Source organism: Vigna radiata, chromosome 1 (genome assembly GCF_000741045.1).
Source record: "Vigna radiata var. radiata cultivar VC1973A chromosome 1, Vradiata_ver6, whole genome shotgun sequence".
NCBI classification, from domain to species: domain Eukaryota; kingdom Viridiplantae; phylum Streptophyta; class Magnoliopsida; order Fabales; family Fabaceae; genus Vigna; species Vigna radiata.
In genome coordinates this window covers 2,245,602-2,376,897 of record NC_028351.1, presented here as the reverse complement: position 1 = coordinate 2,376,897, position 131,296 = coordinate 2,245,602, and the positions used below count along the sequence as shown (strand labels likewise).

General features: G+C 31.4%; 6 protein-coding genes across 8 annotated transcripts; 5 read left to right on the top strand and 1 right to left on the bottom strand.

The window, feature by feature from the left end:
* Window positions 1–12,747: 12,747 nt before the first annotated feature.
* Window positions 12,748–15,192, bottom strand: LOC106773853 (inactive LRR receptor-like serine/threonine-protein kinase BIR2). Its single transcript, XM_014660614.2, has one exon. It carries the CDS (start codon window positions 14,954–14,956, stop codon window positions 13,136–13,138), a length of 1,821 nt encoding a protein of 606 aa, XP_014516100.1. The 5' UTR covers window positions 14,957–15,192; the 3' UTR covers window positions 12,748–13,135.
* A 13,368-nt stretch (window positions 15,193–28,560) lies between these two features.
* On the top strand, window positions 28,561–73,329 carry LOC106769619 (midasin-like). The gene is given in 77 exon segments (XM_022781760.1): window positions 28,561–28,943; window positions 29,310–29,626; window positions 30,101–30,167; window positions 30,252–30,487; window positions 30,575–30,766; window positions 30,988–31,169; window positions 32,184–32,293; window positions 32,405–32,524; window positions 33,264–33,339; window positions 33,816–33,938; window positions 36,595–36,694; window positions 36,776–36,860; window positions 36,948–37,082; window positions 37,160–37,216; window positions 37,325–37,501; window positions 37,602–37,727; window positions 37,805–39,616; window positions 40,273–40,337; window positions 40,412–40,607; window positions 40,715–40,819; window positions 41,014–41,307; window positions 41,389–41,582; window positions 42,985–43,075; window positions 43,350–43,500; window positions 44,587–44,660; window positions 45,171–45,327; window positions 45,527–45,625; window positions 45,728–45,828; window positions 45,926–46,015; window positions 46,094–46,159; window positions 46,240–46,404; window positions 46,699–46,906; window positions 47,040–47,920; window positions 48,357–49,868; window positions 50,127–50,292; window positions 50,590–50,661; window positions 51,498–51,583; window positions 51,658–51,909; window positions 52,508–52,643; window positions 52,754–52,839; window positions 52,935–53,023; window positions 53,712–53,853; window positions 53,940–54,029; window positions 54,312–54,435; window positions 54,679–54,833; window positions 54,978–55,091; window positions 55,745–55,894; window positions 58,732–58,869; window positions 58,953–59,126; window positions 59,242–59,340; window positions 59,474–59,698; window positions 59,792–59,914; window positions 60,588–60,669; window positions 60,767–60,897; window positions 60,990–61,154; window positions 61,383–61,458; window positions 61,548–61,660; window positions 65,057–65,118; window positions 65,223–65,336; window positions 65,561–65,629; window positions 65,716–65,872; window positions 66,872–67,029; window positions 67,108–67,211; window positions 67,326–67,552; window positions 67,628–67,870; window positions 68,430–68,648; window positions 68,738–68,896; window positions 68,982–69,206; window positions 69,288–69,593; window positions 69,672–69,815; window positions 69,960–70,166; window positions 70,254–71,954; window positions 72,040–72,372; window positions 72,375–72,593; window positions 72,702–72,800; window positions 72,893–73,018; window positions 73,101–73,329. Coding segments are annotated over 77 exon segments (16,362 nt in total). The 5' UTR covers window positions 28,561–28,838; the 3' UTR covers window positions 73,134–73,329.
* Window positions 73,330–76,821: 3,492 nt separating this feature from the next.
* Window positions 76,822–85,423, top strand: LOC106774378 (glucose-6-phosphate isomerase, cytosolic). 3 transcript variants are annotated; one of them, XM_022781754.1, is made up of 24 exons: window positions 76,823–77,078; window positions 78,192–78,286; window positions 78,362–78,438; window positions 78,624–78,705; window positions 78,844–78,891; window positions 79,124–79,279; window positions 79,368–79,464; window positions 79,624–79,666; window positions 79,846–79,913; window positions 80,061–80,145; window positions 80,352–80,400; window positions 80,548–80,620; window positions 80,748–80,808; window positions 81,241–81,307; window positions 81,918–81,974; window positions 82,059–82,112; window positions 82,205–82,333; window positions 82,991–83,054; window positions 83,133–83,206; window positions 83,967–84,020; window positions 84,109–84,177; window positions 84,451–84,540; window positions 84,686–84,793; window positions 85,113–85,423. In XM_022781754.1, exons 2-24 carry the CDS (start codon window positions 78,236–78,238, stop codon window positions 85,161–85,163), a joined length of 1,707 nt encoding a protein of 568 aa, XP_022637475.1. In that variant the 5' UTR covers window positions 76,823–77,078; window positions 78,192–78,235; the 3' UTR covers window positions 85,164–85,423. The 3 variants fall into 3 exon arrangements, with proteins under 3 accessions (XP_022637477.1, XP_022637475.1, XP_014516845.1); XM_014661359.2 differs by having other exon boundaries at window positions 78,210–78,286; window positions 85,113–85,405; XM_022781756.1 differs by lacking the exon at window positions 84,451–84,540 and having other exon boundaries at window positions 76,822–77,078; window positions 78,210–78,286.
* Window positions 85,424–88,736: 3,313 nt separating this feature from the next.
* On the top strand, window positions 88,737–94,977 carry LOC106766319. Its single transcript, XM_014651055.2, has 4 exons — window positions 88,737–88,893; window positions 89,559–89,735; window positions 93,085–94,388; window positions 94,567–94,977. Exons 1-3 carry the CDS (start codon window positions 88,792–88,794, stop codon window positions 94,342–94,344), a joined length of 1,539 nt encoding a protein of 512 aa, XP_014506541.1. The 5' UTR covers window positions 88,737–88,791; the 3' UTR covers window positions 94,345–94,388; window positions 94,567–94,977.
* A 6,368-nt stretch (window positions 94,978–101,345) lies between these two features.
* On the top strand, window positions 101,346–102,270 carry LOC106768209. Its single transcript, XM_014653211.2, has one exon. The coding sequence runs from the start codon at window positions 101,602–101,604 to the stop codon at window positions 102,151–102,153; it is 552 nt and encodes a 183-aa protein (XP_014508697.1). The 5' UTR covers window positions 101,346–101,601; the 3' UTR covers window positions 102,154–102,270.
* A 10,177-nt stretch (window positions 102,271–112,447) lies between these two features.
* LOC106765939 (type I inositol polyphosphate 5-phosphatase 4) lies at window positions 112,448–116,342 on the top strand. The gene is made up of 7 exons (XM_014650729.2): window positions 112,448–113,132; window positions 113,241–113,331; window positions 113,513–113,623; window positions 113,823–114,377; window positions 115,374–115,637; window positions 115,867–116,050; window positions 116,190–116,342. The coding sequence occupies exons 1-7, from the start codon at window positions 113,018–113,020 to the stop codon at window positions 116,286–116,288; spliced, it is 1,419 nt and encodes a 472-aa protein (XP_014506215.1). The 5' UTR covers window positions 112,448–113,017; the 3' UTR covers window positions 116,289–116,342.
* Window positions 116,343–131,296: the final 14,954 nt, after the last annotated feature.

Here is a 131,296-nt window from a genome sequence, read left to right as displayed (position 1 = left end):
TTTTGGGTGCATAAAAAAGGACAATATTATTATTATGCAGATAAACAAAATCAAAATTAATGAAGCAATTAAACTGTATAATCTGCATAAAACACTTTTACGGGAATGTGTACATTGGATAGTCAATGCAGATAACTGGTAAAATAACCTATTGAGCTCGTTATGGTTTCTATAACTGAAAGATAAACTATGGAGAAAAATCAACATCATTCATGGTAATAGGAAATTAGTAGCTTGGATGTGGCATAAAATCTTTTTTCATTAAAAAATAAAGGACAGTAGGAAATTAGTAATAGAAAAAGTATATTCATAAAGCAAGACATAAAAATGTATTTAATGTCATTTTTAAATACTTTCAATTTCCTACCATTCTCTACACCATAGCTTCTTATTGCTTCTGTGAAATCTTTTTTTTCACTGAAGAATGTCCCCACTTCCCATTTATATTCTTCCATGCTTTTGGGCATTGAAAAAGTGCCAAAATTTCCATAATGGTCTCTATCATCATTTGATGAATCACTTAAAACAAGGCTGTCTAAGCTTTCAGATTCCCAAGAATTGTCAGATAAACCTCTATCCTTTACATGCTGGAATGGATTAGAAGACCCACTTGGTCCACCCACTTCAACTTCCTCACTACGCTTACATAAATCATCTTCTACTTCATCCCCATGGACACTAACCTCCACAAGATTATCTTCACTAAACACATCCTCTTCAGAACCATTCCAGCTTCTAACATCGTAGTCATCATGTCCCCTATCATCCTTTCCCTCATCCTCTGTCTCTACACCATTATCATTATCACCATCTGCATCCTTCCCCAAAACAGTCCCATCAGACTCTCCCTCAGCCGCTACCTCCACACAATTATCATTCCCAGCCTCTACACCGTCCCCCAAAACAGCCCCAATATCCTCTCCCTCAGCCTCTGCCTCCACACAATTATCATTCCGAGCCTCTACACCGTCCCCCANTCCCTCAGCCTCTGCCTCCACACAATTATCATTCCGAGCCTCTACACCGTCCCCCAAAACAGCCCCAATATCCTCTCCCTCAGCCTCTGCCTCCATACAATTATCATTCCCAGCCTCTACATTGTCCCCCAAAACAGCCCCAATTTCCTCTCCCTCAGCCTCTGCATCCATTCTTTTATTATTGTCAGCCTCTACACCCTTCCCCAACATATGAACGTACTCAAGATCTAACACCATGTGCACAACATACAGGTGAGATTGACCATTCAATATGGCAAGGTTGACCAGATCACCTGCACCCCTGTCATCAGATAATAGTTCTAACCTTCCTTCTAACACATTACCACCACCCACTGAATACCACAACTCTTTAATGTTAATATAACCCATCTCCTTCAAAATAGACATAATTTCAAAGTAGCTCCATCTATCTAGGTCTATTCTTAAAGTACTTGTTTCACCCAACTCATATTTCAATGTCCCATCATTGACAAATTTGTCCCCATGGTGAAAGACCACTTCGACATCACAGTTAACCATCTCAACTAATATCAAAAATCATGTTAGACTACATCATCTTTTAACCAAATAACACTATATTTAATTGACCAAAATAACACTACATTTACAGTAAGCAATACTTAGTACTATAAACACACCATAAACACATCCTAAAGTGACTAAGAAATTACAGTTCCATAAACCACTTTAAACACACCATAAATAATTAAAACAATTTTGTACTGAACCCTAAACAAATACTGTAACCTGCACAATAGGGGATGACAACCAAACATAAATAATACTTAATGGGGGACAACCAAACAGAAATAATAATTTATGGGGGACCACAACAAAAGCAAACACATACACGAAGCAAACAAGCACACCAAAGCAACCATTAACCAAACGAAACCAATGTTACACGCACCTTTGAATGGACCTTTGAATAGAACCCACTTTGCACCTTCTAACGCACCTTCGAAACGAACCCACTTCGCACCTTCAAACGCACCTTCGAACGCACCTTCGAATGGAACTTCGAAAGCCCTAATCACTTTTCGCCACACTCTGTCCTCTATCTCAATTGAGATTTTCAAAGCCCTAATTTCACAAAACCCCTAAATCAATTATAAATTTAATTTTCAATTGACATTCACAATTGACAGGTCATTACCAACATTCACAATCTTTTGACACGTTACTGTTCTCCACTGCCACATCATCACTAATTTAACGCCGTCAATTTGCATTTAATAGAGAGGACCTTATTGACACATATTTTTCTATTAATGGATACAATTGACACTTATAAACCACATGTGGACGAAATAACAACTTTTTTAGAAGAGGAGACGAGGTTGACACACTTCTACGAAACTAGGAACAAACCAAACAATTAAGCCTTAGTTATAATTTATGATATGATACTCTAAAATCCATATATCACTATTGTTACATATATATAGCCATAATATAATAACAATGCTCAAAATAATTTAGTTGTAAGGAGGTGAAAAGTATAATATATATTTATTAACATAAAAAAATATATAAACAAAAGTCAACTCTCCTAGGCAAGATTTAAAACTAGTTTGTAATAATAGAATCTCATTCCTTTTTTTTTTTTTTTAATTTTGGGTTTATAAAGTTGAAATTGAAACGATGTAGTCCTAAACTTTTTCTATCAGCAATATCCCTATGCTTCCAAATTAAAGAAGAATATATATGTCCTAATTAATTACTATAAAATGTATATTTTTCTCAATACATTTTTGAAACGTTTTATTTATATTTTTTGAAAAAAAAGACATGCATCTAAGTTTGTGGTTATAGATACGAAAATTGAAGTAATTTGGTAAGGATGATGGAAATTATTTTGCCGAAGATTAACAATGTTTTGAGCTTAATATTCCACAAAGTTACATGAAAGGCAAAAATGTATTGTTTTTAGATGAATGTAAGAAATAATGTTACATTCTAAACCTATCATTGTTAATTTCAAACTATATAATTCATGAATTGGTTTACCTTGTTTTCTTAACTGTCTCACATAATTGAAAACACGTGGAAATGGCTCTTTCCAGCTTTGTCACATCATGTTATGTTGCCCTAGCTATGGAGGCTCTCCAATAATCATCACTGCACTTGTGTTAGGTTTCACCTTTTCTTTCCTTTTAAATTTTCTTATGTTAATAAATACAGTCTATGTTCTTCTTTTGGGATTCATCTTCTTCTATTCATTCACATCCATCTTCATAACTTTACTTTAAACTTTTTTTCCTTTGAACTTCCATCCAAGATAACCTCAGTTTCTTTCGAATATCAATTTCGATTATATATGTAAACTAATTGTTATTAATTGTTAGGGCAATTTGTTTAACAATTAACTAATTAAGAACCATTTTATTAGGTGGAACTTTTAGAACATGTATTGTAACAATTAACAATCTTATCATATCATGCTTGTTGTAAAGAAATAAGAAAATATGTCTAACGTTAGTTTTAATTATTCGATTTTGCTCCATCTAATGATGAATTTTAATCATTTGAATGGTTAATAACAAGGATGGACATGGTAGAAGTTGATCCAATAGATTTGAAATCTAAATCTTTTTAACTAGATCAATTAAATTTAATCTTTTTTCAATTCAATTTAAATTGGATTAAAACTAGATTAAATATACTTTGTTAATGACTTTAAATTCAATGAGATCGATCTAATATACTTATTTATTAAGTTCATTGTATATAATCAGGACAATAAGTTCTTTTGTCAAGACCAACTCAAACAAACTTTACCTGAGACGATTCGAATAGACCTTTGATCAGAAATGACTTAGGCCAATCTTTGGTAGGGACCGACTTTGTCAACTTTCAATCTTGATTGAGACAACTGAGGTCGACTAAGGTTAACCTTCTATCGGGATCAATGTGTGCCAACTTTCATTAAGACAGACTCAAAGTCAACTTAACCTAGACTAGCTCGAGCCAACTCTTAATTAGGACTAACAAGGGTTGATCTTCAATCGAGATCAACTCATGCTTACTTTCAACCGAGGTTGACTCAAGTGACTTGTGGCCTAGTCTTTAATCACCTTGGTTTGACTTAGACATACATTAATTTTGAATGTATCCAATTGAAATTCAATTAAATTGGACTAGATTAAAAATTCAAAAATATAAATTTATATTTAGTATAAATCCATTTAAATGAATTTAAAAAAAGTTTAATTATTATAAAATGAATCTCAAAATTATTATCTTTTACTAGAAAAAATTAACATTGGATTTTTATTTCATAACAAAAATCATTAAAAAGTGGATGATAAGTTAACAACGAGACACTAAAATTTTGTATACTTCAAACGTGGAGCCAAAGTCCAACAATAAAAACATCATAAATCAAGACCTATTTTGTTAAATTATAATCAATTAATTAACACTATGAGAGCCAAATAGTCCACACATCAAATGAGATGAAGTAAAAATACACTCAAACCTAATATTTAACATTGATAATCTAATTTCGATTTCACAATATTTATATTAACTATTATTTTGCAGTAAAATGTCTTGAGATTTGCACGTGGGAATGTGGGACACCACATTATCTATATGACCATTCATATGATTCAATGCAATTTTTTTTTTTTTTTTGAAATAATGGTTGCTGTAGCTGTGATTGTCTGGAGCTTGTCTATATAGATGACTGAAAATGTCTATATCCAAACCATTGGATAAGAGCATACTTTTCCAATATTTCTCCTCTTTTAATACATTTTTTATGAATTGTCATAACTGCTGGTTTTATCTAAAATTACCTTATGTATTAGATCTGATATTATCTTTAATCTAAACTTAATTATCACCACTCAGAAAAAAAAAATTGTCCACACCTGCATTTAAAAAAGGAAAACAAAAATTAAGGTCAAAATTCATTATATGAAGAAAAAACCAAGAATTTGGATTTATATGCAAATATATATGTGATTTTTATAAATTATTTCTATGATGAAATGGTTTATATGTGTGCGTATGTTAGAATAGTGTTGAATGAATATTTTTTTAATGCATTTTCTAAATTTGAATATCTTTTAATTAGGAGTTAAAGATTTTAGATTTTTTATTGATATTTTTTTCATATACACATATTAAAAAAAAGGTTTAAACCTCTTTTTGGTTCATGAGCGGATGTTCAGTTTAGTCTCCGCTTTTAAAAATGTAAACATTTGATTCCTAAGTTATAAAAAATGTATCAAATGAGTCATTTTTTAACTTGAAATACTGTTTTTAGTTATTTCTTAACAACCGTTACATCTTTAGATTGCTCTGATTTGTTTCTTAATAATAACAAATGACTCATTTGATACATTTTTTTTATAACTTAGGGACCAAAGATTTACATTTTTAAAAATGGGAACTGAACATCCGCTTATAACTTAGGGAGCAAGTTTAAACCTAAAAAAAACTACATTTATGACCACATGTTTAAGTGACCACGTGTTTAACAGATATGGTGAATTATCTCTCATCATATTGGTCTTATTATATTTTTCTAGATTATGTAATCATATGCATACAAAGAGTATTTCATGTTGTGATAATTGGTTAATCTCACAAATATATTAGGACAGTGTCACGGTTTAGTATAGTAAAACTAATTGATATTTTAAAACTCTTTAATTTGATAATGTAGAAAAATAAAATATTTTCTACTTTATTCTTAATAATATTTTTAACATAAAATAAAATTTACAATAAAAATGGTAGTTTAAGGAAAAGAAAAATAAATTAAAATATAACGTAGAAAAGAAAAAAAAATAGATAGTAGGAAATATATATGTCAAATTAATTCATTTTATAAGAATTAGTTCTACTCCATGTCAATTGGAGCTAAAAAAAAGTCTATACAACCAAAAAAATCTCTTATTAAAAATGCTTGCAGAGTCAATCCATAAACTTTCTTTTTTAGCACCAAAAAAATATAATAATAAATCATAAATATAAAAATAATTAGATATAATACCATAAATATTACGAGGACATAAAGAGAAAATTTTAATATATACCACACTTAAAAGTAATTCATGTAAAGAGTGTAGGATTGAATAATAACTGGTCTACTTTTACATACTGTAAGAAAAAAAAAAACATAAAGAATTGTGTTCAAAACCAATAAAGCAGCTTGAGACCTGTGCAAATGATTCAAAACATGAAATTCAACCAATAGAAAGATATGTGTAAATTCATGTCACTTGAAAATTAATATAAAATTCCAAAAATTGTAAAAACGAAGAAGTATGATTCTTGGTGACTTTCAACATCTTTAAAAAGTTTAGACTCATTAATGATTTTTTTATGACCAAAAATATTTTTAACAACTTCATCTATCACAAGTAATTGAAATACAACCAAACAACTAGTCTAAAGTTAATAATTTATATGAAGTAATTTTAAAAATAATAACATATAAACTTATTTCTAAAATATTCAAAAAATCTATATAGCCAATTTTGAGTACAAATAAATATTTATACATACTAAGGAAGAATGAAACTTCTATATGTTGAAGTACACACCCACCTTTGTTAAAATCTGACTCTGATGCCACTGTAATATGAGGAATACTAAACATATTTCGAACCATTATAGACAATATAACTGTTTTTTCTCATTAGTCTTCTAATATTTGAGTACATCAAAATCTTCATTGTCTTCGTCATCATCTATTATTGGTTCATCTAAATAAGCATCTATTTCATTCTTATCAATGATAAACTTTGATTCATTATGATACATTTTAAAATCCTACAACGCATTACATATTAATTATGAAAACAAAACTAGAAAAAATGAAAACAATGAACATTAGATATAAAATGCTTACCATATTGTAAGGAATTTTTGTCTAATGGTCTGAGATGCACACCATTGTCAAGTTCAATTTGTTATGTTGGCGAAATAGCTAAAGTTACTGGTAAGGCTATTGAAATATCCAAATAGGTCAATCAAAATGGTGTGGAATGTAGAATGGATTCAACTAAAACAGTGAAGGAGGTTTCCTTGGAGTAACTATTTGATCAGGATGTTGACAAGGTTGTGAAACAAAAAACAAGAAGCAGCTTTAGAAAAAAAAGTGTTAGAACATAAAATGGAAATGTCTCAAGGTAACAATTTTGTTGATCCTAAGAATTGTAGACAATATAACACTTTTGAAATTTCAAAAAGATTTAACTATGATGAAATGAAACATAATATGGATTAAGATACTCAAAATTTAGAGACTTATCAAACCATGGTAAAATTTGCAAGCAAAAACAACTTAGAAGGTGAACAGGGGCATGGAAATAAGCTTTGGATGATACTCTTTGTGACACATTGGAACATGACCACATTTGTGCTTAAAAGTATCAACTAAAACGCACCTAACCCACCTCACTACGAAGGAGTGACCACTCTTATTACTTTCTAGGTTAGCAATGCAACGAGTTGAATAGAAACAATAACAATAACTTTCTTCAATTCCTATTTTCACCAAGATGCAACGCAATTCCTCCAACAATATAACAAAAATCAATAAAGCAAAAACATAGAAGCCACCCAATAGTATAAGCATAAACCAAACAACGACTAAGAAAAATGCCCCGACTAGGCAAATAAAATGGTTCGTACCACTACAGTAGTTGAAAGAAATGCTAACCTCGACGACAATTCTCCTCTTCAACCACTTGGTCATTGTCACTATCAATGTCGCTTGTACCACTATGTGTTGTTGTCAAGTACTATTGTCAAGCTCCACTTGTGTTACCGTCGAGTGCTAAGATCAAGCTACATCGTGTGTTGTCATTGAATGTTGTTGTCAAGCTCTATTAATGTTAGTTGGAAAATATTCATTTGAGCATAAGATAATTTGTTCATTTAAGGATAAGGGGCTAACCCAACCCTAATCTAATACCAATCAATTTCATGAGATTTTGAGACTCAAGGGCTTTAGAAAAGCTCCCTTAAGTGTGAGTCAATAAAATGGAACCTTTTTCTAAAAAAAGGACAAAATTGGTCTTGAGTCTTAAAAATAAAATGATAGATCTACTAAGGAGTGACTCACAAATACATTTAAGGATAAGAGTCTAGAATGTTATATTAATATATATATATATATATAATTTTATTTTAATTATTACTAGGATTTATTAAACATGTTTTTTATTAACCTGAAACAAGAGAGAGAGGATCGAAATGTTTTTAAAAACAAATTAAACTACTTTATGGAGCACAGAGCGGAAATGATAGCACAGTAAGGCCCTTCCGGCCACAGGCCCAAATATGTGTTGGACCCTATGAACTATAGAGAGGACTTAAAATGACTTTTAAATTATACAATCTAAAATCGTTTTCTCTCTTAAGAAAATATTTTCAGATTATATAAATTGAAAAACAAAAATAATTTTTGAACTGGGCAATGTAAAAATCAAATTATTTTTTAATTATGTAATTTTGAAAGTTATTTTTGTTGTGATTGTACAGAAAACTATTTTTAACTTCCAAACGAAAAAGTAGAAAAGAAAAATTATGTAGGTGCAAGACAAATATTATGGAGGTCCATTAAGAAACTATAACTGGAAATTTGTGATGCATGTCGTTTCATAATATCCATTTTGGAATAAAAAGAGAGTGCGTAAAGATGTTTTACAGGTGCAAAAGAAAAATATAATGAATCAATCTTATTATATATCTCTACGGCATCCAAATTATATTTCAAAATGCTCAATTTAATTCTTAAAGTTCTATTGCATTGTTATATTAATCTCTAAAACTAAGAAAAAGTTAAACAAATTCTTGAATTTCATAAGATTTTATATAAGGGACTAGATTTTATTTTTTTTTGGTCCTAAATAAACTTTATTATACAATTTTAGAAAACTGAAATGATAATTTACTCTTTTAAACAATAACACTATTTTTATTCTTTTTAAAATCATATGACGACTGAAATATTTTAAAATATATTAATATCCTAATGTATAAGCTACAAGATTTACCTTTGGGTTCATCAAGTTAGTTCCCGAAAAAAAAATCACAAGAGATGAGTATATAGCTAAAAATTTCACTTGTAACATTTTTTCAGTGTCAAAGAATATATATAATACTAACTTAACTGTAGTTGAATTTAAATGATCCATTATAGGAGTTATTAAAAAACATATAATAATAATTAGTCAATTAAAATCTTAGTGAAGTAAATTTCATCTTGAATTCAAAAGTTTAACGCGATGAATGAGTAATCAAAGAAAAAGTTATTAGGCAAAAAAAGTAACTTATGTCATTCACATGTAGGATTTTCATGGAAGATTAGAAAGAAAAACAATTTGAACATGAACATGCCTGGTTATTGATGAGAGCTGAATCAAAGTGATATTCAAACATTTACAAATAATTCTTCAAATAATAACCAATGTTTCTTTAGATGACATTACTGCCAAAAGAGTATTTTGCATCGTTATTTATAAGTGATTGCATCAATTTTAAAATTAATGTAAATGTCACTGATATAATAAATTTAGTAGTTTTTACATTGATTCTTAAACCAATGTAAAATTAAGAAATAAGTAATAAAGTTTGACCAAGAATAAGAATATGATGGACTTTTTCAATATATATGTATGATAATTGTTCTTAAGGAATTATTCATGATGATTAAAAATCCAACATTGACCCGGGAAGGAAGTCCAGTGTTCCATGAATTATGGAGAAAGAACCACAATGTTCCATGTGGAGAGACGTTTTAAGGAGGGACATGTTGTAGAATGAGCTGCAAAAATGTTTATGGAGGAACATCCATGAAGTGAATTATGGCAATGTTTTACCAAAAAGTAGGAGAATAACAAATTGAAGAGTATCGTGTGTTGATCTTTTTACATAATACCAATATAGTACACTAATTTATCTTTGCAATACGAGTTTTTATAACAAAATATTATATCGATTATACCCAAGATCAATGTAATATGTACCTTTAAATATTAAAGATATATTTGTTGAAAGACATTACATCAAAGTGATGTAATATGTAAATAATACATTGATTGCCTCAAAAACAGATTTAATATGTTAGTTTTTAAAAAATTATACGATTTAGTGTATCTAACTTGCAAATAAATGACAAGTTATACCATATTGTGAAAAATTAAAATTCAATATCGGTCTAGTTTAATAAATAATTAAATTTTGTCTAAACATCAATGTTTAAGTATATCAAAATTGTTGTAGACTAAATTATATGTACACAAAGCTTTTTAGTGTGTTTTTACCTCGCTTGCACACTTTTCGAAAAAACTTTCCAGAAGGTCATCCAGATACTTAACAATGGAGTTCTTATGGGTTAGGCTACCGAAAAACAAATGCATTTGTTGATATGAGTAACCAAATCAATTTCTTTAAGTTATCTTTCAACTGTATAGTCCCATACCTATACAGTCTCTAGATCACTCTCTTTTTGGTGTATGTTCGATTCGTTCATATGTCCCTTCCACTGGAAGTCTGCCAGGAGCCGTTCCATGCCTCTTGCATCGACGATCACTCCCCGTCCTCGTTAGTGCCCGGGTGTCACAACTAATTATTGCAAAACACAAAATATTGTTAGTGCAAAAGTAGTTTTTTTATGACGATTTATTATGTCGATTATAATTCACGGCTAAGTGTCGCAGTGATAGAATTTTAAATATGATGACACTTTTCATGCTAGTTATCACTAAAATTGACATAAAAAGTGGGAGCGATGATGATTTCGTAAGTAGAAGAATATCTATGTTGATTATACCTAACCGCCATAGAAAACGGGAACAGTGATAATTTTCCAATAAATACAAGACTTTATATATCGGTTATACCTAAAACCATAATAGAAAGTGAGATATTGTATTGTTTAAAATTTAAAATAAAGATATTATGCCGATTTTTCACTATAACTCGCATAAAATATTTAATTGTCTTCCTAGCATTCTCTCACTATACTCACACTTTTCTCCTCTCACTTTTTCCCTCACCCTCGTTCTTATAATTTCACTACAAAAATTCATAAAATTACTAACGAAATTTTACTAATAGAAATAAATCCGATGATAAATTTGTCAGTAACTTCGTCAGTAATATATTTCATTTATCGACAAATATTTCATCGATAAAATAAGTGACAAATTTCCTGCTCACTTTTTCTCTCTCTCTTCACGAGTCAGATTCTTTCTCTCTCTCTCTCTCACCTGAGGTCTTCATCTTCTTTTCTCTCGCTTGAGGCAGTCTTGTTCTTTCTCCACTTCCCCCCATCTTAGCTCAAACCACCGCAACTACATGTTTTTTTGATGCGCCTCTATCTTCTTTAAGTTAGACTACCGTGTTCGTCGCTATCGACGTATCGTGTTTAGGATCTTTCACTCCATCTTCTTCTTCTATAACTCATGCACGGGAGGGACAATGCCTTTATTCTTCCTCTTTCATGCAACAACACATCCAAGGAATACCAACAGACATCGTCGTTACTGTCCACTCTAAGGCTGGCCAGATCCACTATTTGTAACTGCCTTTACAGTTGAAGACTCAACCTACACCGTTTGGTTCGAACCCTAATAAATTTTTTCCCTTAATTTTATCATAGTTTGTTATGAAAATTTTAATTGAATTGAAGATAGACTACCTCTTTTGTTTTGAATATGTTCATTGTTCTACTAAAAATAAAAGAAAGAAAAAGAAGAACAAAAGAAATGTAGAGATAAAATTTACCCGACAAATTTTTCCTTCAATAACTTTTATCTTTATTTCACTATTAATATTACATTTAAATCTTAATTTTCTAAATATTAGAAAAAAAAATGTTTTTCTTTCTTACACAAAATTATATATTATTTTATTTCATGTAAAGTTATTTTTTTTTCTTAAACTTATTTTGTCATTGTGGTTGATAAAAGTCATATAAAACATCATTTTTTTAACAAACAAACAAACGATAAATGGAATGTGAAAATAAGATGTTTTTCATGTGACAAAAAAGATTAATATATAATTTAATTCAAAGAATAGTTTGAAAATAAAATAAATAAATAAAGTCAATATTAAAATAATAAGAAGAAGAATCTTTGATTAAAAATAATGAGGACCTTCAATTGTTTATTTATTTGAATTGAAATTTCCATATTCCTTCCCCCATAGTACGCAACAGAAGGTTCAAAGTCATTGATATAATCATTTTGTTTAAGACATTGATTGGAATGATCCACATAAGTTGCCATCTTCCTTTACTTTTCTAAGCTATGAACATTGACTCATTAATTTTCATTTTATTAATTGGAGAATTTAGACAAAGGAAATTCCTACACACCAAGTATGTCTTTGACCAGGCACAAAATGAATAATAAAAAATAGATAATCTTAACTCCTCTTAAAAGAATTTCATCTAATCTTCTTATTTACCAGAAAATTTGTAAAAACTATTATTAACTTTTTTTTCCTCAATGGTTCAATGAACTAAATATTCCACAATGTTATCAACACTAGATGAGATCTCACTCAATCCTTTAATCTATTTAATTCATATAAATATTTTAAAGTAAACATTTTAAAAGAATAGATTATAAATGAATGAGATGATGCAACTTAATGCATAATAGAATAGATTATAAAGCGTTTAATTAAGGGTTTATTCATCATGATATATTATGGAATTCACTGCAAATAATAAATCATTTTAAGATCCATATAACAAGAAACAGAAATCAAATGCTTCAAACTTTCCAATCAATTAGATGTAAATGAACATAACATCATGAGATGTCTTTACAGAGCACAAGAAGATGTCCGATGTTTTTGGTCTTGAGGACATGAGATGTATATATTATACTTTGAGGATTCAAATCCGAGGTATATATTCCAAACATCTTGGACATCATCAGAGAGATTGCATTTGAATACAACAAACAGTGAAAGAAATAGATCTCATAAAATCTAACCTACCAGAACGTTTATTATATCATACAATACAACTATACCGGATTGATTAGAGTCACCAATGGAGGAAATGCTCAAACAAACCATAAACATTAGCACCACCTGAGAACTCTCCACTCTGATTCATATAGCAGTTCAATTATAAGAATCATCATCAACAACTACTGCCCTGCCTCGTTTTCTGGCTTACCAAAGATTAAGGGAAAATCGTCATCATGTTCAAAGAAACTCTGATCTTTAGATAAACCCTTTAAAGAATGATAAACCTGGTACATAGACCACCTATCTTTGGGGCGTGAAACCACACAATTCAAAGCAATTTTCAGAAACTGAAGAATCTCCTCATCATGCCCTCTTCCACATATGGCTTTATCAATGCAATCCTTGATCCTTCCCAAACTAGAATGCATGTTCACCCAATCCACCAAGCTACCCTTGAACTCTTCATCCCCATTGCTAACATCAAGTGGCTTTTGCCCTGTCACCAACTCCAAAAGCAAAACACCAAAACCATACACATCCCCTTTCAATGAAGCAACCAAAGTACTTGGATACTCCGGAGCTATGTAACCAATCTCCCCCAAATCTCCATTCACAAAACTACCATTTGAGTCTGAAGCCATGAGCCTGGCTAGCCCAAAGTCCATCAACCGAGCATCAAACTCCTCGTCAACAAGAATCACATTGGAGCAAATGTTCTGCTGTATAATGGGAGGGTGGCAGCCATGGTGCAGCCATGCAAGCCCCCTTGCAGCTCCTAACCCAATCCTGAACCTCATCAACCAATCCAGCACCCCACCATTCTTGTGCAACAAGGAATACAAAGTTCCATTAGACATGTGCTTGTAAACCAACAACTTCTCCTCCTCCACCACACAGTACCCCAACAGAGGAGCCAAATTTGGGTGCCTAACCTGCCCCAACCGGTTCATCTCCATCCCAAACTGCTTCTCCCCAATCCTACATGCACTCAAGCGCTTTACTGCTAGCGTGGAACCATCTGGGAGATCAGCCTTGTACGTTGTCCCTGTTCTTGTCGCAAAAAGAACATTCTGCCCACTGAAATTATTGGTAGCAGCCATCAAATCCCCCAACTTCACCTTTACAATAGGCTTCTGAAAGAGACTAACTTGCACAAGCTTATACCCTCTTAGCCTCAAAGCCCAATCACCAGCAGCACCCACGCTAGAACCAACCCCATATCCCTTCTTCTTCTTCTTCCCACCCAAATGGTACCACCACCACAGGCCAAAAGCCAGCAACAATGAAGCAGCAGCACCAAACACCCCAGCAGCAATGATAATAGCAAGGTTCTTCTTACTCATCCCACCACACTTGGATCCGAGAGGACCCCCACATAACCCACTGTTCCCCTCAAAACCCTCCCTTTCAAACCCATGGAAAAACTCAGGAATTGTCCCACTTAGTCTATTATTGGCCACAGAAAACTTCTTGAGCCTACTCAAACTCCCCAGCTCAAAGGGGATTGACCCAGAGAGCTGGTTATCCGACAACATCAACTCATTCAAATATGAACAATTCACAAGTGTGGGAGGAATAGGCCCAGAGAGCTGATTACCAGACAAATCTAGAGCAACCAAAAACGGCATCCACTTACAGATCTCGTGCGGGATCTCGGAGGAGAAAGAATTTGAAGCAAGATTCAACCTTTGAAGGCTCTTCCCACAGTACTGCAAAGCCTCGGGAATCCGACCCGAAAGTTTGAAATCTTGGAAGTCCAAACTCAAGACCCGGTTCTCCCTTTGGTTCCAGCAAGTCACACCCACGAAGTCGCAGATGAAACCAACGGTGGTGTTGTCGAAACGCCACGGGGAGAGGTGGCCCTGCGGATCCAAAACAGCTTCTTTGATGCCACGGAGGCATTTGACATCGTCCTCGACCTGCGACGAAGCGAGGAACACGTGAAACCCCAACAGAGTTAGCAGAAGGAACGAAGAGGAAAACGTGTAGCTGCGATCCATGGAGGGGAAAGGGGGTTGTGGGGTGGGGGAAAGGTTTGATTTTTATGGTGGGGTTTTGGTCTAACACTGTTGGAATGGTGCCATTGACTTGTGGGATGTGAGAAAATGCAGAGATAAAAAGTGCAGAGAGAGATAAATGGGTGGAAGAAGGTTAAAAAAGAAATTGTTGGTGTTGTTTTGGAGCTGTGTATGCATCCACAGTGAGATTTGGTGATTGAAAAGAGCTTCTTTGACTGAAGATGCTGATTGGGAGAGGTTGTTTGACTGTGGTTTTCTTCCATTATCAATGAATGCCAATGGTTTAGCTTGGTTTATAGATAAATTAATTAACATAAATGTTACTTAAATCCTCTCTAAACCATTACAATTTATTATAAACAATAGATTTAACTGCACCATCTTCTTTTTAGATTTAACTCATTCTCATTTATTTGTCTTCTTTTTCAAAAGCATATAAAATCAGTTGCCAAATCTCACTACATACATTTTTCTAAGGTAATTTTGTTTAGGTATTAAATGTGAACGTATATTAATAAGGTAACGAGGATTTAACGTTAAACTTTACTTCATGTTGTGTCTTGTGCTAGATTTGTGTTTAATGTGATTTAATATTATTTAGTTTTTCATTAAATCAATATATCTTGTTGTATAACTTCATTTTATAATGCAATGGCTCTTTTTAAGACATGTTACATATGAATTTTGTCTTGTGCTAGATTTATGTTTAACATGGATTAAGATGGTAAATGACGTATTATCTCTTCTTGAGTTTTCTCGAATCAAAATTTTGTGAGATCTTAATATTTGTTTGTTTTTTAGCTCGATATTTGTTTGCATTGTCTCGTGTTAAATTTACCTTGATGTTATATAACAATGCTTTTAGAAAATGTTATATAAATTATATATCGGTATGTAATTTATTTGTAATTACATAGTTTTATACAATTATTTAAACATAAATCATGACATTTGATAAGTTTGTAAAATTCTTACTAATTATCTTAAAAAATATATTAACCATATTTTGATGAAATGATAAAATAACAGTTTGTATACTGTTCATAATCATTAAACTCGTAATATTATTTAAGTTAGACTTATCAATAATAGAATGGACTAGTTGGCTTTAAATGTCTAACGTACATTTATTTATCATTATCTTATTTGTATTAGTACAATTATATTTTTATAACATTTTTTATTATATTTTGACATTATTTACATGTTATTTTGTTATTGGTTTACATTGATATTTATGATTAATATTATTGATTGTGGTGTAATTTTAAACTAATTATAAAATCACACATAAACAATGTTAAAATGTTATTAAAACTATTATTAAAGTATCATTATCATTTACGTAACACTATTTTATAGATTTTTTTTTCCCACTTTATGGTACAAGTGATAATCTATCTATATTTTTAATCTATATTGCATTCACTAAATTTATTTTATTAAGTTGTTAAATAACGTTTTTATTTTTTTAACTTATTTTGATATTCAGGTATATTTAAAAAAAAATTAAAAAAGAATAAATTTTAGTCTAAGATTAAATAGACCTAACCTAGGCGAACTCAAAAGTGTGTTGGCCTACAAATGAATCAATAAATTGGACGGACTCAAATTAATAGCCATAGGTCCAGACCTAGCTAACATGCATTGATACGAATGAGGGGAAGAAAAGTATGTGATTTATTATTTATATTTACATAAATCAATTATTAAAAATAGTAGATTAATTATGTTTTTTTCTCTATACCATTTTTTTTTTCACATATTTTTAAACTTTGTATTATTTAGGTCATTTTCTTTTAAGAAAGTCATGGATTTAATTTTTTATAACTATTGTAATTAATTATAGTAACTATATATATTTATAACACTATAAATATTTGAGAAATTTTGTCAATATTAAAGAAATTATAATCAAGTGGGATTAGAATAATATCATGTGATTATATATTTATAAATATTTAAATATGCAAAAAATTATTGAAATCTCCTTCTATAGCGATAGTAAACTGTTAAAAGAAATACTAAAAAAGGTCAAAAATTTTGTGTAAAAATACATTTTGTAACAATCCTAAATAACATGTATTATACTATTAATCGTGTTAATTAGCTAAACAGTAGCCGACCATGCCACTAAAATATTTACAATATATAATATTGTTTTCCAAAAATAATAAACCAAATTATTTTAACACCAAATATACATTGTATTTACTTTTTTCACAACATAACTTAAAACAAAACTATATACATGCAGTGCTGCTCCTCGTTATCATATGAAAAAATTATCTACATGATCTTCTACTTATACATATCACATATTCACATTAATATTTTAATTTCATTAACATTTGAATTACCCCTTGAAAGAAATGGTAGAAACTAGAAGCAAATTATTGAATGTTACAAGAAAAAATTTCAACAAATATATCATAAATACTAAAACAAAATATCAAGAAACAAAATAAAGAAGGAAAAAAAATCAAATAAGGAAATAAAAAAATAATGTACTATACCTTCACCAAAATATATTTAAACCCAATTTTTTCATTGTAAATGTTATAGGTATAAAGCTTAAACTTAGAAGTTAATTTACATTGAAATATATTAAATAATAGTCTTTTGGCCCATATGAAAGATATATAGCTTCTGTTCTGCATGAAGATCAGTTCCATGAAAGTTATCTTCAATTAATGTGTAAGTTGGTGAAGAAAAAAGGTGCCGAGGATATAATATTATAAACATTTTTCTATGAACTTCTCAATAAAAGATTTAAGAAAAAACAAAATTAATCTCTTTAAATATATAAGTTTATATTTATTGATACCCTTTTATGTAATTTTTTATTTCTTTTTAATTTGTTCGTAAACTAATTTTAACTTACAAAAATAATTTTATTTTTTTTTCTGTAAAAAAATTATGGAACAATTTTATGTCCACATCATATTTCATTTTTTATTAGTTGCATGGTATAATTAAGGTAATAGATATACCTCGCTTTTAAGTCTTTCACTTTGATTTCATAAGGTAATAAGTCACACTTAAATAATTGATTCATTTTACATGAACAATGTATGTACTTAACATATAGAGAAATAATTGACAAAGTATATTGTTTCAACTATTTCTGAAACTTCTTAATATAACTTATATTATATTATATTATATATATATATATATATATATATATATATATATATATATATATATATATATATAAAGTTTAAATCATTAGGAAGCATTGTTGGTTTTTAGCTATAATACAAATATAAAAATGAAATAAAAATGTATAACATTACAGAAATTTGGAAACAAAAATTGCAATAAATTGAGAAAATAAAGATAAAAAGTATAATAAACCTTTAAGATATGTTGTTTATGCGAGATGTGACAGTTTAGTTGATTTAACAATAATTGATGAGTGCTTTATTATCAAAAATCTATAGTTTATATTTTAATTTGAAAGACATGACGAGTTTATTTATGGAGTAATTCGTAAGTAAAGAAAACATCAAAGTGATTGTGATTTGTGAAGGATAACATATAAAAAGAAAATAATATTGAAATTTTTTTATTGAGGAGAGTGTTTCATTCAAGGATTTGAATTTTTGTGAAACATAGCTTTGGACAAACCTCTTTTCTTCAAGAATTATTGGTAAATTATTGTCTTAACCGTACAAGACAATTTTACATGATAAGGCTAAAAAAATGTGCTTAATTATTTGGAGGAATAACCACTTATTTAAATTAAAAAAATGAGTATTTATTAATTATTTTGTGTTGAAAGTCACATATTCACTGAAAATAAAGTTTTAGAGTATATAAATAAATGAAAATATCATTTTTACAAGTTGAAATTGTGAATTTGAATTAAATTTAAAATTTATCTCTTAACATAGTATCAAAATCAGATTATAACTTGTCTCAACGAAATTTGATAATCTAAATTTAGTAAAAAAAATTAGTTGAATTTATCAACTATCTTAATAATCAAACCATTATTTAACCATTCAATTATTAGTAAAAAAAATAATATTGAATTTATTGTCGCTTAAACATTACACTATTGTTTTGTTTAAATATAATAATTCAGAAATTGAGTTCTAGTTTAAAGTTTAAGTTCCTTATAACTTGAGAAATAGAAATAAATGTTTTTTCTAGCATATTATGTAAGTTATTATATCTCCTTCTTTAAAAACGGATTGTCTTGCAACAAAAATAACTTTCAAAGTTTAAAAGCTTCAAAGTAATTAATATGATATAATGTCCAAATATTTAACCAACATCCTCATTTATCCATCACTATACCATTTCTATTCCTTAATTGATTTCAAATACATAGAATATAAATCAATTATAGAAAAAGAAAATAAAAACTTAATAAATTTGTCTTCTCATTACTGTAATTTAATTGTAGAAAAGATTATTAATGGGTTAATAATATTAGAGATAAAAATAGAATATTTAGAAATCTAAAAATATTATATTTGGAATAAATACAAAATAAATTGTTTTAAATCTATTTAAAAATATATTTTTCGTTTACTTCAAAACCAATCTTTTGATCTAAATAAATCAAGTCTTATCAATAAATTTTGTCAAATAATAAAGTATTTTTTAATTTTTTGTTATTATTTAATTAATGTTACAAAAATATGTACTTTGCATGTTATAATGACAAAATTAAGTTTGAAAATTTATTATAAAATAATGTTTATTTTTATATCAAAATACCGTTTTCCACATCTGAGACCAGAGGAATTAAAAAATTTTCAAAGTGAATTGTTATTGGTAAGTTGATTTATTTTATATCGTATTATTTAAATATGTTTATTTTTTAAATTTTAATGATAATTGAAATTAGTTTTTTTTTTAATTTTGATCAAATTTAGTTTTTTAAATTTAGAAATGTATGGATTTAATTTTAACTAAATTTTTGTTAAATTTATTTGACATTTAAAACATATTTTATGATAGTATTTAAGATATTTATTATATTTTTTTCTTAAAAGAAATATTTAAAATATTAAATAAACTTAATAAATTTGATTAAAAAGATTAAATTTAAATAATTCAAAAATGAAAAAATAAATTAATTTAAAATTTGGAAAAGTAACTAATTCTAATTTTAACTAAAATCAAAGCATAAATTTTATCCTAAAAAAAATCTAGACAAATAAAAAGGATTAGTTTGAATTATAATTTATTAGAAATTTAGTTAAATCAACCCATAAACACTTTTCTAGGTAATTCTTTTTTAAAACACTAATTATCACCTCTAATATCAACTAATAAACAGTCAAATGTTCAGAAAATTAGTCCATGAAAGTTATTAATTAAGAGAAAAGAATTAAGCACTTAAATACCTTAATAAAAACCTTATATTATTACATCAATTTGAGTTCCACTTCATTGAATGAATGGTCCATCTACTCTCCAACTATATTCAGATTTTTCATTTCATTTTTAACCCAAAAGTTAATTATAGTTATGAAGTCCACTTCTTCAATTTCTTTTATTTGCCAAAAGTTGATTTAGACACTCTGATGAGTTGGAAAGTGAAAATCACTTTTGAAAAGATTCTTAAGGTGAGGTAGGTAAAGTCCACGGTCAATGCAAGCTAATTGCGAAAGAAAATGCATAAACTATTATATATATATATATATTTTTTATGACTTAATATACTTTTCGACGATTTTGGTTTTAGTCCATTTTAAAAAGTAAGATACAATTTAGTCCTTCAACTCTAAAAAAACTCTGATTTTAGTCCTTTTTACCAAATTTTTTAAATTTTATTTGCTGTTTCAAATGCGTTTCTCAGTTAACATTGAAACAAAAATGTGTCAAGCAGTATAAACAATCCAAATGCTATAATGAAACAGCAAATAAAATTTAAAAAATTTGGTAAAAAGGACTAAAACCAGAGTTTTCTGAGGTTGAAAGACTAAATTGTACCTTAGTTTGAAAATGGACTAAAATCAAAATCGTCCAAAAGTACAGAGACTAAAAACATATTTAACCCATTTTTTATCAATTTAATTAAATTTTAATTTTTCTTGCAATTACTTGTATGTTAGTGTTTCAATCTTAATTTATTGATTTAGATAATTTAGATAATTGATTATTGTTCTATCATCTTAACGTTTTTTTTTTTTTTTACGTTTTTTCACATATAATTCTGATAGACAGAATATTTTTCATTCTTTTTTGTTTTTACTCCTTACTTTAAACAAAGTCTAAAAGTAGGTTTCTTTAATATACATATATATAAAAGTTAAACAACAATTATGTACAATGACTTTTCTTTCTTCCCTGTAGAGGATTTTGTGCCAAAAAAGGGGTGTGTGATGTGTATTTCAGTGTGTCTTGTATCAAATTTTAAATTCTCACGTGTATCATATATAATTATTATTATGGATGTTGATCATTTCAGATATCAACAAAGGAATTGGTCTTGCACGACCTTGATGTTACAAGTGCACTCATTGCTTTCGTTGATGACAATATTGTATCAGCACCCTAGTTGTTGGTGCTGCTACTTCTTCCCGGGGTTTTATTCTAAGGTAATTTATTCTCTCACATGAACATTCACATGCAAATATTAGCAATTTTTGTATTGAATTTTATGGTTTATTACAGGAGATTTAATAAAGATGATGTGTCAGCCAGTTTAGCAAAATCCTTACCAGATTCATGCAGTTTATATGTTATATCAAAAGGAAAAGTACAGCATATTCGTCCTTCAGGTCATCATGCTCATCATCAACATGTTGAGGCCACACCAGCTAAATCTATAAGATATAGTCAATTTCTTAGAAAGTGATCCATTGGAGCAGCCATACAAAGATCTCAACATGAACCCCTGGTGCATCGTGACTTGAAACCAACAAACATTCTTTTAGACAAGAACTATGTGAGCAAGATCAGTGATGTTGGTTTAGCACGACTAGTTCCTCCTTCAGTGGCTGATCAAACCACACAATATCTTTTAACTGGTGCAGCTGGAAAATTTTGTTATATTGATCCTGAGTATCAACAAATAGGATTGTTGGGTGTGAAATCAGACGTATATTCATTAGGAGTGGTGTTGCTACAAATCATTACAGGAAAATCTCCAATGGGGTTGTCACACTTGGTTAAGAAGGCTCTTTTGTCAAATACTTTAAGGAAAAAGTCTTTTTAACAAATCTTTTTTGACAACTTTTTGACAACGCATACATGTCAGTCTATGATTAGTCCATTTCAAATACTTTTTTAAACATAAATTCAAACAGACCAATAAAACAATGACACTTGTCCTGTTATAAAAAAATTGTTAAAAAAGAGTTGTCAAAATATCATTATCCTACTTTAAGTGAGGTGCTTGATCCAAGTGTTAAAGTGTTGCGAGTTGAGAAAACGTGATAAACCAAATCTTAGTACTGTTGTCTTGCCAGAGTTATATAGAATATCGAGGTTGTGGGAGGATGAAAACATATATCCCCTCATAAATTATCATATGGCTTGAGACCATCTTGATCCTACCCAATCTCCACCAGCAATCCAAGTTTTGTTTTCTTGTAAAATTTTTATCATATATTATTAACAGATTGGTAAAAGATAACAACCTATGACTCAATGTTATACAATAAAATTTTGCATTCTTCATATTTTTTCAATGAACTACGTGCACAATATACTAGTTATTGAATTTTGATGTAATTGTTGGTTTTGTTTACAAATATGGGACAACTTAACACTGTACTTATTAATCTGGTGTAAGTTTTAAAAAGTTTACGAGGTAAGTTATCTACAAGGCTTTAATACAATGAAGTCATGCCAATTAGACATTATCATAATTAGACTCAACCGCGTTGATACGACTTTTTTTGTATTAAAGTTGTATCATATTGGTACAATTTTATTTTTTTATTGATATCGAACAATTTAACACTGAAATTACCAATTTGGGGCATGTTTTTAAAAATTACAACTTGAGGTAAGTCATATTAACGTAACATGACTTTGGAACAAATTTTTTAAAAAATTAAGTTGTGTCGAGGTGGTGACTTAATACAAAGAAGTCTTGTAAATGTAAACATGACTTTAATAATTGTCAATTAGAAAAATATGTTAGATTTTCCTTTCGTAAAAAGTCTCAATCAATATGTAATTCTAGTTTTTCAATTATGATATATGAGGACCTAGTCCTATCTCCTCCTTTGGTTTTAAATATTTTGTTACTTTCATCGATGAATATTCAAGATGTACTTGAGTTTATCTTATGAAAAATCGTTCTGAATTGATAACTATCTTTACATCATTTTTTAATGAAATCAAGAATCAATTTGGTCAAGTAATCAAAATATTAAGAAGTGATAATGCAAAAAAGTTTTTCTCATCCTCCTTTTTTGCCATCTTGAGTTCTCATTGTTAACACTCCGGCAAGTGTATCGAATCGTATCAAGTAATAATAAGTGGTAAGACCAAGTATTGTTTTTTCTAGGATCTCATAGGCCTAAACATTCATGTGATTTGTTGATTAATTCTGACTAAAGAACAAATTTAGGGTTTTTATGCAAATGTTGATCAATTGACCAAGGAAAATACGCAGTTGAATGATATGGATGAATTATGTTGTTGGGGTTTTCGATTTTATCTTATCCACTCTCATGTATTTATGAATTCAACTTCTTCATTATTGTTAATGCCACTCTCTAAAACACTTAAACTCGGTGTCTCGGTAAATAAGTCTATCCTTAATTACAAGTTCATACAATTCCTAGCATTCCTAATAATTAACTCTGAAGAACAGGAATGTATATGCAATCAACCCTCATATCCCTATGTCTAGGCAATACTACCTTTGGGAGAATTTTCCTAGATCTAGATTTCCCCGTATGTGTCCATATCGGCAAAATCAATGATCATGCAATTGAATGAGCTAAACCTTATGCATAGAGTGTAGAGGAAAAACCCTAACAATTACATCGTTTCTCCAAACAACAATGGAGGTTTAGTTCACCATAGACATGGTGAAACTAGATTAAATAAATGAAAAGAATAAAAAAATAAACCCTAAAATTTGAAGATTGAAGCTCTCACATCCAAAATCCGCCTTTGAGGGGTGAAAAGAGTGTTTTTGCGTCTCTCTAGTCAAAGATACAATGCCTAGGGCATCCCACTGTTTATATAGAGCATAAAAATAACCAAACTATCCAAAATATTCGTAGAATAATAACAGAAAATTTGGCCCAGTCAACGTCATTGGCGCTAAGGGGTAAAAAGTGGAGCTTAGCGGCAGGCGATTCTGGCACCTGGAGGCAACATTGACGCTTAGCGTTAGGTGCGGTTCTCATTTTTTCCCTTAGCATTGACGCTTAAGCATAATCCAGAGGCAAAATAGCCTAGCTTGGCGCATGACGGTAGTTGTGGCGCTTTGCGCCATTCTTCACTTTCTTCTTTCATGCTTTTTTTCCACTTTCCTAGGTCCAGCTTCTTGCTAATTCAACTCCTTTCATCCAATTCATCTTGATTCCTGCTAAAACCACTAAGATCAAGCATAAAATCCATAATATCACCTTTGACTCTTCCTATTCTAAAAACTCAAGCAAAATCATGATTTCAAGCTAGTTTCTAAGTTATAAAGGGTGTTTTAGTATCAAATTTAAGTATAAAATAACAGTGTTTTCAACTGTTATCACCCATGATATCTTACATCAGTCTACTTGTCCTCATATATCACAGCAAAATGGTATAGCAGAACGAAAAAATAGACACTTGGTTGAAACTGCTCGTACCCTTTTGCTTGGTGCCCATATTCCTATCGATCATTGGGGGATGACATCTTAACTGCATGTTATCTTATTAATAGGATGTCATCCTCCTATCTTGATGATAAAGTCCCTTTCTCTATTTTGTTTCTTAATGATCTTCTCTTTCATACATCTTCCCGAGTGTTTAGTTGTGTATGTTTTGTTCATGACATGTCTCCAGGTCTAGACAAACTCTCCGTTTGTACTCTCAAATGTGTCTTCTTAAGCTATTCTCGACTCCAATCGGTGTTACTCTCATTAAACTAAGAAGTATTACATATCTACAAATGTCACATTCTTTAAACAGACTCCTTACTTCTCTCTATTTGTTCAGGATGTTTCTATCCTCTAGTAAGTCATTCCTATTCCAATGCATGTGTGAAATAACTTTTCTGTCTCTGTCATTCCAAGTCTTGATCCTAATCCTCCTGCACCTGTTTCTCCATATATTGAGATTTTCCCACACAAGACCTCAATGAATAATCCACTTTTCCAAGACAATGGTGAATCTCCTACTTGAGATTCTTTTTTAGTCTATCTCGACACGATATTTTTGCATTGAAATTATAACAAATTGGTACAACTTATTCGTATTGAAGTCGTGGTACGTTTACATAACTCACCTCAAGTTGTAATTCTTATTTTATTAAATAATATATTTTATACTTTTTATGTTATCGTATAATTTTTTTTAAATTATGTGCCATGTTATCTTTTAGACATTATATTTATGAAATAGTAGTATTTCACATTCTTAATGTTATTTTTTTGTATGTTTTACTTCACAACTCATTATATTATATGAGATTTTTTTTAACATTATTGGAAAAACAAAAAGTACATGCACATAAAGGAAAATGAAATTGTTCTTACCATATTTTGCCAAGATGTATTAGTAGGAGGCTCTTAAGAGAGAAACTATTACATCTTGGTGAAAAAACTTAAAGTTTTGAGGAGAAATAGAGGAAAATTTACCTGTACAAAACAATTTTATGTTGGTTTAATGTCTTCAGAGATCTCTATTTCTGCGGATTTGTATCAATTGGATCCCTATATTTTAAAAGAGCTCAATTGGGTCCCTTTTTATGTAAAATTGAATCAATAACCCCCCTGCCATTAAATTTTGTGGATGACGTTAAAAATGTTGCCTATTGACTAGGTGAGGTGGCGTCTCATAAGCACGTGACACATAAAGTGGTCCACATAATGACCAAATGTGTTGGAAAACAGGTAGGCTTCGTTTTAACACCAAGAGAGGGGTGAATTTGTGTGTTTTCAAAACCAGAGTCTTTTCGCAATCTTTTACACAAAGTATAAAACTTTACAAACTTTCTTGAAATGCAAGTAATAGAAATTCGTGTGCAGCGGAAAAACAAAGTAAACTACGTGAATTGTAAAGTCGACTGAATATAAAAGAGTGGGGATAGAGAATTCAAACGCATGTTTTTATATTGGTTCGGCCTCAATGCCTACATCCAATGTCCTTCCAATACCAGGAAGCAAATGCACTATAATGGTCAAGATTTTTACAACAAGGCTTTTATAGAGACCTCCACGTCAAAAATATAAAACACCTCTCTAACCCTCTAACAAAAATATAGGCAAACCACACACCAAGACTTGCAGCAAGATGTCTCCTCTCTTGCAATCTGCAACCCACTCTGAACAATCCTTAAAGTGTACCAGACTCCATGAGTCCAACTCCTGTAGTCACAACAGGTCCAACAATCACCACAGAATGCAAACAACAATCTTGATCAACACATAAACACCTTAATAGTGCAGATTTTGATCAAGCAACACAACCTCAATCTCCTTCAAAAACCCTTCCAAGAAAGATCACCATCGTCTTCTTGATGAGTTCTTGGAGCTCTAAATCTCAGAGAATCAATCTGAAACAGAATATGAAATTGTCAGTTCATCAAAAGTCTCTAAGAATGATTAGGTCTCGTCTATTTATAGATTTCTATAAATCAGACGCTCCTGTAGTCGATTATGCTACTAATTCAGTCACTGTCCTATAACAATTATAACAGATCAGTCCAAATAGTAGCAGTACGGTCAAACAAATTAATTCCTCATTTATAACAGTTGATTTTCATTCAATGCTCAACTAACTTTTAAGAATATAGTCGTTACTGTTCATGGGCATAATAGAATTTCAAATCAAACAACTAATACAGTCGAATGCGTGGCGCACACAGTCAACTTCGACACAATAATTCATTTTGAAATTCTTTTCAATGCAAAATCTCACATAGCACTGTATTTGAAAATCTGTACAAAGATTTTAGTCACAGTCGATTCAATTACTAATGGAGTCGACTTTAACTATCAGCTTTGTCACACAGTTTAAGTTCACAAGAGTGCACATGGTTTTCTTCTTCCAAAACATGTGTAATGCAACCAGATATGATGTAACATATACAATCTCATTAAATGTGCATTCACATATCAATATTAACACAAGAACATGTTCAACAAGATATCAATCAATAAGCAGCAGAACATGTAACACATTAACAACGTATGTGTTATTAAAAATGTTTTGTCATAATAAAAAACCAGAGTGATATAAATATTGTGTTGTCAACAATCTCAACAAGATGGACGTTGCCAATGAGACATTGCCACATGTCAGCTCCTTCCCCACCCAAAATTAGGATTTTAGATTGGAGGGAAGGGGGAAGGCTTCCTACTCCGTCATGGGCGAAAATTTTGTGCCTGTGCCGTGAGCTGCTTTCAAGGAAGGATGAAGAATCGCGATTGAGATTCTAGCTTGAAGGAAATTGACCCTGTGATTTGATACATTGTTTCAAGGAAGGATGAAGGATTACAAGTTTCATTTCTGGTGCGTCAATGGAGAAGATGTGGGTCGCTTTTGGTTTAATTTGCAGGCGATTCGCACGATTGGAGTTGCAGGAGGTGGAAGAAGATGTTCACAATCTGCAACAGCGACAACATTTAGGGTGTGGTCGGATCTTGGTTTTCTACAATCTGTTTGTGGTTTTCTGGTTATGGATGGTGAAGAAGATGATCTTGGCATTGTAGATGGTACAATGACGGCAACGACGCTTGAAGGTTATTGGCTTCTGGTTTGCTTGCAGGTCTGATTGTGGTTGCATGTGGAGGCAAGCAATGATGCGATTAGTGGTGGAAAAGACTGGCGATTCGCGATGTGTAGCAACGGTGTATAGTGGACAATTCTGTGGCGGAGATTGGACGACAATACTGTTGCCACAACGACGATTTGGCTAGTGTGAGGGTGAAAATGATAAAGATTAATGGTCACGACATAGCGAGAGATCGCATTGGGTGGTGGTGCGAAAACAAAGGCCAAATTGCGATAGCTTGCAATTTCCATGGTAGTGTTGCTACGGTGTATTTGCGTCAACATATATAAATCAGAAACACAATAATAAACATATAATATTTTGTATTTGTAAGAGGGCATATTTATTTTATTTTATCTAACTCGAATTAATCTATTCAAAGTTTTAAAATATAATTGTTATACTTTGTAATAAAACTTGATATATTATTTTTATTTTATAGTTTTATTAATTTTATTTTTTAAAAATTAGAATAAAATACATTTAATTGGTATAATTAAATAACTACATAAAAAAGTATCTGTCCTTATACATGCACACTTTTTAATAATACCTAAAATAAACTCTATATTTGATCTTTTAATATTTTCTTATCTACAATCCAATATTTATTTTATTCTTTATTTTTTTTTACCAAACATTAGCTATATATTTTATTTTTTTATCTTTCTTTTACCAAATATCTTTCTTCTTCTTTTTAACACATTCTGTTGTCTCACCCAAAACCTATATAAGGACTCTTAAACCCTAAAACCCAGGAAGAGCAATTTGTCGGAGTAGAATACTCGCGGGGGACTTTGACAGCGGACGGTGGAGTATATTTGATAGGCGGCAAACACTCACACCACAATCCTAACCTTCTCTAATTAACTTAATGGTTTTTGTTTTCTTTTAAATTTTATTTTTCTCTTTCTAATATTTCATTGTTCAGTTTATATACAAGTTTTTCAGCTTCAAATGGCTATTGACGGTAGTTTCAACCTTCATTCTTCGCTTCGGAGACTTCTTGATCGTTGTCCAAACCTCCAGTGTTTTCCGCAGTTTGAGTCCCTCTTACAGAGGGTATTGCCTCCATTCTGGATTGTTTGCTCGGATTTTATTTTTTTTTTGTAAAAATAGAATCTTATTATTTTACACTTTGAAGAATTTTGTTTCCTTGTGAAGAATTCAATACAATTTAACTGTATTTTGTACACTTTGAATTTTGAAACGCATAATCTTATTATTGGAAATCACACAGTATTTTGTCTGACAACTTAGTACTACTGTAGAAACTTTTGGAAATCACACAGTTTTTGTGTATCCCACTCTCGTTTGATGAGCTCCACTCTTGATTTAACACTCTTCCCTAAATTTTAACCAATGAGAGAAACACTCTGCTTTCGTATTTTTTTTTTTTTGTTTATCATGTTTTTCTTTTCTGGACAGGGAGAGGTGACAGAAGAGGAAGTTGTTAATGAGCTAGGAGGGGTGTTTCTGCACCCGAGTTATACAATTCCATTGATGGGCTGTTTCCGACCGATTGCTCAACAAATTGTAGATAAAGCTGTTGCTTTGCTTTCTCTTGTGCCAAATTTCAGTTCTATTCCCGAGGACCCTGCTTGTGAGGATGATCGTGACAGTGTTTTGGTTGGGGTCGTGAATATCATAGAATTTTATAGTCAACAGGGAAGGGGTCTGGACCTTCATGAGCGTGCCTGTCAAGCTTTCTGTCGTGCTCTTGACATGGGTCCTTTTCTGTTGAGGTTCATATATTTCCGAGTCTTCTATTCGATAACAATGCTTATCTTTGTATTTGTTCCTCCACTTTGTCCTAAATAAAAGAAATGCTCTGCTCATCCCTCTAAAACTATATTCAATAATGTTAAGAGTTAGAAAAATATTTGTAAAGGTAAAAACTATTATTATTTTAAAATGAGCATTGATACTTAAATATTATTATTATTATTATTATTATTATTATTATTTTAAAATGAAATTATAGTTCATTGTACTCTCTGAATCTTTGCATAATTATAAAGTGTACAGTGATGTCTGCTTTTTGAGGCAGTTCTTTTAATATCGGTTGTTTACTGTAACTTTAAAATGAAATGGAGGTTCTTTTAGTATTGTTGCATTACTGTAATTGTTTTAGTGATCTGAGTTTTTTTTTTCTAGCTTGTTTTGTTCTGGCTTATTTTTTAATAACATTATGAGTTCTTCTTTGCTTCTTGGCGCAGTTCTATATTAAGCTATTTCAATTTTGCTCCTGCTCCATTTGAAAGATTTTCACTGAAACAAGTTATGGTTAGTATATTTCTTTGTAAAGGTTTTTTGAGAAATAATTTTGAGTCATGCTTCTGCATATTGCTAAGTAATGCCTTAACACAGGTTGAGACCCATGAACTGCGTGTTGCACGAATATCATACCGTTTCCTTCTAATGGAAAGTGAAATTTTCTCAAAGCTTTGGGACTGGTCTTGTTTTCTTGACCTCGTAAAAGAATCATGCAAATCAGATCTTAAATGGTGTGGGGTGCAGGTATTGAGCGTTCTGCTCAAATTAGGCTATAAAGCCACTGAAAACCTAAACGTTGGGGCTGAAGAAGCTTTTTCTTGTCAATTGCGGTTAGTAATGTTTACTTACTTTTGGCCAAATGTTGTACTTAAATATAGTGTGTGTTTAGTTACAAATCTTCAACTTTCCATATTCAGCTGGGTAGAGTTCTGTCAGGACACGTCACTAGAGAAAGTTGGTTGCTATGTCAAGCCAATAGCAGACTATGTGTCCAGTTCCCCAGATAGAACCATGGTTTTGAGTAATGAGAACTGTTTAAAATCCTCTGGCTTTAATTATCAGTCGGTTAGTTCACCAAAACATTCAAAGAGGCAACGACTTGCCAAAAGGTACATGTTATATTAATCGTATTTGAAATGCTGATGTTTCTGACATGTATTAGGATTTTACTTTTTAGATAATATGCACTTTTATAGTGCTTGAACTATAAAATGATTTTTTTTATGCTTTTCCTTGTTTTATTTTTTCTTATAGCTTTTCTTTGAAAACTTTATAACATTCCGTATTTCATTTGGATTACCCTTGATTTTGATGTCGTCTGTAATTTTAGGGATAGGGATAGGGATGATATATCAATGAGTAATACATTTGTATTGACCCCAACGGTGAAGAAAAGTTATCACACAGTTCTTTTGGCCATCAGTCAGAAGTCGCCTGTTCTTTTATACGGCCCCACTGGTTCTGGAAAATCGGCTCTCATTGCCAAGCTGGCTCAGGATAGTGGAAATCGAGGTATGCCTTAGTATTTACTGGTTAGTTATTATTATTTGTTTTCCCTTGTCTGCAAATTGATTGAGCATATAGAGATGAAAGAACATATCATAGGTTTTTTTTTTTTTTAATCAGGGGCAGCTGGGTGGTTTGGACTATGGGTAAATTAATAGTCATTACATGCTTAATGGAGAATGGAAACTATAGATTGGTTTTGTACACACTTTTTTCGTCATGATTTAAGTGAAGGGAAATATAATAAACTAGAGCCCTTTTTGAGCCTCCTTGACACTATTACTTCTTCATCTCACTTGAGTAAAAAGGTTTTGGCGCCTTGATCTTGCTATGGATTTGTTGTATAAGAATTTACCCCAGTTGCTCACTTGTTCTTTGAATAGGAATACTTTTTTCTTGATGAACAATAATTGAAATTCAAGACTCAGATAAGATCTAGTCTTTTATTTGGATTGTGGTACTTGGTGGAGTTAATGGTGAGGATATGTTGCAAATAAATAGGTCAAGCTAGGTTCTTTCCCTTGGTATGTGTGTAGTTTGTGCTGCATGATCAAAATCTGCATCTAATATGTTTTTACATTATTCATCTAATATTTTTTCATGGCACTTTATATTAGCATTTCCAGTGAATGTTGGTCTCTTAGGTCCGTGTTCCAATTTTTAATCAGTTTTCAGGGTTTTGGTATAACTGGAGGTCAAATTTTTGTTTTAATTTGGTGTTTGGCATGGATTCAGTGCAAAACTTTTTTGTGTTCTTCCACGTTGTTTATTTTTTAATTGTTTACTATTTTATAGTTTGTTTTGGAGGATTGCATATCCTCTTTACCTTCTCTTCATCTCAATAAATGCATGTTTGGAAATGCTTAAATTTTGAAAATAATGTAGTTATTTTTCAAAATCTATTAAGAGAAGCTAGTAAAAGTAAGAGCTTATTTTCAGAAATAAGTGGAACCTAATTTGCACTAAATTTCTTCTTTTATTCTTGTTTGCATCAATAATTTTTTATGCTCTTATTTGCAGTTCTATCCATCCAGATGGATGACCAAATTGATGGTAGAACATTGGTTGGAGCTTATGTATGTACAGATAGGCCTGGGGAGTTTAGATGGCAGCCTGGGTCACTTACCCAGGTTTGTTTTGATAGTTTCTATCATATCTAATCATCAAACTGATTCAGATTTCTTGCAATGTATGCCTAGGAGTTGGCTTCTTATTATACTTGTGTGTTGTCTTAATCTCAGGCTGTGCAGAAAGGGTTGTGGATTGTTTTTGAGGATATCAACAAAGCACCATCTGATTTGCACTCCATATTAGTGCCTTTATTGGAAGGGGCTGGTTCATTTGCAACAGGACACCGGGAGGTGGTTTCTTTGCACTTTACAGTTCTTAAATGATGTTATTGGAGTCCAGTGTCTTATATGTTGTTTTTTCAGGTTTAGTTTGGTATGTTTGATATGTTTGTGTCACATTTTGAAGTCGTCTCAAAGAATGACCATCCTTATTGAAAATTTATCCAAGTGTTCAATGTTTTTATATTCTGTTTCCAATTTTTGGGATAAGGATATTCTAGTTGAAGGATTGAAAGAAAGAAAATCCTAAGTAGGTTAAGAAATCCACTTAAGCAGAACAGTAGAACAAGTAGAAAAAGTGACTAAAATGCTACAAGCTAGCCTATGCATAGCAGTGAAGCAGTTCACTTTAAACAGAGCCATGTGTGGAGACGGTGTAGATCCAAAGAGAAGCCAAGTTGACAATTATAAACAACTTCAATATGGACACGCCTCTTCATTAAGATACAATAAAACTCTGATTAAATCATAGTCTGTGTTTTTTTAAAAGCCTTCAAAATATATTATGTAATTCTGCACCTAGGTGAAATATTTATATTGTGTGTACCATGAACCCTAATCACAATTCACTAGGAAAGTATCTGCTTTGTAAGTCATGTCAATTTTCTAATAATTGTTTTTAATTTCATTTTTTATGCTACATTTGGGTGAAACTAGTGTAAATGTCACCAAAGTGCTAAATTTCATGTCAACTTTCCTGTCTGTTCCTCTGTAATTGTCACTAACGGTTGAAACATTACATATTCTTCAGGAAGTAAGGGTGGCTGAATCTTTTAGAATTTTTTCAACTATTGCTGTTTCTAAGCTTGACACATTTGAGAGTGCAGGTTTTTACCTTACATCTTTCAATTTTTTTTTATTTCATTATAATTTTTACATGACATTTTTTTTGATGCCCATGTTAGTTTGGTACTTTAGTATGGATCCTTTCCAATGAATGTTAGTTATAAGACCAGACCAAACATTTTGTGGAAGTGCACAGTAAATGCAGTCCTTTGATACAGTATGTTGAAACATGATGCATGCATCTTTGAAGGAACACAACATGATATTGTTTCAAGTTCTTGGCATCTGTGGATTCCCAGGATGCATGCATCTCTGTTTCGATGGCCTATCATTGCTTCCATTTACTGTGGATATTTATATGGTAAAAATTTCATTTATAAGATTTTTGGCAGACTATTGGTGCTTTTTAATCCATCCACCTTACAGAGGGAAAACTTGGTTGTTTTTGTTGAACAAACTTTATTCTTTTCTCTTTTTTTGGACTATAAATGAGATGCTGACCTTTTTGTTCTGGAAGGTCAAAATTCATTTTGGGTCTTTTGGAGAAGAGTGATGGTTCCGCCTCTTGATAATAGAGACTTGCAAGATATACTTAAAGTGAGGTATCCGGATCTGGAGCTTCACGTTAGCCAACTCATAGGTATTGATATGATGTTTTGTTAATTTGTAGTTTCATGCAAACACATGTTTATTTTGTTAAGTGATGCAACTTAAAGTTGAGAGAAAAAAGAAAACTCTTATATTTGTGATTAACTTAATCCTGATACAACTTACTACTGTATATAAAGACAATAGTTCTGAAATGTAAAGGGCGGGAAGCACCTAACAAAACCCTAACAAATATATTAATAATAAAATAAAGACACTATACTTCAACACTCCCCCACAAGTTGGAGCATATAGATCATATGCACCAAGCTTGGAACATATAAATTGAATTCTAGGCCCCCTTAGAGATTTGGTCAGAATGTCTGTGAGTTGTTCATTAGAGTTAATAGACTCAGTAACCAGATCCTTTGACAATATAAAATGACAATCAATCTCTATGTGTTTTGTTTTTTCATGAAACACTGGATTGGAGGCAATGTGAAGGGCGACTTGATTGTCACAGTACAACTTCATCTGCTCATTTTCACAAAATTTCAACTCTTGAAGGAGTTGTTTAATCCACACAAGTTCACATGTAGTTAGAGCCATAGATCGATACTCAGCTTCAGCATTAGATCGAGCAACAACACTTTGTTTCTTACTTTTCCAAGATACAAGGTTCCCTCCAAGTAAAACACAATATCCCGAGGTAGATCTTCTGTCAATTGGACAACCAGCCCAATCTGCATCACAATATCCCTCAACACGAGTGCTTCCCTTGTCCTCATACAACAATCCCTGTCCTGGGTTCCCTTTTACATATCTAAGAATGCGAATCACAACATTCCAATGATCAACATGTGGATTTTGCATAAATTGACTCAACTCCCACTGGATAAGAAAGATCAGGTCTTGTTATGGTAAGATAGATGAGTTTTCCAACAAGCCTTCTATATCTCTCTGGGTCTAAGAAAAGTTCACCTTGGTCTTTCATTAACTTTTGATTTGAGTCCATAGGACTATCAATGGGCTTGCAATTTGTCAGGCTTGTTTCCTCCAAAATATCAAGAGCATATTTTCTTTGTGAAATGATGACACCTTCCTTTGATTGTGCCACTTCAATACCAAGAAAATATTTTAGCCGACCCAAATCTTTGGCTTGAAAGTGGTTGAACAAATGATTCTTTAATTGAGCAATTCCAATGATGTCATTTCCTGTAATGAGAATATCATCAACATAGACCATAAGATAAACACATTTATCAGGAGAAGAGTGACTATAAAATACTGAATGATCCGCCTCACATCGTTTCAATCCAAAATTCTGCACAACCCGACTAAATTTACCAAACCAAGCTCGAGGTGATTGCTTCAAACCATAGAGGTGATTGCTCCATGTATATCTCTTCTTCTAGATCACCATGAAGAAAGACATTTTTAATGTCCAACTGGTAAAGGGGTCAATGACGAATGGCAGCCATAGCAAGCAAAATACGAACAATACTGGTTTTAGCCACAGGAGAAAAGGTATCACAATAGTCGAGACCATAGACTTGAGTGTATCCCTTAGCTACTAGACGAGCTTTAAGACGATCAACTGCACCAATAGGACCAACCTTAATAGCATAGACCCATCTACAACCAACAGGCTTCTTACCAAGAGGAAGAGGAACAAGGTCCCAAGTGCATTGTGTTCAAGTGCCTGCATTTCATCAATCATGGCTTGTTGCCATCCAGGATGACCAAGTGCCTCATGAACATTATTGGGAACCTTAATGGAAGATAAGGAAGAAACAAAGGAGAAATATGGAGGAGACAAACGATGATAACTCAAAATTATAAACAGGATAAGGATTACGAAGCGAATACCTTTCCAGAGGGCAATAGGCCAATTATTATCTGAGTCAAGAGAGGGTGAAGAGGATGAAGGATCCATGGTTTGAGAATCTGATGGAGGAGGATCTGAGTCTTGAGGATCTTCATTGTTTGGAGTTTGAGATTGTGTCCAACACTGATATGTGAGAAGAGGAGGAACAATGTCATTTGCAGTTTGAGTTTGAGGTAAAGAAGCAAGAGTAACCAAGGGATCACATGATGGTAGAGGAAGCATTTGTTGAACAAATGAACTATCCTCCATGGGGGACAAGAAGCGGCGCGTGACAGCAGGTGCGGATGTTTCGGAGGACGGGACCACTAGGGTTGGGTTGCGCTTCTCAAGGCGCACCTAACCCCTGACTTCGCCAGAGAAAACAACGTTCACCGGCGGCGACAGCGGACTGGCCTGAAAGAAACGGCTCGTGGAGGCTGGTGCGGAGGTTTCAGAGGACGAGACCACCAGGGTTGGATTGCGCTTCTCAAGGCGCACCTAACCCTTGACTTCATCGGAGAAAGCGACGGCCGACGACGGCCGACGACGGCGGAGGCGGCGGACAGCGGAGCTACGACAAAAATGACAAGATAAAGAGTTTGGCTCTTGATACCAACTTAAAGTTGAGAGAAAAAGAAAACTCATATTTGTGATTAACTTAATCCTGATACAACTTACTCTTATATAAAGACAGTAGTTCTGAAATGTAAATGGCGGGAAACACCTAACAAAACCCTAACAAATATATTAATAATAAAATAAAGACATTATACTTCAACAATGCATTCATTATTATATTGCTGCTGAAGATATCTGTGTATGCATGTAAATTTTTTGGCAGAAACCTTTGAAAGGGTAAACAATATTTCCATGCTTCAATTTGTGGGTTTCCACCCAGGAAGTTCTACTTCTGGTTACTGTCCCTGCAGGTTCTCATTAAGGTAATTAAAGTAATAATATTTTTACTGTGCTTGTTTTTTCATTTTTCAATTGTTGATATGACTATTGATTATCCGTGACAGGGATCTCCTTAAATGGTGCAAAAGGATTGCGGGTTTAGGATTTACCCTTGATCGTAGCCTATCTGAAAACGGGGTGTATAAGGAGGTCTGACTTTTAAGTTCTTACATCTTTTCTTTTCCTCATAATATATTTCCTAGACTTGGTTCATGTTTAACTATTGTCTTGTATCAGGCTGTTGACATATTTGCATCCTCTTCGTCTTCAATTGAAAACCGTTTGTCAGTAATGAAAGAGATTGCTGAGTTGTGGAAATTACCTGTCTCTGCTGCTGAGACCTTGTATCCCTTAGAGAAACCTATAATTCAGGTTTTATCTAATGCAATTGAAATCTTTGCTTCATGATTTTGCTACACCAGTTTCTCAATTCTGTATGTTAAATGCAGGATTCTATAACATCTTTAACAATAGGCCGAGTTTCCCTGCAGTACACTGAAAAACCTGTAAGTATTGAGTCTAGTCTGTTGAGGACTTTGAGTTTAAATGATGATACAATTTTGGTAAAAAGGTCTCATTTTCCCTTGGGATTGCTATTTTTGGTTTTAATGCAGTTACAACAACATAAAAGACCTTTTGTTGAGATTCGTAGTTCTTTGCATGTTTTGGAGCGGATAGCACGTTCTGTCGAGTATAATGAGCCTGTACTCTTGGTTGGAGAAACTGGTACTGGGAAGACTACCATTGTCCAAAATTTGGCTTTAAGGCTTGGCCAAAAGCTTACAGTTTTTGTATGTTACGATTTTTTTCTATTTTGTATTATTATTATGTGTCATTTATAATTGTGTTTGAAGTTTTTGTGACACATGGCGGTGGTTTTTTTTTCTCCAGAATCTTAGTCAGCAAAGTGATGTTGCTGACTTACTAGGGGGTTTTAAGCCTATGGATGCTCAGTCTGTCTACTTGTCCCTCTATAAAGAGTTCAATGAACTGTTTGCAGAGACATTTTCAGTAAAGGTATTTATTTTTGACTTTTGATTTATATTTTTGTGTCCAGTCTTTGCTAATGGCTCTATTGCTTTGGTGCTGTTTAGAATAATGGACGCTTTCTTACTCATCTAGAAAGTCATCTAAAGAAGTTTTTGATTGATAAGAATGGGCAAGATCTGTTGGAAGTATTGCGAAGAGCAGTTCGAAAGGTATTTGAGAATATTCAACCTGAATCTTCCAAAAGGCCATTAGAAGAACAAATAATCCAATCACGGGAGGCAGTTGAGCTTATTCAACCTGAATCTTCCAAAAAGCGTGAAAGGCCATTAGAAATAATCCAATCTTGGGACAGATTTCGCATAAAACTGGATAATGTCTGTCCAAGTAATCCTTCTTCAACGAGGATGTTTTCTTTTGTCGAAGGAAGTTTTGTTACTGCACTTAGAAAGGGTGAGTGGATTTTGCTTGATGAGGTGAATTTGGCTCCTCCAGAAACCTTGCAAAGAATTGTTGGTGTTCTAGAAGGGGAACATGGTGTGCTATGTTTAGCTGAAAGAGGTGATACAGATTATATACATCGCCATCCAGATTTCCGTATATTTGCCTGCATGAATCCAGCAACAGATGCAGGGAAGCGGGATTTGCCCTTCTCTTTAAGGAGTAGATTTACTGAGTATTTTGTCGATGATGTTTTGAATGATGAGGATTTAAGTCTATTTATTAGTCAATTCATTAATAGTGGCTACATGGATCAACAGTTGGTTAATAAAATTGTTTCTTTCTATAAAGAAGCAAAAAAGGAATCTGAAGAGAGGTTGCAAGATGGTGCCAACCAGAAACCTCAGTACAGTTTAAGGTCCCTTTATCGTGCTATGGAGTATATGCAGAGGACAAAAACAAAATTTGGATTGCAAAAGGCATTATATGATGGGTTTAATATGTTTTTTGTCTCTTTGTTGGATGGATCTAGTGCTGAAATTATGAGGCAAAAAATATCATCTCTTCTGTTAGGAGGTCATATGCCTCCACATGTACCTCTTTCCCAATATTTAGAGGACTCCATATCCGATGGATCTTCAGGGAACTATGTTCAAACTAAATCTGTACAGGAGCATCTTGGCAATTTGGCGCGTGCTGTTCTAATGAGATATCCCATCCTCTTACAAGGTCCCACATCCAGTGGGAAAACTAGCCTTGTTCGGTATCTTGCTGCAATAACTGGTCATGATTTTGTAAGAATCAACAATCATGAACATACTGATTTGCAAGAGTATCTTGGTTCTTATATAACTGGCACTACTGGAAAGCTTGTTTTTAATGAAGGTGTTTTGGTTAAAGCTGTAAGAAATGGTCACTGGATTGTACTTGACGAGCTTAATTTGGCTCCATCTGATGTGTTGGAGGCATTGAACCGATTGCTTGATGATAACAGAGAACTTTTTGTTCCTGAGCTGCAAGAAAGAATTCGAGCTCATCCAAAATTTAGGCTTTTTGCTACTCAAAATCCGCCTACACTTTATGGTGGCCGCAAAATGTTGTCCCGGGCATTTCGTAATCGTTTTGTTGAGATTCATGTTGGTGAAATTCCAGACAATGAGCTCAGCAAAATACTGGAGGATAGATGTAAAATCTATGTAGGTCATGCTGAAAAAATGGTTGAAGTGATGAAGGATCTTCGATTGCACAGACAGAGTAGCCGGGTCTTTGCTGGCAAACATGGATTTATAACACCTCGAGACTTGTTTCGTTGGGCTGATCGTGCCCAGAGATTTGGTAACTCTAATGAAGATTTGGCCAAAGATGGCTACTATCTTTTGGCAGAAAGGCTACGGGACGAGGATGAGAAGTCTGTCGTTCAAGAAATTCTGGAAAAGTACTTTCGGGTTAAACTGAATATAAAAAGTTTGTATGAACAGGTATTGTTCTTTCTTTTAGTGTTTTAACCTCATTTGTGATTACCCAGTATATAATAGTTGCTCTTTACTATTGTGCTGTCCTGGTTTTTTTTGTGCGCCTTTATACTTTTAAATGTGGATCTTATCACTTTGTAATTAGTATGTGAACTTGAAGGAAAATATGTATATGCTTTACTTGACTTAACACTGAAAAGTTATTATGTAAATTATATCTTGGATTAAAATTGCTTCAAGCTGATTGTTATGATGTTCCGTCAAATTTGACTCCATCTATTTTCATATTTTCCATCATATGCAAATTTCTGTGTTATTGATAACAAATCATATAATCTGGACTTGAATTCAGAACTTTTGTTTGTACCTACGCATATATAATAAATCATATAATCTGGTCTTAAATCAGCACTTTCGTTCATAATATTATAATATATAGGTACAAACGAAAGTGCTGCATTTATAATATATGATAGTATTATAATACATTGGATTTGTTGATGCTGTATCATCTGTCTTTCAGGATTGAGTTGTTGGGTGTTGGTTTGAATATTATTTTTGCCGTTGAGATTAGTACATGTTGTTGCCTTTTTCAATACCTAAAGGATGGAGAGGGAGGTTGGAAATTAAATTTTATCTCTACTTTCTTAACTGTATTTCAGATATCATGTAGAGACAACTCTTCCAATTTGTTAGTTGGCTTTGGAGGTTCAGATGGTCTAGAAAGGTATGAGCTTGTTGTTGTCTTTCCCTTGTGGTCCAAAATCTTAGGTTCAATGCCTCTAATTGTTTTTTATGCAGTGTACTCTTGACCAAAGGTATGCAGAGGTTGTACTTCCTCGTGGAACGCTGCTATAACTTACGTGAGCCTGTACTGCTTGTTGGAGAAACAGGTGGAGGAAAGACTACCGTGTGCCAGTTATTAAGTGCTTGTTTGCAGATAAAATTACGCACCTTGAATTGCCATCAATATACGGAAACATCTGATTTTATTGGGGTGAGTTATCTCATGCCTTTTCCTTTAGTAATTCTTGTAAGGACTTCAACCAGAAATACATATATTACTATTATTAGCTGAAGGTCTTACTAGGAATTTTTTTGCAGGGATTCCGTCCTACACGAGAGAGATCTGCATTAATTTCTGGGTATAAAGAGATAATTGAAAAGTTGAAGAAACTAAAGACTTGTACATACTTTCATAAGGGCCTTGTGAGTGTTCTTTTTTTATCTTCTTAGGATTAAACAAAGAATTTTTATTTCAGTTCTATGTATATATCTTTTGCTTAGCTTTTGCTGCATTTAAGCAGCTTTTCTATAAGCACCATGATTCTTTCGTTTTCCCTTCTATCTGAATCAATGCTATTGAGATCAAGCGAATTCTGATTTGTCATTTTGTGCTACAGTCTTCTGACATCAAGGATGCTTCTTCAACTCTTAATCTGCTGAGTGATAGGATAAGGAAATTTAAAGAAGGTCAAGTTTGTTTGGATATCAGCAGAGAACTTAAGGATCTTGAGCAAATTAAGTGTGATCTCAATGGCTTGCATCAAAAGTGGCAGAGCATATTTGTGTGGCAGGATGGTCCTCTCGTAGAAGCAATGAGAGATGGTGACCTTTTTCTTGTGGATGAAATATCATTGGCTGATGATAGTGTACTTGAGAGATTGAATAGTGTGTTGGAACCAGAAAGGATGCTAGTAAGTTCAATATCTGTATTGCCACACTCAAAAATGGTACTTTTATTTTATTTAACTTTTTTTTTTTTTTTTTGGTTGCAGTCTTTGGCTGAAAAAGGAGGGACCGATCTTGAGAAGGTTACTGCACATTCAAATTTTTTTGTTCTGGCAACAATGAATCCCGGTGGTGATTACGGGAAGAAGGAGTTATCTCCAGCACTACGCAATCGATTTACAGAGATATGGGTTCCCCCGGTTAATGATCTAGATGAGCTTCAAGGCATTGCTCTGAAAAGGTACCTGTAATTTTCCATATTTTAGTATGACCTTCAGTGTTTAGATGTATGAAATAGTGAAAGAGATGAGGGGAAATCTCCCTTGTGTTGAATATACACATACGGTCCTCTATTTATAATAGAAGAAATATGGGCTAAGCCCAAAAATACAAATAAGAAATATAAGCAAACTAAATAAGAAATATAAACAAACAAACTAAAGATAAGAGATAAATATAAACTAAATATAATATCTCTAACACTCCTAAAAGCTTGGAATAAATAAACTCAATTTTAAATATATGATCTGTCTTCAAGAGTGTGCGACAAACAAATGTGTGCAATCACATGTCGACGAACAACTAACAGCAACTTATGGATAGTGGTGGACAACTGCGAAACTTCAAATAGCACCATGAAACTTCAAGTGGAATGACTTTGACAAAGGAGAACAATGACAAATTCCAAGGACTGGATTGCCATCAAGTAAGGACGGGACTTGCATCAAAACTACAGGGAATGCTATCACTGACTGATGGGGCTTGTAGTGGCTAAAAGCGATAAAACTACAGGGAATGCCATCACTCACTGATGGGTTCTGTAGTGGCTAAAAGCAACAAAACTACAGGGAATGCCATCACTCACTGATGGGTTCTGTAGTGGCTAAAAGCAACAAAAAGATTCTCCAATCAAGGCACCTGAAAAAGAAAAAAGAGCAACCTCGATGCTCTAAATAGTTGCCTGAGAGGAGACAAAACTGCAAGGAATCCCATCATTGACTAGTGGAGTCTGAAAACCTAAAACCTGGCTGCAAACATACTCTCCCTCAGGACGAACGACGAAAATGATGGCGCGTTGAGCGGAGACGACGGCCGGAGATGGTGGCCAGAGACGACGGCCGGCGACGGTGGCCGGCGACGGTGGCCGGCGAAGACGGCTGGAGACGGTGGCCGGCTGGAGATGGTGCCGGCGACGGTGGCCAGTGACGGACGACGACGAAGGATGATGACTGACGGCGAGTAGCGGTGATGCACAGTGGAGGCAGTGGCCTTTCTTGGCTGAAGCATAATGACATAGGTTGAAAGACTTTTAGTAGGGGTTGCCGGTGACCATGATGGCTGGCCGCCGGCAGACAGCGAAGGCAATGGCTAAAGAATCAGAGAACCTTGCTCTGATACCATATGAAATAGTGAAAGAGATGAGGGGAAATCTCCCTTGTGTTGAATATACACATAGGGTCCTCTATTTATAATAGAAGAAATATGGACTAAGCCCAAAATACAAATAAGAAATATAAACAAACTAAATAAGAAATATAAACAAACTAACTAAAGATAAGAGATAAATATAAACTAAATATAATATCTCTAACAAGATGATTTAACTCTATTACATACTGATCTGTTTTTTTTTTTTTTTTCAGAATTTCCAAGTTTAAAGTTACTGGCAGCTTATGTCCTGAATGTCAAGAAAGACTCTCACTAATTGTTGATGCTATGATAAGGTTTTTTGAGGTATGTTATGAATAGGTTTGCAATAAAAGTCATAAATTGTTGACTCTTGCATGTTTTTGGGGATTTTGTTAATTAAGGTACTAATTGCCATGGATTCTTTAGTCTTCTTTCCCTTAAAAGAAATGGCACAGTGAATCTTATGTTTGGAGAAGCTAAAAATTAGAAGTTTAATAAGGAAGAGACAAAAATTTCCCGAGTCTTGTTTTAGTGTTGTATTCTTTGATCCATTATATATTATTATTCACTTGCTCTTTCTTGTTCCCATGCATGTCAGTGGTTCAATAACTTGCATCCAGGAAGAATGCTTACAGTGAGAGATCTCATTTCTTGGGTTGACTTTTTCATTACAATGGAAACAAGCTTAGGACCAGAGCATGCACTTCTTCATGGACTATTTCTTGTTTTGCTTGATGGCTTAAGTCTAGGTATGATCTGTTTGTTTATGACTTTTTATTTATTCTACTTCCCTTATTTTTTATATAATATATTTTTTTTTTTTAATCTTACATCAGTTACCTATTATATGTCCTGGGTAAAAGGACCAAACAAGGGAAATGTGCAAGTTGAGAATATTGGCTCTTTGCCACTTGGGGCTTTAGTTTGTTCCGGGGGTTGGAATGTGTTAATAATTTTGCTATCATAATCTTTTGTTTGGGTTGCATAAAGAAATTAAGTTCAATTTTTGGGCTTGATTCTTTTATTATGTTTCTAGATCTATTTTTTGCTGAGTTCTACAATATTGTAACTAAAAGTTCTAAACTTAATAAAAAATTTAATATTTGTTATGACTGTTGTGGTAGTAGTGGTAGTTATCAGGGTGTTAGGGTAGTGCTACATTTTAACCCTCAACTATCATCATTTTGCAAATATTACCACTCAAGTTTTTTTTTTTTCTAGTAAAATGGCATCTTACCATTTTATTTTTTGCAAAATGACGTTTTGTTATCAACATGTTGGTAAAATGTGGAAAGCATGATATAGTAAAGTGTGTGGAAAAAAACTTTAGAGGTAACTGTGTAAATTGAAAAACTTAATGGAAAAATGAGCAAAAGTAATTCTTGGGAGTTCAAATTTGTAAAATGATAATTACTGAATGGTAAAATCTGGATTTAAGCTTTTATATTATTGTCTTCTGTCATAAACGAATATTGTTTAAGGATTAAAGCTGTTAGGTTAATAGAACTGTGTATTAAACTATTGTTTTTCTATTGCACAAAGCTTCATTTATGAGCTCCCAAAATTCCTGAAGCAGAAACACCATTCAAACACATTGTAGAATTTTGAATTTGGATTCTCTCTTCTGGGTTTTTCTGTGTTGTTCCTCTGCCGAGCTTCAAAATATAGCGCCGGGCACTGATTTTGATGTCTCTAAATATATTAAAAAGTTTTTTAAAGCACTAAAATAAATGTATTTTAATGCTCAGCAGAGGACTGCACCAAAAAACCCAGCAGAGAATCTAGAATTTTCAATAGACATTCATGTTTATTGACAGTTGCTAAACTTTTACCAGGGACAGGACTTTCCAAAAGGGATGCTGCTGAGCTAAGGGAGAGATGTCTTTCCTTTCTTTTACAAAAGCTAAGGGTATGTTTCTTCCCTTGTTATTCGTCATTTATGCTATACAATGAAAATGAGAGCATTTGATGTTTATTACTATTCGAAATAGCTTAGTGTACGTGTTAGCTTTTTATAATGTTCTACAAAAGCTAATGTATGTGTTGGCCTTGTACAATGTTTTATCATAATTTCTCTTGAAATTGAATAACACAACATTATCCAGCTACCAGTCTTATGGTAAGAATAATTTTGATTGAAATATAGTAAGTAGAGTCACTGTAATATCTTAGAATTCAATAATGTTCAAATATGCATAGCTATGAGTATTTCTGTGATCAGTCCATATAAGTAAGTTGAAAGAAAGCTAATCTGTTACTGCAGCTATAAAAAAAGTGTAAAGTAGCTGAAAATACAAAATGGACATATAATGTGCAAGTATCTGTAACACATTTGTTTAAATTTCTTTTATGAGGCAGTCAGTTATTATCCAGTTTTGTGAAGTTCTTATGATTGCTTATATTTGTATTTTAATATTAGCTCCAGATGGAAAAAGTTGTAAATATTGACTGGCCAGAGCTTTCAAGAATGGGAAACTACGGTTGGGGTGAATTTGGTTCCACTATGGATGTGCAACACAGTAACAATACACAACACGATGATTTATTTGGCATTGATCCATTCTATATCAATAAAGGTAACGATAATGTGGTGCTGCAATTCTGTTATCAGATTTGGTTTTGTAAAAGTATTTCTATATTTGTATACCCTCATCTATCAATTGGGGTTTTTCCACCTGAAATAGTTGTACTTTTGTAAAGGAAAAAGTGGTGTTATGAGCTAATAAATAATTGTCTCTTGTGTTTATTTTGCACTACTTTGTTTTATGCATGTAGGTAATGGCATTGTTGAGGATGGTGGGTTTGAATTCATGGCGCCTACTACCTGCAGGAATGCCTTGAGAGTTTTGCGGGCTATGCAGCTTCCAAAGCCTGGTATGTTCGTTCATTATTTAAATTATGTCTGAAAATTTGAATTTTGTTTAATTATGTCTGAGATTTCATATTTAAATTATTTAAATGATTGTACATATGCAGTTTTACTTGAAGGTAGCCCAGGTGTAGGGAAAACTAGTTTAATCATTGCCTTGGGAAACTGTTCTGGGCACAAAGTGGTACGAATAAACTTTTCAGAGCAGGTCAGTAATTAGCTTGGTTGACACTTAGTTTTTTATAATAATTTGTTAAACTACATTTGTCATCTTAAAAGTTATTATGTATGTATTTCTGGTGCAGACTGATATGATGGATCTGTTAGGGTCTGATTTACCAGTTGAAAGTGATGAGGGAATGAAGTTTTCTTGGTCTGATGGGATACTATTGCAGGTTGATTGTCTTATACTGTAACATATCATGTTCCTCTCTGCTTTTGGTATGTTTTTAATTTGTAACCTAAATTTGCAGGCACTGAAGGAAGGTTGTTGGGTTTTGCTGGACGAACTTAATCTTGCTCCACAATCTGTTTTAGAAGTATGTTACTCATCAATCTCAATCTCCATTTGTTCCTTTTGTGTACCTTCTTTGCTTTAGCACATTTTTCTTTGTGACAGGGGTTGAATGCTATACTGGACCATAGAGCTGAGGTGTTTATACCGGAGTTGGGAAATACTTTTAAATGTCCATCATCATTTAGAGTTTTTGCTTGCCAGAATCCATCACATCAAGGTGGGGGCCGAAAAGGCCTTCCAAAGTCATTCCTAAATCGATTTACAAAGGTATGCTGATGGTATGTTTTCTTGTATTTATTTTGGGCCTATGAAAGTTGAAACATAGATATATTCAAGCAAGCAAACCTGTGGAATCTAAAGTCCAAAACCCTCTATGTAGTACTTTGATTCAATTCATGTATAACCGAAAGAAACTCTACTTATGTTTTGTTTTGCTGTGTTTAATGAAGGTGTCCTGTTTCAGAATATTTTTCCTCTTTTCTTAAGTAATATTGTCACTCTAATCTTTTCTTTTTAACTAGATGCAAGATTTATCAAATCTGTTTTTGGTTGTTGATACAGGTATATGTTGATGAGTTAGTTCAGGAAGACTACCTATCCATCTGCGAAACAAAATTTCCGACCATCTCTCAAACATTACTCTCAAAGTTAGTCTTATTCAATAAAAGAATGCATGAAGACACTACAGTAAATCAAAAGTTTGCCAAGGATGGCTTTCCATGGGAGTTCAATCTTCGTGATATATTTCGGTCTTGTGAGATAATTCAAGGTTCTATCATCCATATTCCTTTCACTTCTAAATTGAATCTTGTTTTTTTTTCCTTGCCTCTTCTCTTTATTTGTAGTGTCCCTAATAGAGTCATTCCCTTTCCTATGCTGATAATTCCATATATTCAATTTAGGTGCACCGAAGCACTCTGGATTGTATTCCTTCGTGAACACTGTTTATATTCAGAGAATGCGTACAGCAGCTGATCGCAAGGAAGTCTTACGAGTTTTCAAGGAGGTATTTGAGGTGACACTGCCTATAAATCTATATCCCCGTGTTCAACTGAACTCAGAACATTTAATTGTGGGCAATGCTACTATTAAGAGGAATCATGTCCAATTAACTACACCCTCAAGCAAACAGCTCCTGATTCTGCCTGAAATTCGACAGAGTTTGGAAGCTGCTGCTCAATGTGTAGAGCGTCAATGGTTATGCATCTTGACTGGGCCATCGTGTTCTGGGAAAACTTCACTGATAAGATTACTAGCTAACCTAACAGGAAATATGCTGAATGAAATTAATCTTTCATCTGCAACAGATATATCTGAACTATTGGGATCTTTTGAACAGTATGATGCCTTGCGTAATTTTTTCAATGTAGTTGGTCAAATTGAGCGCTATGTTAATGAGTTCATTAGTTTGCAACTGGAGGCTTCAAAGGATGCAATTTTCAGGGAAACCGATTTCTATACCAGATGGATTGCTTTCCTCTCTAGCTTTAAATTTGAGAGCTTGTTATCTTCTGCTACAAATTATCTTGATGACCAGAAGAAAATAGTATGTTCCCTTAGTTTGTTCGTTGAACAACTAAAGTTGCAGATAGAAAGGAGTTCTCTTCCTCTATCCTACTCTTTAAAGGAACTTGATTTTGTATCGAAGGCAGTTTTAAAGATGAAAGATGATAAAAACAGCGCTGTTTCAACCAAATTTGTATGGGTTACAGGACTGTTGATCAAGGCTATTGAGCAAGGGGAATGGATTGTGTTGGAGAATGCAAATCTATGTAATCCCACGGTATATGATGCTTTGCGAGTTCATGCATTTAAAAGCTTATTATGCTTGAATAAGATTTTATTTAATCCTTGTATTTCGTATAAATGTCTGTGAACTGTGTTAATGGACTGATATCTCTTTGCTCTCTTTTGCTGAATCTGTTAATGTCAAACTCGTGTCTCATTAAACTTCCTCATCATCCATTTTTTCTTTCTAATCTATTTAAGTGTCTTGAACTCAGTTCGCAATAGCTTTCCCCAAATGAACTATAAATTAGAAGCATATCTAGATGATATTTTTTCTTGTTTAATTTTTCTGAAGTTTGGCAGGCAATATCTGGATAGTGCTTTATTGTCTTTAATCACCTGAATTGTTTAATTTTTCTACTTAAGGTTTGCAGCTGTACAAGTATGTAAATTGGTACTATTTAATTATTTTTACTTGTTTTTGTTGCTAGGTCCTTGATAGAATTAACTCATTGGTGGAACCTTGTGGATCGATCACGGTGAATGAGCGTGGAGCTGTTGATGGAAAGCCATTGGTTATTCATCCACACCCTAATTTCCGCATGTTCCTCACAGTGAATCCACAGTACGGTGAAGTTTCTCGAGCAATGCGTAATAGGGGAGTTGAAATATTTATGCTCCAGCCATATTGGGCATTAGATGATATGAGTGGATACAATGGTGAGGACATTGAACTNAGAGATGTCAGGAGGTTTCTTGTTTTATTGGGTATTCCGATTGCTCAATTGGTTGATTCAATGGCTACAGCCCACATTTATGCTAAAAAGGAAGGTTNGAAGCTTAATNATCGCATTACATATCTTGAACTCTCACATTGGGTTCATCTGTTTCTGCAGCTTCTTAGGAATGGTTGTTGTCCTATTTGGAGTCTACAAATAAGTTGGGAGCATATATATCTCTCCTCATTGGGTGCTGAGGGAGAGAAAATAGTCAATTTAGCCAAAACTGAATATTTATCTGTTCCTAATTTTGCTGGGTATGACGTTTTGACAGTGTGTCCTTTGAGTTTAAGGGATTTTGTATATTACTCTAAAGAAGCTTCTATCAAACAGAACTGCATGTATCTGGAATCACTGGGAACTCAGATTGCATCTCATCAATATCAAAATGATCGTAAGAGGAAGTCAACAGCTTCTTTGCTAACTTCCAGTGAACATGTGAGGGCGAATATGATGGATTTGATGACTTTACGTGAACTTATGTATCCTAAGGCTTCAAATGTGAAAATTTCTGACTATGAAAGGGAGTATAAATTTGATTCAGAGTTGACAAAGAAGATGCTATTCTTTTCTGCCAATTGGGCAATTGAACAAGCTACCAAAAGTGATTTAAAGTTCTATCTTCTAAGGTTTAAGTGGTTCAGTTCTTTCTGCAAGTTCTTTCATGACTTTGTCAAACTGATTGAACAGATGATGGAACATCCTATTTGGGAGTATATTTCATGCCGTGATGAACTAGATGTTGATTTGCAGTTAATACCATTGTTGTCACTTGATATAGTTAATTTGGCTCCATCAAATAGCAAAACTAAATATCTCTGTAATGCTATTATTTGCTTTGATCCTCTAAGGCTAACATTCCAGCAACGGAATATTGAGAGCCAACATAGTTTTAATGAAAAAGCCAGTCGCTTCATTCCACTTTTGAAGTCCCTTTATGTTTTGCAAGATGAAATACTTTACAAATTTGTTTCAGCATCTAAGCTAATTGAGGACCAGTCTTTTGATTATAAAATACAGTTATACTGCAGCCTCATCGAGGACCATGTTTTATTTTGGCGATACTTGGTTTCTTTGAAGTTTGATCCTTTGAAGTTTGATCAGTTTGATCATTTGGAGTTTGATCAGTTGAAGTTTGATCAGATGATAATTTCTTGGCACTCTTTGGTGAAAGGTGCTCAAAAGTTTATAGATATCTGTCCTGAAGCAGTTGATGATTTTTTGGTAAGCTAAGAATTAAGTTTTGTCTATTTAATAAGAGAGTGTGCATAAAGCATCAGAATTAAGTTTGTTTGCATCCTAGATATTGATCAAATTCTTTTAAGCTTAACATGCTTTGAATCTTGGTGAATGCACCCTTATTTTCTTCTCACATATTTTGTTTAGTGTCACCAAAATATCTCTTTCATGTTTTGTATTACATTCAGACTATCTTTACTTGAACAGATGGAGAGCAAAAAATTACTATCTTTACTTGAACAGATGGAGAGCAAAAAATTGAAGTTCTCTTTTTCGGAAGAACCCTTACTATGGATTCATGGTGGTCACCCATTTTTGCCCTCTTCTTCTGATTTACACGATCAACATCATCAGATTTTGAAATTTGTTGAAACAATTTGGCCAAGAAAGACAGGACCCAAATACCAAGGTTAGGAATTTAAAGTCCTCTTTTGTTATTTATTTCTTGGAAAATTTCATATGCCCAATTCATGGTCAAGATATTCTCAATTTTGGAACATTTAACCCTTTAACTTCTTAAATAGTTAATCAACTCAGCAATTGCCTGTAAGTAACCAATACTTGAGCATCATTAACTTGTTAAGTTGTCAATTATTCTTAAGATGGGAATATTTTTCCAAGATTTTTTTTTATTTTCTTTGCATTTTATACATCTTATTTTTTTTATATGTTCGTTCATTCTTAATTTTCTATTCAGAACATTCAGGAAATTTGAGCAGGCATCTTGTTGATGTTGTTGCATCATTTGATCATGATCTCCGCATCCTCATTATGCAAGGTATATTATCGAGATCTTTCTTTCCCCTATAACATTTTTTATAGAAAATTGGGAATCAAATGTTATCCTTTGGTCTTATTTCCCTATATAACTTAAAGATAGGCCAGTTTCAGTTGCATTTATCTTGTGAAATAAATTTCTTTGGGAATGAGAAACTTTCTATTGGTGTATATATATGTTTGCATGATTGATGTTTAGTCCCTTTTCTTGCAAGAGTAAGACTGGTCACATTACCCTCTATAAACCTCACTAGGTTGGAGCTTTTTGTGCTTGGCCATGGCCTCTTTCCTTGCAATAATACTTGAACTGGTGTTTTTTTGCTTGTGATGTCTTCTAAAGTTTACTATATTGATTATGATATTGATCTTGAAAAATGGCTTTTTTTTTTCATTCCTTCCTAATCAATGTGGACAACACTTATTTACTTTGTTTTAAACGGTACTGGATCCATTTTTATTTATATTTTATTTGTTCATACTAGAAATGGTTATTTTGGCTCCTTATAATATTCTTTTTTTTTCTCCTCGCCCTTGTGTTTTTAAACAATGGTTTAAAACTTTATTAGTTTTTTTTTTCCTGTACTACCCTTATATTTTCCAGCTTTTCCTTTTAGGTTAGTTTTTTTATAATTTGCTCTTTTCATAACAAATTTGATGTTTCTAGGCCTTCAGTTTTTTTTTTTTTTTTGCTTTTAATCCTGCATAATGAAAGTCAAAATACGATTATTTCAGGTTTTATTGCTTGTTGAGGGCAATGATTGTAATCGTATTTACTATTGTTTATGAGGCTTTTTGGTGTATACTTATTATTTCTCTCTTTATTTTATAATTGTATAGATGTGTCAAACTCATCATTCTTAATGGTGAAATGGAGTCATGAGGATGGTATCCATAATTTTCAGAAGTTGGAGAAGACGCATCAGGTCTGTACCTTTCATGATGGTATTGATATCTATAATGCCCAAGTTAACATTTGATTGTTAAAATTGTCCCACAGGTGCTGCTAAGAAGGTTTGAACATGAAAAACAGAAGTTGCAGTTGAATTCAGGATCCAAAGACAGTTCATCTTTTGTTGAATATTCAACTGCTTGTTGTTCATTCTCACGTGAAATGTTGTGCCAAAAGTCTGCATTTGAGGCCTGGCAGGATACGTTCCCTCCAGTTGATTATGCCAGTTTATTTTGGGACATGGAGTTACTGCAGAAACTTACATCAATTCATTTGGATGATCTTGAAGGATTGCACCAAGTAATATCGATCATACTTATTTATTCATTGACGTAATTTGGATATACATTCGTATGGTTGCCTGGCTGTTCATGTTTGATCCTTACTCAAGCTTTCCTCTTATGAATTGAGTTATTGTTAACAAAATTTTCTTTATAATATTGAAAAAAAAAGTTTCTTTGTAATAGACTAGTGAGACTCTTGTGCTCAATAATTTCATGGATAAGGAAATACATCTGGTTGAGTAGGTGAACCATGAAACTAAGTGGTCATAAATATATACTAGGAGAAAAGGTGGGATTTGTGACAGCATCCTGGGGGTAGTAGGAGTCTGTTATGGTGAGTGGGTAAGGTGTGTGTATGGAGGGGGGAGGCGGTGGACAATCACTCAATTAAGTTATTGTGATTGGCTAGGAACAGCGAGTTCCTTATGTATTTCCTGATAATTCCATTTATACCCTGGACATCTAATTTCATNCTATGNTGAAATTANTACATTGTTTAATACCTACTATTTGNGTTCTGTTTCTATCAATAGCTGAGGGTTNCTACCCNTNTTATATTATGCCACNCATAATCTGGAAACTTAANTGCCATGTTTCTTTGATTCTGTTAATAGGCTGTGNGATNTCTATCAGACCTTTTGGACTNTGCTTTGNAGTTTTCNTTGAGTTTCTCATCAAGGCCTCCACAAATGTTTGTGCCACACCAGAAGATATTGTGGACCCTTAATGCATGGGCTTCAGTGGATGCAGGTTGGTGTAAGGACTTGAACGAGTCCAATGTTTCCTTTTCCTTTTTGTTGACTAGTATGCTAACACTAAAATTCGAACTTATTTCTCTGTTTCTGCCTTTTGGGGTACAGTGAATTTGAAAATTGCAAGTTTTATTCTGGAGATGTGGTTTAAGTGGCATGAAACTGTGTGGGTATGGTTCCCTAAATTTAATAAGGTATGCAGTAAGTTAGAAAATTGTAGGCTTTCATATTTAGTTTTTCCTATTAATATGCCTTTTGACTTTTTTTTATGATATTTTTCTGTACACAGAACTTTGTGAAGATTGATGGCTTTGGTACAACTGCACTTCCCCACATGCTCATTGAGCCTTCCAGTGCATCAACTGTGTTGCAGATCACGTGAGTTAATTGTATAATTTCAGCACTATATTTTTGTCATGTGCTATTGATTTTTTGAGTGGAGCTTCCAATAAACCAAGGTTGTTAGTCGTTACTGAAGTCAATATTGGGGCTTTGTCACCCGTAAGCTATCATGTTGTATATTGTTTGTTACTATATACATGACACGGGGAAGAAACTTCTGCCTGAAATCTTGAACTTTAAAGTATGTATATCATAATCTCCAAACACACAATTCCTGAAAATTAGGGTAAGAGGAAAATATATCATTACCTGGTAAGGATTGCAACCTGTGTAGTGATGCAGTATCGTTCTTTCTATTTATTAAAAAGATTTCAAATAATAGAACATACATAATGAGTCCTTATTTATGCTGCCCCTTAATATTCTTCCATTTTTTTTTATATTTCCACTTTAAAAGCAATGTGGTTGATTTTCTCGTTTGTGTTAAAGTTAGTTTTATCCTATGTATTTGACTACTATTATTTCTCTCATTTATAACTAGTCTGTAAAATATTTAAGAATTGGATAGATATATTTTGACATCTACGCAGGTAGCAGATAGTTATATGTTTTGCATCTTAGTATTTTGTAGTTGCTTTGTTGTATATGACTATTTGTTAACTAATGTGAATAAATATTGAACATCTTGTTACTGAAAGTCTAACCCTTTGGATAATATTTTCAGGCAAAGCACACATGCTATCAAGGAATCTTGGGTGCAATGTCTCAAGTGTAGAGTTACCTTGTTCAATCTGTGGCATTGTTCTCATCATGGAACACATCTACCTAAATTTCTTTTATCTGCTGCTCGCTCTCTTTTCCAGCAGGTAAAANTATTNTTTTCNTTCCATTTAAAAGTCANTTNAGTCTAAATTATTATACTGATTCATGCCTATGGTATGCTTAAGTGCAGATTATTTATGCTCACAGAAAATCATTTGATGCTGATCAGTTTGCTAGAATTAAATCTACTTTTTCTTCTTCTGAGAAGAATGCACTTACGGTATGCTTTTGACTTCTCATAAGTATATTATACCTGTATTTAAAAAGTCTGTGAATAACTAATTATAGTTGATTAAGAAATGCATAATAAGTATATGTAAATTTTTCCCCTTTCCGTGTGTATTTATGAATGTAAAATAATTTCCCGAAGTGTTTGGCTGAATTAAGAAAGAGAACCTTCATCAACAATTAACAGTTGCTATGTTTTAGGGATTCTGTTTGAATGGTTATAAACCCCAAACATCACTTTTCTTATTCTCATTCCCTTGTTAACTGAATCTAGGAAGAAAGCATCTATATTCTGAGCTCTCTTGTTGCTTCATCGAGACATCAAAGGTTGAAAAAATCCGTTCAGAAGTTCATTGTTCCACTGCTTAGAGAGCTGTATCTTCAGACTAATGCTGCCGGTAAATCTGCTAATTATTCTCAACTTTAATAAACATGTATAATAACTGACTGTTATTTTAATATGGCCATAAAAGTTAAGTAAAATTATAAAAATCCTCTTAATACGGTATTCTGTTAGATTGTAAATTCTTTATTATAGCTGTGACCTGGGAGCATTAGTTACCTATTATATATGTATCTTTATTCTTCATGTTTAGAATGTTCTCTCTTATATTTATATATCTCTTTTTAAATTGTTTTAGATTTCAACTTTACTATTGGTTGTGCATGGGCGCACATTGGAGCATTGCGCATTCACCTATTGCTTAGCTGTAGTGAAATTGACCCCACCATGAAGTACTATTGCAAGTACTCTCAGCTCATGGAAACAATATCAACACTTGAACTTGAAATTCAGGTATTCTATAAAGATCTTTAAATCAGTTGTTTGCCTTTGTTTTCTTGTGTATTGAACAATTCTTTGTGTATTTTATTTCTTCTATTACTTGTTTGATGATTTATACCAGTGGTGAATTATTTTCTATTTACTAAATTCATTTAGGTGCGGAAAGAGTGTGGCTATTTTGCTGGACAGTTTTTAACACACGAGTCTGACAAAAGAAAAACACAAAGGTTGGAACAGTTGCAGGCAGAGCATCGGATGCTAGAAGAAAAGGTTTCTAGATCCTTATGTTTTATTCTGTTTCTTGTTGGTTATATTTCTTTTCATGTTTTATATGTAATTATTGGCTTGCATGATTACCATTTATGGATTTGGTGCCGAAGGCTGCAAAGTCATTTTTGTTAGTTTTCTGTTTCNGTCTGAATGTTGCATTAAAAACTTACTACTTTATACATCTAATTACGTTAAGAAATAAACTGTAGTTATGAGTGATGCAATAGAAAAAAAACAGTGGAAAAAATGTTGATTTGAAATCCTCCATTGTGGTTCCCTCTAATGGAAGCTTGTTTTTGTAGTCAAATTTATTGTGGAAAAAAAGGTGGCTTCTTTGGATTATTATTGGCAGTTTAAGTGTCAATTTGTTTTGTTGTGATTTTAGTTGAACTCTAGCTTTGGTTCTACAAAACTCTATTGATATTCACCTAAGTCAATTTTTGTGGCATTGATCTGATAAACCTTGCAGTGCATGCTGGTCTTATCATCTGTATTTCATTATCTTTTTCAACTGTATATTAACACCCAGTCCCCTCCTTCTGTTTCTATTTGCTAATATAGAAAGTAATTTACATTAGATCTCTATCTGTACTTTGCTGCTCTCATCCTTTCAAGTGAATGATGAAAATTGATGACGGTTGTGTTGGCCTTAGATTGTGTTTCGTGCTGAACCATTGAAATACAAGAACTTAGTGAAGGAATGTGATGACTTTCTTAAACAAGTTGATGGTTTGGAAGCTTTGCTTAGTAGGAGTACTGCCCAGGACTTACAGCAGATTGTTGACCATGCTTGTGGCTGGCAGGTAGTACTATTTTTCTATCTATGAATAAAAGGGGAACACATTTTGATGACTTATTTATGCACTGTATATAACATTGGCGTAAATGTTGCAATGCTTAGAGTGCTTTTGTTCTTGTTAAAATTCTGAATAATTTAATTAATGCTAAATGCATATTGTAGTTTCAAAGAATTTTTTTAGAATGTATTAATAATACTAGAGAACCAACTACAAGAATAGTGATAATATATTTTCATTAAAAAGGGCAGATTAAATTAACAGAGCAACCTAGAGAAGTTAGTTAACTAAGCAAATCTTACTCATCTCTCCTTACCTGACTAAAAAACCCGTGTGAAGTAACCTTTTTCTAGGCCCCAGGGAGTCTAAGAGACTTCTTTAATGGCTTGACCATGGTAGCATATAGATTTGTTGGATTTTCTAGAGAAATCTATAGTCCATGTCCTATTGCCTGGTTTAGAATAATATGTTGCCGTGAAAATTAAGTGTTGGATTTTTCAGTAGGGACTCATTCTGAAGATTCAACAACAATGAGATATGAACTAAACACAAAGGATTATGACTCCATTTCTTACTCAACTTTAAAATAATGATTTTATGAGTCTTCTTCCTTATTTGTTGTTTGACTTTTTTATTTTTATCCAATAGACTTAGACTTGAACTCATACATACACGTGTGTGTATAGGATTATATAGGATTGTAAGTCGTTCATAGACTTGGTGATGACTTTTTCGTTGGCATAGGTTGAGAGACAAATTTGGGTGGCACCTATATAGGATAGAACAGATGGTAGAAGTTTTCTTAGATGGTCTGCTAATTCACAGAGAAGACTTGTAGAAGGTTTGGTAAGCACAGGAATCCCTGGTTACTGGAGGTATCTTACCATTTAGAGGTAGATTGTTCTTCTACAGTATAGAAGTGATTTAGGACACAACATTATGCACTGTCTTAGGTATTTATTATGTGTTTTTCGAAATGGTGAGTGTTAAAGTGAAAAGTACAAATAAGGCATGAACTCAAGACGCTTATACTTTGCCTGCAGGTATTGTATCACCTTTTTTCTTTGACTCTGCATTTGTGCTAAGATTATCTGACATTCTAAAATTTTAATTGAGGGAACAACTATGCTCAACTGTTACTTGTATTTGGTAATGTTCCTGAAGTTTATGGATAGTTTAGTTACCTATGGTGTTAGAATTTTAATTTTTACTTGATGGGATGATGTACCTCCTTCTATTGTCTCTTAATTTTCTGGAGATAGATGTGGTCTCCCTCATTTCAGATTCTTGTAGTGGGCTTTGATTTGGTCACCCTACTTCTGAATTTTTTTTTCTTCTATTAATTGTATTAAGAATGCTGCATGCAGCCTGTATAGTGATGCAATAGCATTCTTTCCTTTTTATGAAATAATGAAAGAGATGAGAGGAAATCTCCCTTGTGTTAAATCCACAAATAGGGTTTTCTATTTATAATAGAAGAAATATGGGCTAAGTCCAAAATATAAATAAGAAATATAAACAAACCAAATAAGAAATATAAACAAACTAACTAAAGATAAGAGATAAATATAAACTAAATATAATATTTCTAACACTCCTCCTCAAGCTGGAGCATACAGATTGTATGTACCAAGCTTGTTACTAAAATAATCCACAAAGACTTGGTGAAAATATCTGCTTCTGCACTCGAGAGACACCAAATTGCTAATGATTTGCAAGACGACACAGAAGACAAAATACCAACTCAAAAGACTCCCCCTGAGCAACAAATTTGGGAGGTTGTTCCATGTAAATCTCTTCTTGTAAATCGCCCTTGAAGAATGCCACCAGTGGATAAAGAGGTAATTGTTGGAGAGCCACCACGGCTATAAATAAACTAACAACAAACCATCTTTCCAATGAAAAAAGCATATATGGACGGGTCAAACGCAATGGTGAAAAGAGAGGTCAGAAGAGACAGCAGCAAAGCCATGGACAAACAGGAGAGAGAAACAAACATGCCACAATGCACTATGTAAAAAAAAAGAGAACAAATCCATAACTTTAAATGGAACTCAGATGAAAGTTCCGACGAGGTTCTAGCGAGATTCCAGCGAGGTTACATCGAGGTTCCGACGAGGTTCCGGCGAAGGTCCGACGAAGGTCCGGCGAGGGTCCGGCTACGGTGACGGCTCCGGCAGCAACGATGGCTGCGGAGGACGGCGGCGAAGGATGATGACTGACGGTGAGTAGCAGCGATTCACAGCGGAGGCAGTGGCCTTTCTTGGCCGCAGCAGAATAACATAGGTTGAAAGACCTTTAGTAGGGGCTGTCGGCGGCCATGGCGGCCGGCCGCCAATAGACAGCGAAGACAATGATTAAAGAATTAGAGAACCGGCTTTGATACCATATGAAATAGTGAAAGAGATGAGAGGAAATCTCCCTTGTGTTAAATCCACACATAGAAGAAATATGGGGTAAGTCCAAAATATAAATAAGAAATATAGACAAACCAAATAAGAAATATAAACAAACTAACTAAAGATAAGAGATAAATATAAACTAAATATAATATTTCTAACACTTTTGAATTAAAAAAAGCAGCCCCTTTTTTCTGATTGGTTTGAAAACATGAAACTGCAGACCTCCCAATTAGTTTGATCCCCCGAACTACTTATTGTTTGCAAGTGAAGAAAGGTCTCTGTAGATAAAAATTTATCAGAATGGTTTGATCCTTTCTGTTCAATATAGATAAAATAAAAGATACTCCTTTTCCATTGGCTAATATTGAAATTACAAAATCATGCTTTCTGTTGAACTCATTACCCTTCTCTCATATTCTTCTTTCTGATTTTGAATTGCAGGAAACAGCTACATGTTTTATTGATAGATTAATGGATGAGTACGCCGCATACATTGACATTATTCAACCAATTCAGGTTGCTGTGTATGAGATGAAATTAGGATTGTCACTGATTCTGTCAAGTGACAGAATCAACGAGGTTACGTTCTGCTATTTCATGAGTTTTGGTTTGCTGGGATTTTCTTTATATTTGTTTGGGAACTAACATGATGAGCATGACAGGAAATGATGTACACACTTATGCGCTTCCCTCGGGCTGCTTCATTTAACTTCATTTCTGTTAATGACATTGAGTTGAACTTGCACCCTGCATACAGTTTTGACTCTTTTTTGGAAGATATGGATTTGATGGGAAGGCTTGTTACACTTTCAAGTGGTGTTGCTGGTGATAAGATGGTATATATACTGTTGAATTAAGTTCCAAATTCTAATTCTAAAACAAATTTTGAATTGTGTGATTTCAGAATTTATTAGTTTATTTTATGGTTTGTATCTGAATCTTCACAAACAGGTATCTGTGGTGCAAAATAGAGCTGCTATCTATTGGAGCTGTGTTCAAATTGCACATCGTATTGCTAATGCTAAAATAATTGATAATAAGTCTTACATGGTCAGTTTTTTTATTTGGGTTTTTCGTTTAACAAATTCATTTATATTTGCGTAAGATATTCTATATTTTCTGTTGTTTGGGTTTTCTGTTAACAAATTCATTTATATTTGCTTAAAACATCCTATTTTTTCAGCTCTTGCACAAGATATTTGACGAGTTGGCCAGGCTTTGGTTGAATACAAAATCTCACACAAAGTCAAAGAGTGATTTTGATGCTCAACAGTACAAGTTTAGACCTCGAGCTTTTCAAATTGAGAGTATTATTGATGTTGAATTACCCCCACTTGCAAATTCATTTGCCCCTGAGACATTTTCTGAATGGAAGGAATTTTCTTCCGATGAAAATTCTGCTGACAAAGTAATCCTTATATGAAGTTTCAATGTTGTATTTGTTTTGTTGATTCCATCCTGTATGTGTTGGTTGTCTCAAATGAAATGTTTATTCAATCAGATGGTATCCTCTGAGGAATGTTTCACATTGGATGAAGAATGGAAGCAGCTGGAAGAGTCTATCCTCAGTCATGTGGTTCTCATTCACAATCAGATATTTGGGTCAAGTGATCTAGTCCAGACTGTGAGTCTTTGGTCTCTGTCTTTTCCATAAATTCAAGTTAGAATATGAACTTTTTATGCTAAGTTTCCTAGTTGATGTATCTTGTTTATTATGTGTTTCATCGTGTAGCTGGTTAAAAGAGGTCAAGCTAATTTTTTTACTCTTTTAATGTATCTTTGGTTAAGTGAGATTCAGAGTTTCATCTTGTAGTAGTTCTATGAATTGAATTGCCCTAATTGACCTAGTGTTTATTCATATGTTTGTGAATGAATTACTGTGTATGATTGCTGAGTATGGTTATCAATATACACTTGCACAGACTATTAATTGCTGTCATGAATCGATTTTGACAAAGCTTAAGCCATTGAGTAAAAGCACTTGCGTATGTTTATATCTAATGTGCTCTGTGCTGCAAGTTCCCTGTGGGGCTCGATGCATGGTGGCAACATACATCAAAGCTCTAATACTATGTGATTATCAATTTTTCCATAACACTTAAGCAGTTAAATAAAAGCCCATGAATGGTTTTATTTTCTGTAATTAATGACAGTATTGTTTCTAGGTCTATCCACTAATCAACATGTTTTAGGGAAGTTTTATGCATAGCTAACAGCCATTACTAGTGCTGATTTGTTGTAAATTTTCATTTTTTTTTTCCAATTCCCTGTGGTTATACACTTCACTTTTTGTTCAGCCTGGAAATTTTGAAGTTTCTGATGAAGATCGGTTGCATTCCTTTACAAACTCATATTCTTTGGGCATTGATTTAATCAAAGGTAATTTCGTCAATACATATTTTTGATGAATGGATTTAAATTGGTCATTGCTAGTAACATCACGTCATATTTTCCATTCTTTGTCTTGTTTCCTCAGGTGTCCACTCCATAGATTTGGCCAGTTTAGATACTAAACTCATGCCAGAACATTTATTTTATCTCTGTTTGGACTACAGAAAGAAGTACCTTCTGTCTCACAAATCTGCTACTAGATACAATTTTTATAAGGTACTTAACTCTTCTGATTTTTTGGAGCGTTTTATCCTTTTACCATTCTGTTTTCACAATTCTGTTTTCTTTACATTATTTCTGGAGTGAAGGATTCAAATGCTCCTGAAATGGTACACATGTTGAAAGTACTTGAACCTCTCCAACAGCAGATTCTTCCGCATATAAATGAGTGGGAAGATCATAATGATCTTCAAAAAATTTTGGATGTAATTGACATGCTCTTGACTCTCCCATCAGATACTCCTTTAGCGAAGGTAGTAAATGTACTTAAACTGTGTATATCATTTTGTTTTCCTTCAATGAACATGATTACTGAGATTTTTTTATTGTACTCCCATTTCTTTATCAAATATAGAATATTTTTTCCTTTTTATTATATGCCCTTAGAATTGTTTTATTTTTAACCCATGCTTCTTAGAATACAAAGAACTTGTTTTTATTCATGACTTACAGTTTTGTTTTAACTATTCTCTCCTCTGTAGACTTTTTCAGGGTTGCAGTTTTTACTTCACAAAGCTGAAATTATGCAAGAAAATGGTTCAAAGTTCCCCCTTGCAAGTATGTATTTTCTTTTAAGAGATAAATTTGAAAATATGTTCTTTGGAATTACTAATTTTTTTTTTTTTTTGTGTTTATATGAATTGTAGATCAACTCAAATCTGNTAATGATCTGTTGTCATCATGGCAAAAGATGGAACTAAATTCTTGGCCTGCTTTGCTTGATGAGGTGATGGATCAGTATGAGAATAGTGCAGCCAAAGTAAGTGACTTGGCTTTCCATTTTTGGTATTGTTTTGTTATATAAAGAATGAAAGGAAGAACAACTAAAGATCCTAATTATTTTGTTGCTTCAATCCATTTGCATTACAAATAACAACAAATCTTATTAATTCCGTATCATTTGTAAAGCATTTGTTGTGCAACATAGAATACATCAAATTTGTTAGTTTAAATAATTATTGAATTTAATTGTTAAGTCAAACTACTCAGTACTCAGCTATTGTCGTTACTTTATTTATTTTTTTTTAAATTTATCTTTAATCTGGCTGTAGGAAATGGTACATACATAAGTTTGGGGTGATTTTAAGATATTAGTATTAACAATTTTTAGTCCGATTGTTTTAGTATTTCCAAATTCATCTGGGCAGATCCAAAGGGTTTTTACTCAGTGGTAATGAAATACGGGTCTTTTTTCACAGAATAGATCGTCTACACCAACCTGTCTTGATAAATAGTATCATTAAATGTAGTTAAATTAATTGCAATTTGCTTATATTTAAGTCTATCTAATATGATAATTTTTTTATTTACATTTAAGTGTAGAATAAATATAATATAGTTGACACTAGTTTCGAAGTACTTATTATAAAAAGTTAATGAGTTTATTGTTTATGATAAGTTGTGATTGGATACCATTATACTGAGTATATATAACTGCATCATCCAAACAAGTTCAACTTTCACTACAAACCCAAAAGTACTAGAGGAAGGATATGGTGTTGTTGACTTGTTGCTCATTCTTCACTCCCCCATCTTCTTGATTTTGATTTTGTTTGACTGCTATTTCTTAAAGCTCAAAATCCTCTCTGAACATACCTTGAAGCAATTATAAAATCCCGTGAGTCAAAAACATTATCTAACTCAAACCAGCTTAGGAAGAAATTATCTTGTAGAATTTGGAAGAATTGGGAGATGCATTTAGCACCAAAGTTTTCTATTGAGCCAATAAAATATGATCTCTAATATTGAACAAAAAGTTACATGTTTTTATCAATTAAAGTTGCCTGACATTTTCATCAAACAAATATTTATCTGTAGATTTTTCTTGGAATACTCTTTGAACAATATCATGAATTGATGGGTTCTGTCAAGAACTTAGTGTTGGCCTTCTATTTAGTTTTTTTTTTTCGTTTTTTTTTAACCTTTGCCCCTTGATTTTTTTCACTGTCTTGGAAGTGGTTTGTTTCAAAGGCATTCATTTCCAATAAAAAAATTCAGTTATTATTTCAAATTTTAATGCTTTTATGCAAGTTAGGTGGCAATGCCTGCCACATGTTGGTGGACTCATGGTGATGATTTTATGCTACCATTGTGGATAATTACATCTTTTGCAGTTATTCCTCTTCTAGGAAAAATACCTTTTTGTCATGCTTGTGTTATTGAACTTTTTTGTGTGTTTCCGTTGTTATTTCTGCTCTTTTATACCATTGGAGTGAAAATACTCAGTGGCCTCAGGTAGTTATCAATAGGTCGTTGTGTTTTGCTGTTGGTGGACTCATGGTGATTATTTTGTGCTACCATTTATGGATATATTTACGTCATTTGGGGTTACTCCTTTTAGAAAAAAATCCTTTTTTGTCATGCTTGGGTCGTTGAACCTTTTTTGTGTTTTTCTGTAGTTATTTCTGCTGATGTACATCAGTTCTTGGTTTCTGATTAGAGTAAAAATACTCAAACTCTCGTATCTATTTTGAGATCTAAGATTGATGTTTGTTTGTTTATCTTGAGATTAAAACAGAGAAATATATTTCTGAAAGGCTTAATAGACCCTTCTCATGTTCTACTATTTATATTGATAAAAAGTTGATACAATAGGGAGATGGAAGGTCAAAGAATTGTCCTAAACTGCTAGATACAAGAATAAGAGATTACCCAATACACTACTCCCTACTTTAGTCCTTCTGACTACACTGACTACACTAACATAAGTAGACTCATAATTATTCTAACACTCACCCTCAAGCTGGAGCATACATATTGTATGTACCAAACATGAAATAGATAAACTCAATTTTGAACTAGATGATTTGTCTTCAAGAGTGTGAGTTAAACAGATGTGTTATCACATGTCAATGAACAACTAACTGCAACTTATGAAACTTCAAAAGTGGATGATGGAGAGCAGTGGTGGACATTGACAAACTGCAAGGACTGAATCCCCATCTCTGAGATGGATGGGTGATGGGACCTGTAGTGGCTGAAAGCTACAAACTACAGGGACTACCATACTTATGTGGCTTGAACTACCATACTTAGCTTCTTGGAAACATACTCCCCCTCACTGTGAACGGTGGAAATAGTGAAATTGTTGATTGGGATTGGAAGCATCATAGTTGCTAAAGATAAACACACATAAATGACTTCGACAAAAGAGATTTCCACTAAACACACATAAATGACGTCCTGCAGCAGCAAACAACATCAAACTGGAAGAATTGATTAAGGCCTGTAGTGGTAAACAATAGCAAACTGCAGAAACTAGATTTCCATCACTAATAGATGGGGAGCCTTCAATGGCTAACTACAAATCTGCAAGGACTTAACTGTCCTGATCAACAACAAATCTACAGGAAATAACTGTTCTGCAGAGGCTAACAACAACAGACCTGTAGGGACTACACTAGCCTGCTGCGGCTTAAACTTTCTCTCCCTCACAACTGAACGACATGGACGTGAAGGTGGAAGAACTGGTGAGAACCGATCCATACGAGGGTGATTCTGACACCTATAAGGCGGCGCGTGAAGAACACGCTCACGAGATCTGACGGAGAGATGAGGCGCGTGGAGGTGAGTTGAACAGAGTCTGGTCCTACTCCGGCGGGGTTGGCCGTCGCTCGAGGAAACGGTCCAGATCCGTAGGTCATCGGTCGAATCTGCGACGGTGGCCGGCGGCGGGCGATGGTCGACAGCGGACTGATTTGGCGCTCGTGGCGATGTGTGAATGGGAAATAGCCATCGGAACCGGCATGGTTGGCCGTCACTCGAAGAGATGATCCAGATCCGCTAGTCACTGGTCGAAACTGCGACGGTGGCCGGCGACGGACAGTGGTTGACGGCAGACGGTTGCCGGTAGCAGTCCGACGGTGCAAGTGGAAAACAGTTGATACAATAGGGGGATGGAAGGTCAAAGAACTGTCCTAGACTGCTAGGTACAATAATTAGAGATAACCCAACACACTACTCCCTACTTTAGTCTTTCTGACTACATTAACATAAGTAGACTCATAATTATTCTAACAGTTTAGACCATTACTTTTTTTTTTTCAGTTGTGAATTTCTCTAAACTTGGATTGATAATTTTATTTGTATAAATTTTATCTCAATATATTTGTTCAATGTAAGAATATCACTTATTTGTTTCTTGATTTTGTTGCAGTTGTGGTTTCCTCTGTATTCTGTGCTTCCACCAAACTCTTGCGAAATATCAATTATCGAAAGGCATGTTGCAAGATTAAATTCAGTCTGTTTGCAGCTTCCTCCTTTAGATTTTTTGACATGCTTTTGACATGTTTGAAGATAATTTGCTGTTTTGTATTTTGCAGCCTTGAGGACTTCATACATACGTCCAGTATTGGGGAATTCAAGAAACGTCTTCAGCTTCTCTTTGCTTTCCTTGGTCAAAATCATATCAAAGCATCTTTGGAAATTAATTCCAGGTATTATTCGTTAGTTTCTTGAAAACAAAAGAAAGAAAAGTCATTTAAGCCAGTAGAATATTTCACTTATAATTTCAATTCCATCAAACAGAATATAGTTGTTTTTGTTCTTTTGACACGTCATATTTTGATGTGGTGGAATNTATAGCATTAAATGTAGGATATATGCTAGCTTATGTTAAAATTTAAATCTGAAATCTTTTCCATATTATTAAACCCTGCAGTTCTGGTCGGTTGGAACAGTCAACATTCTTGTACAATATCTTTGGATTTTATGTGCAGTTCTTACCAATGTAAGTTCCTTGTACTTATTGTTTCTTCAGTTTGTTGTCTTTTTTTTCTCGGCTTTAATGTCTATCAAATTATTTGCTGAATGCAGAGTATTGAAGTACATTGATGCTAGTAGGAAAGAGGTTGGTATTGAACTAAATAAACTAGTGANACTATGTCAGTGGGAGCATGGCAAGAGTCATTTGTCATTTGAAAGCATGAAAAAGAGTCGGCAGAAGCTTAGAAAGCTTATACAAAAATATACTGTAAGTTTCAGGCTGTCTATTTGATTATGAAAAAGCAAATTTGAACATGAGGAACTTTTTTTTTTTTCGTTTTTCACTAATCCTTCTTACTGGTGTTAATTTCATTCATCAATTATTGTCACTTAAAAAAATAAACAAGTTAGTGTATTACAACATTCATAATTGCTACCCATACTTTATCGGCTCCTTTATAGGGCTTTTTGATTTCCCCAGTTTTAAAATCACGTACCACCAGAGATAGTTTAGCATTGTGATCAACTTAACTATACTGGTTGGTTGGATTAAATGTTCTTGCTGATCACAGATGGATATACTGGTATGTTGTCATAATAAGTACTGTTATTCCTGAATGTCAGCTGTAGATATTTTTTCCAAACTACTTTGCGCTTGCTTGGTACATGCATCATAATCTCTTTGGTCCTTAAAGTATTTTGATTCAAGTTATTTTCCTCCTTGAGGAATAGTAAGGCTATCTGGTTGAGGAACTGTATATAATGTCCTTTGTGATGGGGCATTGGTGTGAGTATATTGACACGACAGTTTGTTTTTTTTTTTTGTGGATTTATAAAAAGCTTTGTAAAAAAGGATTTGTTGCATATACAGAGGCATGTAAAGACACTTTTTAACTAAAATCAATGTCCTTTTCTCCTGTTAATATAATGTTGTGTAGGTCATTTATCTTGTTAATATAATGTACTACTTGAAACCAAATTGGAACAAATTATTTCTTTGGGCCTCTGGTTGGTCGTCCAACATGTATAAATTTCTTATAAATATAAAATTGTAAAATATTTTTGTATGTGAATGGGGCTAGACACTGGCAATTCATTTTCCTCATTGCAACTTTATTTTTATGTCCAGTCTTTTATTTGGGTGAATTTTTAGTTTTTTTGCCTTGCTATCCAGCAACCTGATATTTCTTCTCTGTACTCACTAAAATTTGTAAATGCTTCTTGAAATATGATATTCATATTTTGCTCTCTTTTGTTATTGGTGAAGGACGTCTTGCAAGAACCCGTGTCTATTTTCCTTAACCAAGAAGGTGCACAAAGAGGAGCAAAATCACAATCTTTTCATAATCATAAGCCCACTTATGATGTTACGAGCAAGGGTTTGGTTGATGGTTCTTTTGATTTGACATTTTTCAGTGAAAACAGGTTATATTCGGATGAGTACACAGTATAGCTGAATCTTTTATAATATGAGTTGTTTTAACAGTATTTTTCTTGGTGTAGGTTCATGTGGTTTGAGAACTTTGATGGGGGAGTAGACCGTGCTTTTCAGGACTTGTTGCTTAAGAAAACATCAGTATTGGATATTATTCCTTTACATAAGAAAGGTGTTGAAAGTTCCTCCTGTTCTCTTGTTTTCTTATCCTTGTCTTTTTTTATGTTCCTTGTTTTTTTGTCTTGTTTTCTTGTTGGGAAATATTGAAACTTAGTAATCTGTACAGAAATTAAAAGCATATTTAGGCCATGTCGTGATTCCCAACGTACACTTTGCCTGAAAGGATGGAAAGCTGTTTGGCATATGATTGAAAAAATATATACCACCGCAGTTGACTATGGTAATCTTTTGAAGGAAGAGAAAAAGGGTCAAGGGAAGAGGAGAGCTTTGTCTGAGCTTCTTAAGCTTTTAGAAAGCAATGGATTGTCTCGACACAAATCAGCTTATACAGGAGTATGAAACTAACTGTTTATTTTCATGAATGTCCAGATTACTTAATAAAATTATCTGATAAAATCCCATATACAGGACCAGCATAAAACTTGGTGGTTCCTTCAGCTTTCTGAGAACATATCGTATTTACTCCCAACCAGCAGTAGATTAGAGTGTGTAACCCCAGGAATTCCTGAAGTTGAAAATAAGAGTATTGAAGAAGAAAGTTTGCTTATGGAGTGGAAAACTGCCACTGATTATTACTACAAGAGTGTTGTCTCTGTGCTGCTTATGCAGCAGATGTGCCTCAATCCACATAAAGATATAACTCTTCAACAGGTGAAATGACTTGTTCAATTTATTTGTAGTGTGAGATTCATTTGGTTTTCGTACACCTGCTATTTTTTTCTTATTTTTCCTCTTCATTATATAGTATCTTCTACCCTGTTAGTTTTCTGCAGGGATTATGATAGGTTTGATACAGTTTACAAAAGAAGGAAAAAAGAAGGTAGTTAGTACAGTTGTAATTACATAACTGTAACAGACTATTATAAATAGTCTTATTAGGAGGTGAGCAGGCAGTTTTTGGGGAGTATTTTGTAAAGGAAAAAGTTAGGAGAGACAGGTTCTTTCGAAAGATCTTGAAAATTGTACAGGGTTGTTCCTGTTCTTACCACTTTGGTAGAACAGTGCTGTTTGGTTTCTTAATAAACATCCAAGAATTGTCTTGGAGTTCTCTTGTAAAGTCTGGGCAGCTATCAGATTATTTATTTAATAATTGGATTTTTCGTATTTGCTGCATTGCTTTTTTAATAGTTACAGTTCTTGGAAGATGCTATCAATCTTGCCCACAAGTTTCTTTGACTTCTGAGTCATATAATTGCTTTGGTTTCTGTAGGTTGACAGTTCTAGTTCTTTCCTCAATCAACTTATCCAGATACAACAGAAGCAACTGACTGCTGCCAGTGCATTCAACCAACAATTGAAATGCTTTAGAGAACGTGTTTCTACTCTGGGGAAATTGTTTTCAATTTCCTCCACCGATAATGAAAAAAATTATATTTGTTCTATTATTCCCAAACAGGATGCTACTTATAAGTGCATGTGGCAACAAAAAGTAAGCATTGTTATTAAAATTTTATTTGGACATCTGATTTTGGTTGTGTTTTAAATATTTGTATGAATTCTTTTTTCTTGATCACGCAGCAATTGTTTGATGCTCTTTATGCTACATCACAAGAAGAATTGCTTTTACTGAGAATATTAGAAAGTAGCCATTTAAACACTTGCAATAGAGTGAGACCCTTAGTCAGTCGGATGATTGCTTTGATTGAAGAATTTTTACCGTCGTTCAGTAAATCAAAGGTGCATATGTTGGTTTTCTACTGTAGATTTCTTTGAATTTGCAGAAGTACCTACTCTCTTCTGATTCATGAAAACATGATTACAGGATTCATTGGATTGTTACCTAATTGGGAGGTCCAAAGCTGTGACTGCAGTGACTTCTTTCTTGCATCCTTGCATTGTTACTCAAGAAATGAAGCTGCTGGTTTCTAAAAACTTCAAGACCATTCGGAATTTTGAGGATCGTTTTCTCAAACTACAGCAGCAAGATTTTCATAGGAGTACAGTTAGAGAAGTTCTGATCCAACATTTTCTAGAAATAACTGACAAGGTACTTGGTATTTTGACTTATCCTTGTTAAACCTAGTATTTTGATATTGAAAATTGGGGAATAAAAAGATTTTTTCTTCAGGCAAAATTAATCGAGGGTGAGTTTAAAACAGCAATACAGGGAAATTTTGGTGAAAAAGGTCTATCTGGAGATATATTTTGTAAAAGAAACTCTGTGGAGCTTAATGCCAGGTTCAATGAAGCCCTTATGTCTATATATCAGCGTCTTGCATCTGTATTGCAGAGTTTATGTTTTCCAAGCAATATTCCTATGGTTGATGAGTCCATGGAAAAAATTGTTTCATGTGAATCACTATTTGAGTCATTTGTTACAAAGCTTAGCTTGGACACATTATGTAAGGATCTTTGGAACGTTATTTCTTCTGGGGTAAGCTTTTCTCTTTGCAAGTTGTTTTAGTACTCTTTGTTACTGTACAATTAATTGGACAATACCTTTTCTCTGTAGAAAATGTTAGTGAATTCTTGTGACGATAAAATCAGCAGTTATTCATCCGTTGGAGCCCATTTTAAAAGCCTGCATATGTTCATGGATCAATTACTAAACTTTGGTGATGAACTCATGAAAAATTTCTTAGCCATGCACAGATCAGTAAGACTTAATACTCTCCTCATTTTGTGTATAAGTTAATTTTCTTTTACTATGATATTGTGTATAAGCTCTCGTATTCTCTATTTAGACAATATATCATTTTCTATTTTAAGTTGGATGATGTAGTTGTATGTCACTTTGCAGGTATCTGTAACAACTCATGTTATTGCAAATATTTTAGCTTCTTTATTTTCAAAAGGTTTTGGAATATCTCCCGAAGACCAGGAGGAAGATGGAACCCTTGATACCACTGGAGATTCAAATGGTACAGGCATGGGAGAGGGTGTCGGATTAAAAGATGTGAGTGATCAGATTGCTGACGAAGATCAGTTGCTTGGAACAAGTGAACAGGTTAGCTTTTACTTATATATTTTGCTGATTTTAAGATTCTTATCACATTTCTGATATTTATAAAATGTACTGGTGTCAATACTGCAGCAAAATGAAAAGCAAGATGACACAGACAAAGTGCCAAGTAGTAATAATACAGGGATTGAGATGGAGCAGGATTTTCAGGCTGATGCATTGAGCCTCAGTGAAGACTCTGGAGAAGATGATGATACTGATAATGAGGATGGGGAACTTGAGTCTGAAATGGGACCCACAGGGCCAGACAGAGAAGCAGTGGGTGAGAAGGTTTGTGATAAGAATGAAAATGAGACTCCCAATGATACAAGAGAAAAGTATGAATCTGGACCTTCGGTTAAGGAAAGAGATTCAGGCAACACAGAGTTAAGAGCCAAGGATGACTCTACAGCTAATGAACCTGCAGATGGTAATTGTAATGAAGGTGATGCTCAGGATGATGAAACTGTAATACCAGATGATGTAGGTGATGGAGAGAAAGAAGATGAAGTGACAATGGACAAAGAAACAGCGTATTCAGATCCTACTGGGTTGAAGCCCGATGAGTTGGATCAAACCTCTGACATGGATTTGGATTTAAATGAAGATGCAGATCTCATGGAAGATGCAGAACGTGATGAGCAAGATAATATAGCTGAGAATGGAAAGGAAGAGAAGCAGGAAGAAGAGACTTGCTCCCCTGACGAAGTTATGGAAGAGGCACATACTGAAGTTGATGTGAACTCTGAAATGGATGGTGAAGGTCAACAGAATGCAGACATGAACTTCACAGAACCAAAAGAGGATATATTTAAACCTTCGGAATTGATTAATGAGGAAGTTTTCCCTGCCGAATTAGCATCACAGTCCAAATTTGATTGGCAGACATCTGGTTCTGAAAATGTTGCAGCAGAGTCAAATTTGTCTAATAGCCATCATGACTCTGACTCTACTCTGTTCGGAGGTGTGCCTTCAAGTATATCTGAGATGGATTTTAAGATGTCTGAGTCGTTAAATGGTGGGGGATTTGGTGAAAATCAACCTAAATCTCATGATAATCCCCAGAGTGAGTGTTCCTTTATTCAGGAGAAGCATACTAATCCTCATCGGAGTATAGGTGATGCACTTGAATATCAGAAAGAAAGAATTAATGTATCTGGTGACGCTCAGGAAGATTTGAGTGAGAAACAAGATGAGATGGAAGAGGACAATGCTGATGAGTATGGCTATGTTTCTGAATTTGAAAAGGGAACAGCTCAGGCTTTGGGACCTGCAACACTGGAGCAGGTTAATAGAAACTTTGACGGCGACCAGCCTGATAAAGAATGTCATGCTGGAGAAGATTCAAAGTTACAGTTTGAAAAGGAAAAATCAGAAATGATTTCTGTAAATAATTCATCATCAGTTACCAAAAACGAAAAAAGGGAGCAAGCGAATCCATCAGTCACGGAAACATTGCGGGATGATGGATCGGCACATTCTCTTGCTAGTAGAAATATTGATCTTGAGAATCGTTTGGAAGATTTGGTTTCTTTCAGAAGCTCATTCATGAGAGATAGCACAGATCTAAGCCAGCTTTCTCTGCACGACAAAGACTTGGGTAAAGGCCAAGAACCTTGTGATGTACCCGATCATGTGAAAGATAGTGCTGGTGCTCTCTGGAGTAGATTCGAACTTAGCACAACAAAATTGTATATTGAATTGACTGAGCAACTGCGCCTTGTAATGGAGCCCACTCTGGCCAGCAAACTCCAAGGGGACTATAGAACTGGAAAAAGAATAAATATGAAAAAGGTAGATAATTTATTGTTATTCATAGAAATTTTAAACGTTAATTGACAATATATTTGTCCGTGACATATATCTTAAAAAAATCCAGGTAATTCCTTACATAGCAAGTCATTATAGTAAAGATAGAATATGGCTGAGGCGGACCAGACCCAACAAACGTGATTACCAGGTTGTTATAGCTGTTGATGATTCACATAGTATGTCAGAGAATGGTTGTGGTGATGTTGCTATTGAAGCTTTGGTTACTGTATGTCGTGCCGTTTCTCAATTAGAAATGGGCAGCTTGGCTGTTGCTAGTTTTGGAACAAAAGGAAACATAAAGTTGCTGCACGACTTTGACAGGCCCTTTAGTGGAGCGGCTGGTGTTAAGGTTAGCAAGATAATAACTTGACTTATAATTTGATTCTTTTTATTAAAATCATTGTGCATGTGTCTAACTCTTTGTTTGGATGAGGAGCACAGATGATTTCCAATTTGACATTCGAACAAGAGAATACTATTGCTGATGAGCCAGTTGTTGACCTATTGAAGTACCTGACTAACAAACTGGATACTGCAGTTGTAAAAGCACGACTTCCATCTGGACATAACCCACTACAACAACTAGTTTTGATAATTGCAGATGGTCGGTTTCATGAAAAGGTACTCGATAGAAAAATTGCTTTTATACCTTTTTTTCTTTTGTCCTATTATCTGTATTCTTAACTAGTGACCTCATTGTTCCCTCGTCATGAACTTTAATATTTTCAGGAGAATTTAAAACGGTGTGTTAGAGATGTATCAACTGGTAATCGAATGGTTGCTTTCTTGCTTCTTGATAATTCTCAGGAGTCAATTATGGATATGAAGGTATTTGATCTATTATTATGCTTAAATGTTCTTTAATTGAGAGTATTGTAGGCAACTTTTCNTNTCACNTTTAATGACGTTCTGGACTGCAGGAAGCTTCTTTTGAGGGTGGGAAGATGAAATTTTCTAAGTACATGGATTCCTTTCCCTTTCCCTACTACATTGTTCTGAGGAACATTGAGGCACTGCCTAGAACTCTTGCAAACCTATTGAGACAGGTTAGTTTGAGGCAGAAATATAATTAAATGAAGATTCTGATTAAGAAAGTGAGTTATATTTATTTTCTTTTGCTTATTTCAGTGGATGGAGCTTATGCAGCATTCAACTGGTTGAGGATCTTTATGCTGCAAATTCCATTTTGGCGGAGAGCGTCTGCTCCCTATTTATTTTGTATTTAGTAGTTTACAAAATTGTACATACAGTTCAGTGTTCAGCTGCATCATTCATTTTTTCAGCAAGTGTTTACAAGATGATCTTTAATATTGTCAAATTTATTTAGATAAATCCAAGTTTAAAAGTTCTTATAAACTGCCGCGTTGTAAATCAAAATTCTTATAAAACTTTCTATCTCCTCACTGAAAACTAATTAAAACTTATAATCGATTTAATAAATGAACGAAACACATTTGATTAAAATTGTCTATGAAATTAATAAAATGGTAAAATTATAGCTTATCAGACAATATACGAGTCCTAAAAATATAAATCTCAGACAAAATTTAACGATAACCAAGATTTATATATAAGTTTCTCGTTAAGTTAGTTTCCAATAACTCATTTTCTACAATTTCCAGAATATAACAAATAGTATTCATAAATCTTGTAAATTTAATACAAATTGCGATTCTTTATGTTTAAGTTAAGTCGTTTGGTCATAAATGTTATATGAATATTCTCATAATGATATATGTGAAAAATATGATTCCAAAATCTGAGTTTTCGAATTAGGATTCTTATAATCATATGATTATACAAAAAAATAACCATCGGTTTGCAGGCTATATTAATTAATGAATTTTAATTAATAAAATATTCAATTTCATTTTTTATAAAAACACATAAAAAAGTTTCCTCCAAATAGATTTCATAGATTTTATATACTTGTTATTATTTTCCATGAATTAACACTACAATTTACGGAGCTTTATGTAAAGTTTTAAAGAGTAGAACTTAAGTACAATGCTTAAACATAATTTTCGGACTCATCAATATTTTCTCTTCTACATCATAAATTTAAACTGTCTAAATGTGATAATGTTAGAACCTATATAAAGCTTTAAAGAGTAGAACTTAAGCACATTGCTTAAACATAATCATAATGTTCGGACTCACCAATATTTTCTCATCCACATCATAAATTTAAACTATCTAAATGTGATAATGGTAGAACTTGTTTAATTCAATACATTTTAAGAGATACTAAGTTTTCATATTTTATAAATTTTTAATGTTTTTTTAAACTTTATAAAATTTACTAAAGAAATTATACGAACCATTTTCTTTTTACGATACAGAAAAAAGAAAATCTCCAAGTGAATTAAAATTTAAACCAGTGAACCCTGCCTTCATGCAATTAATTATAAGTACGCTGGCGTGACATGCAACATAACTAGTTCATTTCCTTGAAGCTATAGGTAGGAAAGATCTATTTATGAAGAACAACCATTGAGAGCAACATACACTAATGGCAGCTCTCACCTTTCAAAGTGCTATTATTTTAGTTTGGATGATACTCTTGGCACTCATCGCCTTCTTCTTTTCCCACACTAAATGCATTTACAGATAACGTCCAACAATCTAGTTATCTTCTTCCATTGTCAGTCATAGATTATCAGACATGACTTTGTTTTAGGTTTTGTGTAATGTTAGTCATCAATTATCAGACATGTCTTTCATAGCACTTGTCATGCATGGTAGTAAGTTACTGCAGCTTGTGGCAACATTCAGTAAGAGAGATAATACCATAATGAAATAAAGGAAGCTCAGTAATTATCATGATTGAAAGCGACTGTTTCTAAATATATACATTCAATAGCTATTTAAAATTCTCATACAATGTTAATATGTAGTGTTTAGAATTTAACAGAAACATGACGAAAGATAAAATTCTAAGAAAGTGACAGATTGAGAGGAAAATAATGTGATTCCTTATTTTACTTTATTTGTATCTGCTGTTTTCTTTCAAGTAAGAGCCCTCTAAAATCACCACATTCACTACAACTTTGCTTCGTCCTTCTTCAAAAACACCCTAAAACCCCTAGATTAAAATATACTTAAATAAATGTTTCTAAACCAACCTAAACTCATTTTGAAGTAATTGATCACATATTCAAATCTAAAATTAACTAAAACTTCACTTTATAGACCCAAATTGAATTTTGTCATTTATAGTTTATTTTTAAAGGGTTAAATATGTTTTTAGTCCCTATACTTTGAAGCGATTTTGGTTTTAATCCCTCTTTCAAACTATGGTACAATTTAGTTCTTCAACTTTAGAAAACTCTAGTTTTAGTCCTTTTTACCAATCTTTTTTAACTTTATTTGTTGTTTCAAACGCGTTTCTCAATTAACATTGAAGCAAAAATGTGTCAAACAGTGTAAACAATCCAAATGCTACAATAAACGTGCCTAAAACAAAAAATAAAGTTAAAAAATTTTGGTAAAAATGACTAAAACCAGAGTTTTCTAAAGTTGAAGGACTAAATTGTACCATAGTTTGAAAGAGGGACTAAAACCAAAATCGCCCTAAACTACAGGGACTAAAAACATATTTAACCCATTTTTAAACAACTTAGAGACTCCAACAAGTCCTAAATGACTTATTAATATCCTCTAAAATGACCATTTAAGCACAAAATCCATAATTCAAATTCTCACTAGTCTAAAACTCCAAAAACTAGTTCTAAACAAACTAAACTCTACCTATCAACCACCAAACACTCTCAAACCACATTTCCTCCATTTCAATGCTTAAACAAAACATAAAGCATCTCATAACATACTCAAATGCCTCAAGCCAGTTTACCATCCCTCTTTCCCAATTTCACTACTTAGGATCTCATCTTTTCTTCATAAACACCGTTAAAACTTCTACGATTCAACTCTTTAATCTATAGACTTCATAATACACATTCCAAATAGACAATTTAACATATCAACATTCAATTCCACTTCAATTCAACATACAATACAATTCACACCAGCATTTCATCATCACACTAATGCAAAAACAACATATAATGTCACGCGTTCAACTTCCAACCACTCAATAGCCAACGTTAAAAATGACTTGTGACATTTTTGTAAATAAATGAAATTATTAAAGATAGTTTAAAATTGTAATCCGAAGTAAAAGGATATAAAACGTCGAATACTCCAGCGTTAGACGTTAAAAGGTTAGCGAATTCAATAAAAATTTGAGGAGAGATTGAAAATTCATTCACTTTATCTTAGCGCACAAGACTCTCTTCTGTGTTCAAACTTTTCTCGAACGAAAGTTTAACGACCATCACATGTAATCTTTCTTTCATTTGATACAAATGTATGTTAATTAACTACTTTAAGCATGATTTTTGTTTGTTTTAACCAATTATTATTAATATAATAATTAATATAAAATTATCAGTATAATAAAAATAACTTATGAGACATAAAACTATTAAATGAGAATAAATTAATTAAAAACCAAAACATTTTTAGTACACGATATATATAAATATTTTTTAATAAAAGATCAATTAAAAGTATTTCAGTTCATAAGATATTTAATTTAAATATTACAAAACATATAAAATTTAAACTCATAATTTTACTTACCAATATAAATTTTACTCTTGATAAATAATTACATTAATTCATCTTATCAAATCCAATTATAGTTTGAATAAGATGAGTTAAATAATAAAAAAAATCGTATAAAAAATATTGTCCAACTTCAAGATATATTTCAGTTTCTGAAACTAAAAAAAATATTAATTTTTGTTTTGTTTGTTTGTAGTTGATACCACTCCTACTATGGTTGTATCTGTGTGCCATTACTAGTTGTAAGGGTCCATTCCCGTGAGCTTACAAATTATCTATTTCCATCCACAGAACCTGAATCTGTCACCTTTTCATTGTAACTTTCTCACACAATACAATAACATTGCTTCAAATCAAAACCAACTTTCAAATCCTGACCCACTTTGCTTTTTCTGATCGCCACCATCTTTTTGCCTTCCGAATCCTATTTCGTGACACCCCATTTCCATTTCTTCCCAAAGTTCATTCCTTTTTCAGGTTTGAAACGGAACCCATTTCTCTGTTTTCACGCTTTTAGCCAACAATGCCAAGTGTCTGGATGCTCTGTTTATTGTTTTCAACATTGAACTTTTTTTTTTGAAACAGAGGGCATCTGCATGTTGTTTAGTGCTGTTTTTAAAGTTTCATGTTTCTTCGATGTTTTATGTGAATTTGATGATTTTATTTGGATTTTGAGGGTTTTCATTTGTTGTTTTGATCTTGCTTTTTTCCTAGTTACTCATTTCGTATTTAAATTCTTATCAATGCATATTTTGATTCAATTGTGTTGGTTTTGGTTATAAAACTTCATTTGAGTCTATATAAAAGGTCCATGCCTGAATGGACCTGACCCCAATCGGGGTATTGATTTCACTTTTCCTTTCCTTTTCAATAGCAGTTGATTTACTGAGTTAGTAGCTAAAATGAATTGAATGCCTAATACTTTGTCATGTAGCTTTTTGAGGAGTTGGCCTACATAAACGTGGTTCAGTGTTAAGTTTGCGTAGTCTTTGAATAATCTTTAGCCACTTTGTTGTGTTATTTTTTTTGTTCATGATTGAACTTAAACAAATGCCGCAGCCTGACCTCAGGAGGCTATCATTTAACGAATAAAATAATCATTCTCTATTTTATGGAGAACAACAATGGTTTTCCATTTGGAATTTTTTATTTCGTATGAATCAATATTTATAGTATATAGAATAAAATAAAATTATTGGAATACAAATCTCTGGTACAGTTGCTATCCTATAAGTTTAAAGTTGTTTTCTTTTATTCTTAGAAATGAGTTATCCCTCTATAAATGGAAGGCAATAGGATTATCATCCTTGCAATAAGCATCTTAGATAAAGTTGGTTTCATTTCATGTACGATGTACATGCGTTCCAGCTTAAAACTACATCTTTCTTGACATTGAATTTGATTTTAGTTGTTTTATGCAGTTTATCTTAAGCATTCCAGTTCTTCAACGTATGGAGGGCTGTTGACATTTCATACTTTTTTATTATTAGTATTGACCATGTACCTATTGGCATATAGTCTATATCTTCAATGTAGAGGCTTCAACATATTTTTTGTTGTTGTTTTCTGTTTGTTTATCTTCACCTGTAGATTTTTCTTTATCTGCAGGAAAAATCTATCAATTATAATTCCAAATGGCTTCGTCCACTCTCATCTGTGACACTCAGCCATGGAAGGAGTTAGAGGTGATGGATAATCACTTCCTAGATTATAATTCAGAGCTAGTGAAGCATTCTACTAATTGCATATCATTTGTGCAGGCCCACGCTGTGGATGTTAAAGAGACTCACTTACGTGATTTATTGAGTGATGAGGAGAGATCCCGGTCAATGGTGGTGTATGACGCTTAATTTATGAAACTCTATAACCTTATGACCTATTATATTCTTTTATAACTGTATCAATAAAATTAGGACATTACCATTTAGGAATTGAAAATATTTTGTGCTAAAAAAGTTGAGTCACTACAATGTGCTTGCAATGTCTTGATGTCTAACCTTCGGATTTCTGCATTCTTTGAAGTGAATTTGATGGAATTCTATTGGATTACTCGAGGCAGTTAGCCACTCTTGAAACAAGGGAAAAACTCTTCAAATTGGCGGAGGTTAGTTCAGTGCTTCTATATATTTGGACAACATGTTTTATCTTGTGGCCCTCAGTCATGTCCTTTTAGATACATAAAAGGTCCTTTATCAAACTGAAATGAAGTCATCTGATTACTATATCTCTGGATGTGACGCAGGTTGCATCCCTCAAGGAAAAGATAAACCGGATGTACAATGGGGAACATGTAAGTTCCTGTATACCGAACCACTGAGCTGTACATATGCTCATGTCATACTTGCATTTTAAATGTTTTTCTCCGTCTGGAACAAAGGTGTTAATTCTCAACTATGTTTTTATTAAACGGTTTCTGCAATTCCCACTTCTACACTGGGAAACTTTGTATTCAAAAAGTTTTCATGTATATATGATGTGGACACAATTGCTACATTTTCTTGTTATTTTTCTTGGAATTTCAGATAAACAGCACTGAGAATAGATCAGTACTTCATGTAGCTCTTCGTGCTCCAAGAGACTCTGTTATACAGAGTGACGGAAAGAATGTTGTCCCAGATGTTTGGAACGTTCTGGACAAGATCAAGGAGTTCTCTGAACGGATTCGCAGTGGATCTTGGGTAATATACTGGCCAGTTTTTTGTACTTTTTTGTGGTATATGGACATTGTTGATGTAGACTTAAAGAGTATAAATTATATTTTTGTAGGTTGGAGCTACAGGAAAGGAATTGAAGGATGTTGTTGCTGTTGGTATTGGTGGCAGTTTCTTAGGTCCATTATTTGTGCACACAGCTCTTCAAACAGGTTGTTGACTCATTCTGGTTTCTTGGTGGTATTCACATAATCAGCCTTTCTTCTTATATTTGTACGTTTTTTAGTACATATGTAGATGAACATAAGAACCATGTATATTATCTTCAAGCAAGTAGAAGTGCTGAATATTGTTTCTATCACATCTTTCAGATCCTGAAGCTATTGAATCTGCAAGAGGGCGTCAGCTACGGTTGTAAGTATCTGATATCACTTTGGTTTTTGAAGTCTGGTTTGTTGCTATCCAATTCTAGTATGCATTCCACTCCCCTCGTGTTAATTTTATACTACTATTCATCTCATTTAGTGGTGACAAGGTTAACCTCTTCATTATGTTAAACTTATCACGAAATCAATATATGCTTGTATGTGCAGTCTGGCAAATGTTGATCCAATTGATGTTGCTAGGAATATCACGGGACTAAATCCTGAAACAACCCTAGGTAAGTCTGGTTTTGCCTTTTCCTTTTTACTTGATATTTGACTTAAGCGTCTGGGATTCCATCTTGTTTTCTACACTGTTGGAACTCTTTTTTTTTTTTTTTTTTTTTTTTTTTTTTTTTTTTTNTTTTTTTTTTTTTTTTTTGTAGTGGTGATTGTTTCAAAGACTTTTACAACTGCCGAGACCATGTTGAATGCCCGAACACTAAGGGAATGGATTTCTTCTGCCCTAGGGTGAGTGTAGTGTTAAAACTATTTTTCAAGAGTAATAGTATAATTCTTAATCTGGTTCTTTTTCTGGGCTTTTACCTTTTAGACTTTAGTATTAAGCATTGTGTCTTCATCTGGTAATTTCCCCTTCAAAACATATCCATAATTATGTAAAATAGAAATGTTAAGTGTAATCTGAAGACTGGCTTACCATTTTATTTTACCTTCAGGCCCTCAGCAGTTGCAAAACATATGGTGGCAGTCAGTACCAATCGCACAGTATGGCCATTTGTTCTTTTTTGTTTTGCTTAACTCATCAAAATATGTTAAAAATTCTATGTGTGGTTTCCGTGTGAAGACATATATCAATTGTTCAGGGCTGAGCCTGCAGTTTTCTTTTTTCTGTTGTCTTCATTTCTGATGCAGCTTGTGGAAAAGTTTGGCATTGATCCTAATAATGCTTTTGCATTTTGGGACTGGGTTGGTGGCCGATATAGTGGTAACTTTTTTTTGCAAATGTCTACTTTTCCTTGATCTTACTGGATGGGAGCCCCTGCAATATGCTGCCCTTTATTGAATAAGAGAAGTAATTTGATTTTAACTATTATTTGGCGTGTTGTTTACAGTCTGCAGTGCTGTTGGAGTATTGCCATTATCCCTACAATATGGTTTCTCAGTAATTGAGAAGTATGTGATTTATTATTGCTATGAGCAGGAATTTCTTTTCATTGATAATAATGGTCCTAACTTTAGCTTATTTCATTGTATTTTTAGCATAACTTATTATAGATGCACTCTAGCAAGCATTGCATTCCCTATATCATTCCTATCTTTTAATTAGAAAAATAGAAAAAAAAAAGGAAATTCAACTTCATAATAATAGCTAGTTGGTAATTAATTTATAATGCCTCCAATGCTTCTATATTTTCTTTGTGCAAATTAATGGAAAGAAAGTAAGGTTTTCTCTTGGCTTATAGCCTTAGTTCCAGGACGGTAAAGATTCATCCATCTATTCATTTTATTTATTTATCTGTTGTTTTGGTTCCTATTTGATAGAATAAGTATCCTTTCTTGTTCATATGCTTGGTTTGTACATGACATTACGTTTCTTTTTTGAAGGTTTTTAAATGGGGCTTCCAGCATTGATCAACATATGTATTCAGAACAATTTGAAAGAAATCTACCTGTAAGAACCCCTACAGCAGCCTTTGTGTCTTTCAATGTTTGTTTTTTTGTACTAATGGATCTCCTGCACATGTTAGACAGATTTTAAGCCATTTATTTTTGTTCAATCTAGTGGCTGGAAAGTAATTATCATAAACCGATCCATTGTCGTGTCTAAAAGCTTATGCTACTAGTGGAGGTCAAAGGCTGGTTTTGTTGAGATAGTAATAGTCTTAGAATATAGTCCAACGTCAATTAGGTAAAAGAAGGGTCATGTGACTACTTTTTCTTAATATTGGGAAAAGCCAAGTTGTTAGCTAAGAATAGTGTAAAATTACAGTATGTAAAGGCAATCCTCATGGTCTCCCTGATACTACTTTCACTCTCTGCCTGTCTCTCCCTACTTAGTGCTCTCTCTCTACTCAGTGCTTCCTTGACCTTGTTTGATGAACAATTTGTTGCTCCCAAAATTTGAATTGGATTTCATGGTTTGGAAACTGCTATAATTGATGGAGAGTGAGTAATGATTAACCACATGAATCCTTCCTTTTTTTGGGATTATACATCTATATGGCAGTAGTGATGTTTCTTTAACAAATGCAAGATGACATGTTCAATTTTCAACGGGCCAGGTGCTTTTGGGACTGTTGAGTGTATGGAATGTCTCATTTCTTGGATATCCTGCCCGAGTGAGTACCTTGCCATTTGTTCTATTGAACAACTCCTTATGTTTCTTTATTATTTCAATAACTGAAACGTTGGTTCACACCCAGGCTATCTTACCATATTCTCAAGCCCTGGAGAAGTTTGCCCCTCACATTCAACAGGTATGTTTGCTATATTGTCTTGCAATTGAATGCTCAGGCATTTTCATTTTTTTCCCTCTTTATTCATATTGTTTAGTGTATGTTCAAACTAGGTTAGCATGGAAAGTAATGGCAAGGGTGTTTCAATTGATGGTGTGCCACTACCATTTGAGGCTGGTGAAATTGATTTTGGTGAACCAGGAACAAATGGGCAGCACAGTTTTTATCAACTTATACACCAGGTGAGATACAGATAGCAATATTTGTGTTGTCATGACATTTTGAATTTTAATTTAATTTGTGCAGTTTGCACGTTAATGCTTGGGTAAAATTTATATTATGATTGATGAGGACATAAGGTCACATACAAGTTTAATGGAAGATTATTTTACCCTTCCTCTATGCTGACCTTTGAGTCAAGTGGTGATTACTCGGCAGATCATTTACGTTGCATATGGACTCATGGTTTATCTTTCATAAGTTAGTTTTCTCCTGTCAGTTCTAAACACAATTTTCTGAGTGGCACATTTTAAACTGCATTTAGGATTTTTCCTTATGCTTTAAAACAAATCAGAAGTTAGTCATACTTGGATATATATCATACATGGGCATTCCAGCATAAACTAGATGACAAATTGTTATTGGATAGCATTAAAGAATTTCTACAAATTTTTCTATTCATTAGAATTTGGGAGAGGAATCAATCATACCAAAAAGTTGAATTTATTTCAATCTTTAAGCTTATTTCTTTTATTTGCTTCAGGTACCCTGTAGTCTGATAATATTCATTCTCTGATGTGTGCAATCCAATGTGCTCATGAATTTAAAATGTTACATTTGTCTCAGTATGATGACTTTGTTGTGAAATAACACATCTATATCCATCTCTTGGTCTCCAGGGACGTGTTATTCCTTGTGACTTTATTGGGGTTGTGAAAAGTCAGCAACCTGTTTACTTGAGTGGTAAGCTGGTTTGATGTTTACACTCTGGTTATCTTGGTTTGAGACATGTAATTTATAATTCATGCACTTTCTGTGCAGGAGAGGTGGTGAGCAACCATGATGAGCTAATGTCAAACTTTTTTGCACAACCAGATGCACTTGCCTACGGGAAGGTACACAAGTAGTTTCTCTAAATCTAATTCATATTCATTAACTAAACAAAGGGAGCACTTCCATATGAGAAGGTATATATGTGCTGTCTTTCTTATTTATGGATCAAGTAGTCCGATTGCTTCTCTCTTCTCAAGATCCGATGTAGATAAAAAGAATATAAAAAATCATAAAACAATGAAGCGATTAATTCATGGTTTTTTTAATAAAATGGAAATTGGAAATTAAATTGAACCGGTAGCTTCACAATATAAACAAGATTCTCGATGTTGGTATCTTCAAGATTATTCTTGTTTTGTGCAAGAATCGGGCCTAACCATATACATGACCCAAGGCATAAGGGTGATGGTGTTTGGTGTTCTCGTGCTGTTAAAGTTAGAGGTGATGCTTGAAGGCTAGGATGTGTGGGAGGAAATCCTTTATTTGAGTGTTTTAGCTTTTATTTGTTGTAGAGCGAGAGACCCTTTGAGTTAGGGAACAAAGGATTTTGTCCGATATAATTGATTGAAGATGACATCCTCTTTTTCATTGCCTTCTTGAATATATGGTATGTACTTGGTTGGACTGAAGGAGGTAAATATTGGGTAATTTACTCTGGCCAGTGAGGCAATGGCCAAAATCCAGTTTGGAACAATTTTCATGTCATGAGCATTCTTCTCAAAGATTCCTATGTTGGAGTTTTTTTAGCAGTTCTATACTGTATTTACATCCATATTTTTTACTTGTTTTGAGGGTTAATTAAATCAATCTTTCTTTTAACAGACATCCGAACAGTTGCAGAAGGAGAATGTTCCTCCACATCTTGTGCCACACAAGGTAGTTTCCCTTCTGTTTCTATGCTACTTCATGACTTATCACTATTGAATCACCAGTCCCCTCACTGTTTGTATTCTTCATGCTGCAGACATTTTCCGGGAATCGACCTTCTCTCAGCCTTCTGCTTCCATCATTGAATGCCTACAACATTGGACAGGTTTGAAGTCCCTCCTCTTATTATATGAACATTTAGAGAGGAAATAATTCCTTCCTGTTTGCTGGAATTTGAATTTATCAGTATCTTCGTTCCATTGAGCATGTCCATCCTAAAAATATCCTTTTCCTACCCTTAGATCTTACCTCTCAATATACAAAATGTTCCAGTCATATGTGGATTTTCCATACTTAAGCATTTTATACTGATGCTTTTCTTTAATGAGGCTGTGAAAATAGAATTTTTAGCCCTAATATCTCCTATCTGCTTTCCCAGTTGTTGGCAATCTATGAACATAGAATTGCTGTGGAAGGTTTTATTTGGGGAATCAATTCTTTTGACCAGTGGGGAGTGGAGCTTGGGAAGGTTAGCAGTTGATAAGTGACCCTTTATGTTCTTACTTCTATCCCTGGCAATGAAAAATTCTGTGCTATAGTTGTTTCTTTCTGACGAGATTTCGTATCAATATGCACTTAATTTGACTTTGATGAATTTCACAATGTTCATTCAGTCGTTAGCCACTCAAGTGAGAAAGCAACTCAATGCATCCCGTACACTAGGAAAACCAGTTCAAGGTTTTAATTTCAGTACTACTTCTATGTTGACAAGATACCTTCAGGTATGGTAGATCATATGCTATTCCAAGAAGAATTATTTTCTTAATTGGAGTATTTGTTGATGTTGAAACTGAACCTTGGTTTTGAATTCTTCACCCAATAAATATTAATCTACAACAAGGAGAAAGTCTTTTCCTACCAGATGAGATTACAATAAATATTTTTCTAGAAAATATAAGATGATCAAACATGGTTCAAGAATTACATGTTTTTCTTATCAAGGTTTTTGTTTCTTGGTTGATATATAAGAGACTTTGCTAACATGCTCTTGTTGCTTCATTTTAGAAGATTACTGAATAGATTTGTTTATTTGTATGACAGGCAAGTGCAGATGTACCAGCTGATCTTCCAACTCGTTTACCTAAAATATAACTGCCTTTTCTTGAGGAATGTTATTTTTTATCTTGATATTCGATCAAAGTGTTGTTACCAATCTCATATAAGCTGTGACAGGTTACACAGCAACCTTCAAACTTATGTTTCTGAACTAATTAAGTAGTTCTGGCATATTACAGTCATCCTTCAATTTTGTTGTGAAATGATGTCTTGAAAATCTTGCCTTATGTTTTGTTGGATTTTGAAAGCCATTTGAAGAAAAACTAGTATCAAGCATAGTTTGTTGTCTGATAAAACTTAAGCACAGTTTCACAGTATTGTTTTTAGCACTGTTTTAATTAAGATAAGAGTTTCAGCCTGATAAATTATACAATAAAAGCCATACTAGTTATTGGAGATGACACTCTAATTACTACTTGAGAACAACACCAAAAACACACTAAAAATGGTATCTAAATTTTGTATTTTATCTTTAGACAGACAAAAGTATACATAGAAACATTTGTTTATGAACTGTATAAACTAGAACAACTTCCAATAGTAAAGTTTGAAACGAACTTGAAAACTCAAATATTCAAAACTGGAAAAAAAAACCAATGCTTAGTAAATGAGTTACCTACCTTTAAGCTGGACAAAACCTTAACCTTCAACTATATCTTTTGAGAAAACTTTGAGGCTATTACTCCCTGCACCCTCGCAATTAGTAATTGCACTTCCACACTAATAGAAAAAGACTAAACTATCTTTTACTATTGTACCATACTTTTGTCACATGTTGAATCGGACACAGATAGTAAATTTCTGCTACTTGACCCGTAACAGAATTTTGTCGATATAAATCACAAAGGGTAAAATAGACATTTTGTCAAAACAGATGGTGTATGAAAACATCATGTGGGTGCCCAAAGTAATTAATTGTCTTGAGGCACAGGATTTACTGTAGTCGAGCAACGAAAAGCAGTGTGCTAACCCATTCAAATTATTAATTATTTTTATTTAAATAAAATTACCAATATTTTTTTAATACACTTTCTTAATTTAATTATTGGATGTCAGTAAATAGATATTTTTTTTAATTAATTTTGTGTTTTCCAACGAATTTTAAAGTTAGGAAGACAATAAATATGTTGATAACATTATTGTTAATCTTAATATTGCTAATAAGCTATTAGTAATTTGATATAATGCTTAAGAATATTGGACAACTTTTTGTTTTAGAAATTACTATTTTATTTTTTTAGAAATTACTATTTCTTTTTATCTTGTAGACAAATCTATTTACAATGATGATAATACCAATAATTTGAAATCATTATAAGTAATGGATTGGAGGCAGACCCACGTCTTTGTCTCCCATTCAACCCTCAACGTTCTCACTTTTCCACACATTTGAAATTTAAAAAAAAAATATTTCATTTCCATCTTTAAAAATAATAATAATAATTAGAAAAGTGAAAAGCGAAAACCAACGACCAGCTTTTGCAGAACACTGCGAGATTTCCCGCCTCTAAAAAACGACGTCGAACTACAAAGGCGGTACTCGCGTGGATTCTCGTTTTGGGTTTAGATTTATTTCAATTTTTTATTTTTTAAATAGATTAATTGATTTTTTTTTATATATTATATCTAAATTCAGACCTGTAAGATTTTGAATTTTCTTTAAAAATATAATTTTCTCATATATATTCTATTTTGTCTCTTTATAGAAATATGAGTTTTGAAGATATTTTTGTTAAACAAATGTTATCCATAAGAAGATAACAATAGGCATATCATCATACTTTTATACCAAAATAAACATTTAGTTTCTTTATTCTTCTTTAGAAGTTTTAGTAGCAAAATTTGGATTTTTAAAGGTGTATAAAAGTGATTTTGCTAGTAAATACACTGTCCTAGAGTAAAAAAAGGTACTTTATTCTCATTTATTAAGTAGTATTGAGTTAGATTAGTGAAATGTATCATTGGCTGAGGTAGAATTTTTAGTCTGTCATAATTATTTGAAGTAATTTATAATAATTTCTGAATGTAAAATTGATAAAATTATACTAGTTATATACATTAATTAAAAAACAATTTTTGCCTTCTAATTCTTCGAGTATAATAAATAATATAATGGAATGGTGACAGTTTTATAAATATGAGAATTGGAATAGAAAATAATATGGGAAAAGCATGTAATAATCTATGATTATTTTTATACTTATTGGAGTCTAAAATGATATAAAAAGTTAATTTTTTTAATTCAAAATGAATTTTCTTATTCCTTCTAAAGCTTTTCTTTTTTATTTGTCTTTATTTTCATTCTCTTTAGCATTTTTGTATTCTTCTCTTTGTTGTTGGCTTCATCTTTGTTCTTTTTCGTGTTCATCCTTCGTTTACATTGGCATTCACATTTAGTTCTTGTCATCATCAATGTGTTGTGGTGGTGTTACTCGTGCTCTGGTTTGGTGACTCTCGTGCTCAAGTTTGATTTGGTGATTCTTGTGCTTTGGTTCCTTTCGTGTTATCACTTTTGTAATGGTTAACTCGTCATTGGTTGAGGTTATCCTCTCCTCGTTTAGGGTTTTAGTGAAACATAATGCAAATAAGCTTAGTAGTACATGGTTTCATGTGATGTTCGTGGTGGCAAATATGTTTCAGGCACGGTTCTACGTGGCTGTGCTAGAAGTACAGTGCAACATTTTTTGATGACACTTGTGATGCAAATAAGTGCAACAATTTCACATTGGTTAAACTCACTTGCAGTCCGATTATTAATGTTCGGAGAATATGATGACAACAACGTCTTCTCTTTCAAAAGCAAACATCGCTTTCAAACGAAACCTGACAAGTTGTTCTTTGGCGTGCGATAAAGGAAGAAGAAGAAGAAAAATGCGAATTGAGAGAAAGTAGATATCGATTTAGAGGAGGAAGATTTCTAATCAATGTTGGATGAAAAAAATCAAGGAAGAGCTCAATAACATCATGGGAGGAGCATTAGTGGAAGATGTCGATTGCAGTTTCTATACTCGTTAGTAGTTAACCATTATAAAAAGTTGAAAACTTTCTATACCAATTACAGATTGGTATAGAAAATCTTTTTAACCGGTATAAAAAGATTTTTCTATACAAGTGATATAATTAAATATAAGAGTTTTAAATCTAGATAAACAATAAATATTCAAATATCACTATGACTTCGTTGAAAACTGATCTTAATATGAATTATCTTATTTGAACATAATAAAATCAACTTTAAAAAAAATGTGAAAAATGAAAGAAAAAAAAAGTAATAGTCATAAACTAAACATTTTGATATTCAGGAAAACAACTTATTTTTTTATTTTTTTTTTAAATTATTTTGTAAACTAATTTCTTTCCTTAATAACATGCTCTAACATTTAAAAAAATAAATTTAAATAATTAACTATATTCTGAAACATTCAAATTTAAAAAATAAAATTAATTTAACAAAAACAAAATGTAAATAAACACATTAATTAAAACTTTAATGTTTTCCTGATTAAAGTAAAATAATTAAACTGAAATATTGTTCTCAATTCAGTTAAGTTATTTTTAATAAATAAAGATAGATTAAAAATTCAAATAAAAGCAAAAGAAAATTGTCAATAACTGCCCCTAAGTAACAGAAACTCATTTGGGCACTACTGTTCAAGCAGCAACAATGGAGGGAAGAGAGAGAAAGTTTTCTCTCTCCTCTCAACCGGAACCTTTCCACACTCCCCATTCCTCTTTCTCCACTCCAATGCAACAGCATCAATCTCATGTGAGTTTGGCTATCTTCAAAATTTGAAATTTTGAATTTTTTAAAAACAAACCTAACTACCTAACGTCACCATCACTGATTGCTATCTCCGTCGCCTTTAGCGCCACATCTGACGACTCTGATGGTTTTATGGCTATTCAAACGCACCCATTTCCTCAAAATTTGATTTTTGTAATGATATGTTGTTAGTTTTGATTTTTGGTTCTTTTGTTTTGTTTTGATTTATGTACAGAACGTATATATAGTTCCTTAACTGTTTCTTTTTTTCTTTTTTGTTTTGCATTGTTGTTCTCCTTTTAGAATTAGAATTTTACCGAGTGACAATTTCTGAAATAAAAGTTTGTTTCAAGTTCAGCTTTAATGTTTTTAGTGCTGTTATCTGATCATGGTTGAAATTGATATTTTACTGTGACAATTTGCGTAATCAAAGTTGTGGTAGATGTCAGTTTAACTATTTTTAGCTTCAAACTTCAACTAGAATCAATATTTTGCTTTGAAAATTAGGGTGCTAAAAGTTTGTATTGAATTTCAGTATAACATAGATTTAAAATTCAAATTCTGATTAGAGAAGAACAGGGAAAGTTTGGTGTTTTGTGTGTTTATGTTTATGTGATTGAGTTTTGATAATTGTGGTTCTTCCAGTATAAGTATATTTGGTTGTGCAGGAAATTATGGCTTTGAAGAGGGCATATGCAGATGTAATTCTGAATACTATGAAGGAGTCTGCAGGTCGGGTAATGGTGTCGGAAAAGAGAGCACTTATGCTCCAGCAGGAGCTCACTGCAACCAAAGAAAATGCTCTTCATATGTTAATACGTCTGAAGACGATGATGGATACTAAGGTTTTATTTTCAGTGCCAAATTTTGTGGTTGTTATGGTTATTTGATGATTATAATGATTTGAGGATCTGGTTATGTTAGATTTTAATTTAATTGATATTGAAATGTTAGATTTGTATTTGACTGGCAGTGAGCATTTAACGCCAGTTTATAAGAATGGATTTTGTGTGAATGATGAAGTAGAGTCACTTTTAAATGCATTTATTAGTATGTTTTGAAAACTTTACGGGTCACGTTCCATTTTTAAGCACGATGTAGTAGAATCAAGAACCATTCACCTCTCACTGAATCAATCTATTATGCAGAGTCAATTGTTTTGGAAGCCATAGTAGTCAAACACATCAACTAGTCTTAGAATTTGTTTTTGACAAAAGTGATTTGTATGGCACACCAAACAAGCACCTTGGCGATTGAGTGATGTTGTTCTTTTAGATCCGCACCCTCACCTTCAATTTTTCAGTTTCTGCCTACTTTAAGCTTCATTTTGGAATCTGAAGTGGAAGATCCTTATGATCACATGTGATGTGCTTGTAGGATGAGGTTTTTCATTTTGTTGCTCAAGTGGAATTCTGATAGAACAAAAAATCTTCTATCTAATATGTGTGTCAGAGAAAGAAGTTGGTTGGGTCAGTTGTCGGTTAGTTGAGCAGAAACTATTTATAAGGGAAGTTTGTTAATAGTTGGCAGGAATATTGTATAGAGGGAAGTTTGTCAGGACAATTGTAAAGTTCTGTGTGGGAGGGTTCAAGTTTCTTGAAATACCTTGGACTAATTCAATTGAGAACTGTTTCTCTGTGAGAAGTTCTTTAAGATCAATAAAGACATTCTTGTGTCTCTAGTTACTGTTTCTAGATCCAACTCTCATCCCATTTCTATCAAATTCACATTTATCATTTTCTGGATGAAGTAATTTGTTAAATTCAACTCTTGGCTATATTGTTATTGTGTATTTCATTTTGGCTTGTAATTGAAAAAGGCCTAAACAAGTTGTTTTTTGTTATCCTCTGAAGTAAGCATTGATCTTGTTTTCAGTAGGATGCTTTGATGTTTTAGGATGATTGTTTGGACATGTATTCTTCATTGTGTGTGTATAGCTGACTCAATTGAGTATTAACCTCTTATTCTCTGCTTAGTGTTCTTCCCCTTTCCTATGAGATTTTGCTTCCCACCTTATGCATTTCCTTTGCTAATGCTAACAGTGGTATAATTCCCCTTTTTTTATTTTATCATTCTATCTTGTAGTCAACTTACGCACATGATTTGCATTTTTTAGTTTATTAATTTGCCTTGTTTTCAATTTCAAATCCAGCAAAAACAAAGCATTTATTATTTTCTAATCATCCTTTTGTTTTGGCAAGTCAAAAGTTTTTCACTTGAAATTACATAATGTAGGAACTGTAAAATATCTGTCAAAACTAAATTTCAGTTTTCTTCCATTGATATTTTAACAATTTACAAGTTCCAGTCTACACCACTGGTTAGCTGTCATGAACTTTCAATTTGGATTACAAATTTCATCAGAGTTTTTAACGGTGCACTATATAGTACTATAGTGTGTGGCGGTGCACGCAGGACCCTACTCGTTGAAGGGGTTTCTGTTGTGGCCTTCGTGGACCAAATAGAGGCAGTAGCAGGCCCTATAGAGGCATTATGTGTTAGATTCCATAAATCCCCATTGAACAAAGACACTGGATCTTTTTGAAGGCCTATTTTTCAAATTGAAAAATTTAAATCTATAGATGTAATGATAGTGAAAATGATAAAGAAGAATTGAATTTAGAAGATGATAATTGGCACATTCCTTTTGTTGGTAATTACTTATATGTTATGTTTAAGACACTTGTGACTTTTTATTGTTAATTATGAATGTTATTAATTTTTAGTAATTTTCATCCTTTATGAGAATCTATATGTTTAGTAGACATTAGACCAAAAGAAAATCTAATAGCAGCTTTTCCATATATTTTATCTTGCTATAGCATTTTTGGAATCAAATCCGGGGTTTATAACATTGACTTTAATGAAGTTTGAACAAACTTATAATCTAAAAATCTTGGATGGATTTTCTTGTTTCTTCTTTGAAAGTCATAAAAATCTTTACCTCCCTGCTTGTCCAGTGAGATATGTCCTGCTTCAGATTACATATCTTTACCATTTTGTCACTTGAATTCCATGTTATATGTGGAATTAACATAATTTTTATGCTTACACGTAGTTGCACTATATATATATATATATATATATATATATATATATATATATATATATATATATAGGCACTACATATATATTGCCATTTCTCTGTTAACTAAGTCCTAAAAATTCAAGTGATTGGAGGAGTGGTGGTATACATTTCTCCACAATATTGGGTGGTCAATGTTAGGTATCTGAGTATGAAACCTAACCAGAACAACCTCTAACACACTCACACCAAGCAATAGAACAATGAACGAATGATAATGAAGGAATGAATTTTTTTTATTGATGGTGATAGAATTCTTTGAATAAACAAAAGTAAACAAGGATAATTGGGAGCATAACCTTCTTCAATTACTTGGGAGCATAACCTCCCTCACAGGACTATAGCCGCCTATCAACAAACTCAATAATAAAAAACTTAACCCTAACAATAGATTCTAGCTTTATTTATACTAATTATTTCCCGCCCATCTTGTGCTAAATATTTCCCTAGAATATCGCTCTAAATACACTAAATATTTCCCGCCTATCCTAACTGCTACAACAGTTAAGATAGTAACTTTTCAATCGGTTGGTTCAGGTTCCTTGCTACTTCCCACCGTTCGGCTCGAGCTCTCACCGCCTTTAGCCGTTCGGGTCGAGCTCTCACTGCCTTTAGCTGTTCGGCTCGACTCCTCACCGCCTTTAGTCGTTCGGCTCGATTCCTCACCGCCTTCTACCGTTCGGCCTGACCTCTCCCCACCTTCCCCGTTCGGCTTGACTTCTCACCCCACCTTCCCCCGTTCGGCTTGAATCCTCACTGCCTTCTACCGTTCGGCTTGACCTCTCCCCGCCTTCCACCATTCGGCTTGCTTCCCCTGCCTCCTACCGTATCATCCTATATCCAATCAGTCAACGATGACAATAAGCTGTTATACCCATGTCAGGATTTGTAGGAGAACAACAAACAAATCTTAAATCTTAGAATGAAATTTGGTTTATTACATGACTCAATTTATTGTTGTTTATGTAGTTAGGTTTCTCATTGATTGAAGAATCCTTGGATTTTTATATACTGTCTTATGTAATTGCATTCCCACTTTGATGTGTTTTTCCTTTTCTGGTATTCTTAGACCATGCATTTCCTTAAACTAATTCTTTCTTTGTTAACAGACAGCTGAAGCAGAGAAAGCATCATTGCAGCAGCAAAGAAAAATTGAAGAGCTTGAAGCCCAGTTGAATGAAGCTGAGGATGTCGTAACAGATCTTAGGGCTGAACTGAAGCATGTATACCTTGTGCTAGAAAAGATAAGGAATAACCAGGTGCTGCCTTTGAATGGGCAGAACATAAAGCAGGTTGCAACTTGTGTTAGTATAAAACCTAAGACTTCAATATCGTCTCCTCATAAAGAACTTGAATGTATAACAAGCTGTGATGTGGTAAACAAATCACTGACTATGAACATCTTAGATAAGAAGCAATTGCACATCTGTAATTTGGAGGATTCTTCTGGCCATGACTCTGACTTTGCTTCGGTCATCACAAGAAGCAAGGATTCTGAACTTTGCCGAAATGGATTTACTCAGAGAATCCGTGCACTTGAAGGAAATTTGCTGGATGAAAAGCTGCTCATGCAAGACGTACACAATCAACGTTATGGTAAAAAACTTGGGGTCATTGCTAAAGATGTTGATGGGAAAGTTGCAAAATTTAGTGCACTGACTGAGGAAATGAAAATTAGTAAGCATGTCAAGCTCCTTAAAATACCAAAATGGAAGATATTTTCCGGGTACAGGTCTCAATTTCTATCTTGTAAATTTCATTTTAATGACAGCAGCAAATTGAGCAAAGATGTGTGCTCTCTACCTTCTATCAACCTTAGTGCCATTATCAGATGGAAAAGAAAGAGAAGAAGGCATAGACATCTAGGAATTAAATCTTCTGCTTTTAGAAGTTGTAAACCATCATTTGTTCTTGAGCAGTGCTCATCTGTCTGTGATAATGCCAAATGTTGTGAAGATGAAAAGGATGCAAATATGAATTCAGTGGCACTTTTGACTGATGCAGAACCTGTGCATGGGGCCACTGAGCTAGTGGAGAAAGCAATTGAGAAGGATAGCAAGTTATCGAATACAGGAGACAGTGCTGAACAGAATCTAACAGGACCAAGCTCTGACATGAAAGTTGAGGTTGTTGTTGTTGATGTTTCATCTACAAATAGTGATATGAAAGATGAAGAAGCTTTTATAGAAAAAGATAGATCTTGCAGTCAAGTAGATGAAAGTAAGCCTCTGAAATATACATTCCAAAGGAAGCGAAAAAAAGAAGTTTTGGGAAACATACACCAAAACTTTGATTCTAAGAAGAGCACAGTGAAGAGGAGGGTGGAGGACAAACAAAATGGTGCATGGGAACTCCATAATCTAGCATAATGGAGGAAACTTTTACAAATAACCAGCACCAGGTTGCTTATCAGGTTTGTTCAATTCTAATTCACACAATAACTCCTCCATATTGAATTAGGAAAAGAAGCATGGCTTATTTGAATGTGAATTAAGTTCTAAGATAAATTTGGTTAAAGCAAAATGAAGGGTTATCTGTTAGTTTGTTTTGGATTTAAGCACCAGGCTGATATACTTGTTTTCTTTATGCAGCTTATCATTGTCTGCAAACTGCAAAATGATATTGATATCAATATGAGTGCTTAAGGCTTTCAACTATAGCAGACCTTTGAGGTTGTTATCTTAGTCTCTCTTAGCACATCAAAGATGTTTTTGTAAACATTTAGGCACTCTAGTTTTTTGGTTTTTAAATTATTTCTGCATTTCTATCCATATAGAGAAAAGTGTTGTTTCTACTGATTGCCTATGTTAAGTGCTTAATTCAAGCTAGCTTAGCACTTCCATGACATGTTGATGGCAACCCTGGATAGCTAATAGATATGTATTTGTAGGATGTTTTTTTTTATTATTATTATTATTGTTGTTGGTATTATTTTTATATCTCTCCATAAACTATGAACAATTATATGAAGAAAAGTTTTATTGCCGGCAGATTAGAACTTATACTGATTTGTAATTGTCTTATTTTTCTTCTCAAGAACATCACTACGCTGCATATTGGAGTTGCTGAAATTTGAAAAGTTTTAGAATTGGAAATATGATTATTTTGAAATCTGATGAACTTAAACTAGACAATAAATATTTATTATGGGTTTAATATTCTTTTTTTCTCCCTTTTATCCATCATTATCCATCACGTATTTTTGATTTGACAGCTACAAATTTTGTTTTATATTTTTGTCCTTGAAGCTGTATACAGAAATTGAAAGAACCATTATTGGAACCAAAGGTCCATACCTGTGTTACTTTGTTGTATACATGTTTGAATTCATGGAAACTCTTTAATTTCTTGAATTCATGGAAACTATACACAAAAATTGAATTCAGTTCTTTCATTGTATTTGTATAATCTTAAATAAATCAAGTTCTTTCATTGTATTTGTATAATTAAACCCATTATTTCACAATCCTAAATAAATCATTTAGGAACAAAATAATAAATTTGAATAATTTTTTGAAATCATTTATATAAATTTATAATTTAAATAAAAAATTAAATAAACTTTTAAATTACTTATTTAAATTAACTGATTTAAAATAAAAATATAGTATCTAATTAAAATAAAAAAAATTAAAACTTACCGATTAGAGTTTGAGGAAGTGAAAAATTTTCAACCTTTTTATAAATAGAAAAAATGTAAAAGTTGTGAAGTCATTTCGAAGTAACAATTTAGGTTAAAGGCTTACCAACCTATCTGAAAAAACAATTGCATGAGTTTTTCTCTCATGGTCACATCCACCTACTCCTCTATTCCAAACTTCATGAATCATATAATCGGTATAGAAATTTTAGCTCATTGGATTGATTAAATTTAGATAATATAAACAGAAATAATTAAGTTCGTGATTATAATCTAATTAGTTTACTTTGATCAAGAATGTTACTGATAAGACATATATTAAAACAATTTATTTCAAATGCTTTTAGTATATAAGTATTTATTAGTTTATTATTTTTATTATTCTTTATATTATAATGAATTTATTTATTATTTTTAATTTTTTGCCTATTTTTTTGTAACTTTAATTTTGTAATGAAAAGTAATTATTGTAATATTTTGTTTAATTAATATGTAAATTAAAATTTTAAAAAAGAAAAACTAAAATGACGTACGTTGAAAAAATATTAAAATTAGAAATGAGGTAACATTTGAAAGAAATAAAAAAATAAAAAAAAAAATTAAATTTGATTTAATTAATACTCATTAAATAAATTAATTTAAAAAGTTATTTATTCAAATAAAAAAGTATATACATCTTTTAAAAAATAAATAGAAAAATACTAAAGAACAAATAAAAGTTATTTTTTTTAAATAAATTTTATTGCATAATAAAACATAGTTGTACATTGGTGGTGAGAAAATAGTTTCTTCAATTATATGTTTTTTTTAGGATCATCATGATTCACACACACATGTCTTCTGATTTTACTACCAACCGTTAACACTCTTGATCACCCTTAAACCCAACCATTCTTATGATTTCACATTGCTTTATTAATATCCACTCTTAAGCTATATAGTTTCCAATTATGATATCACATTACCAAAGTAGAACTCTCATACTTTGCAATGATGAAATTAACTTGAGCTTTCCATTTTCACTTCTTCAACGTGCCAACCTGAACTACTTTCTTTTCTTGACCCACTAACTTGTAATCGTGCTTAGATCTGCATCCTTCTCGACTCGAAGTCACTAGCTTGATTAGTACCTAATCCTCTTATGAGACATCTCAAACTAGGATTTTCCAAGTTGTCTTTCTCAACCATTTTGAGAAACCCACTAGATATAGTACTTTAACTATATAATGAATTCTTCTTGCCACATTCACTTCAGACCCCAATCTTCATACTCTTTGACTAACTCTTACTCAATTCTTACCAAACCAAGAGCTTGAATCTCCTCGTTGTTCTCACCATTTGTTAACACTTCCTTACCTCAAGATCGGCATTACCACTTGAAATCATAGCTTAATTCGTTTTTTCATCCACTAACCCACTTTCTCTGTTTAACTTCCATATATAATCTCACTTAGGACTTTTGAAGATGGTTTGTGTCTTAAGCAATGAGACGAGTTTAAGAAATTCTATTTATACAAGCGAGTTATTTTGATTTTAAAATACTTGGTCTCATTATTTTAAAACACATATTAGCTCTAATACTCTATTTTCTAGGTTCTCACATTTGTGTGGTAGAAATAGGTTATTACCAATTTATGATTAATGAATGAATATAATTGAGATAGGTGGATGAGATGATATGATTCGTTGATTTTGTGTAACGTTGAGTGAATATGACGAATTGTTAGCTATGAAATAATGTATATTGTGTAATGTTGAGATGATATTTATTGACGTAATTGTACATCTGAGAGTAGTTCATTTGGTTTCCACTATAAGGCTTTGAGTTTAAGCATAGTTAATTAAGAGGCTTTTGAAAGTAGGTAGAGAGCGGTCTGACCATAAGGCTTCGAGAGTAAAGTATAATATACTTGTAAGGCTTAAAGAAGCAAGTAGAGAACAGTTTGACCATAAGGCTTTAAGAGTAAGCATAATATACTTGTAAGGATTATGGAAACAAAAAGGATGATATTGAGAGGAGTCAAAGGATGATATGTTATGAGGTTGTGGTATCAGAGCAATGGTTTTCAAAAATCTTTTTGGGGTTGTGGGGAATGAACTCGTTATTCTTAGTAAAACTCTATGCTTTATTATGTTTATGGTGTGAATTGCTATTTAGTCTCTTTTGAAGAAATTAATGTTATGTATTGTATGCTAAAATGTATTATGTTTTTCTATGGATGAAATCGCTTGAACCCTGGAATGAATAGTCAACAAGATGCAACAACAACAACTTGATCAAGTATCTAAAATTCATTCTAGCTTGAATGATTTCCTAAAACATGACCCTACTAAGTTTAATGGGGAGGCTACCCTGATAAGGCTGACTCATGGCTAAGGCAGAATGAGAAGATTTTTTGAGTGATGACTTGCTCAAAAGAACATAAATTAACCTATGCATCGTTTCTATTGGAAGGTGAGGCTGAATATTGGTGGGATAGTATGTAAAAGTTGATGACGGTTCATTGTGAGGCTGTGAATTGGGAGAGCTTTAAGACAAGGTTCTTGGAAAAATATTTTCCAAATAATGCAAATTTCGCAAGGCGAAATTTTTGACCTTACAACAAAGAAGGCTATCTGTACAAGAGTATGTGGTAAAATTTAAATATCTCTTGAAGTTTTATACCCAGAATATTACGGAAGAATGAAGATGCCAAAAATTTGAGGGAAGGCTAAGACATGAGCTGAAAAATGTATTTATGCCATTAGAAATATAGGAGTTTCTAGCGTTGGTAGAAAAGGCCAATATGGTATAGTTGCTAGAGGTTGATCCGAATAGGGTTTTCAAACCTTCAAAAGGCGAATCATCAATGAAATTCCAAAAAGACCTTATGGTAAACTACAATTATCCTATTAAGGCACATTGAAGTGTTTTGAGTTTGGTGGTGCTCATTATATACATGTAATATGTAGAGAGATAAGAAAAATAATTAGAAGGAAAAATAGTTTCTTATAATTTTTTTTAACTTTTTTTCTTAAATAACAGCATCACACCTGGTGGGACAAAGTTTGTTGTTGTTCCTTATTGAATTTGGCCCCTTTTAACAAGTTCTTAAAAAACTATGTATTTGATTCTCATTTGTATAAATTTACTGAAAACTAGAAAATAAGAAGAGACTCATTAAGTGAGAAGGGAAACCAACTAAAATTTGTAGTTGTTAATAAATTTCAATCAATGGTAAAAGGGATGTTCGAAAGAGTGTATTGCTGGTATTTTTCTGTACTTTATTTATGTTGTCTCAGTAAAGATTGCAAACTAACTAAGAATTATGATTGATATTTGCAGGTTTTGTTGTGATTATGTAAGATGCTTCTGAACAACTATTCTTCGTGGGTTGCCTGCATTGATGGGTATTAGACATTTCACTAGTAAAACAAAAGCTATATTAGTTCAAAGTTTGTGAATATCATTCATTTCATTACATACAATCTTCTTCCCAGACAAACATAAATCTGCCTTCAAAGCGCCTCCTCCGGCAAACAACTCTCATACCTAAAACCAACTTTGAAAAGCAATTTTGAATTTAATAAGCAAAACTGTTGTTAGCATTAAACTTTTATTAAAATAAGTTAATCAAAATTAAAAAAAAAATGAATATTAAGGTTTTTTATAAGTGAAACTTTTGGATTTGGTTAAGAGATAGTGTTACTAATAAGGATGTGAATGAGTTGATATTTTATTATTTGATTGTGAACTTTTCATAAAAGAACTTACAAATTAATATTAATTTATAAAAGATAATTTTTTTCTTAATTTAATTTTAATAAACTATTTATGAAAAAAATTATTCAAATATATGTCCAAAATCATTTGAAGATACTTTAAAACATCACGTCCGTTAGAATAGACAACTATCCCACGTCTATTAAACTAAAGTGTTTTGGACGTATACTCCTTTTAGAAATTTGTTTTTTCAAATTGTAATAATGTGTGTTATATTTATTGAATTAGTACAGTTTTAAATTTAGTTTTTAAAAATCGTGTTATATTTACAGAACCAGCACAGTTTTACATTTCGATTTCAGAAACTGCACTGGAAACTGACTTTTGTATGTTTTTTTTAATTAATAAAAAATGTTTGGGGAAATTGAAATTAATTATTCAGTATTTAGTATTTAATTAATGAGTAATAGTAAAGTAATACATTTTTACATTTAATATAAAAATAAAATTATCATAAAAAAATAATTTGTTGTATTTTTCTAAAAAAGAAAAGAGTAAAAAACTTATGTGTGTCCATCATTTCTCTTAATTAATTATTCAATTGGAATATTTCTTTCCATTATTATATATATATATATATATATATATATATATATATATATATATATATATATATATTCGTTTGGAGGCAGGCAAGATAGCGTTGTGATTGAAGATCAGGGAAAGGTGACAACTGATTGCATTTTCACCTATAAATTGTATCAAATTTCTGTTTGCCTGGGAAGAAGATTGTCTGTAATGAAATAATGATTTTTACAAATTTTGAACTAATATAGCTTTCCTTTTAAGAAAATGATATTTTAACATCATTTTTTTACACCATTTTGACACTGCATACGTGTCAAAACGTGGTTGGACGATTTCAAATTAAAAAAATAAACTTTGATTTTTCTCTTCCAAATATATTCCTGCCTCAACTTTTTTAATTTGAAATCATTTAATCACATTTTGACACGTGTGTAGTTCAAAATGGTGTCAAAAAATGATGTTAAAATATCATTTTCTTTTGTTTTACTAGTGAACTGTCTAGGTTTCATTTGTGGAGAAAAAGGAAGGGTTATTTGAGATGGTATGACAGTAAAATCCAAGCCCACCAGCAAGGGTCGAAGGCAAGAGCCCAGAGATGAAACATGGAAGTGTTAAAAAATCCTACATGATGGTGATGATTTACATGGGAGAATTTGGTGACCTATGAAGATGCTATTTGTACTATGGTTGGCCACTTTTGGCAGGACCAGCAAAAAAGGAAGAAACATACAAGGTTATGTGCTTACATCATTGGACAAGTGGGGACACTCTGTGAAACATCTGCATATCAAGCGTGCTTAGCCTCTATCACGTTTTCAATCCTTTTTGTCTTTCAACCAATAACTCTAGTGCACCATGTCATTCAATTTTGGCCATGGAGACAGATTCCAAATCCCCACTTCTCTATGTGCTTTTTCTGCTGTTACTTCTAATTCACTGTGCTATTTTTTTCTCTCAATCTCAAAAATTGTCATTATTTTGATTTTAGAACTTTACTTCATCCTTTAACTCAACTGCTATACTGCAATATAATGTATGTCTTGTCAGCATAAGTCTATTATTATAGTAATACATCATGGTGTCATCACAATTTCTGCTAAATACTGGATGTTAAGTTACAAGGGTTAAAAGTGACAGACACTTATCATAGTGAAAAAAATAACTTTGCAAAAAAGGAAAATGGAGCATGATAGATGACTTGGTTATCCAGAAGTAAGAAAGTATAGGAAGAAAAAAGCCTTTGAACTTTGAATAAGGAGTTGGAGTGACACACAGCACTGTGCCAGTGTCACGAGCCTATCAGCCCTTTGAGGGTAGTGGCTATATGCATGATTTGGTGTGCACGCCAATCCAAGACATATACTAACTTACAAAGCCAAATTCCTTAGATGGATGAGGATATGATCAGCACAAAGACCTTGGCATAGTGGCAAAGTGGCAAAGTGGCAGTTCTTGTACCTATGTGTTTGCTTGTCTCCTCAGCACCTTACACCATTCACATCTTGCTGTGATATTCCCCCATCATCACAAATACCACTTTACCCTTCATTGTGGTTATGCAGTCCCCCACATAACCTACAAGGGTATCATTCCCTCTTCCACAGCAATCACTTTCTCTTGCTCATTTATACCAAGCTCTAACTCTCTAACTAACTCAACTCAAATCAAACACAACAATCAAACAAGTCTTCCAATATGGAGATGAAGAGAGAAACCAACAACAAAGAGGATAGCATACACACTATAGTGTTCACAGCAGGTACATTTCTCCTAATGGTGTGTCTAAAACACTTTCTAGTTGAGCAATGGCGTGCTTGGGTGTTCCTCATCCTCAATGTCATTCTGTTAGCCATTCTTTTTATGTCTCTGAGGCCAACCAACTTAGATCACAGTTCAGAAACTGAAAGCAGTGTTGAACAAGTGAAGAGTGATAACAAAGAGAAAAAGAGACCAAGTGGGGGTTCTCAAGAAACTGAAGAAGGAAAAGATTGCTACATAAAGAAAAGTTGGAGTAGTAGTAGTACTAGTACTGGTAGTAATACTGATACTTATGTTGATGCTGAGAATGAAGTTGCAGAAGAAGATGAGGAAGATGAGGAGGAAGAGGAGCAGGTTCCAGTGCTGTCCAAGGAGGAGTTGAATGAGAGAGTGGAAGCTTTCATTACCATGTTTAGGCAGCACTTGATCTCTGATGTCAAACAAGCTGAAAGTTTCAGACTCCACAAGATTGAAGTGTCTTGCTGTTGAGCCTATGTTCTAAGAAAACAGCTACAAATTTTGTTTCATTATTAATATTTTTGTCATTATTTGTTCTAAATGATCAAGGATGTGTTTTACTGCTGCTATAATGTTTGGATTGATCCAGATTCCTTGCCTCTTCTTCACATCATCCTTATCCTTTTAGGTTACTGATAATCTCATCAGTAATGAACACAAATTGTTCATTTACTAAATATATTTTGCTGTATAAATGTTTGAATTCAGGACTTTATGGAAACTATCTAAACACGAAAATCCAAAAATATCAAACACTTTCATAACTACTAGTTGTGCTTTGATCTGAAACATAATCTTATCATTTTCTTACATAACTACTTTCACTAACACTTTTTTATCCAATAATAAAAGTGCATTATCTCAAATCCCTATGCATTGGTTTAAGATACTTTATTTATGTGAAATCTTGAACAATATTTTAAACTTAACGTGCTTTCCAAATAACAAGAAAGAAAGAATCTCTTTCCTTGCAAAAGTGTCTGGTGGCAGTACAGTACCCAACTGAAAAGTCTGAAATAAGAATAAGAATATTAATGATAACAGTCTCTCAATTTTTTTCTTTTATTTTTCCTACCCTCGTATTCATATCTGTTGAGAAAAGCTGCAGTAATTTGAAACTTCATATAATTAGAACAAAGAGGCTGTGAAAACAGTTAATTACTGTGAAAGAGACATTTGACTCTGTCTTCTTCAATTCTTGTAGATGGAAACATTCATTTTTTATTCTTATCAAACACTTTCCCTTTCACTTATACAAAAATATGCAACTTTGTTGTTTAGATTACAATGTCTCATAAAGTTTTGAACAAGTTTAACTATTTATTGACATGTAACTAAGGCATCCAAAATAGCTACCATAAAGTTTTGACACATATTTTCATGAGATACAATAAGAAAGAGACAAAACCAAAAAGCTAAAAAGTAGGGTCTAAGCCATAACCTGACACTTTTGCAGCCTCTCCAAAGGTCTGTATGATCTGTTTTGGTGGTGATTCATCCAAATAAAATAAAAAAACCTTCTAGAAGCAATTTTGCTGCTTTTATGCTCTCCACCAAGTTTAGCCAGGAGGGTGTGTCTCTCTTTATGATGTAACTAATGATTCATGGTGAAATATCTTGCCTTCAAAGTCTTGTCTACCAAGGAGTCAGGATTCTGATGTAGTCTCCACCACCCTCTCTTCTTATGTCATTCCTCATCTTTCACTCAATAAACATACACAATTATTCTGAAAATTATTGTAAAAGAATGTTAATGACATGTTCCAATTACGAGTTTAAATCTCAAATCTATATATAAAAAAATCAATAGAGTAGACACAGAAAAAACAAGCCACACTGAAAAGAAACAAAAAAAAAGTTATTTTATTTTTTACCAATTTAAGTAAACTTTTTTTTAACAACTTTTTTACAACAGGACACATGTCACCATTTTATTGGTCCGTTTGAATTTATTCTAAAAAAATATTTGAAATGTACCAATTACAAACTGTCACGTGTTGTCAAAAAATTGTCAAAAAAAGTGTTGTTAAAGAGATTTTTTTCTTTAAGTAAACACCCCCTCCTAATCTTACCATTTTTCAAATTTTAAAATTCTCTTCTCATTTCCCTCCTAGCTAAACCCTATTTTTTTAATTTCTCTTTACTCTATGTTTTCCATGATTTTGTTCTTTTTTTTCTTTCAGTTTTCATTATATGTGGTAGTTATATATTTTCAATTGTTTTTTGTTTCGTATGTTTCTTTCTTCTTTTCCTGAGATTTGGTAGTTATATATTTGAGCTGATATTTATTTTTTGTGTTTTTTATTTTTATTTTGATTTGACTTTGGTTCTAAGAACTTAGGATTTTCACTTACTTTTTTTTTTTGTTTTGTTTTGAATGTATTTTTATTTTTTATTTTTCTTCATTCTAAGAGGTTTTTCTCTTTGTTAGTTTAATTGAAGAATTGAAATATAAGATTGATTATTGAGATGAATTTTTCAATTTAAACCAATCATTTTTTTTTTTATTTTTTTTATTACATGATAACTAAAAAATAATCATAATAAAATAGTTATAAATTTTATTTTTTTTAACCCACAATAAATAAATAGATGCATAAATAACTAAATTAATTAAGCATTCGGTGAAAATAAATAGTAATTAGTAAAAGAAGAATTAAAGCTATCTTATCTTTTGAAATGGATGTAAATAAATAGAAATAAAGATTTCTAAATAGTCAACAATTGAAAAAATGTAGAGTGGTATACAAATTAACAATGTTCCGAAAAATTCCAAGACTCAAGACCTATTTATTCATATATTCTTATTTAAATAATTTAAAAGTTTTGAAATCATGAAACCTGAATCCAATTATGAACACATAAAAACTTAACAGAGAAGCTTCATAATTAATCTCAAAAAATTATTAGTTATGTCAAAGTTTAATAAAGTTCCATCTCATCATTCTCTCTATTGACTTTCAAATTCAAATGCAAGCAATTTTTCCATAATTCAAATTTTGCTCATAATTTATTATTTTCAAACTTTCGCTAACTATAAGTGTTTGCTTTCACTGATTTATAATTCTTTTATAGCCATAACTATTATTTGTTTAGGTAAACTACTTAAAAAATGTTTTTAAAATAATTGTTTTGTTTGAAAAAAAATAGTGGCAATAAATCTTGAAAAAAACAATAAGTTATAAATTTTTAAAGTCATGAAAATGATTAAATTAAAAAAAAATGCTTTTGCATACAACTCATTTCCCATAAAAAACGGCTGAGAAAAAAAAATAAAGTTTGCTTTCGCAAGATACTATTATAATTTTTTATTTCCACTATACTCTTGTCTTTAATTTGTGATTTTTAATTAGAGTAGAGTATTAGAAAAAGGCCATTTTAATAATTAATTAATTCTTAATATATATATATATATATATATATATATATATATATATATATAAAGTATCATCATAAAATAAAGAATATTCTTTATGTGGAAAGAATATTCGTATTTTATTTTGTTGTTACTTGTTGTACATACACCATATTTATAATCCTACTTGATGGCATATTCCTGAAGAATTTAAAGTTAAGAAATTACGTTTTTTTTGAAATACAATTTCTTGATTCTATGAATAATAATGTAAACTGTATCTTTGTTTTTCTTTAATTTTTTTTTTATTTTGACATTTATAATTACTTTTTATGATTTTAGTCTCCACATTAATATTCCAATTTCAATTCAACTCTCAGTTTTCTGAACTCTAAACCTAACAAGTAAATTTAAAATACAAAAAAATATATCAAAACATAAAATTATATGAAAATAAATGTACCAAAACCTGGGAATTAAATTTCAATCACAACTATTCTCTAACATTTGGAGAGTAAGTAATAGAAAAACAAAATCGCGGACTAGGAGTTCAAGAAATCAAAAGTATAAGGTGATACGAAGAATATTTTACTTATATTGATGATATTTATGTTAGACTATCCATTAGAGAAAAATCATTTTAATATACTATTTCAATACTCTATTGAAATAAATATTAGTCTAAATATAATTATTTTTTAATAATTTAATATGTCTTTTAAAAATAAAATTATGTCAAAGTTGTAGACTAACTTTGAAAAAGATAATATCTCTAATATAATAATTGATGTAAGAGCTTAGAACATTGTGTTTTAAAATTAATATCGTGTTTAAAATGATGAAACTCAATTATTTTAATAATAAAAGTTTGAGACATAAATAGAATTATTATAAACGAGTTTCATTATTTTAAAAATACATAATCTCTTTAAAATAATTTTCCGTTTAGAAATCTTCTCTTTCTCTCTAGAATAAATTGATTTTTTGTCCCTTTTCTTAATTTGTATGTTCTTCTTTACATGTGAACCATCTTAGTCGCATGTGGTATCCAAGCTTGTTTTATGAGTCTTTGTTGATCAGTGGTCCTAATAGTGTGCTATGATCGTGTATGTGTTATTCATAGGGGTAAATAGAGCCTCTTGTGCGTCTAAGGGTGTTTTAAGGGTTCTTGAATTATTGGTCTGTCTTTCAGGTAAGGAAAGCTAATTGCATTGTTTTTAAGTTATAGATATCTTCGAATTTGTGATTGCATGATTAAGTTGTATAATAAGGTTTGATCTGTTGAATTTGGATGTTTGTCTTCTAGTTTATATTAATTGAGTTTATGTTGATTGAGGAACTTGGGATTTGATCAATTGAGCAAGTTGATATGTTCTTTGGATTAAAGGTTATTTTTTTACCAAAGTACTAAGTAGGGAATACCGATTTGACCATTTGAGCAAGTCCCTTTTTCCCTAAATCATAGAATTTAATTTGTTAATATTTGATACAACAATGAATGAAGGCAAAATGATGTTCAGGGCCAGTTCATTATGTAAGCCTAGGAGCCTTTTAGCTCCAGAACCGTCGAGCGCCAGTATTATACCGTTGAACGTAGAAAAATGTGAATGCTTTGGTGTTGAGCCATAGCAGGGTGCCACTTTTGACTGTAGGCCTGGAGCAACTTTAGTTCCGGGACGTTGAGTGGCGAAAGGAAGTTGTTGAGCACGAATTTTTATGAGAAGAATGACATTGAGTACCAAGACTATCGTTGAGCACCACCTTTTGCAAAAGGTTTGGCGCTGAGTTCCAAGACTTTCATTCAACGTCACATTCTACGAGAAGTCTACAACTAGTTGGTACCTTTTAGCGCTAATGTATATTTTGTAATTTTCTTATGCATTTACTTGTTTGAAATAGATTTACTATGGTTTTATGTGTGTCTAAGATGTATTATGATGTTTTTATGGAAGTGACAACATTGTTGTGAATAAGTAGGGTAAATGTTGTGGGAAAAATTTTAATGAGAAGTTTCTTGTGGTGATTTCAGTAGTGTATATATTAACTATAGACTCCGTATTGAGAGTTATGTGGTCCCTCTAATAACCATCCGATCTCAAGTACAGAAGGGTAGGTATGTGATGAGAGAAGTAGAAGGTCCTAGTGTAGGGGTTTTACCTTGGTCAAAGATGTTAACGGAATAAATCTTGTGTGTGGTAGGATGAAACCCATTGACAAAACCTCTATGGAGCAATAAAGGTCATCACAAGTGAATAACTCGCCAAAGTCTAATATCATTATATGTATTTGAATGGTCGAGTTTATTATGAGTATTTGTATGTGTTAAGGGTGTTGATATGAATGATTTATATGTGTTAATATCTTTATAAATATTGTATGATTTTTTTTTTTTACATTAGCTTACCTTTTCTTTTGTGTTTATTTGTTTATGTGTTCTCTTTGTTTGTAATTATCACCTTAATGGTGTGAATAAATAAAAAAGTAGTATTGGATCCAGGACGAGTCTAGTATAACAGTTTATAGTTAGAACGATCTAGTCATGTTTATGTTCTCCTTTGAAGCCTTATTATGTTTTTGAATTAGTGTAATAATATCTTTTAGTTTTATAAAATCATTGTATATATTTTTAGTATTATAGTTATATTTGAGATAACTATAATAAGATTATGTGTGGAAATATTTATAAATTATTTGTTCCTAAATATTAGACATTTGATATTTCTTTTAATAATTACACACTATTAAAATGAGACGTTATAATTGATCATAAATAACATTACTTCAACAAATCAAAACACATATTAGTTATAATAAGTTAACTTAAAAAAAACGTACTATAATTTTAGACCAAATAAAAAAGAATTAGTTTAAACTTAATCCTTAAATCCTAACACAAAAATAGTGTGACATGATAGAACATTGTATTGATAATCTCTCAAGAAAATGAAAGACACATAAATCAAAACGAACACGTTTGCATAAACCAAAAAACAAGGAAAAAAGAAACCAATAATTAGACATATTGAGATTTGCCATAAGCCACAAATGAAATTATACAAAAAATAAAACAAAGCAACTCATAGAATAACAGCCATTGAATATTGTGAAGTATGGTCACTTTCTTAAAGAGCCCACAACATAAAATCCACACTACAAAAAAACAAATCTCAATTTCGTTTTTTTAGGAAGTGTAAATAAATAAGAAAGCTCAGTTCATCAAATGGGCCTTGGGCCATAAAAAAAAAGTGTGAGAAAAATATATTATATTTATTTTTAATTCTTTTTTTAATATTGTAAGCTTTTTTTATTAGAAACAATTTTATAAAACGAAATGGTATTTTAGATTGATTGTGCTAATTTGTAAATGATAAAAGCTATTGTTGTATTAATGGAAGACAAGAAACTAATTCATTGTAGGAACTATGTTGAGAAATTTATATTAGTTTTTTTTTTAATTTTAAATTTGACCTTTTAGAGCATTAGTATTTTAGGTTTAATTTTTTTAAAATAGATGTAAATGGATTTTTAAATTATCAATATGGGAACAATGTATTCAAGATTTAAATTTGATCTTTAAGAGAATTAATATATTTGTTTAATTTTTATTTTTCTATGAATGAAAATAGTGTGTGATTATATGACATGGTGATGGTGATGTATGAGAATGGGAACACATAAAAGATCTTGTTGGATATGAAAAGAGGGAATTATGAGATAATGGATGAATGGTGTTAAGCTTCAAATATGGACAAAATGTGAGGATGGGATTAATTCATCATAGATTTTCAACTTTCAACTTGCAAATATGATCAATATATATTAACATTTTAAAATTATACACCTAATAAACATGGTAATATTGGTTTAAGATTTAATAATTCAAATATAATTAAAGGGGTGTTAATAAATTAGTTATAATAACTAATAACATACATAGTTATTAGAAAATCATAATTTCATAACTCTAAGAGAAACCTAATTTTATAGGTTTTCCATTGAAATATGATGGGTTAAATATGTTTTTAGTCCCTATACTTTGGAGCGATTTTGGTTTTAGTCCCTCTTTTAAACTATGGTACAATTTAGTCCTTCAACTTTAGAAAACTCTGGTTTTAGTCCTTTTTACCAATTTTTTTTAACTTTATTTGCTGTTTCAACACGTTTCTCAGTTAACATTGAAACAAAAATGTGTCAAACAGTGTAAACAATCCAAATGCTACAATAAAACGTGCTTGAAACAAAAAATAAAATTAAAAAAATTTGAAAAAAAAGACTAAAACCAGAGTTTTCTAAAGTTGAAGGACTAAATTGTACCATAGTTTGAAAGAGGGACTAAAACCAAAATCACCCCAAAATATAGGGACTAAAAACATATTTAACCCAAATATGATATATAAGTTATCATATTTTGATAAGAAGTTAAAGTTTAAAGTGTATACATCAATATCTATTAATAATACATTCATGTTTGAAGTAAGAAGAAGAATAACGTTTTAGGTTTATTTTAATCTTTTAAAAAAACATAGTGATTTTTATTTATATATTTTATTGGCCTATTCTAAACTGATTTTTGTCACCTGTTTCTTTAATAAATTATGTGGTTCTAATTAATATATTATTTAAGTGGTTGATTGATTTCTGATTTGATAAACCTTTCAATATGATTGATCCATGTGATCTAATTGTTAGAATGTAGAAAATACTCCATATATTTAAACTAATTTTTTCATTATTATCTGATTATAAATGGTTATTTATAACAAATATAAAAGATGGTATAATTTTTTAGTGAATTTTTTTAAAGACATCTTTATTTATTTAAAAATAAAATAACTATAATACCTTGGAATTTGAAATTTCTATAAACAATTTTATATGCTAAGGTAAAACGATTTGTATACTTTAAATTTTATTCTATCTATTTTTAATTGTCATTTTACATTATTTTAATTTTATATATCTCTCTTAACTTTTAAAAGTTAATATATATCAATATCTAATAAAATTATTATGAAATATATCAAATTAAATTCATTAAATTAAAAATAACAATTTATAAAAGTACGCGTAACACAATAACTGTTTTCCACCATTATATAATATAATAAATTTATTGATTTTAATAATAGTTTTTTAAAAAGTTATAAAAATATCTTATTGACTTTTTTTATAAGCTAGAATATATTATTATTATTATTATTATTATTATTATTATTATTATTATTAAACTCTAAACTTTCCTTTTCTGCTTACTATGGATTACAGCTGTATATATTGTCCTTTGAAAAGATAAAGCATGAAACTCATCCATCAGACAGCTTCAAATATGTAAAATTCATAAAAAAAATTTATCAATTTTTACTTTGAATAATAGCTCTGAAAATATTTTCTTATGCATAATTATTTTTACTATATGGTCTTAAGAAAAGTTGAATTCTTTAAAATTCAGATAAACATACACTCGTACAAAATTTTGGTTAATTCAATGATAATCAAATTTATTTATTTTTTATATGTTATATCACTGGCAAATATCTATCTGTTATAGGAGCATTTCTTTTTAAATTTAAGTAATAAAGCAAAGCAAATTCAGGAGAAAATATTAATAAATATAAATAACAAACAGAATCAATTTTAAAGTATAATGTAGTAAATATTTAAGATTAAAAAATCCATAACTGTAAATAAAAAACAAACAGTTAAACTTGAGATTTTAGAAATGAAAATTTTAATTTAAAAAATTAACAAGAAAGAAAACTGTAATTTTTTTTTTCAAGGAAATGTATAAAATATATAAAAAAAGGTACCTGTTTTTATTTACAAATAAAGACTTCAATTTATAATATAAAAGTTAAGAAATTATTGCTATAATAAGTCCAAATTTTTAACGTCAGAAACAAAAATCCAAGTTTTATTATTTATTTATTAAAAATAGTTTATATAGAAAATGGTGAACTAAATTTGAGCTTAAACTTCCCAACAACATCACTGTTGCCTTTGTTCAACGTCAACTAACCACCACGGATTTTTCCTTATCCGTACCAATTGCTTCACTTTCAACTATATATATATATATATATATATATATATATATATATATATATATATATATATATATATATATATATATATATTATTTTGATTATAATACTGATAAAATAATAATAATTATATTATTATTCCTACTCTACGTAATAGTCTTGTTTAAAAGTTGAGATCAAATATATTTAAATATTCGTAATTTTTTTTATTCTTTAAGACGTTACAAAATCATGGCTGATAAAACATTTTGAATATAGATTGATTGAGCATAATAATATTACTCGACTAATTTAAAATTAGAATAATAATATTTAATAATCTTTAAATGTAATGATAAACAATGTGAAATTAATAAGTATGATAAGAATAAATAGTAATATTAAAATTAATAGTAGTAATAATTGTTTTGATTGAGATAATATCTAAAGACATGTCGTACCGTTTTTAACTATGAAATCAAACCACTACCTCAAAGTCAAACTCTATGATAAGCTAACTATTAATTTCATACTATTTATTTTTTCAGGTCTTTTTTTGGAAAACGATGGTTTTATTCATTGCATACAGACACATTAGATAATATTTTCAAATAATACTACATACAATACAAGATCATAATATAGATATTCATAGAAACAAGTAAAAAATGACCCATTTATACAATTTAACAAGTGAATCTTCAAATTCTATCAGAAAATATCAAAACCTTTATTTACAAAATGAATTCTACCAGTATGAAGGCTCTGTTCAAGTAGGGAAAAAGTTTCAACCAATGCAGTTGAATTGTACTTAAATTAATGTTGATGCAAAATTCATTGAACTTAAACCACTAAAAATTCATTATTATTAAGTGGTCAAATACGTTTGTATGAAACAATGAATTATTTAAAAAAAATGGTTTCATTTATTTAGAAATGCAAAGGTAGCTGAGAATTAAAGTGTAAGTTTGATTTAGACATTGATTAAAACAAGAACAGAAATAATATCCATAAACTTAATTATTTTAAGTTTTGAAAGTAATGTGAAGATTTGAGATGAGTTGAACTCATATTTTATTAAAGTCATCTCTCTGATAAATTTTCTTGAAAGACTTATAAAATGCAATTCATGAGAACAATGTATTGAAGATCTTTTGAATATATACATAGTTGTAGTGTAGGTGGGTATTCAAAAGGTGAAAACATTGTAATTAGATTGAAAACAATGTAGGACACAATACGATGTAACCAAAACAACATATTATGTATACATGTTCATATAAAATGTTATACGAATTAAAGACAATATATCTGTGATGCATAACCAAAACAACCTGGACTAGTAGCTCTGTAGCCTTATCTATGAGTCACAAACATTGCAGAAGCAAGTGACTGTATTTAAGTACAACAATAATATTAGTAGTCTTCATTCGATGAACAATGGTCCAATTATCCAAACAGTGGAAGGAGCTAGGAACATTAGCTAGGGTATACAAAATTATTTGACTTAACATGCAATAATAACGAAACAACAGCTATGTCACGTAGATATCCATGAGACATACGTGACCAGCACCACCTAACGGGGCTCTAATAATCAATCTAATGATGGAACCTTTTGAGGCCTATATCTAACTTCTTCTTCAATTTCGATTCAGATCATTTATTGCATCATGCACCTTTACCCTTCACCCTCTTCACCTTCTTAGCTACTTGTCTTCAGTTTTGACTTTAGAAAAAAAAAATGTTGAAAACTGTGTTTTGTTAGTTTCCCTCCCTTGTGTTTAACGATCTAACCTCTAGACTAACCCCTTCTTAAGCCAATCACTTCCTCTTGTTGGTTTAGTCCTAAGGGCGATTAACACGATAACCCTTCACATATCACATCAAGTTGTCATCTTTTAACTGAATTTGTATGTAAGAGGAATTTCTCAGAGAGAGGGCACCCTCCTTTCTTGTCATGGAGGTGGAGAATCAGAAGGCAAGAAAGTATCATCACAGGCTCCGCAATTGGTTCAACAGCAAGCAGAAGGAAGAAGACAGGCCTTCATCATTCAGTTTGAACGAGATTCAAGGTTCATATATGTGTGTGTTACTTATGTGTATGTATCTATGCTCTTCTTCTGCTTTCAAAGGCTAGAATTAATCAAGAGGGTGCTGCATGCACCGTTTGTTAATTTCAGATGGAGCAGAAGATGAGAGTGATGACTATGAGGGAAACCTTTCCCTTCGCTCATTGGAATTGGATCCATGCATTTCAACAAATGAACTAAGGTAAACCAATTAATTATTACTATATATATGTAAAATCTTCTGGGTGGCTCTCAGCCTTGTGAGATAGTATTAACTGTATGAGTGTGTATAGTTCTTCCTATTTGACTCAGATATTAACGTAATGATTTTAGTTTAAGGTTTTTGTTTGTTTGACATATATATAGTTCTGTTTATATTTCAGGATCTTTGTTGGTACATGGAATGTTGCTGGTAGATCCCCTGTAGGAAGTTTGGCTGTTGACTTGGACGAGTGGTTGAATCTCAAGAATGCTGCAGATATATATGTTCTTGGGTATGTACACAATTCCAAACTTGAACAATTTTCTCGAGAAAAAGTAATACCCTCCTGATTATGTTATTTTTTTAAGTCAATCAACAAATTGGCCTAAGTTATTTGGACAAAAATCCTCAGTTTATGTTGTATCTGAATAGAACTTTCCTTGATTATTGTACCTCTGAAGATAATGAAAGCTTTTGGATCTTGTTATCAGGTTTCAAGAGATTGTACCTTTGAAGACCTTAACTGTGATAGGAGCAGAGGATCCAGCAGTGGCAACAAGCTGGAACCAGTTAATAGGAAAAACACTGAATGCCAAGTTTGGATGCCCTTGGATGACACCAGTGCTGAATTCTTCATCACTGCTAGCATGTGATGACAATTGTTATCAGTATGTGGAGAATCCAAACACCAGAGATGGCAACAGCAACAATGACAAGTACACACTAGTGGCCAGCAAGAAGATGGTTGGAGTGTTCATAAGTGTGTGGCTGAGGGAAGAGGTGTTGAGGAAGTATAGTGTCTCAAATGTGAGAGTGTGCTCAGTAGCATGTGGGGTGATGGGGTACTTGGGAAACAAAGGATCAGTGGCAGTTAGCATGTCAATTGAAGGGACAAGTTTTTGTTTTGTAGCAGCACACTTAGCATCTGGTGAGAAGAAGGGTGATGAAGGGAGAAGGAACCATCAGGTAGCAGAGATTTTTAGGAGAACCTCTTTTTCAAGGACCACAAAAGACCATCATTATCCTCTATCCATCTTAGGCCACGAGTGAGTTTGTCTCTACCTTGCATCACTCCTTTTTTCATTTTCCTATTTATTACCCAGAAATTTTATTTTATCCCTTAACTTCATATCTAATATTGTCATGAATGTATCAACATAAATATGCAGAAGAGTGTCACATCAGTATTTCTATTACATATTAGATGTCAAATTTGTGAATGAACCAAAACTGAAATAACGATATGAAAACTGTAATTATGTATAAACGTTTACTATTACTTCCTGTTTCTAGCTAATAGACTGGTTTTTGTTTCTATTGGTTAGAATATTTTGAATTCTTTCCAATTAGACTGACAGTGGTTTCCAGAGGACTGCATAATTGGGCAGGAGAAAAGAAAAAGTGTTGAATGGTACATGGGAGAATCTTCAAGATTTCTAGTTAAGACAAGACCAACCTGGAAATTAATTCTACCCTATAGTTTGTGTTCAATACCAGTTCATTATTGAGAATATGATTTCAAATGGTAGCTAGAGTTGCCTAAAAGTTCTGATAAAAAAGAGTAAATTATGTGGTGACAATTCTAGGTGTGACAAAATGGAAAAATGGTACATCACTAGGTAATTTTCAATTATGAGACCTCTATGTCCACTAAAAAACATAGCTTGTGAGGAACATAGTTAGAATCACCCCTACATGCTACGAAATTCTTAGCTTGCATTATTAAAGGAACTCGAGTCACTTTGTACTTTAGTTGTTGTATGTTTAGTTAAGGAATCAAAGAGAAAGAAAAAAGATGTTTAAAAAGAAGATACAAACTTCATTCTAAAAAATTAATATCTTAATTGGCCAAAACCACATGCCATGGCAGCATCAATAATTTTGAAATGAAGTACACCACATGAGTTTAGTTAAACACACCTTGAACTCAAACACACCTTAACAGTACTCTTCATAGGCAAAACATGAGTTTAGTTAGATGTTTAAATGTGCAACACATCATGTTATGCTAACCATGTAGCATTTTTTAACTCATGATTCAGCCGAATATTCTGGTTTGGGGACCTCAACTATAGGCTATACTTGGAGGATAATTTTGCTAGGCATCTGATAAGGAAACAAGATTGGAAGGCATTGCAAGAGTTTGATCAACTCCAGAAAGAACTAGAAGAAGGTGGAGTGTTTGAGGGTTGGAAAGAAGGTGATATAGAATTTGCCCCAACATATAAATACTCATCTTCCACTACCAATAGATACTGTGGTAGCCTCCCAAATAGATCAGGGGAAAAACAAAGAACTCCAGCATGGTATGTACATAACAATCACTCACTTATACTTGGTTTTGTTTATGTATCTGAGTCATGAATTTCATACATCATTTTTATGTATATAAGACAATTGTTTATGTATGAAAATACATTCTTGTTTCTGTCAATCACTAAAGATTATGTTGATGAAAATAAGCAAACTAAAGTAACTGTTAAGAGAAGTTGTCTGCATCAAACAAGTGGTGACAGATTAATCATATGTGTGCAGGTGTGACAGAATTCTATGGTATGGCAAAGGAGTGGAGCAACTTAACTATTTCAGGAGTGAAAGCAAGTTCTCTGATCATCGTCCAGTCTCAGCACTTTTCTCTACACAGATTGAAATCAAATCATCAAGCAGAGGACTTATGGAGTTGCAGAATATCCCTCAAACAGTGTTGAACCCCAAGAATGTAAGTTCTCATTACTATTCTGTAACAGTCAACACAAAGTTAAATACCAGTTTGCCAAAATCATGTTGGAAAAATCAAATTAACTTGTAAAAAAAGAGTGTTCATATTCTCATGTTATGATTTTCATTAATTGTGGCAGGGGACGAACAGAGGAGAAGAAGATGGAAAATCTTCCTTATTGTCACTGTTAACCAAGAATGTACTAGATGCTAACACAAACTTTAGATTAAAGGGTTGACGCATATTTTCAAACAGGTCATGGTCATTACAAAAATGACTCATAATTGCTCTTCTTCCTAAAACCCAACATTTTTTTGGATAGCAGGATTTGGAAGGTTATTCTTAGAATTCAAAGCATGGTAAATACAATTGCTTTCGATAATGGGCTCAAGCAGAAAACTACTTCTGTCGAGTTATATATATACAGAATATAATATTCCCCTCTATCATATTTTACATAATAATAAAACTAACTTAACAAAGAAATATTAAGTAATTAACTTCCAACCTCAAAAATCTACTTTCATAAACCAATACAATATCTAAATATTTTTTTCTATTACTTTCTTTAATAAATATTGATTGACTTACAAAATTATTATAATTATAATTATTACTATTGTTGTTAAATATTTTATTAAACACTCTAATGTTAAGTTAATATTTGAAGTTAGTAGATATAAGTATTAAATGTTCTTTTTTTTTATGAGTAGGTTAATTTTATTTCATTTTAAATTTTAATTTTATCTGTGTTTTATTCCAAGTTATGGAAACACAATGGAGCCAAGATGTCATTTGCTACAATGGGCATGACCTATTTTGGGTTACTTTTTGTGAATCCATTTTGCCCATTTTTTTTGGCACCCTCGTAATTACTAATTGTACCTTAGTAACATTTAAAAAAAGTGTAATGGAGAATCAACATGTAGCTGGAGAATCAGAAAAATAAAAACAATAACAAAACAGACAATGTGATATAATAGAGAAGATATTCTAATTTTTTAGTGATATAGGATGGAGATAGTAATTATGAAAGTGCATGAAGCAAGAGCTTTTTTAATTTAAGTGTTTTTTTTATCAATTAATACCTTTTAATGAAAAAATATTTATATTTAAAGGCAGTTTTTATATTACATTGAAAATGAATTTACTAACATTTATTCATTCAATTAAATCTATTAAATATCTTAATAAACTTATTGCTCAAATCTCTTTTCTATCAAACAAAATCCCATACTTTTCATTTACTTTTTAATCACTTTAAATTAATCATTCATTTTTTTTATCTACTTTTCATTCATTTTTTAATTACTTCAAATTAATAATCATTCACTTTCCACATTTATAACCAGAAAGAGTGTTAGTAAATATCTCTTTACACACTTTTCTTCTCCTTTTTACAATGATGGATTATATTAATTTAATTGATAACTAATATCATACAAAAGTCTAATTAATTATGTTAAATAGAACTTAAAACAATAAAAAAAATACTCATATACAACATAAAATAAAAATATAAAACTTAACTTACCTGTTTAAATTAATTTAAATTAAAGAGTTCACTATTATTACTTTTATAATCTTAAATATTCAATCAGATGAAAAATAAAGAGAATGAACAGAAAGAAGTTAAACAAATCTAAAAAAAATATTTTATAAGATGATGTGTTTTAAAAATATAAATATTGTTTATAATAAAATTATTTATATTAAATCTTTTTAATATTAAAATAGTAAAATTTCACCGTATTTAAATCATTATCAGTTTAAAAATTTCAATTTTTAAGTTTTTACGGTAAAAATGTTTAAAGTAATAAAAAATTAATAAAATTATCAGTTTAAAAATTTCAATTTTTAAGTTTTTACGGTAAAAATGTTTAAAGTAATAAAAAATTAATAAAATTATTAGAAGAAAACAAATATTTATAAGAGTTACAAAATTATGAGCTCGTACAATAGAGAATGTAGGTTAAAAGATTTAAGATTTCATCATTCAACAGGTCTTTTGTTTTTTTTTTTTAATAGTCTCAAATATGTTTCCCACTTATTTTTTCGTCTCATTGCATCATAATTTTTACAAAATTGGTACAATTAGAGCCTTGTCGTTGAATTGGAGTAATATCGTTAGACTGATGTATATGTAGCATGCTGATAATAGTGTTTTTCATTTTTTTAATATGTTTTTTATTTATTTTAGGTGATTCTGTTGGAAGTCTCAAATCGACTAGAGATAAGCCAAATTATAATATACAAGTAGGGTACAAATCTCGTCATACAAACCAGTTTTGTGGGATTGAATTAGGCTTAAAAACCACTTTCTAATATGGTATGAGAGTCATGGTTGAAGGCTATCCTAGCAAGATCTATGTGTTCCACCCGTTGTCGGGCCACTATCAAACAACCTATTAATTCTACTCTCACACTCGAGATGTTTTTACCTCGGCGTGAAGGGGATGTGTTAGAAGTCTCACATTAACTAAAGATAAGACCAAATTATAATACATAAGTGGAGTGCAAATCTCACCATACAAACCGATTTTGATTTTGTGAGGTTGAGTTAGGTTTAAAAACCATTTTCTAATAGATTCTGACGTGTATTTTTTTTTAATTTAAAAAATTTGGCAAAAGAGTTAATTAAACTGAATAGTTTCTTCGAATTATGGATTAGGAAAAGAAACTCAAACTTTAGGATCATAAAAGTTGGGAATTTATTTTGGGAAATTAGAACTCATTCGCATTTTAACATTGACAAAATTTAGGGATTTGACTTTTTTCATTAGAATCGCTTTTTATAAATTTAGGGTTCATAAACTCATAGTTTCTTTTGAAAGTCAAAGTTGACAAAAAATTGGTAATTAATAAGAGAAACATGTAAAAGATTTTGTTCAATGACTTGGTTTTGTTAATCTTGGACATGGGTTTTATTACATCAATGACTTGGTTTTAGGAATCTTGGAGCTTCTTTAAATATCATGCACATGTTTTGTATATTGAAATAGATTAGCTTGGTAACCGAAGAAAGCATGGCAACTTCTTGTTCTAAGTGAAATTGTAATATGTGGAGGATAATTCATGGAGGGCTATTTTTCCCTACACCTCCACATATTTCTTTCAATACCTTTACATTCCAATTTCGGAATTTAGTTTTTTTTCAACAGATTTTGAAATTTGTTAAAAGACTTTTCTTTAATAAATTTTAAAATTTATTGAAACTTTTTAAAAATATTTTAACTAATTTTAAAATTTATTGTCGAATTTTGAAACTGGTTGAAGAGAAAATTCTTCAAAAAATTTTGAAATTTATTGAAAGATTTTTTAAAATTTCTAATGAATTTTGAAATTTGTTAAAAAGAATCTATTGAAATTTTTTTTTTAACAAATTTCAAAATTTGTGGTAATAGAAAAAATGGAGTGAAAGATTTTTTCAATCTAGAGAATATTTTTAGAATTTAAAAAAGATGTAGAAGTGAGTCTCCATGGACACCTGTTACTAAACACTCATCAGCATTCACTATTAAAAAATAAAATTAACGAGTTAGTAATACACTATTCATAAGCAAACTTTATAGTTAAAAGATGAAAATTATTATATGGGTATTAACAATTAACTACATAAAAGGTAAAATAAAGTTTTTGACATGTGATCATACGATTTTACTTTGTTAACAATTAATCAAGCAGAAATTTTGTAATTTATAATTTTGATATTTTAAATTTTTGTTCTGTCATCAATAATGCAAGGTTTGAAATAATCCATTTTCTGTTTAATATTTTATTTTTGAAGCATGATTCATTGGCACCACCAATTAGTGTTTTGAAGGAAGAAAATTTTTTCTATTGTCATGCGCAAAGTACATTACAGCTAGCCATCTCCATTGGCTTAAAAAATATATAAAGTGTTCTAAAGATAGTGATTAAACAATTACAAGAAAAAAAAAAAGAAGTAAAAAACTACTTCAAATATAGGTTAAATTATGAATTGTGAATTGAAAACATAAATATATAATTAATTAAAAGAAGATCTTGCTATAGATGTTAAGGTATATTCTTAAATAGAGATTAATGAAAAATGAAATATTTATTGTGGTGTGTGAGTGGTTATGGAAGAACAAAGCTAAGTATGAGCTTGAATGGAGGCATGAAAATAGGCAAAGAGTGATGAAAGTGGGAATGGGGAACAGAGAGGAAATGGACAAGACAAGATTTTAAATTGAAAACCATGTCTCCTTACCTTTCAATGCATGCACTCTTATATTATCTTTACTATATATATATATATATATATATATATATAAACAAAAGATGATTTAATTTCTTAAATAGAGTAAAACTAATGCACATGTTATAAAGTTTTTAGTCTAACATATATGTTAAGAATTTAAATTATAAAATTAATTTATAAGGTGAAATAAATAAATATATATATATATATATATATATATATTAAATTTATTTCATTTTTTATTGATATTTCAGTATAGTTTTTTAAAACGGACATATATTATTACGTGAGATTATAATAATGATGATTTGATAACAAGTGAGATTATGAATTTAACCAATATCAAACAAATTTTGTTAAGATAAATTTGAAATAACTTTGATATAATATTAATAACTGAACTTTAAGTTTGATCTAATTTCACAAAAACAATTTATAAGATACATATATTTATGTTTATGTAAATTTACCTTATTAATAAGGGTTCGAAAGTCATAAAAGTGAATATATAAGATAAATTATATAGATAAAAAAAAAACCATAAACATGTCATATTATAAATGTAATGTTTTATTCTTTTACATCTATTCGTTCACAACTTTTCATTTATGTATTTCTGAAATAAATCAAGTTTCATCAAGAAAAGAAAAATTCCTCAATCAAAGTTTTTTTCTTAATATTAGACTGTCTTCAACTTATATAGAAAAATATCCATTTATAATGCATAACAACATACATAGTCACTTGTTCCATAGAAACAAAAAATAATAGAGATGGTAGTTAGAAACAATTTAACATTTTAAGACAGAGATGGTAGTTAGAAACTAATTTAACTTTCTAAGATAGAGATGGTAGTTAGAAATCAAATTTAACACGAATCTCTGTAAAATACATCGTTTTAAACAAAGGTACGAGGAACACAGCTCTTTTTTATAGTATAGCTGCTTCAAATTCAACACCACGAGTTAAACAGAAATAATTTCATGTTATTAGCAACTGTCCAATTTCACAAGCAAAAATAAGAACTTTTTAAGTATAAAATTCCACTATTGAACAAAATACACGAAGAATTTGAACTTTTTGTCAGATTTTTTGTGTTGATATTCTGTTTGTGTTTTCAAAATATACTAATAAATTTTGATAAGATCATTTTTAAAGGGAAATGAAGATCCACCCCACCTAGAAAAATCCCACTATGATGGCCACCAAAAAGAAATTAAAGGAAGAAGGTGTAGCTTAGCTGGTAAAACAATAGTTCCTCTATTCTTGAGGATCCTTGCACATTTGACCTTATTATTTTGAGAGGGAAAGTAATGGCAATAGAGCATGCTTTCATGACCCACATCCTAATGGGTTATCATCCTTTCATATTGTCTTTTAACCCTAATTTGCTTGTGTTCCTCATATATGACAAGATGTTCAATCAATGCCACCAACTTAGAATGTATATATATAATTACAAATTTCTTAAAATACATTTAATTATATTTTATCTTATAGGAAGTTTGCTAACTTACACTAATATATTTTATAGAAATACACATTAAAAAAAAACACATTCACAAATACAATTTTTTATAATGATCTTTAATATCGGTTGAAATCTACAAATATAAAAAGTGATACAGTGACAGTATTGTAAATATCATAAACTTTTTTTATATCAGTTTCTATGACAATAGGGATAGAAAGTAATCAGGGTCAAAATTATAATAAATTATAAAGATATTTTACTAAAAACATATATAAAAAAATATTTATTTTTTTACAAAACACAAAGTAAATAATTTGTTTATTGTATATGATCTAGATGATGTCATCCGTATAGAACAACATTGTCATCTCAAAATATCTGTCTATAAAATTACAATATTAAGAGAATATAAAGAGTGATAATTAGGAAATAAGACATTGTGAACCTAATTGATATAGGTTCATCTAGATAAGGATTCATTATAATACTATAGAGTATATTTTATGAAATATGCCATTTATTAATTTTTACATTTATTACATGTATTTTATGTGAATGAACACGTTAAAATATTTTCATCAATCTTTTACTTATATTCGAAACTATAAATTTAGAAGATCTTAATAAAAAGGATAACATCTCAAAATTTATAGAATTACTTAACAACAAAGTCTCGATCCAATAAATACATTTTGAAATTTAAGAAACATGTATCGCTTTCCATATTTCAATTGTTCAACAAATTGTAAGTTTAACCTTTTTTACCATATTATAGGAAGATTGAATATAATACATATTGTAAACTATTTATATTTGATACCTAATAAATCCATGCATGAGTAAATCTTAACTTATTTATGAATTCAAATATGTAGATAATCATGAACAAATAACTATCAATTTTCTTGTCGTATACCACCTTCTAATGAACTATTGTAAATCGCCTAATTATTGATTTATTTTCTATATATATTACTTTTTACCTAATTTGTTTTCAATATATATAATTTTAGTAGAATTTAAAGTTTAAGTGATTAAGAATAATATGAAAAAAAAAGAGGTTTTGTAAAGCAAGAAATTAAGATGTGAAAGGAATAAGGGTGATGAATATGAATGTTTGAAACACTAACACAATATAAAGGTGAAGGGCAACTAGATCTCACAGTGACAGCACGTTAGAATGTGGATGAAGCATCTTCTTTGTAGGGTCTCATTTATTCATCACAGTGTACTTTTTCGGACACAAAAATCTCCTTTATCAACTAATAATTAACCTTTCATAACTTTCAACACCACTCTTAATCATTTTCCTTTCACATCAGTACTACGGTGCGAAAGGCTTATTACCACTTTTGGTCCCTAGTTTTGGAGGTTTTGTTTAATATAGTCTTACCTTTTTTTAATAACAATTGATCCCACTTTTTGAAAAAACTGTTTAATTGACTCTTTTTTGGTTACGACGTCAATTTTCTAATGGTGCTGGTTACGACGTTAATAAGTTCTTTCATGCATTCACCTATCCAAATGTTATTTTAACAATCCTAACATAATGCTATGTTAAAAATCATGTCATCATCGTATACAATAAGGATTATAATAAACAATTTAAACTTGAATATGGGACCACTATGAACAAAAAGGACTCAATTGAACAGTTTTTTCAAAAGGTGAAATCAATTGTTATGGAAAAATAAAGATAGGACCATATTGAACAAACTCTTCCAAACTAAAAACCACAAGTGATATTAAACCCGGTGTGAAACCCTAAAGTTATCCTTCAGAGACCTTGGTCTAGGTAATTTAAGTCCAGAGAAAAAATCCATAATAATTAATTAATATTATAAATTACAACCTAATATTTTCGTATTTAATATCATATTTATTCATTCACACCTATTTGAACATCAGTTGAGTCTATAGAAAATGACGAGATCATTGAGAAAACACAATAATAAGATTTGAATCGAATTTCATTAAAAAATTGGCACAACTCTCAATTAAAAACTTTAAAATAATCAATTAATGAATTTTCAATCTTTATATAATCTTAATATAAAATTTTAAAATTCCAAAGATATTAATATTTTTTTCATCTCAACTGTTGTCTTCCCATCCATTTAAAGTAACATTTTTAGGTTAGAATTATTATCACATTTATCAGCTAATTTCTATTCCAACTTTTGTATGATAGATTTTATTTGTTTTATGTTTGGTATTTATATATAGTTCTATTCATACTTTAATCTAATAGAGTTTGGGTAGATGGAGGTGGAAAATGTATTTGTAAATTAAGTTTATCTTCCATTCTTAAGTCATGGGATATTAATTTATTAATTACATTAAAATATCTCTTTAATAAAAAGTTCATTAAAATGAGTGAAATAAGCTTTTCTTTTTTAACTATCATATTCTAAAGTTCATTAATGTTATTAAATTTGTTATTAAAAATTTAAATGTAAGTTTAAGTCTTATATTTAAATGAAAAATATAAATAAATTAAATATTTTTCCAAAAAAGTCTATAAATTTATTTCTTTAAAATTTTAAGTTAAAAATTGTGTCATTATATTGTTTAAAATTGTATTTATCCGGTGAAACTTCTTGAAAGGCTTTAGGCCGATTGTTCTATCACAATTTTACTCTAAAAAGTATTTTGAAAAGATAAAGAATAAAACTATTTTAAATTGCTCATTATTCATAATAAATTAAATACTATTTTTATCAACCATATATTACATTTTTATTTTAATACTCATTGTATATTATGAGTTGGGTGTTTCATTTTCTGAAGAAAAAAACATATATACTATCTTTAATTAAGACCACGATTTATTTTTAAAAGAATTAATTAGTTAGTAAACAACTCTTATATATATGATCATTATGTCTGTTAAATATTGTAACATTTAATTTAGAACGTGTAATGAATATCATTAAATAATATATTTTGAGGGGTCGATGTCTCTGGTCCACTACCTTATTTCTTTGTTTTAATCATTTGGTACATACATAATTTCAAAACAACAATAATATTTTGTTGATTTTAAATCATAATAACACTTTTAAATGCTTTTTTTCTTCTGCAAAATTAATATAAACTGTAGAAGAAGTACTCCCACAATTACAAAAAGGTTCATTCATAAAGATAAGCCATAATCAAAGCATAGCATAAGGGAAAAAAAATAGTACAAAACAAGAAAGCACACCAATAATATATACCTTCACTCAGACACTTGTATATTTTATTGCTGAGTATATCTTTTAATGGGATCATAAATCATTCAATGTGTTGAATTAACTATATTTTGATAAAAGATAATGATAGTTAGACAACATTTTTTTGACAACATTTGAACATTGATTACGTGTCAATCTGTGATTGATCGTAAATTATTCCATAATCAATAATAATAATCATAAACACTATCATGGAGTAATTTACGACCAATCACAGATTGACACGTAATCAATGTTCAAATATTGTCAAAAAATGTTATCTAAATATCATTATCCATAGATAAATTAAAAGAAAGAGTATTTTAAAAAATGAAAAGAGAGATAAATATTAAAAAAAATATACAATAATTGAGTAAATTAATTAAGATTATACAAGGTTCATAAGTGGATTGTTGGTGATATAGATATAAAGGAGATGAAAATATAAGTTCCAATTAATGTGGAATAGTTTCCTTAATTAAATGGTTAAGCATGATTATGTTGTAGGATGATGGATTAATTGTGGGAAGAAAAAAGATTATGATATGGTAGTGATTTCATGTCTTAAGACACTTTGGAGAAGTGTCCATTGTGTGTTGTTGGTAGCTATAAATGTGGTTTGTCTAGTCACAATCACATTTGGTAAATGAATTCTGAAATTATATGAGAAATCAGATACACAACAAGTTAATGATTTCTCTCTGATGTATCGTTTATCTGTCTATTCCAACACATCAACGCAAGTAGTGTAGGGGACACAAGTGATTGCCAAAATATAGGATAGACAAATTCATAGTAATAATTGCCTTTCTTTTCTAGTCAAATTATCACTACCATTTTCTCAATATTAATTTTTTTTTTTCATCTGTATTCAACAATGATGTAAACAACATTGGGTAGGGATGACTAGCTCATGTTTGTAAATTTAGGATGGAAAATTCAACAATTTTTTTTCAATTTTTTTGATAATACATGTATAATTGACTTATGATCGATTCGTTTTAAATATTATTTAAAGAATAAATTCAAACAAACAAATGAAAAATCAATTGTTAAAAAATTATTAAAAAAATTATTAATTTAAGAAATATGAAAAACTGGATGCAAATTCATTTGTACATCACATGTTTATGTTTATGTATTCTTAAAAATACCATCATGGTAAACAATTTCTGCAATTCCTCTAGTGTATGAGCTTCATTAAAAAAGGTTTGACAAATTATAAACAATTAGTAATGGATATTTACATTTGATTATGGATAAATTTAAAATTTTGTTGAAAGAGATGTAGTAATGTATTATATTATATATATATATATATATATATATATATATATATATATATATATATATATATATATATATATATATATATATATATATATAATTAGAAGTAAAATGTTTTCAGCGTAAATAATTAATACTTTTCGGATTAAGTGTTACCCAATTAATGACAAAACATTAATTGAAATCATCATATTTAAAGGGTCCAAAATGGCTATGTGATGAGCATGACTCACATGCATGAAGTTATTATCAATTTCGTCAAATCATACTAAAAGAGGACAGCAAAATCATAATTTTCTTTTCTATTTGTTCAATTTCTAGTTCATATTTATTAATTAGTAGTAGTCTTTCATTTAATCTATTGATACAACTAAGTAATCTTAACTACTTGTTTAATAATCGTCCATCACTATCGAGCATTTGATATTAACTTCAAATTTTGGACTAAATCAAATTATTTATCATGGAACATTACATGCGCATCATAAATACGTCTATTTTAAAAACCCTCACTGATTACGAGTTGCTGCAAAATTTACATACATAACGATTTAGTAAAATTGTTGAAAGTCCCATACCGACTAGAAATAAGACCAATTTATAATATATATATATATATATATATATATATATATATATATATATATATATATATATATATATATAAGTGGGGTACAGACCTCACCTTATAAGCCGGTTTTGTGGGATTGAGTTAGGCCTAAAATTCACTTCTAACATAATATCAGAACTATGGTTAAAGCCTGTTATCCGTTATCGAATCACCCATTAATAAAGATAAGGCGAATTTATAATATATAAGTGAGGTTTGTGAGGTTGAGTTAAGTCTAAAACTCACTTTTAACAAAAATAATTTTCAATTTTTACATATATATATATATATATATATATATATATAATTTAGTATCGAATCTATTTTAATAATGTGGAAATTTCATTAAAAAAGTGAATAATATAATTGACACCAACATATCTTGTAGTTATTAAGAAAGTAGTTTGTACAATCTGGAGTGTGTACTAAAATATTGCTCAATGCAAACATGTTTAATAGTTCATTATTGTTTGCTTTTAATTTAGTTTCACAAATATTCTTATCCTTTACATATAATTATCACATAGTCATTTATATGCTTAAGTAGCCTTTCTAAATTAATTAGGCTACATATATTTTTTACTTAAATTAAGTATTTTCTCAAATGAATTATTTACTCGTCAAAATTCTCATCATTTGATAATAGATTTTATAACAAATTATTTTGTCATAAGGTGATTTCCAAATATATAATTATTTAAGAGGCAAATGTATATGTTTTTATCTAATTTACAATATGAAACTCCGGATTTTTATCTTTAAAAGAAATAATATTTAAATTATTTTAGATTTTGACAATGTGAACTATTAAATGTGATAGAAATAATATCTTTTACAAAAATATAAAATATTAAATTGGAATGGAATGATTTCAAAAATTGAAACTGTCATATAAAAATAAGTGAAATTTAATTTCAAAATTTAAATAATCATATTAGATTATTATAAATGTCTTTCTCATCTTAACTACGTATGAATCCCCATGATTTCTTTCAAAGGGTTACTGTAATACACGTTTTAAGTAAGATATTATTGAATATATTTCAAAATGGCAACATGGTGCAAAGTCATATATGAATATGAGTTTATGTATATGGGGTGTTACAACTCATATGAGTTTATATACATAATAAAAAAATTATAGCAGAATATTCTTTTTCATTTTGTCCCTACCATCAGATTAATCTATACACCAAATGAGTCTTAGTATAGTTGCCCAAAAGACATTTAACAGAACAGATAATATGAATAATGATATGAGAAAGTTAATAATTAGATAGCAAATAATAGCATACATATTATATGTCGATCCAAATAGTGTCAGTCAATTTTACCCTAACTCGAAGCTAGAATAAAAAAAAAAAAAAAAAACTTATTATATGTAGTTTAGTACACACCAAATATATATGATAATCTAATTTATTTCTAATATTTAATAATGGTTAATTATTTTTAACTAATATTTTTATTTATTTAAACTAACAATAGTCTAATAAACATTAGTATAATTTATTATTAATATTTATTTAAGGTAGTATTAATGTAATAAACACTAATATGATTTATATTTAATATTTGTATGTATTTAACTTATGGTAATGCTATTTATATTCAATATTTAATTTATTAAAGTTAATTTCAATTAATATATTAATTTATTTTCAATATTTATTTATTAATCAAATATTAATCTTATTTATTTTTAATATTTATTAAACTTGTGTTGACTTAACTACTTTTAATTATTTTTAACTCTATATTTATTTGAATAAATTTAATTTAATTTTAATATTTATTGAAGTTAGTGTCAAATAAATCAATACTAACAAAGTAAAAGACATAAAAAAGTTTCTTCACAAAAATGTGAAAATATAAAAAGTGAAATATTCATCCAATAGTACGCAAACTTTAAATTTACATAATACTAAACGAAAACATTATTTAATTAGGAAATATCTTCATTTTCTATCTACCAAGATCCTCACAAAACACTAGTCTACATTAAGATCCTCACATACATATACGTGTGTATATATATATATATATATATATATATATATATATATATATATATATATATATATATATATATATATATATATTTGACATAAAATGAAACTTTCTAGCATTACTGTAACTATGCCAATTCCAAAATTAACACAAAAATATTTCCTAACTACCACATAAAATTTTCGCTCCACTAATTATTTATATAGGATTGTGAAATAATTTTTTTAAATGCGTATCAAGTAAGCAAAAGTTAAATCTTAATTAATTTCAAAGCTTAATAATAATAGAATAACATAACATCACTTAAAATTTGACTAACCTAACCTTATTTTAATAGGTTTAATGATACGGCTTAGAGTGGACATGGACAATATACTACTCCTATTTCAAGAATTAATAATAATAAATTAATATATATGATTCTACAGTTAATATAAAAGATAATGATATTTAGACAACATTTGAATATTGATTATGTATCAATCTGTGATTGGTCAAAAATTATTCCAAAATAGTGTTTATTATTATTATTATTATTATTATTGATTGTGAAGTAATTTTTGACCAACCACTGATTGACACGTAATCAATGTTCAAATGTTGTAAAAAAATGTTGTCTAAATATCATTATCTTAATAAAAATTCAACATTATTTAACTAATCATAGCTGGCTTTTCCATCATAACTTTTAGTCTCATTTTGTTTGGAGTGACTCCATCTCCACTAGTTGTGACTGACACCCACAAGCACACATGACTCCCCCATTTCTAGTTTCACTCACCATTATTAATCACCTACATTCATGCTTTATTCTGTATTTTCTTTCAAACATTCTTAATTTATAGATCTACAAAGTCCACACTTTTTTTTTTTATAATTTGAACCACAATGTTTTAAAAACACAATTAGAGATAATTATTGGTTTTTAGAATAACTATTCTAAAAAATATTCTTAATAATTTCTTTTAATAATTACCGTAAAAAAATTATGTACGAAATTGTTTGGTATGACGTATTTGCATACGTGATTAGCAGGCATATAAACAAGGAATACGTAACAGCATACGCGTTGAAGCATTTGTTGTTATTATTCTTGTTCCTAGCCATATGTATTGAAATTTATTTTCTCTCATGACTTTTTAGAATTTTTATCTTGGTAAAAAAAAAAAGCATGATTTATAAAGAGAAATTATATTTTTATTATGAGCGGTGGTGGAATGTAACCATAATCAATAAAAATAATATATATCATTAAGAAGAATACTTACTTGAATATCACGTAAAAGCATAGATTAATGATATGATTCAATGATAGTGATGTTTGTGTTTATTTTTTGCAAAGAATATTTTTCAGTTTATAATATATTTTGCATGTGATCATATGTTGTATTTAAAATGATTTTTTATTTCAGATTTGACGTATCTGCATACGGAATGAGGAAGAAGATGTGTACACATATATTATAATAATCCATCAAACAATTCATCCTTGCTAAGACCACCAACATATTCATCAGTTACTCCGACATCGATCAAATTTTTGTTGGACATCATCAAAAGTAAAAGATTCAAGTGTAACTTAAAAAAACGTTACATGATTTGACTTTATATACAATCATGTAATTAATATATATGTTACCATCATTAAATACCAAAACTATTCAGAATCCAAATTTATATTAAGTAAAAGTTAGAAAGTTGAATATTATATAAAGATAATGATATTTAGATAACATTTTTTTACAATATTTGAACATTGATTACGTGTCAATCTGTGATTGGTCAAAAATTACTCCACAATAATGTTTATAATTATTATTATTGATTATGGAATAATTTTTTATCAATCACATATTGACCCATAATCAATGTTCAAATGTTGTAAAAAAAATGTTATCTAAATATCATTATCCATTATATAAAACGAAAAATTTATAAATATCAAGAGATACTCGTGATTAGCTCAATAAGAAAGTGTTAATATCAAGAAATTCATACTTAACAAAAAGATTGTTGGGATTCAAAGCTTTAAACGTAGATTAAACTCGTGTTTAATTCTTGTTGTACCTACCTTATTATACTTTCTCACAAACTAACAAAAAAAAACTTATATATTTGAAGAGAATGAAAATCCTGTTTATAATGACTAAACTGAACAAGAGGAAGGTGAAATATTAAAGGATATACATTCATTGTTCATCGTCACTCTATTCTTTCATATGTGTGATATGAAAGAATATGAAAAGAAAGGTGCATGTAAGAAAGTTATGAAGAATAGTATAAATTTAAGATTATTAATAAAAATTTCATTGTTCACAACAATCTTTTTCTTACTTTCATTAATTTATACTAAATTTTAACCATTAATTTTATTAATTCTGACAACTTATACCACTTTATAGATATATTTCTTTAAAATTTTCAG

What these genes read in the sequence shown, in the direction of transcription:
- LOC106773853 (XM_014660614.2), bottom strand. Translation starts at nt 14,956, where the DNA reads ATGGATCGCAGCTACACGTTTTCCTCTTCGTTCCTTCTGCTAACTCTG.
- LOC106774378 (XM_022781754.1), top strand. Translation starts at nt 78,236, where the DNA reads ATGGCTTCGTCCACTCTCATCTGTGACACTCAGCCATGGAAGGAGTTA. An exon ending in TGGATTTCTTCTGCCCTAGG is followed by an intron (nt 80,146 to 80,351) that starts GTGAGTGTAGTG and finishes TTTTACCTTCAG; the next exon opens with GCCCTCAGCAGTTGCAAAAC. An exon ending in GGGGAGTGGAGCTTGGGAAG is followed by an intron (nt 84,541 to 84,685) that starts GTTAGCAGTTGA and finishes ATGTTCATTCAG; the next exon opens with TCGTTAGCCACTCAAGTGAG.
- LOC106766319 (XM_014651055.2), top strand. Translation starts at nt 88,792, where the DNA reads ATGGAGGGAAGAGAGAGAAAGTTTTCTCTCTCCTCTCAACCGGAACCT. An exon ending in TGCAACAGCATCAATCTCAT is followed by an intron (nt 88,894 to 89,558) that starts GTGAGTTTGGCT and finishes TTGGTTGTGCAG; the next exon opens with GAAATTATGGCTTTGAAGAG. An exon ending in AGACGATGATGGATACTAAG is followed by an intron (nt 89,736 to 93,084) that starts GTTTTATTTTCA and finishes CTTTGTTAACAG; the next exon opens with ACAGCTGAAGCAGAGAAAGC.
- LOC106768209 (XM_014653211.2), top strand. Translation starts at nt 101,602, where the DNA reads ATGGAGATGAAGAGAGAAACCAACAACAAAGAGGATAGCATACACACT.
- LOC106765939 (XM_014650729.2), top strand. Translation starts at nt 113,018, where the DNA reads ATGGAGGTGGAGAATCAGAAGGCAAGAAAGTATCATCACAGGCTCCGC. An exon ending in CTATCCATCTTAGGCCACGA is followed by an intron (nt 114,378 to 115,373) that starts GTGAGTTTGTCT and finishes CTCATGATTCAG; the next exon opens with CCGAATATTCTGGTTTGGGG. An exon ending in AAACAAAGAACTCCAGCATG is followed by an intron (nt 115,638 to 115,866) that starts GTATGTACATAA and finishes ATATGTGTGCAG; the next exon opens with GTGTGACAGAATTCTATGGT.